The following is a 144,179-nucleotide window of genomic DNA, read 5'->3' as shown; positions in this document are numbered from 1 at the left end:
CCCCACACTCTAAAGTCCCCACGTCTGATATCAAATCCCCCAGTTGTATCCTCTGTGTTCTTCCCGAGAGGAAGGATTTCAGCCAGTTAAAAGCTACACCTTTAACCCCGAAGTTGTCTAGTCTTTCCAGGAGCAGGGCATGGCTGACAGTGTCGAACTCCGCTGACAGATCTAAAAGAATCAGGGCGCTCGGTTTCTTGATATCAGCCATGCCTCTTAATTCATCCAGCACCGAGATCATCACCATCTCGGTGCTGTGATGTGCTCGAAATCTTGCCTGTTGCTCGTGGAGTAAAAAATGAGACTCCACGTGAAGAGATAGAAACTTCAGGACATGCTGTTATAAAATCTTAGAAAGAAAGGGCAGCTGGGAGATTGGTCTATAGTTCTTCAAGACCGCAGGGTCCGCGCCGGGTTTCTTCAACAGGGGCCTAACTCGTGCTTCCTTAAGTTCAACAGGTAGGTACCCAGTTTCTAAAGATCTATTAAGGAGAGAAATGATACGCTCCTCCAGAATGGGACGTGCCACACGAAATACACTAGGGGGGCATGGATCTGCTGGGGAACCAGACTTAGTTCTACCCATCAATTGCTCCAAGCTCAGCACATCAATCTCTGGAAACTCCATGATAGTACGGTCCGCGGAATTATGGAGACCGAGATGAAGGACAGGTCCATTCACCGAATTACTTTTTATTTCCGAGATGATGTTCTCCACTTTTTCCAGGAAATATCCCTGAAAGGTATTACAATCTATAGTGGTTTCTGAGCTTTCCGGTTTCTTGCTCAGCTCAGATAAAATTTTAAAAGTCTCTTTCTGGACATTCCCAGCCTTATTTAAGCGAGACTCATAGTACTCCGCCTTTGCTTGCAGTATAAGTTTTTTGTACCTATGAAGGGAGGCTTTATACTGATCCCTAGCTATATCATGTTTTGTTTTCCTCCAGGATCTCTCCAAAGCCCGAAGCTTCCGTGTGTGCTCCCTCAAGAGCGGGGTGAACCATGGAGCTCCTTTTCCTGGTCCTTTGATGGGCTTGGTCATTTCAGGTGCTATCAGATCGATAGCTTGACACAGGCTCCACGTTAAATCCGTGTATTCCAGGTCCAGGTTGCTACCAGCTCCAGAGGGTTGGGCCACTTTCGAAAATGTCTCGGTCAGGGTTTTTAAATCAACCTTATCCCATTTACGGATTTTTCTGGCTCCCCGAGACAGATCACTTAAGTGTCCGTCAATATGGACCTCACAGTTTACTAGATAGTGATCGGTCCATATGCATGGTAAAACACCTCTGAGAGTAACGTTTGGATCAGAGGTCCATACAAGATCGAGGGTATGACCCTTAATGTGCGTGGGTACTTCCACAAGTTGTTTGAAGCTCAAAGAAGACATTGTATTATTCAGTTGGCGTGTAGCCAGATCCTTGTGAGGATTTTCCCAATGTAAATTAAAATCTCCAGCTACCACGATTTTTTTATATCTCGTGCAGAGGTCAGACATAATGGGGGCAAAGAGATCATTGAATAACGGGGTAGAATTAGGTGGACGGTAGACCGACAAGACTACAAAGCAAGAGTTATTCAAAGTGATCTCTACCCCTAACAAATCGGATAAATCTACTGTTTCTGACAATAATCTTACAACTGACAGATTCTTTTTTAACAGAATCGAGACTCCCCCCCCCAGTGCACATCCTGCCCGGTTATGCCATATCGCGTCATAATTAATTGGGAGAGCCGCAATAATATCTGGCATGGAGTTGTCATTCATCCAGGTCTCTGATAGAGTCAGGACATCGATATCATTATCCTGAAGCAGGGTAAAAATCTCCACATAATGTTTATGGAGTGACCTGGTATTTAGGCTGGCTAACTTTAACAAAGAGGACTTGGTACTAGGCTTGCCATTATCGAGACGTTTAATGGCATACTTGTTCAGCTTTACAAAAACTGCAGGGTCTAATGGCTGCTCACCTTTGTCAAGTTGGAACAGCTCTTCCGGCGAGAACACTAGCCGATGGTCAGAGGTCCTGGCCCCGAGGCCCGTCCGTGCGCGGATGGGTGCAGACGGGCTGGACTCTGGCGTGACTCCGGCGATGCTCTGGCGAGCCCGCAGCGCGTGACCGCTGCGCGTCAGCATGACCGGTTTAAGTACCGGTCTAGCGTCCTTGTGACGACTAGACCGTGCGAAGCTTCTGGGCCAAACCCCTCCCACCCAAGATGTCCGCCGCAGTGCTGCTTCGAGGGAGAAAGTACCCGCACCAAACACAGTGTATTTCCAATTTTAAAGTGCAAGTAAGTGGGCGAATTAAAAGCAGGGTAGAAGGCAGAAATTAGCACTAACTAAAATGACAAAACGGGGGTATTTTAAAAATGCTTGCAATAGCCCCTCTGAGCGCACTACGCTCTGCGCTGCTCCTTGCAGTTCAGTATAGTTTAGATGGAGTATAATACATGAGAAAAAGGTCTTGTAGTATTGTGCTTGAAACCTAATGGACATAAGGCATGAGAGTGACATTTCATATGAATATGCCACACTTCGGGTAGAGAGTCCAAGTTTAGTCTGCCATGCCACTATGGGGTCGATTCCGATCCGGTAAAATCCCCGTCCGTACGAATCGTATCCGGAGCCGTTTCCGTACGACTCGTACGGACGCCGTACGACCGGACGATTCCGATCCCGATCGGCCGACCGGGACGCGATTTGTACGGTACACGTCGATTCGTACGGAGAAGCGCACGATCACCTACCCACCGTACGGCGCGTATCCCCCATGATCGCAGGGGTACGCGCCGTACCCCTGTGATCATGCGGGGTACGTGCCGTACACCCAACGTACATGGGGGGTACGTGCCGTACACCCAGCATACATGGGGTACGGCACGTACCCCATGTACGCTGGGTGTACGGCACGTACCCCCATGATCGCAGGGGTATGCCACGTACCCCTGCGATCATGGGGGGTACGTGTCGTACCCGGGGGGGGGCCGTTCCGTACCTGTTTCGGGGCGAACTCTGACTGTACGACAGTTTCCAGCTCCCGTAGAAAAAGGGTCGTACGGAGCGTACACAACACGGATCGTACTTGCCGGGTCATAAAAAGCAGCCGCGAAACGTATGAACGTCATGTACAGCGGCTTCCGAGGGTGATTCGTACGGGAATTTCATTCGTACGGTCCCTGGTACGATTCGGACGGATAGCTGCATCGGGTGTGGATCGTACTACGTCGTTCGTACGGGGACGGTTACGGGTACGATTCGACGATTCGGAGCGCTTTTTACCGGATCGGAATCGACCCCCATGTGTTTGTTCATGTCATCTGGTAGCAATGCATTCAGAGCCCCATAAATATCACCGATTTTTAGGGGCATTTCCCTATTTAGGTGTCCTATGAATGAACACAATTGAAATTTGATTCGGCCACCCCCTTTCTTCAATTAGAAATCTCTCACTTGAAGAAATTTAAAGAAGTCCCTATTAGGAATATTGAATTCTAGTTTTAACTCGTCAAATGATTTAAATCCATTATTCGAAAAAAACCAGCCAACCTGAGTAATCCCCAGATCCTTCCATTTCTTTATACAATTATCATGAAATATCTCTGGCAGATCTGAGTTCTGATGCACGGGAGTGTAGTAAGAATAGCGACCTAGTCCTAATAGCTTTTTAACATCCCCCCAAACTTTGCTAACATTATTGATGGTCTTAAATTTGACTTTTTTAAAATACCCGTCATTAACATGTCGCCATAGATATCCAGCGGCCCCTTCTCGCAGAATAAGTTCTTGTGGTGTTAATATATTGCCGCTTCCTGGGTTACCAGTTATAAGACTCAACTATACCTTAATACTGCGGCCCAATAATATAACTTGAAGTTGGGGAGAGCCCAACCTCCACGTTCTCTTGTGTTAGTGAGTCACCGCAATGCCCTACGCGGTCAATTATATCCCCAAACAAACCTAGTAAACAATGTATCTATATTTCTAAATACCTGTGGAGAAAATTCTAAACAAATAGCCTGAAAAAAATACAAAAACTTAGGTAAAAACAACATCTTAACTACTTTAGTTCGACCACCAATAGTTAGGTGTAAATTGTTCAATCTGGTCAGTTATTTTTGGTGCGTTGTATAAGCGGATCTATATTAATACTGATGATAAGCTCTATAGTAGCACAGATGGTAACCCCTAAATATGTGGCCTTTTCAGTTACTCTAGAGTCACTCATCATAATCTTGCTATTCAACACAATCTGTGTCTTGCTAGCATTCAATTTGTACCCAGAGGCTTTACCAAAGAGTAGTGCTTTGGCTTCTATCACATTTATAGCATTTATGGGGTCCCCTGTGACAATGGCGATGTCATCAGCATATCCTAGACATTTTGTATCCATATCACGCACTCAGATAGGAGGGATTAATACATTATTTTCCAACCTCCGAATAAATGTATCTATATAGATAGCAAATAATAGGGTTGAACAAGGACACCCTTGTCTTGTCCCCCTGGTAATAATAAAATTTTCTGACAGAATCCCATTGATCAAGACACTGGCCCTAGGGTTTATATACAACTGTTGAATTGCAGTTATAAACTTCTCACCGATACCACAATTTACCATTGCCTCCCACAGGAACTTCCAGGAGACCTTCTCAAACGCCTTCTCCGCATCTAGCAAGATGAGCGCCATAGGGTCTCCTGTAGTTCCCGTGTAGTCAAAGAGGGAAATAACTCTTTGTACATGGTCAATAGTGGACCTTCCTGGCACAAACCCATGTTGCCTCTCAGAGACTATTTTATGGATCATAGGTGCCAGCCGTGCTGCTAATAGCTTGGAATAGATTTTGGAATCCCCATTTATCAAGGTAATTGGTCGATAAGATCCCAATTCCTGTGGATTTTTATTTTTCTTTGGAAAAACTATTATTTTAGCTAATGACCATGACCTCGGTCGGTTCCCCCCTTTCCCAATTAATTGGAAAAGTTCTGAGATAATCCCCCTAATTTGTGGCGCAAACTTTACATAGAACTCTGTGGGTATACCATCCAAACCCGTTGCCTTACCATTAGGCATAGAGTTCACTGATAATAAGATTTCTTCCCACTGTATGGGGCTATCTAGTAAATCCCGATCATCTGTATCCAACTGATCTATGATAGTTAGACCCAGATATAACTCGGGTTTGCGGCCCGCATTATCAGTTTCATGATATAAGTTCTGATAGAACTTCTGAAAACCTGTTCTAATATCTGAAGATTCTACTCTCAGGCCGACTGCGGGATCAATGATTTCTTTTATTAAAGTACTAGATGTTTCTTCCCGGGTTCTGACAGCTAATTGGTGACCTACCCGTTCGCTTAACTCGTACGTTTTCTCTTTTTGGGGATTTGCCCTGACAATTGCCTTTTCAATTAAAATTTCCGAGATGTGATTCTTTGCGATTGCCACCCTACTTACCACAGAATCTATTTCCCTGCCTTCATGTATTGCTTTAATCAAATCCTCCTCAGTGTTACATAAATTATGTTCAAGAGCTGTCATTTTTAACCTCCTTTCTTTATTAAGCTGGAAAGAAAAACGCATAGTTTCACCCCTGATGCAGGCCTTCAGGGTATCCCACACTACTTCCACTGTTGCAGACCCCATATTTTCGGATAGGAAAACCTGAATCCATATTCTCATATGTTGACAATATTCTTCGTTATGCAAAAGTGCCTTTTCAAACGTCCATGTGTTTAGCAAAGGTTTATCTGCGCCACACGTAAGGCTGAGCATTAATGGATTATGATCCGAGAGGATTCTAGGTAATTTTTCTATTTGACACCCTGATTTTAATGCATTAGACATAAACATATAATCCAGCCTTACGTGCCGTGAGTGCGGGTGAGAAAAATAGGTATACCCGGGATCCCCTGGATGTTTTGCTGTCCATCCATCTACTAAACCATGTATCCCACACATATCTTTTAGTGCTTGAAAAACTTTCTGTTTCCGCCCACGAAATTTAAACTCTGGACCCATAGACCAGTCGCTAGGTAAGTGAATATTAGATCCCCACACACTATCAATGGAAGGGGCCAAGGCACAAGTTCATCAGAAACAGGAATAAGCACGTCTGGATCGTCACTAATATTTCCATAAATGGTGCAAAGTGTTAGTTTATTCTTCCCTTTATTATATCCACACTCCGCTATAAAATATCGTCCAGATTTGCCTGCAACTGATCTTGAAAATTGCAACCCTGCCCCTTTTGCTAAGATCGCCACCCCCTTGGTACGTGATCCTTGTGTAGTGGCGGAAATAAGCCGGTATCCGAGTGTTTGAAGTAGATGCTCTTGTGCCCCCTCGATATGTGTTTCTTGCAGACAAATAATATTGGCAGATGAAAGCTTGAGTCCCTCTGCCACTTTCTGCCTTTACATCATTGAGGCCACATATATTAATTGAAAGTTTTTTTAGTTTAGCCAAAACAGTTGTTTATTATTACACAATGAATGTTTTGTATATTGCGTTCTTAAACGGTAACTGCCACCCAATAATTTCCTTCATTATGTTTCTCTTTGTGTATCTCAAACCCCCAATAAACATCTTTGGATCTGGTCTCACCCACCCTCCCCCCTTCTCTCCCCCTTCCCTCCCCCCCTTAACCTCCCCTTGAGGCATCCTGGGTCCTGGAGGATCCAGGTGTGGGCGTCTGTTTGGTCAGTACTCCCCCCCGCCCCTCGTGAATTTTATAGTTACATAGGGAGAAGATCTATGAAAACGAGAGTTTAACTCCAGTTATTAATAGTCATATATTATACCATATTTGATTAGTGATTGGTATTGTTCTCCCCATATTTTTTACAAGAAGATTCTTTATATAGTACATATGGTCCAATCCACATCATATCGAAAGATTTCTTTCTTGAACATTATTGATATTATTTTTTTGCGGTCTCTGAGATTTCTTTGAGGTAATTTTCAGCCTGTATTTCGCTAGTGAAGCTGCGGGTTAATCCCCTAAAAACTATTTTTAGTCAGGCAGGGTTCTGTAGAAATACTTTCGCACCAATCTCCTCGAAGGCAGTAAATAGCTGCCTCAACTTCCATCTTCTCTCGACGGTTGCGTGGGCAAAGTCTGGTCTAACAAAGAATATGGTGCCATTAAATTCTCTCTTACTTGTAGGACGAGCTATGTCATAGATAGTGTCCTGAAGTAAACAATTTCCAAAAAACACCAGCATTGCCCTTGGAAATTTAGATTGGTTCTGTGATTGCTTAGACTGGGTAAGAGGGAAGCGTGGGCTCGTTGAACCTCTCTCTCCAGTTCCCAGTTTTGCAGTTCTGGGAGGGCTGTTTTAAGAAGTCTAATTACATACCCCCTTGGGTCATTGCCTTCGACGCCTTCAGGAAGTCCCAGGAAGCGCAAGTTGTTTCGCCTCGATCTATTCTCCTGGTCCTCGACCTTGGTCAACAGGTCCTGTATAATTCCTTCTTGCGTTTTTCCTTGCTTCTGAAGGCAGGTGACATCCTTCTCTAGATGGTCAGTTCGTGTTTCAACTAACACCATCCTTTCTGATATCGCTAGACAAGTGCTTCCCACCTTGTTAACCGCACCTTGCAGCTTCTGGATGGCTATATGATGCTTTTGAGTGTCTATTTTAACATCTTTATGAAGTTTCCTTATGGAGCTTAGTATATCTTTTCAGAGACGGTTCGGTCGCTTCTCCTATTCCATCGTTTTGAGAGATGTCCCCAGTTGAGTCCTCCCCACTTTCTTGAGCCAGTGCTATTTCCTTTAATTTCTTAGGTTTTAGGTTTTTTCGTGTATTAATTCGCTCTGGATTGATTCCCTGATCAGTGGTGTCTTCATAGGTTGATTTGTTTAATTTTTTATTCCTTATTCTTCGTTTCTCAAGTTTTTTCCTAGGTGTAATTCCTTGCCCAGGATCACTCATTTTCCTAATATCCGAACCGCCTGATATTTCTGGGGTTGATAAATCTTGGTCTTGGTCTTGGCCACTGGAAATCGAGATGCCAGTTTCGTAAATATCTGCATCAGATTCATCTGAGTGTGAATTAATTTCCAGGGAGAGTTGTTTGTCCAAGAGAGGATTCTGGATTGAATGAGCGTTAATCCCTGTGACAAGTTTTGAACTTGCCCCGCTTGCACCACTCTGTGTCGTTGAGTCCTGACCCACTGGCTCATAACTTGGCCCTGTATTCGCCCCCATTTTGGATATTGGGCTAAAGATATTTAAAATACTAGGCTGCTAGGTAGTTGATTACCCTGTCAATTTCGCATTTGCTTTCAAATCCTTAATGGTTTGTAGCCGCTTTGCTTTTTTGACCATTAGTTCTGTCTCTTCGGTATCTTCAGAGTCCTTCTCTTTCTGCTTAGATCTCTCCTTGACTTTTTCCTTCTTTTTCTCTATATCCATGCCGTTAGGTTTGGCTACATTTTTATCACTCTTCTCATCCTTCTTAGACTTTTCATAGTCTCCTTGTTGCTCACAGCTGCTCATGTTTTTGCATTTAACTTTGTCTTTGTCTTTATGTTTCTCCTTTTCTACGCCCCTTTTGTTACCTCTCTCCTTCTCCTTATCCTTGTCTATTTCTTTATCTTTCCCTTTATTTTTGTCTTTATCTTGTTCTTGATCTTTATTTTTAACTTCCTTTGCTTTTGCTCCTCTTGTCTCTACTCGCCTCTGAGTTGGCTTCAATGACTTTGATGTATGCGCATTATCCACCTCCGGTGCATCTTGTACCTTTTCACTAAGTTCAGTTTCTTCAGTGTATTGGCCTCCTGTGACTACCACGCTCTCAGATCGTGGCATAGGTTGGTCAAATACCAAGCTTTGATCCATGCCATTAATTTTCTCTGTCTCTGTCTCTTTTTGCCTTGCGTTCTGTTCCTTTTCAATACACTTTTTACTTGTGGGTAGGTAAGTAGGGAATACATTTCAAAAGTTATAAGGCATTTAAACTTAGTGACATATGAGGCTATGAAACACAGCTAAATTTCACAGTAATTTTGCGGTACTTGCCAATGACAAGGGGTATATGATTGCATGATGGCTGCCTTTATCAATGTAAGAGGCAGCCATGTTGTTTTACCCACACTTTGGCTGAGTTCTGGGTAATCTACTACCAGTTTAATAAAGTGGTACTAGGTAGGGCAAATTATCTACATGTTTCTGGATATTTAAAAAAAATCACAGAGCGTTAAGGTAAATTGAACAATACACTGTACTACACTATATTTTACAAACAGTGTTCTGAACTGGTTGTGACATTAAAAACATTTTTTTACTTTAAAAAAGGAATAATAATTCAGCACTGCAAAACTACTTATAATGTGCTGCACTACTGAATTTTATCTAAAAACTGTGTAAAAAAATCCTGTGTGTTCTTTAATTTGGCATGTTTTGCCGGTAAGTACCATGGTACTTTGTAGGTATTACTTTGGCACTCCGTAAACTTTTTTTTTTTTGTATAGAAAAAATGTAAACATTTTCCTACTATAGGAAGGTGGGTTTCTCTACTCTTCCTTGTCTGAAAGAAAGACTAGGAAGACTCTCCCAGGTTTGGGTGAGTCTCCTGGCCTTTGGGCTGGTGGATGCTTGTTTAAGAAGCTGGGTTTCTGTTGCAGTAACACTCTCACTTGTTGCCATATTTCTGATGCACTTTGATTTGATGTGCCCTAGGTCACTGACAATCAGGTTCCCAGGGCCTGTGTTCTTTCCCAAAACGGTACCTTTGTACCCCAATTGGCACCTCTCCGGTCAAATGTAAGTTCCTTGTTAAAGGTACCATGGGTACTAAGGCCACTATGACTAGGAAAGACTTCGAAGGGCTGCAGCTAAGCATGAGCGCAAAATCCGCTACGCTCGCGGATTTTGCGAATTTTCGGTAAATCCGCGATCCGCGAACTCTCGCGAATTTACCGAAAATTCGCAATCCGCGAGCGGCGGATTCCGGGGGCAAAAGTTCAAGCCTTGCTGGCCTGTTGTAACTAATTTACGATGGCGCCTGCAAGCTGCCAGCGCCATCCTAAGATAGTTACTAAATTAGCTTCAACAGGAAGATCTAATAGATAAGATAAAGCAGGTCATCGAGCGCCTGCTTTATTTTATCTATTAGAGCTTCCTGTTGAAGCTAATTTAGTAACTATTTTAGGATGGCGCTGGCAGCTTGCCGGCGCCATCGTAAATTAGTTACAACAGGCACAAAACGGTGGCGTCTTCTTGAATAAATATGAAGGGCAGGGTTCATTCTGGCACGACGGTCCTGGCACAAAAATTAAACCTCAACCGCAGGCACTTTCAGATATCGATTAAGCATGTGCCCTGGTTGAAGCTTAAATTCAGTGACTCATTCATTGGCCCAAAAACAATCATGAGCGTTGTCAAGGCTAGGCAGATGTGCCTTCTTCCCAATTATACCATCGCAAATCAGCTGTGATGCTGGACAGAGGCCTTTGCATCCTTGACTTTCACGAGCGCAATCCTCGTGCTGTTCCTGTGGCCAGGAGCTTCTGTATCTATCTCTGATCGGTCTCTCACCTTTAATGCACACAAGAGGCATGTGCACTCGCATGGAAGCCCCGTCCGTTTGGCCCCGCCCACACACTTGTGGTGTGCACCGTCTTCCCGCCATTTACCCACTATGACAGCTCACTCACGGGACCCCTGCGCCCTTCGGCGCGATTGCATAGTAACACACACCTGGTCGCTGTAGACAACTCTCTGGCACTTTAGGCAGCTGTAGTGTAGTAAAAGCACTATACATCTACCCAACGAGGTAGCCCTTACTGATTATCTAGTAGGAAGTACTCCAGTTGAGTAGAGGTATGGCACAAAACGGTGGTGTCTTCTTGAATAAATATGAAGGGCAGGGTTCATTCTGGCACGACGGTCCTGGCACAAAAATTAAACCTCAACCGCAGGCACTTTCAGATATCGATTAAGCATGTGCCCTGGTTGAAGCTTAAATTCAGTGACTCATTCGTTGGCCCAAAAACAATCGTGAGCGTTGTCAAGGCTAGGCAGATGTGCCTTCTTCCCTAATATACCATCGCAAATCAGCTGTGATGCTGGACAGAGGCCTTTGCATCCTTGACTTTCACGAGCGCAATCCTCGTGCTGTTCCTGTGGCCAGGAGCTTCTGTATCTTTATCTGCGGCTCTGATCGGTCTCTCACCTTTAATGCACACAAGAGGCATGTGCACTCGCATGGAAGCCCCATCCGTTTGGCCCCGCCCACACACTCGTGGTGTGCACCGTCTTCCCGCCATTTACCCACTATGACAGCTCACTCACGGGACCCCTGCGCCCTTCGGCGCGATTGCATAGTAACACACACCTGGTCGCTGTAGACAACTCTCTGGCACTTTAGGCAGCTGTAGTGTAGTAAAAGCACTATACATCTACCCAACGAGGTAGCACTTACTGATTATCTAGTAGGAAGTACTCCAGTTGAGTAGAGGTATGGCACAAAACGGTGGCGTCTTCTTGAATAAATATGAAGGGCAGGGTTCAATCTGGCACGATGATCCTGGCACGGAAGCCCCGCCCCAAATCCGCCGATCCGCAAAATCCGCGGATTTTGCGGATCCATGATCCGTGAATACGCAAACCCGCGAATCGTGGATCCGCAAAATCCTCCCATGCTTAGCTGCAGCACATATTGTGCCACCCTGAGAGGTCCTGTACCTTAACACACATGCACTTCCATTGCAGGCTGCATGTTTTGGTGCAGAGTCGACATGTCACATATTTCTGTGTTCCATGCCTGCAACCCACTGCCTATGGTATAGGTCAGACACCCCTCTAGCTGGGTGCACTATAACACTGGTGAGGGTACACTGTACCCCTAAAGTGTCTAAGTCCATTCTTAGACATTGTAGGTGCAGTAAAGTCATAAAGAGTATATGGTCTGGGACTTTTTTGTTACGAACTCCACAGCACCATATTGGCTTTACTGAATTCTGCAAAGTTTGGTAGCAAACTTCATAGCATAAAACCCATACTGATGCCAGTGTGGGATTTATTATACCATGTACTCAGAGGGCAGCTTAGTAAACACCAGCCTCCCACCACAAGACATGTTTCTGGACCCCTGGGGTGGGAACCTTTGATCACTCAACCCAGAAACAAAGCCTTTCCTTGGCAGAGGTGGTCACACCTCCCCAGGTCAAGAAGAGCCATTCGTGGCAGGAGCGGTTTACAGGCCTAGTCTTGTTTGTAACATGACCCGCAGCCTATTCTGCTATCAGAAGCAGGCCCCCTTCCAGTCTCCCCTCCTTTTCGGCAGGACGACAGGCGGGAAAAATTAGAACAGTCCAGAAGGTGTGCCCACCTATGTCAACTCTACCCCTCTGGCGGGGGAGTTGAAGTGAAGTTCGCTTTTCAGTTCCTGTCATTTTATAGAGGGTAGGCATTCTCCAATCAGGATCGGGGATTGTGCCCACTCCCCCACATGCAGTGAGCACACCAATGGTGTAGTCACCCTAAGGTTAGTAGCTGATTGGATACTGACTTTAAGATCCCTAAAATGCCCCCAAAATACAGTATTTAGGGACAGCCTTGAACCAAGAAGACAGATTTCCCCAACCTACAAAGAAGAAGGTTGAAAGAAGACGCCCAGCAGAGGAGACTACAGAGAACTGACTTGACTTCAGCCCTACCGGCCCGTCTGCAGTTTCCAGAAAACATGTGCAAAAAATCGCCTTGTCCTGCAGCCAGCGGCCACCAGAACCCCTGGATGGACTGACTGCCTTCAACAAAGACCATATCCGCTGTAAACAGCAGCGCTATTCAACAGAATCACCAAAGAAAGACTCTGAGCCTGACTCCTGGAACCATCACTGCACCCGACGCCTACGACCCGAGTCTGAGTGGCCCACTGGCACCAGCAAGGTCCCCCAGCACTCCAAAGTCTGAGTCCATCGTGGGTTGACCCCTCCAGGACTCCCCAACATCACCTGCAGACGCTGTACGTTTACCCCCAACCACGAGAGCCGCGGTAAGGTAAAATCAGACCTCAAAAGGCAAACCTACATCCACCTAGCCCTGTACCCTGGAGAAGAGAACCTGAGGTGCACCTATGTCCCATAGTCCTCCTACTTACCTGATCAACTGTTGGTTCATCCCGAAAGACTTCCTACACCGATATTGCAGCCAAAATCCAAAATCAGCAACTCCAATTGAAAACAACTGAGCACCAGACCCCAAAACAGCACCCTGCACACTGCCACCCCTGTGCCGCTGTGGTTGCACTTTGTGTCCTAACTCGTATCCCCCTTTGCCCTGAGATTAAGTCCAGGAGCTTTGATCCCACAACCGTTTGACCTTCTCGGGAGCAGCCACCAAACGGAGGCACCCTATCACCCACTGGATAACATTCAGCTTCATCACTCTGTACCCAGCTGCCCTACTGCTTTTCAGGGTACTTTGAGAGCACATCCTTCCCCCTGTGGGAACCCTGGCTCTAACCCCAAAAAACTAACTCTCAACCCTAAGTACTTAACTCGAAACTGTTAACATTGTTTACTCCCATAGGAAGGCATTGACTGCTTTCTTGTGAAATTTGTTCTGTGTATTGAGTTGGTTTGTATGAAACCCTAAGAAACTTTATATGTACAAAAACTGATTTACTTTCCTTTTCTTTAGGAAATATCCCAGTGTGGTATCTAGGCATATCACAATGAGCAAAAAAAGTAACTTGAAAAGTAATCTGAAAAGTAACTGAAAAGTAAGTCCAATTGTTTTATGAATAAGTGACTTACCTGTAACCCATCCAATTGCATTCAACTGTATTCAAACTGTATTTGCTTGCATTATTCTTGCAAAGTATTATCGCACATACCTGTAACAGACATGGCTTGGTTTTAGAAAATAAAATACAACTAAATAATATTGTTATACAAACAAAGTGATCTGAGATCAGTCTTTCAGTGTGTGGCATCAATTCTTGCCTGAGTAGGTAAAATACCCTGGGCGGGCAACTTTGCTACGCCCGCGTAGTGTTGCCTACTTCGCCCTTTGCAAAGTAGGCGAAGCAGGCAACACTACGCCTACTTCATGGGCGTAGCGAAGTTACCCGCCTCCCTCCCGCCCTCCCTAAATGCTTAAATGACATTAATAAATGAATTATAAAACCACTTACCTTTTCCGCCGCGTCCCCGGGGCTCCCTCTCGTCATCGCGCCGCCGGCTCCGCCGTCTTAGATACTAATGCGCATGCGCGGGCGGCCGCGAATGCGCATTAGTATCCAAGACGCGCGCGCCGGCGGCGCGATGACGAGAGGGAGCCCGGGGACGCGGCGGATAAGGTAAGTGGTTTTATAATTCATTTAAAATGTCATTTAAGCATTTAGGGAGGGCAGGAGGGAGGCGGGTGGCGCGTAGTGGGGCTACGCGAAGTGCGTGGGTGGGCGCAGTTTTTTGCCCACTTCGCGTAGCTTCGCGAAGCCCCACTATGCCCACTACGCCCACTACACCCACATACAACTACCCTCTGATAAAGCTTTTATACTCGCTCACACTACCACATATAGAGAATAAAGTATTATCTACTTTAGCCTCTGCCCACCTTTGGGGATCCACTGGACACGGTGAACACTATAGCTTACTTTGGTATAGTAAATACAGACCCAGCTTCCTTCATTGGTGGATCAGTGGTGGGGTCTACATCTTTGCATTTGTTGAACTGACTTGGTCAACAGCTGACCACATGACAGAACTCCTAAATAGTCTTTAGAATTTTGAATTTTTTGAATAGACACATGTTTTCAAGTGACTAAAAGCCTTGTTAGGGCCTTGGTTAAGTCCATTTAGAATTTTAGAAAAATCACCATAGTTATGGGTTAGAGGGTTTTGATTTTTTTCAGAACGTCTCTTAAGGAGAACCCAACTGTTAGTGGAAACATACCAATTGGCATGGAGAATATGGTTGAGGAGCTCGACCTCACCCCTTACCTCCATTTAGAATTTAAGGAGTTAAGGTCTCTGTGCAAAACTAAAAACAGTGTTATGGGGTCCCATCCCTCCAAACAAAAGCTTGAAGAGCTGTTGGCAGGTTCTGCAATGGACCACTCCTCTGAGCAAGATGAGGCCCTTTCAAATGGGGAAGAAGGAGGATGGGGTGAGGATAACTTCCAACCCCCTCACTTCTTAGAGAGAACAGGGTCCCTGTGCCCCTTACTCCATGAATACAACTCACAGCACGTAGATACCACACAGGTGGGTCAGGTGCTTCTGAGTCCCATGAGGACAGCCTCAATGAAGAGACCAACCTTTAGTAAGGTTGGCTAAAAGATTGGACTAAGAGACCAGACTCCTGGCTTCAGAAAAAGAAAGAGCAGAAAAGGGCCTAGCTCCAATCAATGATGGCAGCAATTTAATAAACAGAGAGCAATCTTATGATCTCCAAATCCCCAAAGGGATTGTCCCCAAATGTGAGGGTGGTGATCATATCACCAAGTGGTTCACAGCCTTTAAGAGAGCTTGTGAAGCCAGGAAAATGACAAAAACTCACTGGGTAGCACTCCTTTGGGAACTGTTCTTTGGTAAAAGCAGAGACAGACTTCTGACTATGAACTCATGAAGGACACACTGATTGAGGGATTTGGACTCACTTCTGAGGAGTATCGAATTAGATTCAGGAGGGCTTAGAAAATCCAGAGTCAGCCCTGGGTGAAATTTGTAGACTACTCAATGAAAACACAAGGTGGCTGGTTGACTGGAAGTAAAGTGCAAGAATATGATGGTCTTTATAATTTGTTCATGAAAGAACACATATTAAGTAATTGCATTGATGAAAAGTTGCATCAGTATATGGGAGACCGAGGTCCAATTTGTCCCCAGGAATTGGAAAAGAAAGCTGACCACCGGGTCAAGACAAGGGTGACTAAGACGTCTACTGGGAGTGACCAAAAGAAAGGGGTAAAAAAAAGTTCCCCAGAGGAAAGACAGTGAGCTTCTCAAAGATAAAATAAAAGAGTCATGCTCAATGCTGAAAAAGCATTTGACCGGGTGGGGTGGAAATATTTATGGGCAGTACTAAGGGCTTATGGTATGCATGGGCAATATTTTGGATGGATTTGTTCACTTTATGATCAACCAATGGCTAAGATTAGCTATGTAGGTACTGATTCTTCTAACTTTCCGATAGAGAGGGGAACAAGGCAAGGGTGTCCTTTGTCACCCTTGCTGTTCGCCCTCTCTATGGAGCCCTTTCTAAACGCATTGATGGCTCAAAATGATATCATCCCCATACAACATGGCGGGAATAGTCTAAAAATTGTAATATTATCAACAGTTACAGGAGTATTAGGCCTAGCTTTTAGGGACAGTGCTTGCCTCAACAACAAAAAAATCCGAAATTTTTCAAAAGAGGACGTGGGAATTTGCTTTCCTTATTTCTCTAAACAAGAGGTAATCTATGTACACGTTGCAGTTGCGAGTCCCAATCCCAATCTGAAGGATCTAAGAAGGCTTTCTGAAACAATTTAACCACATAGGCCCTGGGATCTGCCCCTTCAGATCCCTCGGGAATCCCAAAAAGTCGAAGATTTTGCCTTCTTGTGCGATTTTCCATATCCTCTAATTTAGCTTCCAAGCTGGTAATTCGTTCTTCATGTAAGTGAGTTAGGGACTCAGTACGTGTAGCTCCTTCTTCCACCTTGACTACTCTTTGCTTTAGTTTGCTTTAGTTCCTCAATTTCTTGCGTTACCCCACCTAATTTGCTACATACTTCTTACAAAGAGTTTTGTAATTTAGTATTGTCCTCTCTTAGCTGCAGAAAGTATTGTTCCCCCTCTTGCCGCTGGTCCATTAGAGTTTTCAATATTAAGTCAATAGAAGAAGCAGAGTGATCTATACCCAATGTCTCCTCAGAAGTGGGTAACTCATTAGCAGACATAGCAGATGAAATAGGATCAGCAGCTGCTGCGAGAGTGACGGGGGCAGCAGCCATGACAGTAGTAATGCTAGTGATAGGAGGTGGAGGCATGTTAGAACAGATAGTGATTTTGTCCCCCATTCTGTCCCCATCCAGAGCTGGAATTGAGGAGCTCATACTCCCTGATCTCGAAGAGGAATCTGCATTGTCCCTTATATTTATATCTTCCACGGGGCTGGCACCTGATAATCTCAACGCCATATTCTTGACACCACCCTTCGCTTGAATCCATTTTCTTAATGGACTTTCATCCTTATTTAGTTTCTTCGGAAGATTAGCTGGTGAAGGGCCTAAGATCAGAGAAGTGCCCCTGCCTTTCTTAAATTTGGCATTAGCTTTCATTTTTCCCTTTTTTAGACCAGGAGTTTTATTAGTATCTGCAGTGGTATCAACACTACATAGATCCAGCTCGTCATCGGGGATTTCCTCATACTCCTTCTCAGCATTCAGGCTCTCTTCCGTCTCCTCAGTCCCCTCACCAAGAATGCCGCAAGTGTCTGAAATATCGGTTGTATCGCTAATTTGTTCCTCCCTCCTGGAAATAGCTAATGTTGATGGATCAGAAGGTTCATTTAATAGGTCTGTGGATGTATCAACGATATCAACTGAGTCAGATAAGTCGGGACCTGCTGGATTCAACACCTGATCAGAGCAATTATTAGTACTACCCTCTGTGGTTAAGTTGATTTGAGTTTCTGTTTCTGTTTCTATATCAGTGACTAGTTTATCAGCAGTTTCCGTCAGATTGTCTTTCTCTACAGCTTCTCCAGTTAGCACCAGGGGAGTTTTTCCACCTCTATTGCTGTCATTAAGACTCTCAGAGAGACCTGCAGTTCCTATAGCCTTAATGTTTACTACTTCAGCAGAAACAGTAACAATTTTGCCAGCGTTCCCCTTATGATATACACTGTTGCAGCCAGTTTTGGTTAAATTGTTACATGTATTCAAATCTGCCACAAACATCGGGGGTCGGATCAGTTGTTTACTTGCGGCATTAACCACCGCTGCGTTCGACCCCATAGCCCCAAATGCTTTAACCCCAGCAAAGGACTCAGTGGTACCGCCAGTCATTACCTTCATTGTTGATGTTGATGCCGGCGAGTCGGCTTTGGCAGCCTTTCCAGTACGAGTCGATCTTGTATTTAATTTCGGAGCCATTGTCTTTCCTGACAGCAATCTGGTTTCTAAAGTCTCCAGCCGCGGTGCCTTGTCCAGCGAGTTAGTAGGTGATTGAGCCGGGAGCAGCGTGAGACCTGCTAACTGAGTCCACCGGCTAAGGAACGGCCAAGTGCTCGGAAACCTCCAAACGAGCAACCGCCGCCTATTCCAGCCGTCCAAAGAGCGTAGCATCCGGCGTCTAGTGTCCGAGTCCTGCAAAGTCAGCAAAATCAGTATCACAACGAGATAACGAGCCCAGACGCTCCGAGATTTCTCTCTCCCTCCGGGGCGTTTCCAGTGCTCTCAAGCTCACAAGCTCACATGAAGCACACTTTCCATGAGCCCTCGAGTCAGGGCATCAAAAACCTCCGTAAAACGGCGTCAGGTGCTCGGCAGCCCTTCACGAGAAACCGCTGTTCACCCCAGCATCTCAATAAGCGGAGTATCCAGCAGCCGAACCCAGCAAGGTCAGCGAGAAAGTAAGCCAAATGTCTCTCCTTTTCTGCAGCGTTATTTGGTTCATGACAGCCACTCTTTCACAGTCACTGTGTAGGGAAATCGGGAGCCTCCATGCGCAGCTTCCTCTGCTAGACGGCGTCAATCCGCCATCTTGATTCTCTCTCCCAGTAATACCGGTATGTGGGCAGAAACAAGCATTTGCAATGCAATAGGTCTCGCATTTGTTAAAGTTAGAGCTGTTGGTGTTGAAAATTACAGTGTTTTTTACTTTTGCTTTTTTATATGCAATGGACTGTGATTTGCTGCTGGTGATGGAAAGGCACAGGGAGATGCAGCTCCACATCTGCAACTAAAATATAAAGCATAGCGAATACTTATTGCATTGTCTCATTTCTGATTGCTTTCTGTATAATATAAGAGATTTGACTTAATACATTAAGTAGGCTGAGCAGGCATCCTGGAGCCTTCACCCCACAACGTTATCTCCTACGCCCTGTGATTGGATGACTTCTGGTGATATCTCTTCATGATACCATACTTATGAAGATGCAGCCATGAATCATGAGAAGAAGTGGCAGAACATTCAGAGAGGGAGCAACAATGCCAGTCCTTTAGAAGTCAGAATCTGTATTTTATTAATACTCAGAATGTTACTAATGAAAAAAATGAACACGCTTCTTAGCTACATAATTATACTTGGGAGCATGACATAAAATGAACGCATCTGGAAACTCACATGCAAGAAAGGCTAGCTATTTTGAAGCATGTTTTATTTTCCCTGCTACTCATGCAATGTGTGGACAAGGACTGCTTTGTAAAAGGAAATGCACCCGGAGTCACAGGGGTCACAAAGCTATTTTCCCTGGGAAGCAGGGCTGGGTAGGTCTGTAAAGAAGGCATGGGCCACAGAGGCATCTTCTTTCATTTCTTAAATATACCTTAATGGAACTGCAGCCTTCACGCCAACTTGCTAGGAAAAACAGACACTGCCAGACCCAAGAGGCGGAAGTTAAAGAAGATTAAGCCGATCTTTCATTCTTATTTTTTACAGCAGAGGTAAGATTTGTTTTCAGCTCTGTGAAGTTAGATAATAATTTCCAAAAGATACTCTGTGTATTTCCTTCTCTTTCGTGTTTTTTTTTATCTTTCTCTTATTTCTTGCATTGCACTAGTGACGTTATTATGCCCGGACAGCCGCGCAGGCTGCAAAATTAAAAGTGAAAGTGCTTGTAAAACGTTGGTCAGCTCAGCTGCTCCAAGGCTCTGTAAATTAAAAGTGAAAACGGCAGTAATGAACAGAGCTGCTGACTTTGGAGCTGGCGACTTCGAGCATGGGCTTAGCATTGTGCTCATGTGAAGCACTCCAATACCCGTGGGTTGAGTTCCGCTATATATTAACTGCAACAAAAACCAGAAAAACACCTCTGCCTGAAACATGCTCCTGCATTTGATCCCAACAAAAACAGGATCCCAGGGACCTGGTAATGGATTGCTTAGTGCTAGAGGCAACGAATTGTGGAATGCTATTACGTCATAAATGAAGTCACTTCCTTCTCTGGAAGCATTTAGAGTACATTATAAAAAAGAAGTGTCAGAAGCATTTTTGTTACCATAGATATGACCAAAAACACCTTATGTACAACTGAACTATAGTCATCCTTAATGGTAATCAGGTTATCGACCACAGAATGAGAAGGGCGGATTCGACGAGTAGCGTTGGTACTGTCCCACTAAACGTCTGGCAGCCCAGTAGAGAGTAGGTGCCCTTGTAAGTATTGCACTTTTGCTTAGAAGTGCGAACCCTTTCCACTAATAGTGTAACAGGCCTCGTGAAAAGTGCTGATGCCATAACCTGCTTTGCCCCAAGTGCTGGTGAAAGAAGTGTTAGTGCTCAGACCCGGACAGTATCGACCCCTGTAAAGCACAGGATGAACCAGACACCGCATCCACTTACTGTGTTGTTCCTTTACGCGGCCTGATATATCACCTCATGGTGAACATGTCTCCATCATTCCAATGAGCCTAGTCGGTAACAGGCTTCCACCCCTGCCTGCCCTACCACAGTATTGGCCACCGCTGATTTGCAGAGCTGTAAACATCCGGTGTCAGTTATGTCCTGCTCAAGGGTAATCACGTTATCGACCACAGAAGGTAGAAGTGTGGATTTGCGGCTCTCGGAAACTTCTCAGCAGCAGGCACTGAACCCGCCGAGTTATTTCAGCATTGCGGCAGCAGGAGCCAGGTGCAGGCTCTCGCTGACATTAAACTCCACTGCTGAGCTGCAGGGCGGAGCGCACAAGCTCAGTGTGGTAGGTATAAGGGTTCCACTGAGAAGTGCCGGTACTATCCCATTGAAAGGTGAAGCACTCTTGCCGTGAAATCTCTCTCCTACCAACTGCAGTTATAGCAGCCTGCATAACAAGCGCCTGCACTGTCCTAAGAATAGCACAGCAGCCATGAAGTGAAACCTCGGTAATGGACAGCTGGATGTACAGTTGCCCTGATAAGAAGTACTGGTGCTGTGCAATAAACGTACCGCAGACTCACGAGTAGCTTTGGTACTGTCCGACTAAACGTCTGGCAGCCCAGTAGAGGGTAGGTGCCCTTGTAAGTATAGCACTTTTGCTGAGAAGTGTGAACCCTTTCCACTAATAGTGTAACAGGCCTCGTGATGAGTGCTGAAGCCATAAGCTGCTTTGCCCCGAGTGCTGGTGAAAGAAGTGTAAGTGCTCAGACCTGGACAGTATCGACCCCTGTGAAGCACAGTATGCGCCATACACATCATCTACTTACTATGTTGTTGCTTTACACGGCCTTATATATCACCTTGTTGTGAACATGTATCCATCATTCCAATGAGCCTAGTCGGTAACAGGCTTCAACCCCTGCCTGCCCTACCACTGTATGGGCCACCGCTGATTTGCAGCGCTGTAAACATCCGGTGTCAGTTATGTCCTGCTCAATGGTAATCACGTTATCGACAGCAGAAGGTAGAAGGGTGGATTCGCCGCTCTCGGAAACTTCTCAGCTGCAGGCACTCAACCCGCCGAGTTATCTCGCTGGATTTCAGCATGGCGGCAGCAGGAGCCAGGTGCAGGCTCTCGCTGACATTAAACTCCACCGCTGAGCTGCAGGGTGGAGCGCGCGAGCTCAGTGTGAAGGTATAGGGGTTCCACTGAGAAGTGCTGGTACTACCCCATTGAAAGGTGAAGCACTCTTGCCGTGAAATCTCTCTCCTACCAACTGCAGATATAGCAGCCTGCATAACAAGTGCCTGCACTGTCCTAATAATAGAACTGCAGCCATGAAGTAAAACCTCGGTAATGCCCAGCTGAATGTACAGTTGCCCTGATAAGAAGTACTGGTGCTGTGCAATAGAAGTACCGCATACTCACGAGTAGCGTTGGTACTGTCCCACTAAACGTCTGGCAGCCTAGTAGAGAGTAGGTGCCCTTTTAAGTATCGCACTTTTGCTAAGAAGTGCGAACCCTTTCCACTAATAGTGTAACAGGCCTCGTGATAAGTGCTGATGCCATAAGCTGTTTTGTCCCGCGTGCTGGGGAAAGAACTGTTAGTGCTCAGACCCGGACAGTATCGACCACTGTAAAGCACAGGATGCGCCAGACACCTCATCCACTCACTATGTTGTTGCTTTAAGAGGCCTTATATATCACCTCGTGGTGAACATGTTTCCATCATTCCAATGAGCCTAGTCGGTAACAGGCTTCCACCCCTGCCTGCCCTACTATAGTACTTAAAATTCTGGACTCGTGAATTAAACTTCGTCGTAACGTGACGATTTTGGTATCAAAAGACCGAAAATGACAAGTACACTATGCACAAGCATTTTCGTCATATTCGAGTGACGATTTCACCCCGAGATCGTCATTTTCGTTCTGAACCCTTGGGTTCCATTTTGTGCACGGCAGCCATTTTGTGAGTTGCCCTCACATAGGCAGATGATTAAAGCCAAATTAGATTCCAAAGGACACGTACACCTTAGTTGACTTCTCTGCGACCTGGGCAAGCTGGGACCATTGCCCCAGGCCGAACCTGCCCGGCCAGTTTCTTTCCCAGTGGCCGAGCAAGATAGCATCAAGGCACAGCCTACCATAAACCTTTTCATCACACACACACCCTGCCTAAATCTTGCTCACACCTGTCCCTGTTCTTTCTCTCTTACTTGCTTTACGATGAGGAGGTGCCCGTTTTTATTGGGGGTCTGTCGATATCTGATGAAAATACTGGGCCTTGCCGGATAATTTATTGTGGGCTGAACAAACTGAAACATGGGCTTGTCAACATGACTTTGTAGTGGAAATATGTGAATGGTCAACAGTAATGCCAAGAATGTTTGCCTAAAGCTTAATATTTTGTATAAAAAGAGAAACCGGGCTTTGTAAGTTTGAGCAGTCTCCTGAGAATATACACCGTGTTGTACTTCTAGGACGCCTGTTACTTGGTTGCAGCCAATAAATTCGATCTTTGACTTCACCTAGAAGACTCTGAGTTTCTGTGTCTGAATCAGGTAGAACTCATGAAGTCTTAGGGTGTACCCTGACACCGCTGGGTTCTGAAAAACCCAGTACTTCAGTTGGCGCCCAACGTGGGGCTCGATACCAACGGTACCGGTCCAAGCCAGAGGTTCGTGAGGAGCTTCGTGTGAAAATTCTGGAAGAAGGCCGCCACTTCATCGACCCCTGCATGTCGACGTGGTCCGAAAGTCTTTGCTGCGAGGTTCCCCGCTTCCCAACGGCTACGAAGGACTGCTGCCCTGGATATCGCCCTGATTTGGACCCTTGACGATTGGTAGAGCATAACGATAGACGAGTCTTCTGGTGACGTCATCGATACCTCAGTTAAGTATAAGTGGAGCGTCTCCCAGTCCTTAGTTTGGTTCTTAGTTTGGGTATCCTTTGGGATCTTTGATTTGGAACTTGCAAGTACCAAAGCCGAAGGACTCGTGTATTCACGAGAATATCGTATTCGATAATCCTTTGAAGTTTGAAGCTAGACTAGAGAGCAAAGATGCCTGGTCTTAGCAGACTTGGGAATTTGTTTTGTCTTGGTTGTAATAATAGGGATTCCCGATTGAAGGACTTGTGTCCGGTTCCTCCGATTGGAACTCCAACGTATGAACTGTATGTGAAACATGGAGTAGGCCCCATCACATACAATGAAGTGTGGATCAAATACACCAGAAATTATGTTGTTTTAAAATGGCCCCAATACGGTAGTTTTGACACGGAAATCCTAGACAACCTCGAGGTCAAACTTTTTAAGAAGAAAGCCCGGCCGGCAATGTTTGACTCTTTCCGCCTATGGCGTAAGGAAGCAAAACAGAAGGAAATTAAATTAGCGAAGAGAAATAAGAGAGAAAGGGGTATCTCGATAATGCAAGCTGCCATGCAGTTTAAAGATAACGAAGAAGAACAGATGAGTGAGCAGTTGCACAGGCAACGTAAAATGGTAATCGATAAATGTTATCCTGTTTTGCCGCCTCTTCAGCAAGATGCAGCAAAAGACCTAGAAAAAGGTCCCCTAATGTCGCATTTATTGAGTTCGCCACCCCCTTATGCGCAGAATGCTACAGCACCTCCGCAGCCTTTAGCTGCGCAACCTGTGGTTGTATTGCCTCCTGCTCCTCCACAGCAACCAGCTGCTTTTAAGCTGGCCCCTGCTCCTCCGGTGCAGCCTCCTCAAGGGCCACCGGCTTTTACATCTGCTCTGCCTTTACTTCCTACAACTTTGACTACTATATCGACTCCCACTCCTGCTACTCTTCCTGACACTGCCTCTGCATCTGCCTTGCCTCACCCTGCTTTTCCGCTTGTCTTTTCATCGACTTCTCCTTCTGTTCGTCAGAGAGTGACTAGTACTGTCACTACTCTTCTATACCCTTTCTTTGGGGCGACAAGTACGACTCCTGTCTCTGAGCGTAAACAGTTGCGTAGCCAACTGCCTGATTCTAGGGAGAAAGAAACGTTGAATTATTTGGCACATAGATGGGTAACAGACCCCACAAAATATGATCTAGAATCTTTTATGGATGTCTTCCATCAATGGGAAGCACCAAAGCAGAGATACGTTTTTGACAAAATGTGTACTTTCCTTTCTGAGGATTTAGAGGAAAATGATTTAGAGCCAGACCCGTCTGAGTTGTGTCGTGTACGGTTCGAGTTTGGGAAAGGTGCAATTGTGGGTTCATATGTTAAGAAAGCAGTTGCGACGTTGTTGTCGCTTAGGACTGAAGGCATTTGTTGTCCGTTGTTTGAGTCTGATTCCTCTGCTGAGAAGAAGGTGAGACAATATCCCATGAGAGAAGTTGCCCCAGTTTGGAGGGATGGGGACCAAGCAGCTAACCCACCTGTTCCGGGACACTTTCAGCGTGTGTGGGTACATGTTCAATGGAAGCGAGCCGAAGTTTTGGCCCTTAAGCAGACATTGCCTGATCCCCGTAAAAATCCTGCAGGGTATTACAAGGAGTTGTCGCAGACTGCAGGTTCATGTATCATGAATCTAGCGGATATAGACATGTTGTTTGGGAACGTTGTTCCACAGCCTTTATGGGGAAAGATTCGTCATGCAGATCATGATCAGGAATTAGGTGACTCATGGGCTAATATTACTGCCGCAGATGGCCGACAAGTTGGTGGTGCTAAACCTGAGCCTTTAGTAGCAGATCTCCCTGGTAGGATCATTAATTACATGAAAACTTTAATGCCTGCGATGCGTGTAAATTGGGATAAATTGTCTGCGTGTAAGCAGAAGAAAGATGAAACGGTGTCCGATTTCTTCACCAGGTTTGGAGAAACGTTTGTCGACCACAGTGGTCAAGTGATGAGTACAGAAGGTGGTCAACGGTTGTTCGTCGATAAATTTGTGCACAATCTGCTTCCCGAGTTGTGTAAGAAATTAAAAGATTCAGAGAGTTCTTGGGCCGTTTCCTCTTCAGCACAGATATTGGCTACTGCACAGTATTATGAAAATCGAGATAAGGATGAGAAAGATAGAGCAGAGAAGAAAACCAAAGAATTAAAGACAAAGGTCCTGTTACAGCAAGCGTATCCGCCACGTGGTGGTGGTGGTCAAAATAATGGTGGTCAGAATAATTATCAGCAACCTCAACAGTTTCAAAGGCAAAGAGTCGAGTATACTCAACCACGTGTCCCTGTAGGTCCCAATCAGTGTTCGTACTGTAAGGAAAAGGGTCATTTCAAGTATACTTGCCCTGTTTTGTTACAGCGCGCGAATGGTGTCTCAGGTGCACGAGGTCGAGGTGTTCAGCAAGCGCCTAGAGGTAGAGGACGTGGAAATTTCCCTCAGAACGCACATTCCCTTCCGCCTCAAAATTCTATGAATAGTTTTGATCAGCAGAATAACGCGTCTGGTAGGACGACTCAGTACTATGCTGATGACTACTATGCAGAAGATGAGAATATGGGAAGTAATGAATGCTAGGACAGCCATAGACAAAGAGAGGGAGTTGTTTCAGTTCCAGTAGATCAGAATGGACCCTACGTTGAGGTGATTACATCAGGTGTGTCAGAGCCTTTTCTGTTGGATACTGGTGCTACAAAGAGTTCTATCATGCACTCAAAACTCCCTTTCGCACCTTTCTCTGGCGAAATGAATGTTTCAGTAGGTTTTTCTGGCGCCCCGGTTAGGAACCCGATTTCTAGTCCTATGTCCCTTTCTGTTGGTCCCTGTGAACTAGAAGCACCCCTTATTCTGACGACAGGTTGTGGTGAAAACTTGTTGGGATTGGATCTGTTGAAATGATTGTATGCGACATTGTACTGTTCTCCTTCGGGAGTACAACTTACACTAGGTAAGAAAGTGGTCTCTTCAATGTATTTGTCGAAGGACAAACTCCCGACGAGTTGTCAATTCTTCCTGATATTCTTTGGGCTACTGGTCCTAATGATGTGGGTCTTTTGGAAATACCGCCATATGTTGTGACATTGAAAGCCAATGTTAGAATGCCACGCATTCCCCAATACAAGATTTCTAGTGAAGGTGAGAAAGCGTTACTAGCGATCGTTTACGATTTAATTGAAAAAGATGTGATTGAAGAGACAAGAGGCAACGTTTGCAATAGTCCTGTTCTGCCTGTTCGGAAGCGTACCAATCCTTCTCAGCCACCTGTTTACAGATTTGTGATCGATCTGAGAGAGGTCAATAAAATAGTTGTGCCACAATTTTCAGTTGTCCCTGATATCACTGCCCTATTGACTATGATTCCAGCTTCCGCAACTTGGTTTTCAGTGATTGACTTGAAGAATGCTTTCTTCAGCATCCCGATTGCCGAGGAGAGCAGGGATATTTTTGGCTTCAGTTTAGGAGGTCGAAGCTTCCGCTTCAAACGCGCTCCCCAGGGCTACTGTGAAAGTCCACCAATATATAGTCAAGCTCTAAAGACACAGCATGATACGATTGTTTTGCCTGATGGCGCTACCCTTGTTCAGTACGTCGACGATTTACTAATCGCTGCAGATACTGAGGAAATCTGTAAAGAAGCTACGTTGTCTTTGTTGCGCCATCTGTGTGATTTGCATCACAAAGTGTCCCTTTCAAAATTGCAATATTGTCGACAAGAAGTGACCTACTAGGTCATCTCTTATCGAAGGAGGGAAGGAAACTGACCCCAGAAAGAATTCAGGCAATAGCGAAATTGAGTGTACCAAGGACACAGAGAGAAGTGCGTGCTTTCCTGGGTATTACATCATATTGCAGACAATGGATACCGAATTTTTCTTTGCTGGCCAAACCTTTGGTGGCATTGACGTGTAAAGATACACCGAATCCCTTTCCGTGGTCTGAAGATTGTCAGAAAAGTTTTTCTGAATTACGCAATGCATTATGTTCGGCTCCTGTGTTGGGTACCCCCGACTACAGTAAGCCTTTTACATTGTACGTTCATGAGAAGGAAGGTTGTGCATTGTCAGTGTTGACACAGTTGTTTGGAGACAAGCAGCGTCCATGTGCGTATTTTTCGTCGACTTTAGATCCGGTAGCTAAAGCATTGCCGAGTTGTTTGAGAGCTACAGCAGCAGCAGCTGTTTCTATTCGACAGTCTGCTGGTTTAGTGTTTGAATAACACGTTGATTGTGATGGTTACACCTGCAGTAGACACGTTGTTAAACAGAACCAAGACACAGCACTTAACTAGTGCTCGGTTGTCAGGTTACGAGTTGACCTTGTTAGCGAGTCATGTGCACATAAAAAGATGTAACACGCTAAACCCAGCTACGTTGTTGCCGATTGTAGCGGAGTTAGATGCTTCTGAACAGCATGATTGTTTTCTCAGAACAGAAGAAGAAACAAAAGGGAGAGTAGATCTCCAAGATACTCCTCTTGCTGAATGTGATGGTACATTATGGGTGGATGGTTCATGCTTCAAGCTTCCGAATGGTGACACGACTGCAGCATATGCTGTCACGACTTTGCATACGATTGTTGAAACTGCACGTATTCCACATAATTCAGCTCAAGCAGCAGAGTTGATTGCACTTACACAAGCCTGTGTGTTGTCGAAAGGAATGAAAGCGACCATACATACCGACAGCCAATACGCATTTGGTGTGGCTCACAGTTTTGGACGATTGTGGAAGGAACGTGGGTTCCTGACTTCGCCTGGAGCTAAGATACAGCATGGTCAGTTGGTGAATGAGCTTCTTGAGTCCCTGACCTTGCCGCTACAAGTTGCGATTGTGAAATGGAGTGCTCACAAGAAGGTGACTGATGATGTTGGTCGTGGCAATGCATTTGCGGACAAAGTCGCAAAAGAAACAGCAAGGAATGTGATGCGTCGAATGTATGTTGCAGGCCCTGCAAGATGGGTTGGTGACGTTGGAGTGTGTGAAGATACAATAGAGAGTGTGAAGTCTATTCAAGCTGAGGCTACAGAGAAAGAGTTGAATGTGTGGAGAGAAAGTACGGGTAGAATGGAAGCAAATGGTTGTTGGGTTGAATTGTCAGAGCATCAGAGATGGTTGTTGCCCGATGCGTACGTGCTTGCAGTGGTTACAATGGCACATGGAATGGCTCATATCAGCGTAAAAGGGGTTTGCAAGTTGCTGGCTCCAGTATGGCAAAATGCTGCAATTCCTAAATGTGCAGAGAATGTCGTCAAGAATTGCATGGTGTGTCTGAAGTATAATCCTGGTAGGGGAACCCCAACTCCAGCTGGTCATTTTGCACCTCCAACGTATCCGTTCGAGGTTTTGCAGCTAGATTTCATCCACATGGAGAGGTGCAACAACTTAAAATACATACTCGTTGTTGTTTGTGCCTTTTCAAGATGGGTAGAAGCATATCCCCTCAAGGACAATACTGCCTTGTCCACAGCTAAAGCCCTTGTGAAGGAGTTCTTCCCTAGATTTGGAATGCCGAGAATGGTCTGGAGCGACAATGGTAGTGAATTTGTGGGTCGAGTGATGAAGAAAGTATGTGAAGGGCTAGGCATCCAACAGAAGTTCCACGCTGCAAATCACCCCCAATCAGCTGGACTAGTAGAATGTTATAATGGCACGCTAAAGTTAAAACTGGCCAAGATTCAAGCGAGCACTGGTCTTAAATGGCCTGATGCTCTGCCTTTAGCACTCCTATCAACCAGAATGACTGTGCATTCGCGAGTGGGACTTAGTCCCTACGAGATAGTATTTGGCCGCCCGGCCAACATATGGGGAGTGCCAAGGCCTACGAAATTCAGTGAAATCGAACGCCCTGTACTGCTTGACTATTTGTACGAATTGGCGGCTAAATTGCATGTTTTACACCAACAGGTCCACGACACTCTGTCTCCGGTCTCTGAAGCTCCAGGACACCCCATCGATCCTGGATCCTGGGTTCTGGTGAAAAACTTTCAGCGAACAAAGAACGACCAGCCCTGGTGGACCGGCCCACATCTCGTCCTTCTTTCTAAGGGTGGGCGGATTTTGCGTATTGGCAATCCGCGGATCTGCGTATTTGCGTATTGCGACAATACGCAAAATCCGCGGATCCCAGCGTATTTTTTTTTGCGTGTTCGCACGGGTTTCTGCAAGTTCGCGAGGGTTTTATTGTACAAAACGCTCGCGAATGTGCAGAAACCCGTGCGAACACAATGTGGTTACTCATGGCCAAACGGACGGGCTTCCATGCGAGTGGGCATGCCTCTTGTGTGTATAAAAGGTCAGAGGCCGATCAGAGCAGCAGATGAAGATGCAGAGACTCCTGGTCACAGGGACAGCACAGGGATTGTGCTGCACATGCCTCTTGTGTGTATAAAAGGTCAGAGGCCGATCAGAGCAGCAGATGAAGATACAGAGACTCCTGCTCACAGGGACAGCACAGGGATTGTGCTCGTGAAAGTCAAGGATGCAAAGGCCTCTCTATCCAGCATCACAGCTGACTTTCGACTGTAGATTGGGTAAAGAAGGCACATTGCCTAGCCTCGACGGCGCTCTCGATTGTTTCTGGGCTGATGAATGAGTCACTGCATTTGAGCTTCAACAAGTTCCAGGGACCATGTGTGTACTGTTTCCAACTGCGCCAGCAAGCTGCCAGCGCCGTTGAAAAATAGTCACAAAGTTAGCTGCACCTGCTCTGTGCAAGCTAACTTTGTAACTATTTTACAACGGCGCTGGCAGCTTGCTGGCGCCATTGGAAACAGTACACACATGGTACCTGGAACTTGTTGAAGCTCAAATGCGCCATTACATGAGTGGGTGGGGGGAATCCGTTACATCCGCGGATTTTGTCGGATTTTTGGGAAAATACGTTGTGAGAAGTTGGCCTGGTAGGGGATGTTTCCAATTCTGGAACCACCTACTACCTGACCAAACAATCCCTTATGGTGTCTGGTTGTAAGTCAACCTTATTAGACAAGCTATCCTAGGGGTAGCATGGACTAAGCAGCCTAAAGGCTTAACTTAAGAGGTCGTGTTAAGCGAGCTGTTTTACCACATACAATCCTGTAATACCAAATGAAAGGACACCACACAAGTATATATTATAAAAATATATGGGTTTATTACTAAAAACAATCCCCAGTATTCTTTATGAATAAAGGGGCACAAGCGTTAAATCAAAAGCACTGTTTAAACATACAAGTTGCACAATTATGGATGAGGGCGGGTGGCCACTCAAACCATATACTAAACAAGTGGTATAAGAGAGGCCACTCGAACAGTGGTTAGGCCTAGGGCCTAGGGAATCGCTGGGAGCAGTCAGGACAAGCAATGCTGAAGTCGGGAATGGCCCTCGGGATTCGGGAGATGTGCGGAAAGCACACGCATGCACCAATGTTAACCAATGGTGCGTAAAAGTCATAGAGTTAAAGTTTAAGGACACTTCCGCTGAACCTAGAGGAACAAAACTTAACACACAGACCCTAGAGGTGTGCACCAGTGTGGGAACACCGGCGGAGCAAAGTTACCTCACCCACAGGAAGTGGGTGCACACGGTCGAAGTGGCGTCGGGTTTTGACACGCAGGCTCTTGGTGCTTGGAGCTGAAAGGGCTGCAGGCAGGTTGAAGATGAAGTGTCCGGTGGAGTCCAAGGGTGGACTCAAGTTGTAGAGTACCTGAAAGCAGAGGGGACAGAGTCTGGGTCACTCAGCAGTGACCAGGGTGGAACCAGGACGGAACCAGGCAATGTCGGGCGCAATCAGGTGGTCGTCAAGGAGCTTCTCTCCGCTGTCACGTGGGCTCTGGGGCATCTGCGACGTCCAGGAGCAGGTCACGATCTGTCCCACGCAGGCTCTCACCGTCGGTGTAGTCGGCTTCAAGTTTGGAGCAAACAAGCCTTGGTAAGAGCAATCCACGCGGGATCGGAAGATTGCTTCTCACTCGGACCAGGAAGGTCAGAGTCGGGGCTCCTTTTCAGGGGAGCTGGTGTGGATCTGGAGCAACCAGATTCACGAGTCTTCTTAGGTAGTTCATCGGCACAGGGACCACTAGCCAGCTGGCAAGTGACCGGGCCAACGCGTTGAGCCAAATAGAGCCAAAGGGCCCCACGCAGCACTCGTCGAGTGTGGAGGGCTGAACTTCGGCTCAGGAGCAGCTCAGGGTGGGGGCTTCTCAAACCCTGGTGCACAGCTTCGAGGATCACTCGTGGGCTGCACGGTCTGCGTCTCGTGGTCAATTCAAGATGGCGTGCCCCACGCTTCCGGTCGCCTCCACGGGTCTCAGCTTTGCAGGGACTGTGGATCGGGCTGTTAGAAGGCAGGCAGGCTTGATCTCGTCGATCTCAGTCGCTCGAGTTCCGGCGGGAACTGCAACTAAGTAGACGTCGAGGGCTGGATGGTGCCTGCTGCTGCAGGGTGGTCACTCCTTGACCACAAGGGAGATTCTTCGGGCTTCCACGTTGAGATGGAGGTCCAAGGGTCCAGAGTTTCGTTTCAAATGTTTCTTCCAGGAAATCTGATGTGCATTGGCACTGCTCCCACTCTTATTCCAATCTGGGGGGCGTGATTACCTGCTAGGTCCCTCCCTATGGGTGGGACCCAGGAAGGGGGTGGATACACCCCTTTCCTTTGATCCAGGCCGCCCTGGCACGAGGGCTGGAGTGCCCCAGAACCGGTTTGGCCGGATTATGCAAGGGGCAGCCTTGTGCGCCCCAGGCAGTGTCTGGTTTCTTTCAAATCTCCCTGCTACAATCCACTATCTCCTGTCTGGAGGGTGGTGACACCCTCCTGTGACAGGAAACCCTTTGTCCAGGCCCCATCTGCTGAGTTTCGGTCAACTGCAGGGGTCCAGACATTTGTCTGTGGCAGAGGCATCCATTTTGTGGATCTTAGGTCTTTGGAGAAATCAACCGCATTTAAGCAAAGTAACATGTCTTACCCCTCTAGAGGGGTGGAATGCTATCCCCGTCGCCAGAACTGGCGAGGGGATAGTATTCCAAATCGTATGACACCTTACACGACATGTTTTGATAAAGCCAAACCAAAGTTGCTATATAACCGCGAGGATTATAAGGCACTTAAGAGTATATGGTATGGCATTATCCTGAAACAGCTTAGGGAGTTGTTCCCGACAGCTGCAGACAGGCTCAGCTCATGCTAGAGCTCCATCTCACATGAAACCACGCACTCTGCCTCCAGGATTGATGAGGCCTTCCATAGGAGTGGCTCACAGGTTAATATGTGTCCAGATATAGGTTTAGATATAGGTATACTATATCTAAGCAAGGGGTGATTACACCACCTTACCCCAGCTGAGTGATCAGCCAGTTGTGTCAATTTAAGAACCAGCCAGGGGTGGCAAAAGATATGCTGCAGCCCCTGGTAGGCCTTGGTGGCCCCTATGCCCTGGGCACCTATAGTGCATTATACAGGGGCTGACAAGGAGTCCATTTCCAATTGTGGTATGTACCTAGGGTACATGGAATCCATTTTACAGAGAGAGCAGATGGCCTGGGGGCCCTGATTAGCAGGGAACCAGGTCAACTAAGTCAAAAAATCAGCTAAACACAGGCAAAAAATCCGGGGTAACCATAGTCAGGTAGCCACCTTCCTACATAACCCCCCCCCCAAACGAAAGGAGATAAGGCTATCCTTGGCCAGGTAAGCCTATATTGCCTGAGTGGCCATATAAGGAAGTACCTGCACTAGCATGGGTACCCCCTGTCTCATGGTCCACTAAGCAGTCCCTCACCCTTTGGGTATTAGAGGGTCTCCACCATAGGGAATCACCTTGGGTGTGTTTATGCAAAGTCAAAGGCTGGTTTGGATATGGAGTTTTGAAGTGAGGCTCTACTAAGTTAGGGCTTGGCTTCCTCCAATTATCTTCCACCATGTGCGCCTTTCTTTCTTTAACTGAGTTGCACTGTGCTCTCAGGGTCAACCTCTGGCTACCTAAAGCTGGAGGCTGGGTCCCTCTGTTTGGCTTGCTGGAGGGACAGTTCAGGTTTGGGCCCTTTGGGTCCCAGGTTTGGCTGTGCCCAACAGAATCCATCTGTGGGAGGTCCCTAACTGTTTTTAAGGGGGCTCCCTCAGGAGTCTTTAAAGTTTTCACCTCACTAGGGCTACTAGTTTTGGTGCCCCTAATCTGTTGATGGGGGTGCTTTATTTGATAGGGGGCCCTCTGGGTCTCACTGTCCTTCTTGTCCTCTGCAGCCCTGGGCTGGCTAAGGCAAGGGAGAGAGGGGCAGGTTACCTGCTCCAGACTGGGTCCCACCTGAGAAGGGTCCACTGACATCAGAGGTTCTGTCAGGCTAGGCCCAACCACCTCTGGGGCAGTTCCTTCATCAGGGGTAAGATCAGTTCCCTGAGGAGGCTGATCCTGTCCTAAAGTCTGGTGAGGGGGAGATTTCTCTTCCTCCTCCATGCTCTCAGTTTGTGTGGAGTTATCCATCATTTCAGGCTTCACAACACACATATCAGTTTGAGTTTGGGCTGTGGCCATCACAGCCCCACCAACCTTTTCAGGAGGAGACTCAGTTTGGGTTTCTGCTGTTATCATAACAGCTCTGCTATTCTGTTCAGGAAGAGCTTTTGCTAAAGATGGGGCAGAGAGTTTCTCAGCCCTACCAACCTTTTCAGGAAGGACATCTTGAATTGGGGCTGTAGCCATTACAGCCCCACTAACCTTTCCATTGGAATTTACCATTCTAGAATGGGTTTCCTGTTCAACCTCAGCCCAGGCTGAGATCTCCAAATCATTACCAAGTAGGCAGTCTACAGGCAAGTTAGTGACACTGCCACTCTCTTTGGGCCAATGACACCTCCCCAGCTGAGACTTACTACTGCCATGGGATGATTTGTTTGGATTCCATCAATGTTTGTAACCTGGTATGTGGCACCAGGTAAAAGTTGCTTAGAGGGGACTATGCCATCAGCCACCATGGTGATGCTAGCCCCTGTGTCTCTAAAAGCTTCAACTTTCAAACCATTGATGATGGGTTCTTGTCTATACTTGCTCAAAGTATTTGGGCAAGCAGAGAAGTTGGCAAACCCCATGCCAGTCTCATAAACAAGATCATTGGGTGATGGGGACCTGGATAGGCCAGGGTCCACCTGAGCTCCAACAGTAAACCCACCCAGATTCCTGGGTGTGCTTCCACTTCCTGGGGGATTACTGCTGACAGTAACAGGAGGTGTTGAAGCTGGCTTTGGAGGTATATTTTCTTTATTGTTATTCTTGGGACAACAGTTGTCTGTTTTGTAATGCCCCACCTGTTTACAGGCATAACAATAAGGCTTTTTCTCAGTTGAAGAAGTGTCTTGGGACCCACCCCCATTCTTGGAGTTTTGGGGCCCTGGGGAAGTCTTTTCTTTATTTTTATCCCCACCCTTATCTTGAGGCTTGGTAGACTCTTTCTTCTGGTTACTGTCCTGATTCTTAGGCCTAATCCTGGTTCTGACCCATTTGTCTGCCTTCTTTCCCAATTCTTGGGGAGAGGTCAGATCAGAGTCCACCAGGTGCTGGTGTAAGAGCTGGTTCTGACAATTACTTAGGATCTGCTCCCTCATAATCAAATTATACAATCCTGTAAAGTCATGTACTTTGCTGCCATGTAGCCAACCCTCCAGAGCCTTAGTTGCACAATCTACAAAATCAGTCCAGTCCTGAGTCTGTGTCTTCTGGGTGTCTCTGAACTTCAACCTGTACTGTTCAGTGGTTAAGCCAAACCCATCTATCAGAACACTCTTCAGGACTTTGTAATTGTTTGCATCCTCATGTCTAACAGTGAGGAGCTTATCTCTCCCTTTCTCTGAAAAGGAGTACCATAAGATTGCTGCCCACTGTTCCTCAGGAACCTGCTGTACCATGCAGGCTCTCTCAAGAGCAGTTATCCACTTGTGGATGTCATCCCCTTCCTTGTAGGGGGGCACAATCTTTGTCAGGTTTCTACTATCATAGGACCTGGGTTTCTCTTTAGGAATATTGCTGCCACCAGTGGCATCTAAGCCACACAATTGTTGCTCTCTTGCCAAGGCAAGTTTAGCTTGAGCCAAGGCTACCTCCTCCCTCTCTATCTGGAGTTTGACAGCCCTCATTCTGGCCCTATGCTCTAGCTTTTGAGAAGCACTCATGCCTCTCTGTGATTCTCTGGAGGCACTAGAAACATGAGAGTCCCCTGAGGGAGATCTCACTCTTCTGTTGCCTGGGAGAATAACATGTTGGGTTCTGGGGAGGTGCTGGCCCTCTCCATTCCCCAGTAGGTCCAAGTTGGCCTGGCTAAGCCTGGCAACTGGAACCTGGCTACCCTGATCCTGAACTTCTAAGTCCTCAACATCTGAGTCCTCATCTAAGTCATCATCATCCTCCTCCTCCTGGGGGGGATCAGTTTCAGGGGGGTTCCCTCCACTTCCTGTGTCTAGGGAAGCTGCCTTTGCCTTGTCTAAGTCATCCTGTTCTAGGATTTCTACCAGGATTAGGCAGGTGGGGCTTCTGCCCCTTTTTAACCCTCTTGCTTTGCACAAGGCAATCAAGTCTCTGCGGGTTAGTTTGTCATATCCAAAAGTTGCCTGGGTAGGGTCAACTGTCACAGGAGCAGACCCTGAGGCTTTTCCTGTGTCAGACATGGTTACTAGTGAGGTGTAAGTGGTGCACTTACCTACACTAAGTGTTTTCCTACTGTACCTTGCTAGTTAGTTGTAGTCAGGGTGTGCTAATCCCTTCAACCTACAACTACTAAGTTCAGTAGAACTTAATATGCTAAGCTTTTGATTTTATATGTACCTAGAGGTACTTGATGTGATCTTTCAATTTGATACAAAGATTGCAATGGTAAAACAACAGCAAGCTCAAATCCGCACCGCTGCTCACCAATGTGAGAAGTTGGCCTGGTAGGGGATGTTTCCAATTCTGGAACCACCTACTACCTGACCAAACAATCCCTTATGGTGTCTGGTTGTAAGTCAACCTTATTAGACAAGCTATCCTAGGGGTAGCATGGACTAAGCAGCCTAAAGGCTTAACTTAAGAGGTCGTGTTAAGCGAGCTGTTTTACCACATACAATCCTGTAATACCAAATGAAAGGACACCACACAAGTATATATTATAAAAATATATGTGTTTATTACTAAAAACAATCCCCAGTATTCTTTATGAATAAAGGAGCACAAGCGTTAAATCAAAAGCACTGTTTAAACATACAAGTTGCACAATTATGGATGAGGGCGGGTGGCCACTCAAACCATATACTAAACAAGTGGTATAAGAGAGGCCACTCGAACAGTGGTTAGGCCTAGGGCCTAGGGAATCGCTGGGAGCAGTCAGAACAAGCAATGCTGAAGTCGGGAATGGCCCTCGGGATTCGGGAGATGTGCGGAAAGCGCACGCATGCACCAATGTTAACCAATGGTGCGTAAAAGTCATAGAGTTAAAGTTTAAGGACACTTCCGCTGAACCTAGAGGAACAAAACTTAACACACAGACCCTAGAGGTGTGCACCAGTGTGGGAACACCGGTGGAGCAAAGTTACCTCACCCACAGGAAGTGGGTGCACACGGTCGAAGTGGCGTCGGGTTTTGACACGCAGGCTCTTGGTGCTTGGAGCTGAAAGGGCTGCAGGCAGGTTGAAGATGAAGTGTCCGGTGGAGTCCAAGGGTGGACTCAAGTTGTAGAGTACCTGAAAGCAGAGGGGACAGAGTCTGGGTCACTCAGCAGTGACCAGGGTGGAACCAGGACGGAACCAGGCAATGTCGGGCGCAATCAGGTGGTCGTCGAGGAGCTTCTCTCCGCTGTCACGTGGGCTCTGGGGCATCTGCGACGTCCAGGAGCAGGTCACGATCTGTCCCACGCAGGCTCTCACCGTCGGTGCAGTCGGCTTCAAGTTTGGAGCAAACAAGCCTTGGTAAGAGCAATCCACGCGGGATCGGAAGATTGCTTCTCACTCGGACCAGGAAGGTCAGAGTCGGGGCTCCTTTTCAGGGGAGCTGGTGTGAATCTGGAGCAACCAGATTCACGAGTCTTCTTAGGTAGTTCGTCGGCACAGGGACCACTAGCCAGCTGGCAAGTGACCGGGCCAACGCGTTGAGCCAAATAGAGCCAAAGGGCCCCACGCAGCACTCGTCGAGTGTGGAGGGCTGAACTTCGGCTCAGGATCAGCTCAGGGTGGGGGCTTCTCAAACCCCGGTGCACAGCTTCGAGGATCACTCGTGGGCTGCACGGTCAGCATCTCGTGGTCAATTCAAGATGGCGTGCCCCACGCTTCCGGTCGCCTCCACGGGTCTCAGCTTTGCAGGGACTGTGGATCGGGCTGTTAGAAGGCAGGCAGGCTTGATCTCGTCGATCTCAGTCGCTCGAGTTCCGGCGGGAACTGCAACTAAGTAGACGTCGAGGGCTGGATGGTGCCTGCTGCTGCAGGGTGGTCACTCCTTGACCACAAGGGAGATTCTTCGGGCTTCCACGTTGAGATGGAGGTCCAAGGGTCCAGAGTTTCGTTTCAAATGTTTCTTCCAGGAAATCTGATGTGCATTGGCACTGCTCCCACTCTTATTCCAATCTGGGGGGCGTGATTACCTGCTAGGTCCCTCCCTATGGGTGGGACCCAGGAAGGGGGTGGATACATCCCTTTCCTTTGATCCAGGCCGCCCTGGCACGAGGGCTGGAGTGCCCCAGAACCGGTTTGGCCGGATTATGCAAGGGGCAGCCTTGTGCGCCCCAGGCAGTGTCTGGTTTCTTTCAAACCTCCCTGCTACAATCCACTATCTCCTGTCTGGAGGGTGGTGACACCCTCCTGTGACAGGAAACCCTTTGTCCAGGCCCCATCTGCTGAGTTTCGGTCAACTGCAGGGGTCCAGACATTTGTCTGTGGCAGAGGCATCCATTTTGTGGATCTTAGGTCTTTGGAGAAATCAACCGCATTTAAGCAAAGTAACATGTCTTACCCCTCTAGAGGGGTGGAATGCTATCCCCGTCGCCAGAACTGGCGAGGGGATAGTATTCCAAATCGTATGACACCTTACACGACATGTTTTGATAAAGCCAAACCAAAGTTGCTATATAACCGCGAGGATTATAAGGCACTTAAGAGTATATGGTATGGCATTATCCTGAAACAGCTTAGGGAGTTGTTCCCGACAGCTGCAGACAGGCTCAGCTCATGCTAGAGCTCCATCTCACATGAAACCACGCACTCTGCCTCCAGGATTGATGAGGCCTTCCATAGGAGTGGCTCACAGGTTAATATGTGTCCAGATATAGGTTTAGATATAGGTATACTATATCTAAGCAAGGGGTGATTACACCACCTTACCCCAGCTGAGTGATCAGCCAGTTGTGTCAATTTAAGAACCAGCCAGGGGTGGCAAAAGATATGCTGCAGCCCCTGGTAGGCCTTGGTGGCCCCTATGCCCTGGGCACCTATAGTGCATTATACAGGGGCTGACAAGGAGTCCATTTCCAATTGTGGTATGTACCTAGGGTACATGGAATCCATTTTACAGAGAGAGCAGATGGCCTGGGGCCCTGATTAGCAGGGAACCAGGTCAACTAAGTCAAAAAACCAGCTAAACACAGGCAAAAAATCCGGGGTAACCATAGTCAGGTAGCCACCTTCCTACATACGTAAAATACACGGATTGCGTATTCACCAAAAATCCGAAAAATCCGTGGACGTAACGGATTTGCCGCCCATGCTTACTTCTTTCAACGAGATCAGCTGTTCGAGTGGAAGGAAAGAAGCACTGGATCCACGGTGTACATTGTAAGAGGGTACCTTTACCTCTGCCGTACGACCGGTGGGTCCAGGAGGTTGTCGCCGACTCAGAGACTGAAATTGTGCCACGTTTTCTGACTTTCAGTGATGCACGTATAAAAGGAACAATTACTGAAAAAGAGAGTGACAATATTTTGCAACCAGCTGTATCATCGTCAGTTCGATTGGACACTACAGAACCTGAACTCTTGTTCCGAGACCAGACAATACCGGGAAAACAACGATATAATCTGAGGCCGAGAACTATGAACTAATAAAATTGTCTTTTCTAAGTACTATTTTTGAAAGCGCAGCTCTCCCATCTGAGAAACTTTTTTATTTTTGTTTTTCGAACCACCATCCGGGTTCCGCTGTAGGGTCGCGGTTGCCCAAAGTCTTTGGGGTGCAGCTGAAGACGTTAGGTCGACAGTTCTGGTTGGTCTAAGGGAGTTGCCCTGGACTGACAGAAGCATTCCTTAGCTTAAAACACCCAACCATCGCGAGCAGCATTGCATAGAGGATGGAGTTTTTCGAGATGGAGAGATCTGCCAAAACAATGACTTTTAAAGCCAGGATATGTAAATTGATGATGACGAAACTTTTTTTATTATTATGTATTTTTATGTTATTTGCGTAATGATGTTTTTAATAGGGTATGTTTTATTCTCTTTTCAAGTGACATTTTCACCCACTACATCGCCCGTACCTCCTCCTACTGTTTCCTCACATTCTTTTCAACCCCTTCCTGAACATGAATCCGCTAGGAGATTAGAGTTTATTAATAACTCCTTCATTCAGCTTTTGCACCAACACCAACTAGTAATGAACACGACTAACTGCTGGGTGTGTGGTCTTATGCCTCACACAACGGATAAAGGTATCCCTTATTTGGTCCTGCCATTCAGCCACAATGGTTCTGTGTGGGCATACAGAACGATGTTCATCTATGCACATGAAGTCTACCCCCAACGTTCTGTAACAGACAATCCTAAGAATAGTGCTCTAGTTAAGGGTATAGTGGACATGATTAAGGAAGATATTTCCTACGAGACTATCCAGAGAGATGAGACGCTAGTATATATAGGATGGAACGTAACCGGATATGGAGCTACTCTGAGTGAGAAACAGCAAGCTAAGAGATCTTCCCCGATTTGGATTGTACCCCATCAGGGTCACTTATGTCTGCAAGGTAATGGCAAGAATCCCAGAGCTCAGTTAGGTAAGAGTATCTGTACTGAAACGTATGTTTTTGCGTCTCAGACCTCCCCTTCGTTTCTAGCAGCATAGGGCACCTATTTAATCTGCCATGATAGAGCCTATACATGGTTGCCCCCTGACTTCTCGGGCACATGTTTTGTTTCATTCCTGTTGCCCCCCACCTACACCGCTGCGGCAGATTACCATAAGACAAGGGTAGTTAGAGGTGTCTTGAGTAAAGAAGACACTGCAGGACAAGAATTTGGGGACTTCGCAAAGGGTTTTCTGCCGTTCTGGGGACCCATGGTTAACAGCAGGAACATAAGGCAATTGACAAGGGTGGTTGAATCCACCGTAATTGAAACTGCCGGTGCCCTTAGTAACTTGACTGCTGAGCTCCAGTCGGATCGTCTTATGACCCTTCAGAACAGGGTCGCGTTAGACGTCATCCGTGCAGACCGAGGTGGGGTATGTAAATTGATCCAATCGAATTGCTCTGTTTTCATTCCAGATAACGCTCCAACAGTGTACCAGGCCATCTCCAGACTGCATAAGATTTCCGAATCCATTCATGTAGATAAAGGAGATTGGTCATTGATGGGATGGTTCTGGGAACTCATATCCGCTTGGGGATGGAAAATTCTGATGGTCGTTGGGTTGATCTTAGCTATCCTTTTCCTGTTTTGTCTGTGCGTACAGTGCGCTCCTGCAATATGTGGCCTCTGTGCTACATCATGTGTAAGGAGACCTATATCAAGAGACGAGCTAAGTAATAGGATGATGCTACAGCAACAGCTCAATGACTTTAAGAATATAGACCTGGACTCAGAATAGCATGAGGATAGGTTAAATTGCCTATGTAAGGGCAAAAGGAGGGGCTGTAGTACTTAAAATTCTGGACTCGTGAATTAAACTTCATCGTAACGTGACGATTTTGGTATCAAAAGACCAAAAATGACAAGTACACTATGCACAAGCATTTTCGTCATATTCGAGTGACGATTTCACCCCGAGATCGTCATTTTCATTCTGAACCCTTGGGTTCCATTTTGTGCACGGCAGCCATTTTGTGAGTTGCCCTCACATAGGCAGATGATTAAAGCCAAATTCGATTCAAAAGAGGACACGTACACCTTAGTTGACTTCTCTGCGACCTGGGCAAGCTGGAACCATTGCCCCAGGCCGAACCTGCCCGGCCAGTTTCTTTCCCAGTGGCCGAGCAAGATAGCATCAAGGCACAGCCTACCATAAACCTTTTCATCACACACACACCCTGCCTAAATCTTGCTCACACCTGTCCCTGTTCTTTCTCTCATACTTGCTTTACGATGAGGAGGTGTCCGTTTTTATTGGGGGTCCGTCGATATCTGATGAAAATACTGGGCCTTGCCGGATAATTTATTGTGGGCTGAACAAACTGAAACATGGGCTTGTCATCATGACTCTGCTTTTTCCATGTAGTGGAAATATGTGAATGGTCAACAGTAATGCCAAGAATGTTTGCCTAAAGCTTAATATTTTGTATAAAAAGAGAAACCTGGCTTTGTAAGTTTGAGCAGTCTCCTGAGAATATACACCGTGTTGTACTTCTAGGACGCCTATTACTTGGTTGCAGCCAATAAATTCGATCTTTGACTTCACCTAGAAGACTCTGAGTTTCTGTGTCTGAATCAGGTAGAACTCATGAAGTCTTAGGGTGTACCCTGACACCGCTGGTTTCTGAAAAACCCAGTACTTCACTACCACAGTATTGGCCACCGCTGATTTGCAGCGCTGTAAACATCCGGTGTCAGTTATATCTTGCTCAATGGTAATCACGTTATCGACCACAGTAGTTAGAAGGGCAGATTCGCCGCTCCCGGAAACTTCTCTGCAGCGGGCACTCAACCCGTCGAGTTATCTCACTGGATTCCAGCATGGCGGCAGCAGGAGCCAAGTGAAGGCTCTCGCTAACATTAAACTTCACCGCTGAGCTGCAGGACGGAGCAAGTGAGCTCAGTGTGAAGGTATAGGGGTTCCACTGAGAAGTGCCGGTACTATCCCATTGAAAGGTCAAGCACTCTTGCAGTGAAATCTCTCTCCAACCAACTGCAGATATAGCAGCCTGCATAACAAGCGCCTGCACTGTCCTAATAATAGAACAGCAGCCATGAAGTGAAACCTCGGTAATGCCTAGCTGAATGTACAGTTTCCCTGATAAGAAGTACTGGTGCTGTGCAATAAAAGTACCGCAGACTCACGAGTAGCGTTGGTATTGTCTCACTAAACGTCTGGCAGCCCAGTAGAGGGTAGGTGTCCTTGTAAGTATTGCACGTTTGCTGAGAAGTGCGAACCCTTTCCACTAATAGTGTAACAGGCCTCGTGATAAGTTCTGATGCCATAACCTGCTTTGCCCCGAGTGCTGGTGAAAGAAGTGTTAGTGCTCAGACCCGGACAGTATCGACCCCTGTAAAGCACAGGATGCGTCGGACACCTCATCCACTTACTATGTTGTTGCTTTACGCGGCCTGATATATCACCTCGTGGTGAACATGTCTCCATCATTCCAATGAACCTAGTCGGTAACAGGCTTCCACCCCTGCCTGCCCTACCACAGTATTGGCCACCGCTGATTTGCAGCGCTGTAAACATCCGGTGTCAGTTATGTCCTGCTCAATGGTTGTCAGGTTGTCGACCACAGAAGCTAGAAGAGCGGATTCGCCGCTCCCGGAAATTCTCGGCAGCGGGCACTCAACCCGCCGAGTTATCTCGCTGGATTCCAGCATGGCGGCAGCAGGAGCCAGGTGCAGGCTCTCGCTGACATTAAACTCCACAGCTGAGCAGCAGGACGGAGCGCGTGAGCTCAGTGTGAAGGTATAGGGGTTCCACTGAGAAGTGCCGGTACTATCCCATTGAAAGGTGAAGCACTCTTGCCGTGAAATCTCTCTCCTACCAACTGCAGATATAGGAGCCTGCATAACAAGTGCCTGCACTGTCCTAATAATAGAACAGCAGCCATGAAGTGAAAACACGATAATGCCCAGCAGAATGCACAGTTGCCCTGATAAGAATTACTGGTGCTGTGCAATAGAAGTACCGCAGACTCAGGAGTAGCGTTGGTACTGCCGGACTAAACATCTGGCAGCCCAGTAGAGGGTAGGAGCCCTTGTAAGTGTTGCACTTTTGCTGAGAAGTGCGAACCCTTTCCACTGATAGTGTAACAGGCCTCGTGATAAGTGCTGATGCCATAACCTGCTTTGCCTCGAGTGCTGGTGAACGAAGTGTTAGTGCTCAGCCCCGGACAGTATCGACCCCTGTAAAGCACAGGATGCACCAGACACCGCATCCACCTACTATGTTGTTGCTTTATGCGGCCTTATATATAACCTCGTGGTGAACATGTCTCCATCATTCCAATGAGCCTAGTCGGTAACAGGCTTCCACCCCTGCCTGCCCTACCTCAGTATTGGCCACCGCTGATTTGCAGAGCTGTAAACATCCGGTGTCAGTTATGTCCTGCTCAATGGTAATCACTTTATCGACCACAGAAGGTAGAAGTGCGGATCCGCCGCTCTCGGACACTTCTCAGCAGCAGGCACTGAAGCCTCCGAGTTATCTCGCTGGATTATAGCATGGCGGCAGCAGGAGCCAGGTGCAGGCTCTCGCTGACATTAAACTCCACCGCTGAGCTGCAGGGTGGAGCGCACGAGCTCAGTGTGAAGGTATAGGGGTTCCACTGAAAAGTGCCGGTACTATCCCATTGAAAGGTGAAGCACTCTTGCCGTGAAATCTCTCTCCTACCAACTGCAGATATAGCAGCCTGCATAACAAGCGCCTGCACTGTCCTAGTAATAGAACAGCAGCCATGAAGTGAAACCTCGGTAATGCACAGCTGGATGTACAGTTGCCCTGATAAGAAGTACTGGTGCCGTGCAATAAAAGTACCGCAGACTCACGAGTAGCTTTGGTACTGTCCGACTAAACGTCTGGCAGCCCAGTAGAGGGTAGTTGCCCTTGTAAGTATAGCACTTTTGCTGAGAAGTGTGAATCCTTTCCACTAATAGTGTAACAGGCCTCGTGATGAGTGCTGAAGCCATAAGCTGCTTTGCCCTGAGTGCTGAGGAAAGAAGTGTAAGTGCTCAGACCTGGACAGTATCGACCCCTGTGAAGCACAGTATGTGCCATACACCTCATCTACTTACTATGTTGTTGCTTTACGCGGCCTTATATATCACCTCGATGTGAACATGTATCCATCATTCCAATGAGCCTAGTCGGTAACAGGCTTCCACCCCTGCCTGCCCTACCACAGTATGGGCCACCGCTGATTTGCTGCGCTGTAAACATCCGGTGTCAGTTATGTCCTGCTCAATGGTAATCACGTTATCGACCACAAAAGGTAGAAAGGCGGATTTGCTGCTCCCGGAAAATTCTCAGCAGCGGGCACTCAACCCGTCGAGTATCTCGCTGGATTCCAGCATGGCGGCAGCAGGAACCAGGTGCAGGCTCTCGCTGACATTAAACTCGACCGCTGAGCTGCAGGGCGGAGCGCGCGAGCTCAGTGTGAAGTTATAGGAGTTCCACTGAGAAGTGCTGGTACTATCCCATTGAAAGGTGAAGCACTCATGCCGTGAAATCTCTCTTCTACGAACTGCAGATATAGCAGCCTGCATAACAAGCTCCTGCACTGTCCTAATAATAGAACAGCAGCCATGAAGTGAAACCTCGGTAATGTCCAGCTGAATGTTCAGTTGCCCTGATAAGAAGTACTGGTTCTGTGCAATAAAAGTACCGCAGACTCAGGAGTAGCGTTGGTACTGCCGGACTAAACATCTGGCAGCCCAGTAGAGGGTAGGAGCCCTTGTAAGTGTTGCACTTTTGCTGAGAAGTGCGAACCCTTTCCACTGATAGTGTAACAGGCCTCGTGATAAGTGCTGATGCCATAACCTGCTTTGCCTCGAGTGCTGGTGAAAGAAGTGTTAGTGCTCAGAGCCGGACAGTATCGACCCCTGTAAAGCACAGGATGCACCAGACACCTCATCCACTTACTATGTTGTTGCTTTACGCAGCCTTATAAATCACCTTGTGGTGAACATGTCTCCATCATTCCAATGAGCCTAGTCGGTAACAGGCTTCCACTCCTGCCTGCCCTACCACAGTATTGACCACCGCTGATTTTCAGTGCTGTAAACATCCGGTGTCAGTTATATCCTGCTCAATGGTAATCACGTTATCGACCACAGAAGGTAGAAGGGCGGATTTGGCGTTCCCGGAAACATCTCAGTAGCGGCAATCAACCAGCCGAGTTATCTCGCTGGATTCTAGTATGGCTGCAGCAGGAGTCAGGTGCAGGCACTCGTTGACATTAAATTCTACCGCTGAGCTGCAGGGCGGAGCGCATGAGCGCAGTGTGAAGGTATAGGGATTCCACTGAGAAGTACCGGTACTATCCCATTGTAAGGTGAAGAACTCTTGCTGTGAAATCTCTCTCCTACCAACTGCAGATATAGCAGCCTGCATAACAAGCGCCTGCACTGTCCTAATAATAGAACAGCAGCCATGAAGTGAAACCTCGGTAATGCCCAGCAGAATGTACAGTTGCCCTGATAAGAAGTACTGGTGATGTGCAATAAAAGTACCGCAGACTCACAAGTAGCGTTGGTACTGTCCCACTAAAGATCTGGCAGCCCAGTCGAGTGTAGGTGCCCTTGTAAGTATTGTACTTTTGCTGAGAAGTGTGAACCCTTTCCACTAATAGTGTAACAGGCCTCGTGATAAGTGCTGATGTCATAACCTGCTTTGCCCCGAGTGCTGGTGAAAGAAGTGTTAGTGCTCAGACCCGGACAGTATCAACCCCTGTAAAGCACAGGATGCGCCAGACACCTCATCCATTTACTATGTTGTTGCTTTACGGAGCCTTATATATCACCTCGTGGTGAACATGTCTCCATCATTCCAACGAGCCTAGTCGGTAACAGGATTCCACCCCTGCCTGCCCTACCTCAGTATTGGCCACAGCTGATTTACAACTCTGTAAACATCCGGCGTCAGTTATATCCTGCTCAATGGTAATCACGTTATCTAGGAAGCATAACGCCTGTCAGTTTTATTATGGACTGTGCCACCCTAGCCATGAAGAAGAATTTCTTCAAATTTGAAGACACAGTGTATTTGCAAACATCAGGGACCAGTATGGGGAGCATTGTTGCCCCCAGCCTGGCAAATCTCTATGTACACCATTTCGAGCAAGAGCACGTCCTCACGAGAGACAACCCATACATCGCATCGATAAAACTGTGGAAAAGGTATATCGATGATATACTAGTGATATGGAGAGGTTCCCATGAAGATCTGGTGGCTTTTCAGAGTTGGCTGAACAGTAGGAACAATTATCTTCGTTTTACTGTTGAAGCCAGTAAAATCAGTATTGCCTTTTTGGATTTGAAGATTTTTTCTACACCAACAGGACTCCAATCAGAGCTCTACAGAAAGCCGATGGCGAAGAATTCTTTACTTTGTTTTGATAGCCACCACCCCAAGTCTCTCAGAGAGAATTTGCCCTATGGGCAGTTACTGAGGGTCCAGAGGAACTGTTCAACTCAAGCAGGATTTGAGACTCATACTACAAATCTACAACACCAACTTCATTGTAGGAAATACCCTCCCAAGTTGGTACGAAAATCTATGAAGCGTGCCCGTAATAACAACAGGTTGGCGCTCTTGGAACCCTCAGTCCCCAAAGTGGCATCGAATAGACTGACGTGCGTGAGTACTTTTGGGACTCTGTCCAACAAAACTCAGAAAATAATAAAAAAACATTGGCGTATTCTGAACTCTGGACAAGTATGCTTAGAAGCACCACTTTTTTCCTTCAAGAGGGGGCCTAATTTAAGGGACCGACTTGTTCATACTAGACCACACAATCAGTTGCCAAGGGCCCTTGGCACGATCTGGGACCTCCCACCTGTAGTGGGTCACCATCCATGCGGGTCATGCCAGGCATGCCCACAAACAAGTAAGTCAATGGAGATTGACATAGGCACCAATAGACCATGGAAACAAATGAAATTCACCAACTGTAATAGTGAGAAGCTAATCTATCTCATCATTTGTCCATGCGGTCTGAAATACGTGGGTTTGACTACTCGGAAAATAAAAACTCGCATTTCCGAACACAAGAGTACTATTCGTTGTAAAAGACAGGCTACCAAACTGACAAATCACTTTTTAGAAAAACAGCATCCACTTACAGCATTTGTTTGGACTGTCCTTGAACAGCCGTACATTCCTCCCCACATTACAGATTACTCCAGCTTTCTTCTACGTAAAGAACAAAAATGGGTGTTCAAGTTGGGAACGAATAGAGTTGGATTAAATGATGATATACCTTGGTCCACTCTCTAATAAGTACCCATACACGCAGAAGTGATCATGCTCCCCATACAGCTTTTCAAATATCTTTAGAGCCATGATTTTGTTCCTTGCTAATGGTGTGCCATGCACCTGTTGTGATAGTTTTTCTGATATGACTAAAACACCCTCGACATCTCTAAAATAAGAGAACCCAATATTTCTTAAATATTGCATCCTTTTTAAATATTTGAGAATAAGATGATTCTGTACGCTGCTAAACACTTGAGTTGTGGCCATCGTCAATCTATCGGCGAAATACTATTTACAAACTCGGTATCATGGCAACTAGTTTTCCACGTGCCCATTCCATGCCGAATAATACGCCAGGGATGTGGCGCTCACGTGACCAGGCATTCACCTATCGGTGACTGATTCACAACTACCGTCAGCCTGACTGAATGATCTGACCACATGTTTGACAGCGGTCCAACCAGTGCAATTCTTCTTATTTGAGCGGCTTGACTAACACCCGATTGCACGATCCGATCACATGATCGGCAGTGGGCCAATCAGTGGAGCGCTCTTAACCGAAGCCCACTCTCCAGGTCGGTACCTCCCCAACTGGCTTGGAAGACGGAAACGAGGTACCGACGGAGAGGTGAGGCTTTTCTCTAAGGTTTACTGGGCACTTTTGTTTGATCGTAATACACCTGGCGTTGTGACCAGGTGAAACTCGTTTTTCACAGCACATCTAGGGACCCGTTATTCATCTTTGGCGCTATAAAATTGAGCGTTTCAAGCGCCATTTAACGATGCTTGCAGACGTTCCCTTTAGAGCGTCTGCTGTATTTTCATGATTAAAAACCAGACCCTTACTCTACCATCATGTATTAGGGTCTTCTCTTCAACAAAATCGGCTAATGACATATATCTCTCTCAGTACTGTTATGCATAACTCCTAGTTGACACGGTAGCAATCACATGTATATGTTTTTGCTTCCTTTTATCAGAGCGGGGCCTCCCTTGATTCCTGAGCCGTTGCCAGGCGAGGTGGGGCTTAATACTTCGACCAAAAATGGTAAGACGAAGTAAATGATGCCTCATGTAAGAACTATATCTTAGAGACTGCATGTTGGAAATGTTAGAACCAGTGTGTTCCTCTGCTTAATTATAAGGTTACAGTTAATTGTGGATTGATTACACTTTAATATATCTATGTTTGTGGTTATTTTACTAGTTTTGTGTCTGTGTCTTTTTCTTCCCATGTAGTGACATATAATACAACTGCAAGCAAACTCTACACCTAGGAACCCAGGTGATCTTTTTTCATGTTGCAGTATGTTTATGATATAGTCACTTTTTTAACTCTATTCATTCACCATACCTTTGCAGTAGCATCTTTAGTTATCCATGTCCTGATGAAAGCATTGGACCCACTTGTCCCTTTATAATGCTGAAACATGTTGACCAACTTCGGGTAGATATTTGTTGAACCTACCTTTGCTGCTCTTTTTAATGTTGGAGGAGCGAGCAAGAAAACAGAATAAAAATTTCCAATGTTGCTCCCTCACCCAATTTTATTATTTTTTTCCACCCAACACTTTTTCCACGAGCACTGCAAATCAGTCACCCCATATTTAGTTTTTGGCACTTGTGGCTTTTTGAACATATCAGTCACTATCAGGTGAATTAAAGGTTATACCATCTGACCTTTTACTTTCTCCGATAGCTGACCTTAGATATGAAGTACAGGAATCCCAAATGATGAAGGGCGGTTCCGAGTGGTGACTGATGGGTATCCTGTTAGGGTACACAGGACACTCTTTCATGTCTATACTCACGTTTTTATTTAGACTTTAATGGGTTGACACAGTCTTTTCCTAGTTTAATGTACCACACATAGCTTCAGGTTCAGACCCTTTGACATTACTTGTGTTAATCACGTTATCGACCACAGAAGGTAGAAGGGCGGATTCGCCGCTCCCAGAAACTTCTCAGCAGCGGGCTCTCAACCCGCCGACTTATCTCACTGGATTCCAGCATGGCGGCAGCAGGAGCCAGGTGCATGCTCTCGCTGACATTAAAATCCAACGCTGAGCTGCAGGGCGGAGCGCGTGAGCTCAGTGTGAAGGTATAGGGGTTCCACTGAGAAGTGCCTGTACTATACCATTGAAAGGTGAAGCACTCTTGCCGTGAAATCTCTCTCCTACCAACTGCAGATATAGCAGCCTGCATAACAAGCTCCTGCACTGTCCTAATAATAGAACAGAAGCCATGAAGTGAAACCTCGGTAATGCCCAGCTGAATGTACAATTGCCCTGATAAGAAGTACTGGTGCTGTGCAATAAAACCACCGCAGACTCACGAGTAGCATTGGTACTATCCCAATAACGTCTGGCAGCCCAATAGAGGGTATGTGCTCTTGTAAGTATTGCACTTTTGCTGAGAAGTGCGAACCCTTTCAACTAATAGTGTAACAGGCCTCGTGATTTATGCTGATGCCATAAGCTGCTTTGCCCCGAGTGCCAGTGAAAGAAGTGTTAGTGCTTAGACCCAGACAGTATCGACCCCTGTAAAGCACAGGATGCGCCAAACACCTCATCCACTTACTATGTTGTTGCTTTACGCGGCCTTATATATCACCTAGTGGTAAACATGTCTCCATCATTCCAATAAGCCTAGTCGGTAACAGGCTTCCACCCCTGCCTGCCCTACCACAGTATTAGCCACTGCTGATTTGCAGAGCTGCAAACATCCGGTGTCAGTTATGTTCTGCTTAATTGTAATCACGTTATCGACCACAGAAGGTAGAAGTGCGGTTTCGCCGCTCTCGGAAACTTCTCAGCAGCGGGCACTGAACCCGCCGAGTTATCTCGCTGGATTCTAGCATGGTGGCAGCAGGAGCCAGGTGCAGGCTCTCGCTGACATTAAACTCCACCACTGAGCTGCAGGGTGGAGCGCGTGAGCTCAGTGTGAAGTAATAGGGGTTCCACTGAGAAGTGCCGGTACTATCCCATTGAAAGGTGAAGCACTCTTGATGTGAAATCTCTCTCCTAACAACTACAGATATAGCAGCCTGGATAACAAGCGCCTGCACTATCCTAATAATAGAACAGCAGCCATGAAGTGAAACCTCGGTAATGCCCAGCTGAATGTACAGTTGCCCTGATAAGAAGTACTGGTGCTGTGCAATAAAAGTACCACAGACTCACGAGTAGCGTTGGTACTGTACCACTAAACATCTGGCAGCCCAGTAGAGGGTAGGTGCCCTTGTAAGTATTGCACTTTCACTGAGACGTGCGAACCCTTTCCACTAATAGTGTAACAGGCCTCGCGATAAGTGCTGATGCCATAACCTGCTTTGCCCCGAGTGCTGGTGAAGGAAGTGTTAGTGCTCAGACCCAGACAGTATCGACCCCTGTTAAGCACAAGATGCGCTAGACACCGCATCCACTTACTATATTGTTGCTTTACGCAGCCTTATATATCACTTAGTGGTAAACATGTCTCCATCATTCCAATAAGCCTAGTCGGTAACAGGCTTCCACCCCTGCCTGCACTACCACAGTATTGGCCACTGCTGATTTGCAGAGCTGCAAACATCCGGTGTTGGTTATGTCCTGCTCAATGGTAATCACGTTATCGACCACAGAAGGTAGAAGTGCGGATTCGCCGCTCTCGGAAACTTCTCAGCAGCGGGCACTGAACCCGCCGAGTTATCTCGCTGGATTCTAGCATGGCGGCAGCAGGAGTCAGGTGCAGGCTCTCTCTGACATTAAACTCCACCGCTGAGCTGCAGGGCGGAGCGCGTGAGCTCAGTGTGAAGTTATAGGAGTTCCACTGAGAAGTGCCGGTACTATCCCATTGAAAGGAGAAGCACTCATGCCGTGAAATCTCTCTCCTATCAACTGCAGATATAGCAGCCTGCATAACAAGCGCCTGCACTGTCCTAATAATAGAACAGCAGCCATGAAGTGAAACCTCGGTAATGCCCAGCTGAATTTACAATTGCCCTGATAAAAAAGTAATGGTGCTATGCAATAAAAGTACCGCAGACTCACGAGTAGCGTTGGTACTGTCCCACTAATCGTCTGGCAGCCCAGTAGAGGGTAGGTGCCCTTGTAAGTTTTGCACTTTTGCTGAGAACTGCGAACTCTTTGCACTAATAGTGTAACAGGCCTCGTGATAAGTGTTGATGCCAGAAGCTGCTTTGCCCCGAGTGCTGGTAAAAGAAGTGTTAGTGCTCAGACCCAGACAGTATCGACCCATGTAACACACAGGATGCGCCAGACACCTCATCCACTCACTATGTTGTTGCTTTACGCAGCCTTATATATCACCTCGTGGTGAACATGTCTCCATCATTCCAATGAGCCTAGTCGGTAACAGGCTTCCACTCCTGCCTGCCCTACCACAGTATTGGCCACCGCTGATTTGCAGTGCTGTAAACATCCGGTGTCAGTTATGTCCTGCTCAATTGTTGTCACGTTGTCGACCACAGAAGGTAGAAGGGCGGATTCGCCGCTCTCGGAAACTTCTCAGCAGCAGGTACACAACCCGCCGAGTAATCTCGCTGGATTCTAGCATGTCGGCAGCAGGAGCCAGGTGCAGGCTCTCGCTGACATTAAACTCCACCGCTGAGCTGCAGGCCGGAGTGTGTGAGCTCAGTGTGAAGTGATAGGGATTGTTAGTGCTCAGACCCGGACAGTATCGACCCCTGTAAAGTCAAGGATGCGCCAGACACCTCATCCACCTACTATGTTGTTGCTTTACGCAGCCTTATATATCATCTCGTGGTGAACATGTCTCCATCGTTCCAACGAGCCTAGCCGGTAACAGGCTTCCACTCTTGCCTGCCCTACCACAGTATTGGCCACCGCTGATTTGCAGTGCTGTAAACATCCGGTGTTAGTTATGTCCTGCTCAATTGTTGTCACGTTGTCGACCACAGAAGGTAGAAGGGCGGATTCGCCGCTCTCGGAAACTTCTCAGTAGCGGGCACTCAACCCGCCGAGTTATCTCGCTTGATTCCAGCATGGCGGCAGCAGGAGCCAGGTGCAGGCTCTCGCTGACATTAAATTCCACCGCTGGGCTGCAGGGCGGAGCACGCAAGCTCAGTGTGAATGTATAGGGGTTCCACTGAGAAGTGCCGGTACTATCCCATTGCAAGGTGAAGCACTCTTGACGTGAAATCTCTCTCCTACCAACTGCAGATATAGCAGCCTGCATAACAAGCGCCTGCAGTGTCATAATAATAGAACAGCAGCCATGAAGTGAAACCTCGGTAATGCCCAGCTGAATGTACAGTTGCCCTGATAAGAAGTACTGGTGCTGTGCAATAAAAGTACCGCAGACTCACGAGTAGCGTTGGTACTCTCCGACTAAACGTTTGGCAGCCCATTAGAGGGTAGGTGCCCTTGTAAGTATGGCACTTTTGCTGGGATGTGTGAACCCTTTCCACTAATAGTGTAACAGGCCTCGTGAAAAGTGCTGATGCCATAAGCTGCTTTGCCCTGAGTGCTGGTGAAAGAAGTGTTAGTGCTCAGACCCGGCTAGTATCGACCCCTGTAAAGCACAGGAAGCGCCAGATACCGCATCCACTTACTATGTTGTTGCTTTACGCGGCCTTATATATCACCTCGTGGTAAACATGTCTCCATCCTTCCAATGAACCTAGTCGGTAACGGGCTTCCACCCCTGCCTGCCCTATCACAGTATTGGCCACCGCTGATTTGCAGAGCTGTAAACATCCGGTGTCAGTTATGTCATGCTCAATGGTAATCACGTTATCGACCACAGAAGGTAGAAGTGCGGATTCGCCGCTCTCGGAAACTTCTCAGCAGCAGGTACACAACCCGCCGAGTTATCTCGCTGGATTCTAGCATGTCGGCAGCAGGAGCCAGGTGCAGGCTCTCGCTGACATTAAACTCCACCGCTGAGCTGCAGGGCGGAGTGTGTGAGCTCAGTGTGAAGTGATAGGGATTGTTAGTGCTCAGACCCGGACAGTATCGACCCCTGTAAAGCACAAGATGCCCCAGACACCGCATCCACTTACTATGTTGTTGCTTTACTGGACCTTATAAATCACCTCGTGGTGAACATGTCTCCATCATTCCAATGAGCCTAGTCGGTAACAGGCTTCCACCCGTGCCTGCCCTAACACAGTATTGGCTACCGCTGATTTGCAGTGCTGTAAACATCCGGAGTCAGTTATGTCCTGCTCAATTGTTGTCACGTTGTCGAGCACAGAAGGTAGAAGGGCGGATTTGCCGTTCTCGGAAACTTCTCAGCAGCGGGCACTCAACCCGCCGAGTTATCTCGCTGGATTCTAGCATGGCTGCTGCAGGAGCCAGGTGCAGGCACTCGCTGACATTAAATTCTACCGCTGAGGTGCAGGGCGGAGCGCATGAGCGCAGTGTGAAGGTATAGGGATTCCACTGAGAAGTGCCGGTACTATTCCATTGAAAGGTGAAGCACTCTTGCCGTGAAATCTCTCTCCTATCAACTGCAGATATAGCAGCCTGCATAACAAGCGCCTGCACTGTCCTAATAATAGAACAGCAGCCATGAAGTGAAACCTCGGTAATGCCCAGCTGAATGTACAGTTGCCCTGATAAAAAGTAATGGTGCTGTGCAATAAAAGTACCGCAGACTCACGAGTAGCATTGGTACTGTCCCACTAATCGTATGGCAGCCCAGTAGAGGGTAGGTGCCCTTGTAAGTATTGCACTTTTGCTGAGAAGTGCGAACCCTTTCCACTAACAATGTAACAGGCCTCGTGATAAGTGTTGATGCCATAAGCTGCTGGTGAAAGAAGTGTTAGTGCTCAGACCCGGACAGTATCGACCCCTGTAAAGCACAGGGTGCTCCAGACACCTCATCCACTTACCATGTTGTTGCTTTACGCAGCCTTATATATCACCTTGTGGTGAACATGTCTCCATCATTCCAACGAGCCTAGTCGGTAACAGGCTTCCACCCCTGCCTGCCCTACAACAGTATTGGCAACAGCTGATTTGCAGCTCTGTAAATATCCGGCGTCAGTTATATCCTGCTCAATGGTAATCACGTTATCGACCACAGAAGGTAGAAGGACGGATTCGCCGCTCCCAGAAAATTCTCAGCAGCGGGCACTCAACCCGCCGAGTTATCTCGCTGGATTCCAGCATGGTGGCAGCAGGAGCCAGGTGCATGCTCTTGTTGACATTAAAATCCACCGCTGAGCTGCAGGGCAGAGCGCGTGAGCTCAGTGTGAAGGTATTGGGGTTCCACTGAGAAGTGCCGGTACTATCCCATTGAAAGGTGAAGCACTCTTGCCGTGAAATCTCTCTCCTACCAACTGCAGATATAGCAGCCTGCATAACAAGCGCCTGCACTGTCCTAATAATAGAACAGCAGCCATGAAGTGAAACCTCGATAATGTCCAGCTGAATGTACAGTTGCCCTGATAAGAAGTACTGGTGCTGTGCAATAAAAGTACCGCAGACTCACGAGTAGCATTGGTACTATCCCACTAAACGTCTGGCAGCCCAGTAGAGGGTATGTGCTCTTCTAAGTATTACACTTTTGCTGAGAAGTGCGAACCCTTTCAACTAATAGTGTAACAGGCCTCGTGATTAGTGCGGATGCCATAAGATGCTTTGCCCCGAGTGCTGGTGAAAGAAGTGCTAGTGCTCAGACCCGGACGGTATCGACCCCTGTAAAGCACAGGATGCGCCAGACACCGCATCCACTTACAATGTTGTTGCTTTACGCGGCCTTATATATCACCTCGTGGTGAACATTTCTCAATCATTCCAATGAGCCTAGTCGGTAACAGGCTTCCACTCCTGCCTGCCCTACCACAGTATTGGCCACCGCTGATTTGCAGATCTGTAAACATCCGGTGTCAGTTATATCCTGCTCAATGGTAATCACGTTATCGACCACAAAAGGTAGAAGTGCGGATTCGCCGCTCTCGGAAACTTCTCAGCAGCAGGCACTTATCCCGCCAAGTTATCTCGCTGGATTTCAGCATGGCGGCAGCAGGAGCCAGGTGCAGGCTCTCGCTGACATTAAACTCCACCGCTGAGCTGCAGGGCAGAGCGTGCGAGCTCAGTGTGAAGTTATAGGGGTTCCACTGAGAAGTGCCGGTACTATCCCATTGAAAGGTGAAGCACTCTTGCCGTGAAATCTCTCTCCTTCCAACTGCAGATATAGCAGCCTGCATAACAAGCGCCTGCACTGTCCTAATAATAGAACAGCAGCCATGAAGTGAAACCTCGGTAATGTCCAGCTGAATGTTTAGTTGCCCTGATAAGAAGTTCTGGTGCTGTGCAATAAATGTACCGCAGTCTCACGAGTAGCGTTGGTACTTTCCCACTAAACATCTGGCAGCCCAGTAGAGGGTAGGTGCCCTTGTAAGTATTGTACTTTTGCTGAGAAGTGTGAACCCTTTCCACTAATAGTGTAACAGGCCTCGTGATAAAATCTGATGTCATAACCTGCTTTGCCCCGAGTGCTGGTGAAAGAAGTGTTAGTGCTCAGACCCGGACAGTATCAACCCCTGTAAAGCACAGGATGCGCCAGACACCAAATCCACTTACTATGTTGTTGCTTTACGGAGCCTTATATATCACCTCGTGGTGAACATGTCTCCCTCATTCCAAAGAACCTAGTCGGTAACAGGCTTCCACCCCTGCCTGCCCTACCACTTTATTCGCCACAGCTGATTTGCAGAGCTGTAAACATCCAGCATCAGTTATATCCTGCTCAATGGTAATCACGTTATCGACCACAGAAGGTAGAAGGACAGATTCGCCGCTCCCAGAAACTTCTCAGCAGCGGGCACTCAACCCGCCGACTTATCTCGCTGGATTCCAGCATGGCGGCACCAGGAGACAGGTGCAGGCTCTCGCTGACATTAAACTCCACTGCTGAGCTGTAGGGCGGATCGCGTGAGCTCAGTGTGAAGTTATAGGAGTTCCACTGAGAATTGCCGGTACTATCCCATTGAAAGGTGAAGCACTCATGCCGTGAAATCTCTCTCCTGCCAACTGCAGATATAGCAGCCTGCATACCAAACGCCTGCAATGTCCTAAGAATAGAACAGCAGCCATGAAGTGAAACCTTGGTAATGCCCAGCAGAATGTACAGTTGCCCAGATAAGAAGTACTGGTGCTGTGCAATAAAAGTACCGCGGGCTCACGAGTAGCGTTGGTACTGTCCCACCAAACATCTGGCAGCCCAATTGAGGGTAGGTGCCCTTGTAAGTATTGCACTTTTGCTGAGAAGTGCGAACCCTTTCCACTAATGGTGTAACAGGCCTCGTGATAAGTGCTGATGCCATAAGCTGCTTTGCCCTGAGTGTTGGTGAAAGAAATGTTAGTGCTCAGACCCAGACAGTATCAAACCCTGTAAAGCACAGGATGCGCCAGACACCTCATCCACTTACTATATTGTTGCTGTACGCAGCCTTATATATCACCTCGTGGTGAACATGTCTCCATCATTCCAATGAGCCTAGTCGGTAACAGGCTTCCACCCCTGCCTGACCTACCACAGTATTGCCTACCGCTGATTTGCAGCGCTGTAAACATCCGGTGACAGTTATGTCCTGCTCAATTGTTGTCACGTTGTCGAGCACAGACAGTAGAAGGGCGGATTTGCCGCTCCCGGAAACTTCTCAGCAGCGGGCACTCAACCCGCCGAGTTATCTCGCTGGATCCTAGCATGGCTGCAGCAGGAGCCAGGTGCAGGCACTCGCTGACATTACATTCTACTGCTGAGCTGCAGGGCGGAGCGCATGAGCGCAGTGTGAATGTATAGGGATTCCACTGAGAAGTGCCGGTACTATCCCATTGAAAGGTGAAGCACTCTTGCCTTGAAATCTCTCTCCTACCAACCGCAGATATAGCAGCCTGCATAACAAGCGCCTGCACTGTCCTAATAATAGTACAGCAGCCATGAAGTGAACCCTCGGTAATGCCCAGCAGAATGTACAGTTGCCCTGATAAGAAGTACTGGTGATGTGCAATAAAAGTACCGCAGACTCACGAGTAGCGTTGGTACTGTCCCACTAAACGTCTGGCAGCCCAGTAGAGGGTAGGTGCCCTTGTAAGTATTGCGCTTTTGCTGAGAAGTGTGAACCCTTTCCACTAATAGTGTAACAGGCCTAGTGATAAGTGTTGATGCCATAAGCTGCTTTGCCCCGTGTGCTGGTGAAAGAAGTGTTAGTGCTCAGACCCGGACAGTATCGACCCATGTAACACACAGGATGCGCCAGACACCTCATCCACTTACTATGTTGTTGCTTTACGCAGCTTTATATATCACCTCGTGGTGAACATGTCTCCATCATTCCAATGAGCCCAGTTGGTAACAGGCTTCCACCCCTGCCTGCCCTACCACAGTATTGGCCACCGCTGATTTGCAGCGCTGTAAACATCCGGTGTCAGTTATGTCCTGCTCAATTGTTGTCACGTTGTCGAGCAAAGAATGTAGAAGGGCGGATTTGCCGCTCCCGGAAACTTCTCAGCACTGGGAACTCAACCCGCCGAGTTATCTCGCTGGATTCTAGCATGGCGGCAGCAGGAGCCAGGTGCAGGCACTCGCTGACATTAAATTCTACCGCTGAGCTGCAGGACGGAGTGCATGAGCGCAGTGTAACGGTAAAGGGATTCCACTGAGAAGTGCCGGTACTATCCCATTGAAAGGTGCACTCTTGCCGTGAAATCTCTCTCCTTCCAACTGCAGATATAGCAGCCTGCATAACAAGCGCCTGCACTGTCCTAATAATAGAACAGCAGCCATGAAGTGAAAACTCGGTAATGCCCAGCAGAATGTACAGTTGCCCTGATAAGAAGTACTGGTGATGTGCAATAAAAGTACAGCACACTCATGAGTAGCGTTGGTACTGTCCCACTAAACGTCTGGCAGCCCAGTAGAGGGTAGGTGCCCTTGTAAGTATTGCACTTTTGCTGAGAAGTGTGAACCCTTTCCACTAATAGTGTAACAGGCTTAGTGATAAGTGCTGATGTCATAACCTGCTTTGCCCCGAGTGCTGGTGAAAGAGGTGTTAGTGCTCAGACCCGGACAGTATCGACCCCTGTAAAGCGCAGGATGTGCCAGACACCTTATTCACTTACTATGTTGTTGCTTTACGCGGCCTTATATATCACCTCGTGGTAAATATGTCTCCATGATTCCAATGCGCCTAGTCGGTAACAGGCTTCCACCCCTGCCTGCCCTACCACAGTATTGGCCACCGCTGATTTGCAGTGCTGTAAACATCCGGTGTCAGTTACATCCTGCTCAATGGTAATCACGTTATCGCCCACATAAGGCAGAAGGGCGGATTTGCCGCACCCGGAAACTTCTCAGCCGCGGGCACTCAACCCGCCGAGTTATCTCGCTGGATTCCAGCATGGCAGCAGCAGGAGCCAGGTGCATGCTCTCGCTGACATTAAAATCCACTGCTGAGCTGCAGGGTGGAGCACGTGAGCTCAGTGTGAAGGTATAGGGGTTCCACTGAGAAGTGCCGGTACTATCCCATTAAAAGGTGAAGCACTCTTGCCGTGAAATCTCTCTCCTACCAACTACAGATATAGCAGCCTGCATAACAAGCACCTGCACTGTCCTAATAATAGAACAGCAGCCATGAAGTGAAACCTCGGTAATGCCCAGCTGAATGTACAGTTGCCCTGATAAGAAGTACTGGTGCTGTGCAATAAAAGTACTGCAGACTCACGAGTAGCGTTGGTACTATCCCACTAAACGTCTGGCAGCCCAGTAGAGGGTATGTGCTCTTGTAAGTATTGCACTTTTCCTGAGAAGTGCAAACCCTTTCAACTAATAGTGTGACAGGCCTCGTGATTAGTGCTGATGCCATAAGCTGCTTTGCCCCGAGTGCTGGTGAAAGAATTGTTAGTGCTCAGACCCGGACAGTATCGACCCCTGTAAAGCACAGGATGCGCCAGACACCGCATCCACTTACTATGTTGTTGCTTTACGAGGCCTTATATATCACTTCGTGGTGAACATGTCTCCATCATTCCAATGAGCCTAGCCGGTAACAGGCTTCCACCCCTGCCTGCCCTACCACAGTAATGGCCACCGCTGATTTGCAGCGCTGTAAACATCCGGTGTCAGTTATGTCATGCTCAATTGTTGTCACGTTGTCGACCACAGAAGGTAGAAGGGCAGATTCGCCGCTCCCGGAAATTCTCAGCAGCAGGCACTCAACCCGCCAAGTTATCTCGCTGGATTCCAGCATGGCGGCAGCAGGAGCCAGGTGCAGGCTCTCGCTGACATTAAACTCCACCTCTGGGCTGCAGGGCGGAGCCTGGAGCTTAGTGTAAATGTATTGGGGTTCCACTGAGAAGTGCCGGTACTATCCCATTGAAAGGTGAAGCACTCTTGCCGTGAAATCTCTCTCCTACCAACTGCAGATATAGCAGCCTGCATAACAAGCGCCTGCACTGTCCTAATAATAGAACGGAAGCCATGAAGTGAAACCTCGGTAATGCCCAGCTGAATGTACAGTTGCCCTGATAAGAAGAACTGGTGCTGTGCCATAAAAGTACCGCAGACTCACGAGTAGCGTTGGTACTGTCCCACTAAACGTCTGGCAGCCCAGTAGAGGGTAGGTGCCCTTGTAAGTATTGCAATTTTGCTGAGAAGTGCGAACCCTTTCTACTAATAGTGTAGCAGGACTCGTGATAAGTGCTGATGCCATAAGCTTCTTTGCCCTGAGTGCTGGTGAAAGAAGTGTTAGTGCTCAGACCCGGAGAGTATCGACCCCTGTAAAGCACAGGATGCGCCAGACACCTCATCCACTTACTATGTTGTTGCTTTACGCGGCCTTATATATCACCTCGTGGTGAACATGTCTCCATCATTCCAATGAGCCTAGTCGGTAACAGGCTTCCACCCCTGCCTGCCCTACCACAGTATTGGCCACTGCTGATTTGCAGTGCTGTAAACATCCGGTGTCAGTTATATCCTGCTCAATGGTAATCACGTTATCGACCACAGAAGGTAGAAGGGCGGATTTGCCGCTCCCGGAAACTTCTCAGCAGCGGGCACTCAACCCGCCGAGTTATCTCGCTGAAATCCAGCATGGCGGCAGCAGGAGCCAGGTGCAGGCTCTCGCTAACATTAAACTCCACCGCTGAGCTGCAGGGCGGAGCGCGTGAGCTCAGTGTGAATTAATAGGGGTTCCACTGAGAAGTGCTGGTACTATCCCATTGGAAGGTGAAGCACTCTTTATGTGAAATCTCTCTCCTAACAACTGCAGATATAGCAGCCTGGATAACAAGCGCCTGCACTGTCCTAATAATAGAACAGCAGCCATGAAGTGAAACCTCGGTAATGTCCAGCTGAATGTTCAGTTGCCCTGATAAGAAGTACTGGTGCTGTGCAATAAAAGTACCGCAGACTCACGAGTAGCGTTGGTACTGTTCCATTAAACATCTGGCAGCCCAGTAGAGGGTAGGTGCCCTTGTAAGTATTGCACTTTTGCTGAGAAGTGCTAACCCTTTCCACTAATAGTGTAACAGGCCTCGTGATAAGTGCTGATGCCATAAGCTGCTTTGCCCTGAGTGTTGGTGAAAGAAGTGTTAGTGCTCAGACCCGGACAGTATCGACCCCTGTAAAGCACAGGATGCGCCAGACACCTCATCCACTTACTATGTTGTTGCTTTACGCTGCCTTATATATCACCTCGTGGTGAACATGTCTCCATCATTCCCATGAGCCTAGTCGGTAACAGGCTTCCACCCCTGCCTGCCCCACCACAGTATTGGCCACCGCTGATTTGTAGCGCTGTAAACATCCGGTGTCAGTTATGTGTTGCTCAATTGTTGTCACGTTGTCGAGCACAGAAGGTAGAAGGGCGGATTTGCCGCTCCCGGAAACTTCTCAGCAGCGGGCACTCAACCCGCCGAGTTATCTCGCTGGATTCTAGCAAGGCTGCAGCAGGAGATAGGTGCAGGCACTCGCTGACATTAAATTCTACTGCTGAGCTGCAGGGCGGAGCGCATGAGCGCAGTGTGAAGGTATCGGGATTCCACTGAGAAGTGCCGGTACTATCCCATTGAAAGGTGCAGCACTCTTTATGTGAAATCTCCCTCCTAACAACTGCAGATATAGCAGCCTGCATAACAAGCGCCTGCACTGTCCTAATAATAGAACAGCAGCCATGAAGTGAAACCTCGGTAAGGCCCAGCTGTCTGTACAGTTGCCCTGATAAAAAGTAATGGTGCTGTGCAATAAAAGTACCGCAGACTCACGAGTAGCGTTGGTACTGTCCCACTAATCGTCTGGCAGCCCAGTAGAGGGTAGGTGCCCTTGTAAGTATTGCACTTTTGCTGAGAAGTGCGAACCCTTTCCACTAATAGTGTAACAGGCCTCGTGCTAAGTGTTGATGCCATAAGCTGCTTTGCCCCGAGTGCTGGTGAAAGAAGTGTTAGTGCTCAGACCCGGACAGTATCGACCCATGTAACACACAGGATGCGCCAGACACCTCATCCACTTACTATGTTGTTGCTTTACGCAGCCTTATATATCACCTCGTGGTGAACATGTCTCCATCATTCCAATAAGCCTAGTCGGTAACAGGCTTCCACCCCTGCCTGCCCTACCACAGTATTGGCCACCGCTGATTTGCAGCGCTGTAAACATCCGGTGTCAGTTATGTCTTGCTCAATTGTTGTCACGTTGTCGAGCACAGTTGGTAGAAGGGCGGATTTGCCACTCCCGGAAACTTCTCAGCAGCGGGCTCTCAACTCACCGAGTTATCTCGCTGGATTCTAGCATGGCTGCAGCAGGAGCCAGGTGCAGGCACTCGCTGACATTAAATTCTACCCCTGAGATGCAGGGCGGAGCGCATGAGCGCAGTGTGAAGTTACAGGGATTCCACTGAGAAGTGCCGGTACTATCCCATTGCAAGGTGAAGCACTCTTGCCGTGAAATCTCTCTCCTACCAACTGTAGATGTAGCAGCCTGCATAACAAGCGCCTGCACTGTCCTAGTAATAGAACAGCAGCCATGAAGTGAAACCTCAGTAATGCCCAGCTGAATGTACAGTTGCCCTGATAAGAAGAACTGGTGCTGTGCAATAAAAGTACCGCAGACTCACGAGTAGCGTTGGTACTGTCCCACTAAACGTCTGGTAGCACAGTAGAGGGTAGGTGCCCTTGTAAGTATTGCACTTTTGCTGAGAAGTGCGAACCCTTTCCACTGATAGTGTAACAGGACTTGTGATAAGTGCTGATGCCATAAGCTGCTTTGCCCTGAGTGCTGGTGAAAGAAGTGTTAGTGCTCAGACCCGGACAGTATCGACCCATGTAACACACAGGATGCGCCAGACACCTCATCCACTTACTATGTTGTTGCTTTACGCAGCCTTATATATCACCTCGTGGTGAACATGTCTCCATCATTCCAATAAGCCTAGTCGGTAACAGGCTTCCACCCCTGCCTGCCCTACCACAGTATTGGCCACCGCTGATTTGCAGCGCTGTAAACATCCGGTGTCAGTTATGTCTTGCTCAATTGTTGTCACGTTGTCGAGCACAGTTGGTAGAAGGGCGGATTTGCCACTCCCGGAAACTTCTCAGCAGCGGGCTCTCAACTCACCGAGTTATCTCGCTGGATTCTAGCATGGCTGCAGCAGGAGCCAGGTGCAGGCACTCGCTGACATTAAATTCTACCCCTGAGATGCAGGGCGGAGCGCATGAGCGCAGTGTGAAGTTACAGGGATTCCACTGAGAAGTGCCGGTACTATCCCATTGCAAGGTGAAGCACTCTTGCCGTGAAATCTCTCTCCTACCAACTGTAGATGTAGCAGCCTGCATAACAAGCGCCTGCACTGTCCTAGTAATAGAACAGCAGCCATGAAGTGAAACCTCAGTAATGCCCAGCTGAATGTACAGTTGCCCTGATAAGAAGAACTGGTGCTGTGCAATAAAAGTACCGCAGACTCACGAGTAGCGTTGGTACTGTCCCACTAAACGTCTGGTAGCACAGTAGAGGGTAGGTGCCCTTGTAAGTATTGCACTTTTGCTGAGAAGTGCGAACCCTTTCCACTGATAGTGTAACAGGACTTGTGATAAGTGCTGATGCCATAAGCTGCTTTGCCCTGAGTGCTGGTGAAAGAAGTGTTAGTGCTCAGACCCGGACAGTATCGACCCCTGTAAAGCACAGGATGCGCCAAACACCTCATCCACTTACTATGTTGTTGCTTTACGCGGCCTTATATATCACCTCGTGGTGAACATGTCTCCATAATTCCAATAAGCCTAGTCGGTAACAGGCTTCCAACCCTGCCTGCCCTACCACAGTATTGGCCACCGCTGATTTGCAGCGCTGTAAACATCCGGTGTCAGTTATATCCTGCTCATGGTAATCACGTTATCGACCACAGAAGGTAGAAGTGCGGATTTGCCGCTCTCGGAAACTTCTCAGCAGCGGGCACTCAACCCGCCGAGTTATCTCGCTGGATTCCAGCATGGCGGCAGCAAGAGCCAGGTGCAGGCTCTCGCTGACATTAAACTCCACCGCTGAGCTGCAGGGCGGAGCACGTGAGCTCAGTGTGAAGTAATAGGGGTTCCACTGAGAAGTGCCGGTACTATCCCATTGAAAGGTGAAGCACTCTTGCCGTGAAATCTCTCTCCTACCAACTGCAGATATAGCAGCCTGCATAACAAGCTCCTGCACTGTCCTAATAATAGAACAGCCGCTCGTAGGAGTCTGCACGTTGCCTGTCTTCTGACCTCGCCAGGAGCAATTTGTTTCTACTGGACCCTGCTTCTTCCCCGATTTTGAAGGGAAAGAACCCTGCATACATCACACAGCGCGGCATACCGGGACTGCGAGGACCAGCATACCCCAGGACATCGCCAGCTGGTGCCTCTTCCAGCGCAAGCCCCGCCCTTCCCCACTCCTGTATTTAAATCAAGGTCATATCGCGCGTAGCGGGGCGCGTAGCGGGGGAAGCGCGGGCGAAGCCCGGGCCAAGGGCGGGCCCGTTGTAGCCCGTAGAGACCGTTAAAGACCGGGCCAGGCCCCGCCTCTAAAAACTACTACCACCCAGGACTACTTTCCAAACTGTATGTTCTTTCTCTTGGTCCTAAACTAATACTAGGGGTTTCTATAATTAATTATTTATTCACTGTTTTTATCCTAACTCTAGTATTTCTTAAGTCTCTATTATGTCTACACGAGGAAGCAGAAGCAAAACTGCTGCTAAGGAAGGGCAACTTATAGGTCCCCTAGATAGCTTCATCATTAGGGCAAACTCGTTTATAGATCAGAGTATTTCGCTCATGAAAGTGTTCCAAGATTTAGCCATCGCAAAAAGTTCCTCCATGGGTCACCTGACAGATGCAAGAACGCCGGATCAGCTTAGGGATCCTGGACGGAGTGAAGGCTGTGGCTAAAGGTATAGTTTATCAAACACAGTTGACCTATCGGCTTCACAGCTTTCTGATCTACAAATAACTTCGGACCTAGAAAAACCCCCAGATTTAGCAATCCAAACAACGCCAGAAGAGACAAGGCAGTTAAGAGGGTGGAGAGAGGGAGCAATAAGGAAGAAAAAAAAAACACAGGTCCAATTAATCAAAAAACTAAAAAAGCCAATAAAGCTCCAAATAAGACAGGAGAGAAGCGTCCACATACCCCATCGATAGGAGATCAGGATGTCCACACGGTGATTATACACCAAAAACCATATGATACCCCGCCCCCCGGCAGTATAGAAATTCTATCTGATCCACTACCAAGAAAGGAGGCAGATGATAATCTTAATACTCAACTGCTAACAAAAATTGGAGATTTAATCAAGCAACTATACACACCGCTAGAAGTTAGACTGTCCCAAATAGAAAAAGTACTAACTGAACTGACAATTTCATAAAAGCCAAGTCAAATCAGGGGGTACAAAAGATAGGGGGGGCAAGCATTCTTCCTCAACGCCTACCGCCCTAAACAAAAAATCTATTCTACCAGGAGTAGTAGACAAACCAACTCAAAGCATAGTGTCCAAAAGTAAGATACTAGAGAAGCCGTTAAGTAATACCCCAAATACTATTACTAACACCAACTCGGAACATAACATCATTGGTCCAATAACACCAGCAACACAACCGAATAGAGGGTGGGACAGGGGACCTTCAAATGGAAGAATATCTGTCAACCTGCCGCCAGAAGCAAGCCCCTTCGTAGTTGTGATGACTGGCGTACCAGAACTGGCGGACCAAAACTCTGAACGAATTTGGTCACTAAAGAACAAGGCCCAACATTGGCTCACTATGAATCGGCCACCTCCGCCTTACTGTTCAACTAAGATTCTAATGGTAAGAAGAGTCCCCTGGGTAGGGCACAGTAGGAAATCAATACAAGGAGACTGCATCCTCATAACCTTAGAAGACCCCAGATTGGTTGACCATATTTGTTCATGGGAACACCCGAGTCTATCTGGTGGTATAGGAACAATGCGTCTTTCCTTCTTTTACCCCCTGAGACAACGTGATGGGTACCATTACGACAGATCATGGCACACAGTGGGCCCTCGATATCGAGGTAGAGAGAGGGAAGAGTGGGGAGGACAACATCAGAGGGATCTTCATAGAGAGCCATTGTGCTGGGAGGGTTGGAGTGGCATTCCAACGATGAATAGATACAGTTGCCTTGAGTCAGTTGATTGACCACCACTGGTAAAAGACCATCCTGGGCCCAAGTTAGCGGACCCAGAGCCCAACCCTAAACCACAAACTGCTGACGTTCCCAGTAACGATCCTCAAGTCTTGGGCATCGTTTCTTGGAACATCGCCGGCCTTCGCCCCAAGATTGAAGATGGGAGCGCTATGAGTTTCCTAGGCAGACAACAAATCATCTGCCTTCAGGAGACATGGTCATCGACGGAACTCCACCTCCTGGGATTTAGGACGTATTTCTCCCCAGCGTTGGCAGGGAGCATGGGTAGGCCTAAAGGGGGATTAAACATCTATATAGCAAACACTATCCGGCAATAAAAAATAACTATGGTGGAATTAAACCCAAACTTCCAGCTTCTTTCCCTCTCCCTACCCAAAAATGAGACCGTCCTCCTTATTAACTTTTATAACAACATGGAGGAAGGAGAATTCCTGAGGGTGATATCAAGCCTAAATGAAAAACTCTCCAATCTTAGACAGACAAAAGGAGATAAAGGTGCTGTCTTTTTCCTATTGGAGGGGGGGGACTTTAACTTATATCCCTGGCCACTTATTGGAAAAAATTGTGGTGGGATGGTGAAGGAGCAGAATATCCCCCTTACTCACTTCCGCCACAACAAACTGGGCATAATTATGAAAGATTTATTAGCAGATCTGGGCCTTCTAATAGTCAATAATTCGGATCCCAATACCAAGCAGTTAGAGCCAACATATGTGGGGAGGGGATGTCAATCGACAGTCGACTACATCCTCCTATCGGATGGTCTGTCAAATAGGGCCAAGCACTTTGAGGTTTTACCAAATGCATTAAGTGACCACTCGGCCCTTAGGATAGAATTGAATTTAATCCACCAACAATCCCTCACCCTAACGATAGCAAAAACTTTGAACCAGAATAAATTACACATGGCTCAGCTAAACGGGTACACCTTAAAATGGGGGAAGATAAATCCTGGGCAAATTACTGAAGAGCTGATTAAATCAGCCTACCCCCACATTATAAAATGCCTAGATGTAACAGTAGTAGAGGAGGAAGTTCTAAATAATGTCTCTATAATTCTAGACACCATTAAGGCCCACCTTACAGCAAAGCCAAAAACAGAAACATCTAATAAGAAAGGTTGGTTTAACCACAGCTGTACCTTGGCTCATTCTAAGTTAAAACTGGCCTTGAACAATGATGCTAGAGACCCAAAGCAAATTGCCAGACTTAGAAAAGAATACCTGTCTGTCGGGAACCAGAGAAAGGCCGAATTAAAACAGGCTCTGTTTGACGAATTACATAAAAGTGCCCTAGAAAAAAACAGAGAGGCCTTTTGGAGAGTAGTAAAATCCCCATTCCTAGCTGATGATAATCTTCCTAAGATCGAAGTGGCCATAGAAGAAGCAGCTTGGGTATCCCATTACTCAAAAATCTTTCAAAAAGAGTTACACACAGGAAGCGAAGAGATAATCCACCCGCCCGCTGGATACCCCATTCCTATAGAATTTGACATCTCTGAGGTCCTTCTGGCCCTAAAATCAAGCAAAAATGGAAAAGCATCGGGGCCCGATGGAGTCCCGGTGGACATTTTTAAATACAACGTGGACCTCTGGGCCCCCAAACTTACTAGAGTATGTACGGCAGCTGCAAAAAATGGGCTGCTGGATTCTTGGACCAAGTCCATCATGGTCCCAATCTTTAAAAAGGGAGATCGCCAGGACCCTACCTGCTACCGTCCCATATCATTGCTGGACTCGCTGGGTAAGGTAGCTGGCAGGGTCATCCTTGAGCGACTCCAACAATGGGTAGAAGAAAGGGGTGTGCTATCCGATCTACAGTTCCGCTTCTGGGAGGGATTTGGCACAGTAGAACAGGCCTTAAATTTATCTATGATCATTGGAAAATATATCCACGCAAAACAGGACAAGCTGTACATGGTGTATGTGGACCTGTCCGCAGCTTTTGACTGCGTGTGCCAATCAAAGCTGTGGTCAGTGTTGTCACAAATGGGAGTGGATCCCCCACTTTTAGTCTTTTTGAGGGAATTATATTCCAAGGCTTCCGCGAGAGTCCATTTCGGTGTGAAGGGCGAGTTGTCTGCTTCCTTTGGAGTAGAGCGTGGAGTTAGGCAAGGATGTGTCCTGGCCCCCTTCCTATTCTCCCTCTATACAAACAACCTGGAGGTGGAGCTTTTAAGGGGTGCCACGGACCTCCCGCAAGCAAAACAACGCCTGATTCCCGCTCTGCTCTATGCAGACGACGCCGTCATACTGGCACGTACTCTGCGCGAACTACAAAAGGCGCTCTCCAGCTATGCGGACTTCATGGGCTGTCTTGATCTCCATATTAATACTAAGAAGACATTTGTAATGGTGGCAGGCAAAGGCAGCAAACGGCATAAGGATATATTCCTTAATAATCAAAAACTCGAAGAGACGGCCCAGTATCCCTATCTAGGTATCACAATAGATGAACAACTGAATTGGAAAGCGGCAGTGGAGGCCAGAAAGCACTGCCTAAAGAGAGCAATAGCTGCCCTGATGTTCTTCTCACAAAAATTGGGCAAACGGTCACTGGTGGAACTACTGAAAATCTACAATGCTAAATGCCAGACAACAGCACTGTATGGAGCCGGCGTCTGGGGGCATGTGGATGTCAGCACTCTACAGGTGGCAGAAAATTCATTTTTAAGATTCCTTCTTGCAGCACCCAGACGAATTTCTACATATGCGTCCCATATCGAACTAGGTATACCACACATAGAGGACGTGGCAAAAATACAGCCATTGCTACTGTGGCGGCGTATTTGGACCTCTGAAAAAAACACGCTAACCAAAGGGATTGTGGCAGACTCAATGGCACTACACCACTCGGCAAAAATGAGATGGCTCGTCTACATTAGAAACTTTCTCACAGATCTAGGCCTAGAGACATATTACATCTCTCCAGCAAAGATCAGTGAGATATCTAAGAAGGATCTGAAAACAATGGCCCTGAGCCATTTAGATGGTCTAAGGCTTCTCAGCGAAATAGGCGAAGCTTCTGTCCACCATGCAATTATGGTTCAGACCTCCGTCACTATTCAGCCTTACCTAACGCTTGAAATTGGTATCTTCGATCGTTTTCTACTAACCAGATTTAGATTAAATCTTTTCCATCGGTTAGTAGCCTTTCCCACGAGGAACACTTGGGAGCCAACTTTGAGTCATTGTCCCTGTGATGATAAATCAGTTCAGAATACTATGCACACTGTAGTGTTTTGCAAGTTTTATAACGCTCACCGCAAATTCTGGCTGTTATCACTGCTAAAAACGTGGGGTTTGAGACAGTGTCGCCCTGCCATGTTGCACCTCCAGTTTTTAGAGTCTGAATCTACCTGCTATCATGTTGTTAATTTCCTGAAATGCATTTTTAGGCATAGAAAAAATTTATGAGAAATACGTTTAAAATATAGAATAATAAATTCAATGAAATGTGAACTGATATATTTTTTAATCGTTCCTTTTTAAATTTATTGTATCATTGATTTATTTTTTTACTGTAACAATATGAATAACACTGCTTTTATGGATTTCTATCATGAAATACAGAATAAAGAAATTTAATAGTAATAGAACAGCAGCCATGAAGTGAAACCTCGGTAATGTCCAGCTGAATGTTCAGTTGCCCTGATAAGAAGTACTGGTGCTGTGCAATAAAAGTACCGCAGACTCACGAGTAGCGGTGGTACTGTTCCACTAAACATCTGGCAGCCCAGTAGAGGGTAGGCGCCCTTGTAAGTATTGCACTTTTGCTGAAAAGTGCGAACCGTTTCCACTAATAGTGTAACAGGCCTCATGATAAGTGCTGATGCCATAAGCTGCTTTGCCCTGAGTGTTGGTGAAAGAAGTGTTAGTGCTCAGACCCGGACAGTATCGACCCCTGTAAAGCGCAGGATGCGCCAGACACCTCATCCACTTACTATGTTGTTGCTTTACGCGGCCTTATATATCACCTCGTGGTGAACATGTCTCCATCATTCCAATGAGCCTAGTCAGTAAGAGGCTTCCACCCCTGCCTGCCTACCACAGTATTGGCCACCGCTGATTTGCAGCGCTGTAAACATCCGGTGTCAGTTATGTCTTGCTAAATTGTTGTAACGTTGTCGAGCACAGATGGTAGAAGGGCGGATTTGCCGCTCCCGAAAACTTCTCAGCAGCGGGCACTCAACCCGCAGAGTTATCTCGCTGGATTCTAGCATGGCTGCAGCAGGAGCCAGGTGCAGGCACTCGCTGACATTAAATTCTACCCCTGAGCTGCAGGGCGGAGCGCATGAGCGCAGTGTAAAGGTATAGGGATTCCACTGAGAAGTGCCAGTACTATCCAATTGCAAGGTGAAGCACTCTTGCCGTGAAATCTCTCTCCTACCAAATGCAGATATAGCAGCCTGCATAACAAGTGCCTGCACTGTCCTAATAATAGAACAGCAGCCATGAAGTGAAACCTCGGTAATGCCCAGCTGAATGTACAGTTGCCCTGATAAAAAGTAATGGTGCTGTGCAATAAAAGTACCGCAGACTCACGAGTAGCGTTGGTAATGTCCCACTAATCGTCTGGCAGCCCAGTAGAGGGTAGGTGCCCTTGTAAGTATTGCACTTTTGCTGAGAAATGCGAACCCTTTCGACTAATAGTGTAACAGGCCGCGTGATAAGTGTTGATCCCATAAGCTGCTTTGTCCCGAGTGCTGGTGAAAGAAGTGTTAGTGCTCAAACCCGGACAGAATCGACCCATGTAACACACAGGATGCGCCAGACACCTCATCCACTTACTATGTTGTTGATTTACGCAGCCTTATATATCACCTCGTGGTGAACATGTCTACATCATTCCAATGAGCCTAGTCGGTAACAGGCTTCCACTCCTGCCTGCCCAACCACAGTACTGGGCACCGCTGATTTGCAGTGCTGTAAACATCCAGTGTCAGTTATATCCTGCTCAATGGTAATCACGTTATCGACCACAGAAGGTAGAAGGTCAGATTTGGCGCTCCAGGAAACTTCTCAGTAGGGGGCACTCAACCCGCCGAGTTATCTCGCTGGATTCTAGCATGGCTGCAGCAGGAGTCAGGTGCAGGCACTCGCTGACATTAAATTCTACCGCTGAGCTGCAGGGCGGAGCGCATGAGCGCAGTGTGAAGGTATAGGGATTCCACTGAGAAGTGCCGGTACTATCCCATTGAAAGGTGAAGCACTCTTGCCGTGAAATCTCTCTCCTACCAACTGCAGATATAGCAGCCTGCATAACAAGCACATGCACTGTCCTAATAATAGAACAGCAGCCATGAAGTGAAACCTCGGTAATTCCCAGCAGAATGTACAGTTGCCCTGATAAGAACTACTGGTGATGTGCAATAAAAGTACCGCAGACTCACGAGTAGCGTTGGTACTGTCCCACTAAACATCTGGCAGCCCAGTAGAGGGTAGGTGCCCTTGTAAGTATTGTACTTTTGCTGAGAAGTGTGAACCCTTTCCACTAATAGTGTAACAGGCCGCGTGATAAGTGCTGATGTCATAACCTGCTTTTCCCCGAGTACTGGTGAAAGAAGTGTTGGTGCTCAGACCCTGCTAGTATCGACCCCTGTAAAGCAGAGGATGCACCAGACACCTCTTCCACTTACTATGTTGTTGCTTTACATGGCCTTATATATCACCTCGTGGTGAACATGTCTCCATCTTTCCAATGAGCCTATTCGGTAACAGGCTTCCACCCCTGCCTGCCCAACCACAGTATTGGCCACCGCTGATTTGCACCACTGTAAACATCCGGTGTCAGTTATCTCCCGCTCAATTGTTGTCACGTTGTCGACCACAGAAGGTATTAAGGGCGGACTCCCAGCTCCCGGAAATTCTCATCAGCAGGCACTCAACTCGCCGAGTTATCTCGCTGGATTCCAGCATGGCGGCAGCAGGAGCCAGGTGCAGGCTCTCGCTGACATTAAACTCCACCGCTGGGCTGCATGGCGGAGCACGCGAGCTCAATGTGAATGTATAGGGGTTCCACTGAGAAGTGCTGGTACTATCCCATTGCAAGGTGAAGCACTCTTGCCGTGAAATCTCTCTCCTACCAACTGCAGATATAGCAGCCTGCATAACAAGCGCCTGCACTGTCCTAATAATAGATCGGCAGCCATGAAGTGAAACCTCGGTAATGCCCAGCTGAATGTACAGTTGCCCTGATAAGAAGTACTAGTGCTGTGCAATAATAGTACCGCAGACTCACGAGTAGCGTTGGTACTGTCCCACTAAACGTCTGTGTAGCGATTACGTGGTCAAGGGGGCTGAAGCCCTATCATGCACATAAAACGTGAAGCGTCCCTAAGACTACAGCTACCAGATTGCCATGGGGCCTTTTCCATAGACATAAGCACCTCCTTCACAGGGAAAAGGTGCTTGTCAATTAACCTGCTTCCAGAGAGGAATGGCGGATGGTGATTCCCGCCGGATTCCAGCATGAAGATTCAAGCCTCATTAAAGACCTTTAGCTTTCTTGATATGGACCTGGTGAAACCCTGACCTCCGAAGAATCAGAGAGTGTTTGATACAATCGTCAGGTAGTATTGTGGAAGGAGAGCGGGCTCGTCTCCTTTACATCGATCCTTTTTCTGGAGAAGAGGAAATCCCTGTGGAAAGAGAAGCCGCGATGCAATTAAACGCGCGGAGACTCGTTTTAATGGCACGTGAGTAAAAGAAAGCATTTTACTGTGTACCGCGTCTGATAGTAAGACGCGTCCGGTGTAATTGCTTTCAGCGTTAGTGGAGGGATTCTTGTTGAAGAATACCTTAGTGTTTTCTGGTCACAGCTTATTTTATTTCCGTTGGAGCATGTTGTGAAAGAGTCAGGCAATCGCTCTGAATTACGGACACGGAGTGGTACCTCTTTAAATGAACCTTGGAATCTGTGTTGTGACTGTAACAACGTCTTGTTAAAAAGGGAAGACAAATACCCTTCTTCCAGTGACTTTTCAGCTTAGGTGCTTGGCAGCGTTCTAAGACTGTGCACCTTTTGGGGAAGTACTTGTTTTGCTGATATTATATCTAATATATGGATTAGAGACTAAGTACAGAACACGAATTATTGCAGCGGGCTGTGAGACCTTGGTGAGTTGGATGAGGGGACGAGCAGTACTTTGTAGAGATAATATGAAGAAACAGAGAGTAATCTTTTCCTTTGTCACCCTTTATACAGCCTTGAAGGTCTTTCAGACCCAGCGCAGAGTGTATGCCACGCCCTTGAGAGGAACACAGAAACTACAGCCTCTTTATTCTTTTATCCCCTTCCCCTTTTTTCCCCGGACATCGTCTCCGCTTGGCACAAGAACAAGGTTAGTGGCGTTCTTGTTTCTTGCGCTGCTGCCAATCCTGACAGATTGACAAGCCCAAGTATACAAGCCCGGCCTAGACGATGGATATTGAGAACGTGTTGAAATCTGTGGTGGAGAGCCTGGCGGCTTTGCAGCAGGAGGTCAACACGTCCAGAAGGGAGAATCAGGTTCTTTATAGGGAAGTTGGTATCTTGCGGAAAGAAGTGTCAGGACTAGCACATAAGGGCCCTGGAGGGGTTTCCTATATTAAGCCAGCTACACTGCCACCTCCTGTATCTACTGCACACACTCCTCTGTTGGGAGCTGAAGGGGGTGGGTTTTTTGTAACTTCTCCAACTACACCTCCCCTTTCAGATCCTGTCCCTACAGTACATGTCATACAAAGCACTGGTATCCCATTGGCACCCCCAGAGAGATTCTATGGGGACCCCAGGAAGTTCGAGACATTTTTGAACCAGTGTAGGTTACACTTTCTATGTAAACCTGGGGTGTTTCAGGATGACTCTGCAAAAACGGCATTTATGATGTCGTATATGGGAGGCAATGCTGCAAATTGGACTATTCCACTACTAGAAAGGAACGATCCTGTGTTGCACAGTTTTTTCGATTTTTGTCTGGAACTGCGAAAATTGTTTGATCGAAAATTACATATGCTGTCCTTAGACAGGGAATTGTTAACATTGCGACAAGGGTCTCAAGACTTGTTGTCGTATATTACGTCCTTTAATCGACTAGTGGTCAAAACTGAATGGCCTCCCGCAAAAAGAATATCTATATCCTATCAAGGATTACGAGGGGAGCTCAAAGACGTTTTGGCACAAGTAGTGCAACTACCTAACACCTGTGAAGACCTCATAGATCTGACAGTCCAGTTAGATCATAGACTCCTAGAACGGAGAGGGGACAGGAACAGAGGAGAATGTCGTTACTTCTATCCTCGCGTCAAAAGCTCTACTGAAGATCATCCTAAGGTGCCTGAAGGGGTAGAGCCTATGCAAATAGGAGGGATACGGCGTCCCCTTTATCTGGAAGAAAAGGAGAAAAGACGCCGATTGAAGCAATGCCTGTACTGTGGCAAAGGAGGGCATTTCATTAAGGATTGCAGAGCAAGGAACGCTCTGCCCGGACGACCTATGGTGCCGCGAAGTCAGGCAATTGTACAATCAGGAAGTCCGGCGGAAAACTAAAGAGCCCAAATCAGGAAGAGGTCTCTGCCTTGGGTTATCAACTACAAACGATCTCACCTACGCTTGCTAACACTCTACATCCTGCGGTAGCACACATGAATCTTAAAGTCACTCTATGGGTCAACTCCCAAGACGCCTTGGATATCGATGCATTGCTTGATTCAGGTGCCACCGGGAATTACATCGATCAGGAATATGCCATGAAAATCGGAATAGTCTGCGAGAAGAAAGAAAGACCTGAGCTGGTGAAAGCAGTGGACGGAACCGTCCTGTCATCTGGTCCTGTGTCGTACCATACCCGTTCATTGTTAATGCAGACGAGCCAGAATCATCAAGAACATATCCAATTTGATCTTATAGATGCACCCCAATTCCGTCTTATCTTGGGCATGCCGTGGTTGACTCTTCATGATCCTAAAGTCAGTTGGGCGGCTCGCACAATTACCCTGTCATCGGATTATTGTAAGGAGAATTGCAGTCAGGAAATGCCTTGCTCCAACGTTATCCGCAAAACACCATCGGTGTGTCTGGCGACAGAATGTTCCAGTGAACACTATTGTTGTGCCACCATCCTTCCTGAGGAATACAAGGAAAACCGTTCCCTGTTTGACAAAAAAAAGGCTACCGACCTGCCTCCACATCGGGTTTATGATTGCCGTATCGAACTAATGCCCGGAGCAGATATTCCATGTAGTCGGGTATATGTCTTGACTGAAAAAGAGACGCAGTACTTGAAGAACTATATTGATGAGAACCTGGCAACCGGCTTTATACGGCATTCAACCTCTCCAGCCTCATCCCCAATGTTTTTCATTCCGAAGAAGGATTGCGACGAATTGAGGCCTTGTATCAATTATAGGGCTATCAATAGAGTGACAGTCAAGAATCGCTACCCTCTCCCCTTAATACCAGTGCTCTTGGACCAGCTGTAGGTAGCCCGTTTCTTCACTAAACTCGATCTTCGTGGGGCTTATCATTTGGTCAGGGTCCAGAGAGGGGATGAGTGGAAAACTGCGTTTCGAACAAAATTCGGGCTGTTCGAATACAGAGTAATGCCATTCGGGCTCTGTAACGCCCCTGCCTCATTCCAAGTTTTTATGGATGAGGTGTTGAGAGGATGTCTGGAGACATTTTGCGTCGTGTACATAGCGACATTTTGATCTATTCGTCTACCCTTCCAGAGCATGTAGAACATGTAAAAACCGTGCTCAGTAAACTGCAGCTTAATTCACTTTATGCAAAGCTCGAGAAGTGCCTGTTTCATGTTAAAGAAGTCTAATTCCTTAGTTATGTCATCAACGCGCAAGGTTTTCAGATGGACTCTAGTAAGGTCGATGCTATCACAGGTTGGAGTACCCCTCAGAATGTCAAATCTGTGCAGAGTTTCCTTGGCTTCGCCAATTATTACAGGCGATTCATTAAAGACTTCTCCAAAATTATCCATCCAATTTCCAGCCTTTTGAGAAAGAATACCCCGTTTGTTTGGAGCGAGGAGGCAGCTAGATCATTTCAGTTTCTGAAAGACCAGTTCACTCGGGCTCCTATCCTTCGCCATCCCAATCCTCAGATACCTTTTGTGCTTGAAAATGATGCATCTCAATTTGCAGTCGGAGGGATTCTATCTCAACGTCATCCCGTAACCGGCCAACTACATCCTGTTGCTTATTTCTCGAAAAAGCTCACTCCTTGTGAGATCAATTAAACCATTTCGGATAAGGAATTTCTTGCGATAAAAAGAGCTTGTGAGGAATGGCGCCATTACCTATTGGGAGCGGTTCATACTGTCGAAATCTATACTGATCACAGGAACTTGCGGTTTCTGAAAACTGCAAAGGCGCTTACTCCTCGACAATTACGATGGACATTGTTCTTCTCCGATTTAGATTTTGTCATCAAATACAAACCAGGGCCACAAAACGGGAAGGTGGATACCCTTTCTCGCATTGGTGAAACAGAAGAACAGCGAGATTTTAGTGACAACGAACCCCCATTGATCTTGACTGAAACGGGTGATCCGACCTTATCAGTAACCTTGTTAACTTCACAGGAATTCCTAGAAGATGTGAGAGTCGCTCTAGCTGACACCAATCTACAGGAATGGGTACAGGAAGATCCTGAACATCGTGTCGAAAAAGACGATCTTGCCTATCAAGGCTCCGCTATCTATGTCCCAACAGAGACATTGCAACGACAAGTGTTAAGATGGATTCACGATTCTCCTTTGGGTGGACATTTGGGGATTTATAAAACCATTGCTAGCGTGGAACGTTCCTTTTGGTGGCCCCGAATCCGAGATGTACGGTACTTCATAAAGAACTGTGCTATCTGTGTTCAAGGAAAGTCCATCCATGTAAAACCTATTGGGCTTCTTAGACCTTTACCTATTCCTCCAAAACCCTGGCATACTCTATCAATGGACTTTATAGTCGAAATGCCACCTTGCAATGAAAAGACTGTGATCTTGGTGGTGGTAGACCATCTGACAAAGATGGGGTATTTCATACCTTTGCTTGGCTTGACCACCTCAGCAGAACTGGCAGTGGTGTTTCTTCAGCATATCGTTCGAGTTCATGGCATTCCTTGTGTGCTTATAACTGATAGAGGAACCCAGTCCACTTCCCGTTTCTGGAAGGCTCTCTGCAAGACTTTGGATATCGATGCACGACTCTCCTCCTCCCACCACCCCCAGACTGATGGTAAAACGGAACTCCTGAATCAGACGCTAGAGCAGTATCTTCGTTGTTTTACCCTGCAGAATAACATGGATTGGACTAAGTTGATTTCGATGGCAGAATTCGCCTATAATAACGCTATACACTCCACCCTGGGTTGTTCCCCTTTTTTTTGTCTTTTTGGCTAATACCCTAATGCGCTCCCATTTGAAGTCCCTGTGCACTCTCCTTTACCTAGCATACATGAACATCACGCACATCTCAAGGCGGTGTTAATTGCTGCAAAGCATAGTCTAGCCACTGCTCAGTCTTCACAGTAACGCTCTGCAGACAGGAGAAGGACACTCGAACCGGATTATAAGGTGGGGACAAGGTATGGCTTTCCACTGGAAACTTTCATCTAAAAGGGGAGAATAAGTTGAAACCTAAATATGTGGGGCCGTATAGTATAGTCGAGGTCATCAACCCAGTGGCTATGAAACTGTCCCTTCCTGGCTCTTGGAAGATCCATCCTGTATTTCATGTTTCCCTCCTCCAATCTTGTCCTCCCAGCATGAGACTCTCGGATAGGCCCCTTCCGGTTGAGGTGGATGGGCTGGAGGAATATGAGGTGCAGTCCATTCTTGACTCTCGTATGGTTAGAGGTAGGATTCAGTATCTGGTGGAATGGAAGGGTTATGGGCCCGAGGAGAGAACCTGGGAACCTGTGAGTAACCTGAACTGTCCTGTATTGGTTGATCTTTTCCATGAACAGCACCTGGGTAGGCCTGGACAACCGCCCGGTCTGCTGTCCTTGAGAGGGGGTTCTGTAGCGATTACGTGGTCAAGGGGGCTGAAGCCCTATCATGCACATAAAATGGGAAGCGTCCCTAAGACTTCAGCTACCAGATTGCCATGGGGTTTTTTCCATAGACATAAGCCCCTCCTTCACAGGGGAAAGGTGCTTGTCAATTAACCTGCTTCCAGAGAGGAATGGCGGATGGTGAATCCCGCCGGATTCCAGCGTGAAGATTCAAGCCTCGTTAAAGACCTTTAGCTTTCTTGATATGGACCTGGTGAAACCCTGACCTCCGAAGAATCAGAGAGTGTTTGATACAATCGTCACGTAGTATTGTGGAAGGAGAGCGGGCTCACCTCCTTTACATCAATACTTTTTCTGGAGAAGAGGAAATCCCTGTGGAAAGAGAAGCCGCGATGCAATTAAACGCGCGGAGACGCGTTTTAAAGGCACGTGAGTAAAAGAAAGCATTTTACTGTGTACCGCGTCTGATAGTAAGACGCGTCCGGTGTAATTGCTTTCAGCGTTAGTGGAGGGATTCTTGTTGAAGAATACCTTAGTGTTTTCTGGTCACAGCTTATTTTATTTCCGTTGGAGCATGTTGTGAAAGAGTCAAGCAATTGCTCTGAATTACGGACACGAAGTGGTACCTCTTTAAATGAACCTTGGAATCTGTGTTGTGACTGTAACAACGTCTTGTTAAAAAGGGAAGACAAATACCCTTCTTCTAGTGACTTTTCAGCTTAGGTGCTTGGCAGCGTTCTACGACTGTGCACCTTTTGGGGAAGTACTTGTTTTGCTGATATTAACTCTCGGAGATTGGGCAGAGACTATATATAATATATGGATTAGAGACTAAGTACAGAACATGAATTATTGCAGCGGGCTGTGAGACCTTGGTGAGTTGGAGGAGGGGACGAACAGTACTTTGTAGAGATAATACGAAGAAACAGAGAGTAATCTTTTGCTTTGTCACCCTTTATACAGCCTTGAAGGTCTTTCAGACCCAGCGCAGAGTGTATACCACGCCCTTGAGAGGAACTCAGAAACTACAGCCTCTTTATTCTTTTATCCCCTTCCCCTTTTTTCGCCGGGGCACGAATTCACGCAGAGAGTATATTCTCCTCTGTTGGGGGTCGTGTGGAGAGAAATTGGGGGGGCTTAGCTTCAGACATAGTCTCCGCTTGGCACAAGAACAAGGTTAGTGGCGTTCTTGTTTCTTGCGCTGCTGCCAATCCCGACAGTCTGGCAGCCCAGTAGAGGGTAGGTGCCCTTGTAAGTATTGCACTTTTACTGAGAAGTGCGAACCCTTTCCACTAATAGTGTAACAGGCCTCGTGATAAGTGTTGATGCCATAAGCTGCTTTGCCCGAGTGCTGGTGAAAGAAGTGTTAGTGCTCAGACCCGGACAGTATCGACCCATGTAACGCACAGGATGTGCCAGACACCTCATCCACTGACTATGTTGTTGCTTTACGCAGCCTTAAATATCACCTCATGGTGAACATGTCTCCATCATTCCAATGAGCCTAGCCGGTAACAGGCTTCCACCCCTGCCTGCCCTACCACAGTATTGGCCACCGCTGATTTGCAGCGCTGTAAACATCTGGCGTCAGTTATATCCTGCTCAATGGTAATCACATTATCGACCACAGAAGGTAAAAGGACGGATTCGCCGCTCCCAGAAACTTCTCAGCAGCGTGCACTCAACCCGCCGAGTTATCTCGCTGGATTCCAGCATGGCGGCAGCAGGAGCCAGGTGCATGCTCTCGCTGACATTAAATTCCACCGCTGAGCTGCAGGGCGGAGCGCGTGAGCTCAGTGTGAAGGAATAGGGGTTCCACTGAGAATTGCCGGTACTATCCCATTGAAAGGTGAGGCACTCTTGCCGTGAAATCTCTCTCCTACAAACTGCAGATATAGCAGCCTGCATAGCAAGCTCCTGCACTGTCCTAATAATAGAACAGCAGCCATGAAGTGAAACCTCGGTAATGCCCAGCAGAATGTACAGTTGCCCTGATAAGAAGTACTGGTGATGTGCAATAAAAGTACCGCAGACTCACGAGTAGCGTTGGTATTGTCCAACTAAACGTCTGGCAGCCCAGTAGAGGGTACATGCCCTTGTAAATATTGCACTTTTGCTGAAAAGTGCGAACCCTTTCCACTAATAGTGTAACAGGCCTCGTGATTAGTGCTGATGCCATAAGCTGCTTTGCCCCAAGTGCTGGAGAAAGAAGTGTTAGTGCTCAGACCCGGAGTATCGACCCGTGTAAAGCACAGGATGCGCCAGACACCGCATCCACTTACTATGTTGTTGCTTTACGCGGCCTTATATATCACCTTGGGGTGAACATGTCTCCATCATTCCAATGAGCCTATTCGGTAACAGGCTTCCACCCCTGCCTGCCCTACCACAGTATTGGCCACCGCTGATTTGCAGCGCTGTAAACATCCGGTGTTAGTTATGTCCTGCTCAATTGTTGTCACGTTGTCGACCACAGAAGGTAGAAGGGTGGATTCGGCGCTCCCGGAAATTCTCAGCAGCAGGCACTCAGTCCGCCGAGTTATCTCGCTGAATTCCAGCATGGCGCCAGCAGGAGCCAGGTGCAGGCTCTTGCTGACATTAAACTCCACCGTTGGGCTGCAGGGCAGAGCACGCGAGCTCAGTGTGAATGTATAGGGGTTCCACTGAGAATTGCTGGTACAATCCCATTGCAAGGTAAAGCACTCTTGCCGTGAAATCTCTCTCCTACCAACTGCAGATATAGCAGCCTGCATAACGAGAACCTGCACTGTCCTAATAATAGAACGGCAGCCATGAAGTGAAACCTCGGTAATGCCCAGCTGAATATACAGTTGACCTGATAAGAAGTACTGGTGCTGTGCAATAAAAGTACCGCAGACTCACGAGTAGCGTTGGTACTGTCCCACTAAACGTCTGGCAGCCCAGTAGAGGGTTGGTGCCCTTGTAAGTATTGCACTTTTGCTGAGAAGTGCAAACCCTTTCAACTAATAGTGTAACGGGCCTCGTGATAAGTGATGATGCCATAAGCTGCTTTGCCCAGGTGCTGGCGAAAGAAGTGTTAGTGCTCAGACCCAGACAGTATCGACCCCTGTAAAGCGCAGGATGCGCCAGACACCTCATCCACTTACTATGTTGTTGCTTTAAGCGGCCTTATATAGAACCTCGTGGTGAACATGTTTCCATCATTCCAATGAGCCTATTCGGTAACAGGCTTCCACCCCAGCCTGCCCTACCACAGTATTGGCCACCGCTGATTTGCAGCACTGTAAACATCTAGTGTCAATTATGTCCTGCTCAATTGTTGTCACGTTGTCGACCACAGAGAGTAGAAGGGCGGATTCGGCGCATCCGGAAATTCTCAGCAGCAGGCACTCAAACCGCCGAGTTATCTCGCTGGATTCCAGCATGGCGGCAGCAAGAGCCAGGTGCAGGCTCTTGCTGACATTAAACTCCACCGCTGGGCTGCAGGGCGGAGCACGTGAGCTCACTGTGAATGTATAGGGATTCCACTGAGAAGTGCCGGTACCATCCCATTGCAAGGTGAAGCACTCTTGCCGTGAAATCTCTCTCCTACCAACTGCAGATATAGCAGCCTGCATAACAAGAACCTGCACTGTCCTAATAATAGAACAGCAGCCATGAAGTGAAACCTCGATAATGCCCAGCTGAATGTACAGTTGCCCTGATAAGAAGTACTGGTGCTGTGCAATAAAAGTACCGCAGACTCACGAGTAGCATTGGTACTGTCTCACTAAACGTCTGGCAGCCCAGTAGAGGGTAGGTGCCCTTGTAAGTATTGCATTTTTGCTGAGAAGTGCACACCCTTTCTACTAATAGTGTAACAGGCCTCGTGATAAGTGCTGATGCCATAACCTGCTTTGACCCGAGTGCTGGTGAAAGAAGTGTTAGTGCTCAGACCAGGACAGTATCGACCCCTGTAAAGCACAGGATGCGTCAGACACCTAATCCACTTACTATGTTGTTGCTTTACGCGGCCTTATATATCACCTCGTAGTGTACATGTCTCCATCATTCCCATTAGCCTAGTCAGTAACAGGATTCCACCCCTGCCTGTCCTACCACAGTATTGGCCACCACTAATTTGCAGCGCTGTAAACATCCGGTGTCAGTTATGTCCTGCTCAATGGTAATCACGTTCTCGACCACAGAAGGTAGAAGGGCAGATTCGCCGCTCCCGGAAACTTCTCAGCAGCAGGCACTCAACCTACCGAGTTATCTCGCTGGATTCCAGCATGGCGGCAGCAGAAGTCATATGCAGCCTCTCGCTGACATTAAACTCCACCGCTGTGCTGCAGGGCGAAGTGCACGAGCTCAGTGTGAAGTTATAAGTGTTCCACTGAGAAGTGCCGCTACTCTCCCATTGAAAGGTGAAGCACTCTTGCCGTGAAATCTCTCTCCTACCAACTGCAGATATAGCAGCCTGCATAACAAGCGCCTGCACTGTCCTAATAAGAGAACAGCAGCCATGAAGTGAAACCTCGGTAATGCCCAGCTGAATGTACAGTTGCCCTGATAAGAAGTATTGGTGGTGTGCCATAAAAGTACCGCAGACTCACGAGTAGCGTTGGTACTGTCCCACTAAACGTCTGGCAGCCCAGTAGAGGGTAGGTGCCCTTGTAAGTATTGCACTTCTGCTGAGAAGTGCGAACCCTTTCCACTAATAGTGTAACAGGCCTCGTGACAAGTGCTGATGCCATAGGCAGCTTTGCCCCGAGTGCTTGTGAAAGAAGTGTTAGTGCTCAGACCCAGACAGTATTGACCCCTGTAAAGCACAGGATGCGTCAGACACCTCATCCACTTACTATGTTGTTGCTTTACGCAGCCTTATATATCACATTGTTGTGAACATGTCTCCATCATTCTAATGAGCCTAGTCAGCAACAGGCTTTCACCCCTGCCTGCCCTACCACAGTATTGGCCACCGCTGATTTGCAGCGCTGTAAACATCCAGTATCAATTATATCCTGCTCAATGGTAATCACGCTATCGACCACAGAAGGTAGAAGGAAGGATTTGACGCTCCCAGAAACTTCTCAGCAGCGGGCACTCAACCCGCCGAGTTACCTTGCTGGACTCCAGAATGGCGGCAGCAGGAGCCAGGTGCAGACTCTCGCTGACATTAAATTCCACCGCTGAGCTGCACGGCGGAGCGCGTGAGCTCAGTGTGAAGATATAGGGGTTCCACTGAGAAGTGCCGGTACTATCCCATTGAAAAGTGAAGCACTCTTGCCGTGAAATCTCTCTCCTACCAACTGTAGATATAGCAGCCTGCATAACAAGCCCCTGAACTGCCTAATAATAGAACAGCAGCCATGAAGTGAAACCTCGGTAATGCCCAGCTGAATGTACAGTTGCCCTGAGAAGAAGTACTGGTGCTGTGCAATAAAAGTACTTCAGACTCACGAGTAGCGTTGGTACTGTCCCACTAAACGTCTGGCAGCCCAGTAGAGGGTAGGTGCTCTTGTAAGTATTGCACTTTTGCTGAGAAGTGCGAACTCTTTCCACTAATAGTGTAACAGGCCTCGTGATAAGTGCTGATGCCATAAGCTGCTTTGCCCCAAGTGCTGGTGAAAGAAGTGTTAGTGCTCAGACCCGGACAGTATCGAACCCTGTAAAGCACAGGATGCATCAGACAAGGCATCCACTTACTATGTTGTTGCTTTACGCGGCCTTATATATCACCTCGTGGTGAACATGTCTCCATCATTCCAATGAGCCTAGTCAGTAACAGGCTTCCACCCATGCCTGCCCTACCACAGTATTGGCCAACTCTGATTTGCAGCGCTGTAAACATCCGGTGTCAGTTATGTCCTGCTCAATGTAAATCACGTTATCGACCACAGAAGGTAGAAGGGCGGGTTTGCCGCTCTCGGAAACATCTCAGCAGCAGGCACTCAACCCGCAGAGTTATCTCGCTGGATTCTAGCATGGCTGCAGCAGGAGCCAGGAGCAGGCTCTCGCTGACACTAAACTCCACCGCTGAGCTGCAGGGCGGTGCGCATGAGCTCAGTGTGAAGGTATAGTGGTTCCACTCAGAAGTGCCGGTACTATCCCGTTGAAAGGTGTAGCACTCTTGCCGTGAAATCTCTCTCCTACCAACTTCAGATATAGCAGCCTGCACAACAAGCGCCTGCACTGTCCTAATAATAGAACAGCAGGCATGAAGTGAAACCTCGGTAATGCCCAGCTGAATGTACAGTTGCCCTAATAAGAAGTACTGGTGCTGTGCCATAAAAGTACCGCAGACTCACGAGTAGCGTTGGTACTGTCGGACTAAACATCTGGCAGCCCAGTAGAGGGTAGGTGCCCTTGTAAGTATTGCAATTTTGCTGAGAAGTGCGAACCCTTTCCACTAATAGTGTAACAGGCCTCGTGATAAGTGCTGATGCCATAAGCTGCTTTGCCCCGAGTGCTGGTGAAAGAAGTGTTAGTGCTCAGACCCGGACAGTATCGACCCCTGTAAAGCACAGGATGCGCCAGACGCCTCATCCACTTACTATGTTGTTGCTTTACGCGGCCTTATATGTCACCTCGTGGTGAACATGTCTCCATCATTCCAATGAGCCTAGTCGGTAACAGAAGTGCCGTAAGCAGCTTAGCACTAGGTATGACCACTCTCCAGAATCAGTGGTGGCGTCTGTCTCCATCTCCTGATAATTGCTGCAACATAGGGTGGGCTGGTTATTTGGGTGATGGGGTTGTGATTGGGTCTGAGGAAGATTCCCCCGGTGAAAATTCAATGGAACACAACCAGAGAGCGTTTTGCAGTCTCCTCATTGTTGTTGCTGCTGCTTGTCTTCATCAGACAGGGGCAGGTGCACCACATTTAGAAGGGAAGGTCTGGGGCAACATCAGCTGGGCTGAGGCAGAGCCACTGTGATCCCGCTTGGTGGGTTTGTAGGAAAGACAACATTCAGTGTGGTCTTGCCTTTCAGTGGCACTCACAGCCTTTTATTTGCCTGAGAAACAATAAATATAGAAAGGTGATGTCACCCACGAAGAATTGTCATTGGGTACTATCCATGATCCACCTCACCACAATTACTTGGGGGGGGAATAGACAGACTTAAAAGAGTAAAAATAATAATGTTACCCTCCACTTACTCTATAAGGGCTAATGTCCCAATATTCATTGAAGAACTATGTTATACCTTTCTCAGAGGAGTAGCCTAGATTAGTTCTTTAAGCCTCAGCTCACAGCGATTATTGCTTTGATAGCTGTGTATTATTTGCTTACATTCTCAAATTTATGAGCTGTATACATTTGTATGTTAGAAGTTAATTACTTTTTTTTGTGAAAACAATGGCTAGACCTGGATTTATTGCTGACACTGGATGTCTCATTGACTTTACCATACCCCATTTAGTAGGCACCTGGGCACCTGGCTTGCCTCTTGCTTGTTGGCTCTAGTTCCTGCTTGTTCCAGACTGATCTAGTGACACCGCAGGGGTTTTCCCAATTTAGCATTCTTCCTACGAACAGGCGCCTCGCCCACCCCATGACCCACTTAATGCGGCGAAGGAACACCTGTCTGTGCCCGTCTGCTCATGGACCGCACCCAGTGCCATGTCCCCTGACTCTCCTGACTCCAAAGATATACCATTGCCAAGCTCTATACACTCAAACCCGACTGCCGCAACAAACACTGCCACTGCGCGAGCCACGCTCCACAGTAGGACCTTTCACCTGCACCCACTGCCACCTCAGCTGCCACTGCACACATACTAGCCCCACAACCAGCCCCACCATGATTACACCACAGACACCACCTGACCAAAAACACGAACTCGCATGCACCTTTCTCAACACACGCTCACTATGCAAACATTCCCCTGAATTCTAGGACCTCATCACCATCCTCACACCCAACATTGTCTTCCTCACTGAGACCTAGCTCAACCCCACATCAACCCCAGACATTGCCACAGCGATACAGACGCATATAAAATCACTCACCAGGACCGCACCAACAAACCATACAGTGTACCAACACCACCGACAACACCACAACCCCCATGGAACATCTCAACTTCAAGCTCCAGACGGAAGACAAGACAACCATTGGAGGCACCCTCGCATTCCCCAGGGCCATGCTCCAGCTTGTGCAACTTCATGACAGACTTCATTGCACCCCCAGTGTTAGATTCCAAGGACTAGATGTTCCAGAGTGACCTAAATTTCCACATTCACGACCCCACCGACAAAAACACTGCACACCTCCTGGACAGTATGAGCAGTCCCGGATATACCCAAATCATGTACGACCCTACAAACACCTCAGGACACACGCTGGACCTAATTTTCATCACCAGCAACCCTGTTAAATACAGCCATGTCACAGAATTCACATGGACCTATCACTCCATCATCCACTTCAGCATCTCCAACCCCTGCACCACCACCCCCAAGATGGTCGACACCCCATACCGGTGGTGGAACAAAATCTCAGAGAACAGCTGGGCGAATGCCCACAACATCTCCACCCTATTAGCGCCACCAACCTCGAACAGTGAGTGACAAATTTCAACGCCTGGATCACCAATTGCGCAGACAGCATTGTCTCCATCATGAGCAATGTCCCGAGAAAATCCTCCAAAAAGGCCAGCTGGTACACCCAAGAGTTCAGAACAGCGAAACGAGACAGCAAAGAGTTGTAGAGGAGCTGGTGCAACGACATCTCAAACAGGGCACCCTTCAAGACCTCCCTCAACCTCTACCCTATGCCTGCTGAGGGCAATAAAGAAGACAGTCCTTGCCGCATGCATCGAAACCAGTGCCAGAAACACCAAGGACCTTTTTTAAATCATTAAGGAACTCCCCAACCCTCACGCCCTCAAAGGAGCAGTGCGACAACCTCACCCACTATGTCATCGAAAAGATTGCAACCATATACAGAAACCTCGAACCCCAACCCACACCTACGGACGTCCTCAACAGATACACCACCACCATAACTGACATGAACCACACACTTAACACTTGTAACATCCTTTCTATGCAGGACACAAATTCCACCATGTAATTCATCCCACAGACCTATGCCCACACATCTTCAACCTTAAAAACCAAAGGATAGGCCAGGAACTCACCACCCTACTCACTACCTCTATCACCTCTGCAACATTTCCTGATACCTTGAAAAATGCTGAGTCAACTCATGACAAACCTGGAGTAGAATCAGCTACTCGATGCCTCCAAATCCGGCTTCCATAGCAACCACAGCACTTCTCTTATCACAGCCACTGGTGACATACAAATCCTCCTCTACTGAGGAGAAACAGCAGCTATGAACCTCCTTGACCTCTCGGCAGCCTATACCCCACACACTGATCGAAAGACTCCACTATATCGGCATCCAAGGGGACTCACTCAGATGGATCACCTCCTTCATCACAGGAAGTACCCAGAGGATCGACCTCCTACCTTCACCTCTGAACGCAGGAGGTCACCTGCGGTGTCCCCTAGGGCTTATCACTCAACCCCACACTCTTCAACACATATATGACCCCAGTGGCCAATATTATCAGAACCCACGTTCTCAACATAATTTCCTATGCAAAGGACACCCAGCTCATCCTCTCACTCACCAACAACCCCACCACCACCAGAACCAATTTCCACAGATGCATGACAAATGTCACAGACTGGATGAAAAACAACTATTTGCAGCTGAATACAGACAAAATGGAAGTACTGCTTTTGGCAAATGCAGCAACACATGGAATGATTCCTGGTGGCCATCAGACCTAGTACCCACACTCACTCGCTCTAACCATGCCAGAAACCTCAGAATATTAATTGACAACAAGCGCGCCATGAAATCACAGATCAACGCCATCTCCTCTGCCTGCTTTCCTCACTCTGCTCATGCCATGTAAGATCCTCAAGTTGCTCCCCTTACACAAGAGGCGCACCGTGACACAATCCGTACTCACCAGCTGACTGGACTACAGCAAAGCCCTCTATGTCGGGTAGAACAAACTTATGTTGAGGATGCTATTAATGCAATCTGAAACGTACGCTCTCTAATACACAGCAATTAAACACAGTCTTAACACTTAATGAATAAGACACGAGATCAAAATAAGTTTTGCGATGAGTTTATTTATATCAGAATTACTTCATTCATTGATATATACATTGCCAAGGTAGACTGTCAAGATCAATAGTAAACATAAAGTGCATATTAGTGACAGATGTGCATGGTGCTCAGGTGGTGAACATTATATACAGTGTAAGTATTTTCATATATACAAGTGTTAACAATAGGCCAGATGTTGATTTCAATACAAAGATTCCTATCTTTCCTAGAATAGAATCCTGGTGGTGCTGGACCTAGAAAATGCGTCGACGTTTCGACCCTGTAGTGCCCCAATGGGTGGTCACAGAGAGTCTTCCTCAAGACAGGTGAGGGGGGTAAGGCGAACGAGGATTGTTTGAAGACAGTCCTATTGAAGGCCGGGTGTCTAAGCCTGGAACAATGGGGCACAATGGCCAGTTATCTCAAGTACTGGATAATTCAGCATGTGGGAAGGATGGTCCAAACTCCCATCAAAGTACTGCTAGCAGTGGTCCGAATCAAAGGCCAAAGGGATGGCACTTGGCTGGAACCTGAAAGTTGAAAGGTAGATGGTCAGATAGGTCAAGTAGGCAATTGTCCATCTTTACAGTGCAGCAAGCAATTGAGGCATCATGATCTCATAAAATATATTTTGCCTTGTTTCCAACGTTGGCTTGCAAAGAATTTGAATACATTTAACCAAGGTGAAGGGGGAGTCAGCACTGAAGAGATTATGCCTCTTCAAATATGACAAGAGGTAAGTTAGTTCATAAAAATGTGCTGCCTTCAAATATCTTACTCCAACAGCTGCCTCTTGTCCTCTTCAGAGTCACACCCTCTACTACACAGGAGCTACTCCACAGAATTCAAGACTCTGTGAAGTCCCTAAACAGGCAGTAGGTGTTTTGTAATCAGATGGATTATTTTTAACAATTTGATCCCGACCTGATAAATGCCAGTCTTAGACTCAAGGGGGCCGATACCAATGCTTGCTCATGGGCCCCCCGTGCATCTGAACCAGATTTTCTGAATTATTATGCTCTTCTTTTGAAATCACAAAGCATCCATAGTGGGATTACAGCCAAGCTCTTGGTGGCTGTATTCTCAGATGATGCATCTATGAATTCCTATAAACAAAGGGCCTGATTCACAAAGGGAAAGTTAGATGAAAGTCTAACTTTATGACTTTTGGTATTCACAAATGGTCTTTACTTTTACTACTCGTAAATGCCCTTTGTGACTACCGGAAGTCATAAAGTTAGACTTTCATCTAACTTTACCTCTGTGAATCGAGTCCACTGTCTTTCTCTTCTAAAATGTTTTGCACCCAATCTTTCCCAACATAGAGGTATTTTTTTGATGACAACTGCTTTGGACAACCCTACTCCAGAATCGCTCCTTCTCCAGCACCAATGGGATGTGATCCCTCAGTCTCTCCATGTCCATTGTTGGTTACATATTTCTCTAGACTCTGAATACCTATGTATTTTGTTCCTTTTCAACACACCCAACTCTAATGTAATTTAAAACATTAATCAAAAGCCTTATGTCAGAAGTGCTTCTGGAATTATGAGACTGTGAATGGCCAATTGTACTCTGGAAAGTCTAGTACAAGAATATTGTGGCGCACTAATGCCATGGGCAAAATATCGAGGGACAAAATATTGAATGGTAAATGCAAAGATGGGCAGATATATTTACCATTCTTAAGTCCACTTGAATGAAGATATATGTATATATATTTTTGGTACACATATGTGGAATTAGGTACAGAAAATCTGTTCATGTTTACCATTTGATATTTTGGCTCGCTTTTTTGTCAATTATATTAGTGTCCGACAATATCAATATTCAGGAGCCACATTTGGAAGGCCAATGATGGGACACAGTGAAAATTATGCAGCATAATTAATTACATTCTGTGAGAATACTATTCTGCTATTTTATCACACATTAATGCTGTTCTCCCAAAAAGCTTACCTCTCTTATACCAGTATAGCACATGGGTGAGGTAATCTGGTGAGTAGGTAATGTTTGCCATGGTGCAGCACCATGTGTTATTTTTGACTATTCTAAACTAGCAATACATTTATTTGTGGAAATCTGCAATCTATGTAGCATAGGGTGCATTATTTGGTAAGTACAGCAAACCCAAAATTGTATGGAAGAAGCGCCTGGCTACCCTCACGGGTGACAAGCAGCACTGTACAAAACCACCTTACATTTACATTATATTCCAGTAACCCCATTGATTAGTGATGGTTTGTTGTGTGATCCTTTCAATCTGATAGTTCTCACACTCTCACTCACATTGACAGAAAACAAAAGCATCAAAATCTTACCTCACTCTACTTAGAAAGTATGTAGTCGCACAGCTTGAGAGTGTTTTTCATAATTTCGATCATCTCCTCGATCTGGTAGATAGAGTGAATGGAAACAAGAAGGCTATTTAGATGTGACAACATGTATAACAGATTACTTATTTTTCTCAAAAATGGTAAACTGTGGGCATTGCCAGTAACTGGTTGATCCCAGGGAATAGGAGATTGCTTTCTCTGTTGCTCAATGCCAATGCCAGCTGAATCCTTTGCCTGGTTTAGAAGTGAGGATAGAAAAAGCAAAATTTGCTCCTAAGGTGAAAGGACATTTTTGATTCAATAGTTCCTTGCTTGTCCATGAATATGATTAACCCCTCTGTGCTTTGTCCTCTTCTCTCATAGAAGAGGTTAGTTTTGTAGTCAGAAGGGTGATTGTTTTAATTAATTCCTATTTCCAGCAAGAGATACCTTCCACCTCTTGTCCATTTACACTGTGCACTAAAACCAGCGTTTAAGTTACAAAATCGTTTCTAGCTCTCTAAAGGTACCACTGGATAAGAGATGGAGTGAGTTACTACACCATTCACTCCTTGGTAATATTGTAATTAATTTCTTTTGTTTCTGAGAATGGAGGGCAGTTTCCATGGGCAGTAATTCCTGTGATATCTTGTGGATTTACTTTGATTTGTGTAGATGGAATGGAAGCGACAGAGTTTGAGAGAGAGGGCACATGAACTTGATGGTATAGAATTTTAAACAAGACTCACATATTTCTCAGCAGCAATGGTGGGCATGTCGAAGGCATCCCTGTGTTCCGGTGGTGTTACTTCTTCTAGCAGAATAGTTGGATTCTGACAATATAATTAAAATATCAGCATTACCAAGACCGTTGTCAACACATCTAGACTCCCATGTGTCTCACAGAGACGGAAGTCACGAAAAGCTGCACACCTCAAGAAACTAGAAAACTAAGAAAAACATTTGTACAAGAAATAGCATACTATGTTCACTTCCTACTTGGGCATTTCAGGGCCATAACACCTTGTGTTCATCACCTTTTAAAGCAGAACTATTGCTTTCGTGATTAATGGATCAAAGATGCAAAAACTGTGAATGATGGTAAGCTGACAGTGTACAAGTGTGCTGCTACCAGAAGTGGGCACTCTGCTCCTGACCCAATAAATTGTGTATGTCACTTTCTAAACAATATAGTATCTACCTTATCTGATATGAATACCATCCTGGCTCCCAAAGATCTCGCCTACCATTGACAGATCACTCACCTCCACTACATTGTAAAGAGCATCAAGAAAGAAATTACTGGGAGGAGTTGCCAAGCAGTGCATGATGGAGGCTGCATTTTATGCGGGTGCAAGGACATCTCAGACAGGGCACCCTTCAAGACCTCCCTCAACCTCTAACCTATGCCTGCTGAGGGCAATAAAGAAGACAGTCCTTGCCGCATGCATCGAAACCAGTGCCAGAAACACCAAGGACCTTTTTTAAATCATTAAGGAACTCCGCAACCCTCACACCCTCACAGGAGCTGTGCGACAACCTCACCCACTACTTCATCGTCAAGATTGCAACCATATACAGAAACCTCGAACCCCAACCCACACCTACGGACGTCCTCAACAGATACACCACCGCCATAACTGACATGAACCACCCACTGACCACTTGTAACATCCTTTCTATGCAGGACACAAATTCCACCATGTAATTCATCCCACAGACCTTTGCCCACACATCTTCAACCTTGAAAACCAAATGATAGGCCAGGAACTCACCACCCTACTCACTACCTCTATCACCTCTGCAACATTTCCTGATACCTTGAAAAATGCTGAGTCAACTTATGACAAACCTGGAGCAGAATCAGCTACTCGATGCCTCCCAATCTGGCTTCCATAGCAATCACAGCACTGCTCTTATCGCAGCCACCAGTGACATACAAATACTCCTCAACTGAGGAGAAACAGCAGCTTTGAACTTCCTTGACCTCTCTGCAGCCTATACCCCACACACTGATCGAAAGACTCCACTATATCGGCATCCAAGGGGACTCACTCAGATGGATCACCTCCTTCATCACAGGAAGTACCCAGAGGATCGACCTCCCACCATCACCTCTGAACGCAGGAGGTCACCTGCGGTGTCCCCTAGGGCTTATCTCTCAACCCCACACTCTTCAACACATATATGACCACAGTGGTCAACATTATCACATCCCACGTTCTCAACATAATTTCCTATGCAAAGGACACCCAACTCATCCTCTCACTCACCAACAACCCCACCACCACCAGAACCAATTTCCACAGATGCATGACAAATGTCACCGACTGGATGAAAAACAACTGCTTGCAGCTGAATTCAGACAAAATGGAAGTACTGATTTTGCCAACCGCAGCAACACATGGAATGATTCCTGGTGGCTATCAGAACTAGGACCCACAATCACTCACTCTATCCATGCCAGAAACCTCAGAATATTAATTGACAACAAGCTCACCATGAAATCACAGATCAACGCCATCTCCTCTGCCTGCTTTCCTCACTCTGCTCATGCCATGTAAGATCCTCAAGTTGCTCCTCTTACACAAGAGGCACACTGTGACACAATCTGTACTCACCAGCTGACTGGACTACAGCAAAGCCCTCTATGTAGGAATTAGTTCTGTCAGGTAGAAGAAAGTTAGGTTGAGGATGCTATTAATGCAATCTGAAACATAAGCTCTCTAACACACAGCAATTAAACACAGACTTAGCACTTAATGAATAAGATTCGAGATCAAAATACGTTTTGCGATGAGGGTATTTACATCAGAATTACTTCATTCATTGATATATATATTACCAAGGTAGACTGTCAAGATCTATAGGAACATAAAGTGCATATTAGTGACAGGTGTGCATGGTGCTCAGGTGGTGAACATTATATACAGTGTAAGTATTTTCATATATACAAGTGTTAACAATAGGCCAGATGTTGATTTCAATCCAAAGATTCCTATCTTTCCTAGTATAGAATCCTGGTGGTGCTGGATCTAGAAAAAGTGTCGACGTTTCGGCCCTGTAGTGCCCCAATGGGTGGTCACAGTGAGTCTTCCTCAAGACAAGTGAGGGGGGGGAGGGCGAACGAGGATTGTTTGAAGATAGTCCTATTGAAGGCCGGGTGTCTCAGCCTGGAACAATGGGGCTCAATGGCCAGTTATCTCAAGTACTGGATCATTCAGCGTGTGGGAAGGATGGTCCAAACTCCCATCAAACTACTGCTAACAGTGGTCCGAATCAAAGGCCAAAGAGATGGCACTTAGGCTGGAACCTGGAAGTTGAAAGGCACATGGTCAGATAGGTCAAGTAGGCAATTGTCCGTCCTTACAGTGCAGCAAGCAATTGAGGCATCATGAGCTCATAAAATATATTTTGCCTTGTTTCCAACATTGGCTTGCAAGGAATTTGAATACATTTAACCAAGGTGAAGGGGGAGTCAGCACTGAAGAGATTATGCCTCTTCAAATATGACAAGAGGTAAGTTAGTTCATAAAAATGTGCTGCCTTTAAATATCTTACTCCAACAGCTGCCTCTTGTCCTCTTCAGAGTCACACCCTCTACTACACAGGAGCTACTCCACAGAATTCAAGACTCTGTGAAGTTCCTAAACAGGCAGTAGGTGTTTTGTAATCAGATGGATTATTTTTAACAATTTGATCCCAACCTGATAAATGCCAGTCTTAGACTCAAGGGGGCAGATACCAATGCTTGCTCATGGGCCCCCCTTGCATCTGAACCAGATTTTTAGAATTATTATGCTCTTCTTTTGAAATCACAAAGCATCCATAGTGGGATTACAGCCAAGGTCTTGGTGGCTGTATTCTCAGATGATGCATCTATGAATTCCTAAAAACAAAGGGCCTGATTCACAAAGGTAAAGTTAGATGAAAGTCTAACTTTATGACTTTTGGTATTCACAAATGGTTTTTACTTTTACTACTCGTAAAAGCCCTTTGTGAATACCGAAAGTCATAAAGTTAGACTTTCATCTAACTTTACCTCTGTGAATCGAGTCCACTGTCTTTCTCTTCTAAAATGTTTTGCACCCAATCTTTTCCAACATAGAGGTATTTTTTTTTATGACAACTGCTTTGGACAACCCTACTCCAGAATCGCTCCTTCTCCAGCACCAATGGGATGTGATCCCTCAGTCTCTCCATGTCCATTGTTGGTTACATATTTCTCTAGACTCTGAATACCTATGTATTTCGTTCCTTTTCAACACACCCAACTGTAATGTAATTTAAAACATTAATCAAAAGCCTTCTGTCATAAGTGCTTCTGGAATTATGAGACTGTGAAGGGCCAATTGTACTCTGGAAAGTCTAGTACAAGAATATTGTGGCGCACTAATGCCATGGACAAAATATCAAGGGACAAAATATTGAATGGTAAATGCAAAGATGGGCAGATATATTTACCATTCTTAACTCCACTTGAATGAAGATATATGCATAAATATTTTTGGTACACATATGTGGAATTAGGTACAGAAAATCTGTTCATATTTACCTTTTGATATTTTGGCTCGCTTTTTTGTCAATTATATTAGTGTCCGACAATGTCAATATTCAGGAGGCACATTTGGAAGGCCAAATTATGGGACACAGTGAAAATTATGCAGCATAATTTATTACATTCTGTGAGAATACTATTCTGCTATTTTATCACACATTAATGCTGTTCTCCCAAAAAGCTTACCTCTCTTATACCAGTATAGCACATGGGTGAGGTAATCTGGTGAGTAGTTAATGTTTGCCATGGCGCAGCACCATGTGTTATTTTTGACTATTCTAAACTAGCAATACATTTATTTGTGGAAATCTGCAATCTATGTAGCATAGGGTGCATTATTTGGTAAGTACAGCAAACCCAACATTGTATGGAAGAAGCGCCTGGCTACCCTCACGGGTGACAAGCAGCACTATACAAAACCACCTTACATTTACATTATAGTCCAGTAACCCCATCGATTAGTGATGGTTTGTTGTGTGATCCTTTCAATCTGATAGTTCTCACACTCTCACTCACATTGACAGAAACAAAAGCATCAAAATCTTACCTCACTCTACTTAGAAAGTATGTAGTCGCACAACTTGAGAGTGTTTTTCATAATTTTGATCATCTCCTCGATCTGGTAGATAGAGTGAATGGAAACGAGAAGGCTATTTAGATGTGACAACATGCATAACAGATTACTTATTTTTCTCAAAAATGGTAAACTGTGGGCATTGCCAGTAACTGGTTGATCCCAGGGAATAGGAGATTGTTTTCTCTGTTGCTCAATGCCAATGCCAGCTGAATCCTTTGCCTGGTTTAGAAGTGAGGATAGAAAAAGCTAAATTTGCTCCTAAGGTGAAAGGGAAATTTGTATTCAATAGTTCCTTGCTCATCCACAAATATGATTAACCCCTCTGTGCTTTGTCCTCTTCTCTCATAGAAGAGGTTAGTCTTGTAGTCAAAAGGGAGATTGTTTTAGTTAATTCCTATTTCCAGCAAGAGATACCTTCCACCACTGTCCATTTACACTGTGCACTAAAACCAGCGTTTAAGTTACAAAATCGGTTCTAGTTCACTAAGGGTACCACTGGATAAGAGACGGAGTGAGTTACTACACCATTCACTCCTTGGTAATATTGTAATTAATTTCTTTTGTTTCTGAGAATGGAGGGCAGTTTCCAGGGGCAGTTATTTCTGTGATATCTTGTGGATTTACTTTGATTTGTGTAGATGGAATGGAAGCGACAGAGTTTGAGAGAGAGGGCACATGAACTTGATGGTATAGAATTTTAAACAAGACTCACATATTTCTCAGCTGCAATGGTGGGCATGTCGAAGGCATCCCTGTGTTCCGGTGGTGTTACTTCTTCTAGCAGAATAGTTGGATCCTGAAAATATAATTAAAATATCAGCATTACCAAGACCGTTGTCAACACATCTAGACTTTCATGTGTCTCACAGAGACGGAAGTCACGAAAGGCTGCACACCTCAAGAAACTAGAAAACTAAGAAAGACATTTGTACAAGAAATAGCATACTATGTTCACTTCCTATTTGGGCATTTTACGGCCTTAGCACCTTGTGTTCATCACCTTTTAAAGCAGAACTATTACTTTTGTGAGTAATGGATCAAAGATGCAAAAACCGTGAATGATGGTAAGCTGACAGTGTACAAGTGTGCTGCTACCAGAAGTGGGCACTCTGCTCCTAACCCAATAAATTGTGTATATCACTTTCTAAACAATATATTATCTACCTAATCTGATATGAATACCATCCTGGCTCCCAAAGTTCTCGCCTACCATTGACAGATCACTCACCTCCACTACATTGTAAAGAGCATCAAGAAAGAAATTACTGGGAGGAGTTGCCAAGCAGTGCATGATGGAGACTGCATTTTACGTGAGCTCCGTGCGAGTTCCAAGAATTCTGCTGAATCCGACCCTTAGGCTACCTTTTTTCAGCCGTAAGCACCGGTGCGGTGGCCCATATACTAACCCTCTTTGTCCCACTGGAGCCCATCCAGGGAGCCCGGTATGACAGATAAATTTTGGCGATCGACAGCCTGGGTGTTCGTACGACCTGCTTGGACACGTGCCTGCGGGTGACAAACATCACCTGAAGCTATGGACTCACTGTGAACCCTCCTGTGCATCGACTCCTGGGGTGCTCAAGGGAGAGAAGACAGCCAAGTGGCCAGGGTGTGGCAAGAAGCCGCTTTCACTTCCAAGCAGTGGCCGGAAACAGCGGAACAGGTCCCTTAGTGTGGAGGAGCCAGACTGGGCACCACAAGTGGGCAGGGCTGCAACTGCAGACTGGGCGAGCTGACTAAGGGGAGACCTTTTCTCTGATGTAAACATCCACCTTGCGGCCCCTACGCTTATACCCTTTGTCCTACCCAAGCCCATGCAGGGAGGAGAGAAAAGCATTAGGCAAACAACGACATGCCGGAAGACTGGCCTGCAGCCAACGTACCCAACCAGGAGCTACAGTCCCACTGCGGTGATACATCTTTACCTTCGCATTGACTCTTGGGGCACAGAGGAAACAGCCACATGGGAGAGGAGTGGTAGGGACCGCTTTTCACTTTTAGGTAGCCACATTGGATTGTGACAGTTGAGCCGAATTGGTGGGCCAGAGTATAGGAGATTGGATGGGCAGCATGAGCATCCAGGACTAAGATTACAGCCCAGGTGGGCCGGGACCCACACAAGATGTCTCGCCCCAAAGGCAGGAGACTTGGCACATGGCTTCAACCTCAGGAGGTGATCCCCTCTGAGTGCCCAGAAGTCCTGGGAGACTGCTATGGCCAATGGGGGGCAGTGACGGTCACAAAAGCCCAGCCTTACTCCACCCCTGATCACCGTGGTGTCTCAGGAGGATATCTGGATAGAGGAGGGGAGAGAGGTGGGCCACAGCACTGGGCCAGTAAGACATGGCCTCACAGAGACAAGCGTGGGCAGATGTCCCCTGCATTGTGTATAGGGAGGACCCTTCTGTCCCCTCCCAGCTGGTAGACCTGCCAGATGGCGTCGGGGACCAGCACCCAGAGAAATTTCTCACAGAGTCCCATATTGTGAGCTATCCCCCTACCTCGTTCTGGAAAGGGCACACAGAGCGCTGGCCCCATGCCCTCCGCCGGTCGCAAAGCTAGAGCCATTATCATTAGTGTACTGAACTTTGTAGGCAAAGACTCTATACCGCGGCAGGCACGCCAACATGCAGACATCCTTTGCACAGACTCCAAGTTTATGCTCTTCCCCGATTACACAGTTAAGTGCAGCTCCTTCGTAAATGTTTCTTAGAGGTTAAGTGGAAAGTCAGGACTATGTACATTGAATGTGCGGATGTTCCCTGCCAAACTAAAAGTTATGTATCAGTAAGGAACCATTTTTATTTTAAAGCTCGGAAGAGGCCTGGATCGGAGCGGCTGAGATGGAACAACTGCCCATATCAACAAAGGAGCCAATGACATCTCGGGAGACTGAAGGGGGTCAACCATCCCACTCTAGGCTGAAATGCAGCAGTCTGATAGGAGGCCAAATCTGGTTATAACAGGAGGCTAAACATAGGGCATCCTCCTCATAGAGCTCTGGTGATTACCGGGGAGGGGACCCTACTAGTGGATGATGAGACATTATTCAGCGGAATAGAGGAAGGGTTTGGTCCCTTTCCTTTCTTTCCTCCATGTAGAGCTACAAGTGTTTTCTCATTTGCTGAGGGAGAAGATACACACTGCCTCTGGAGAGAGGGGCTGGCCCCAGGCAAAGCACTCCCCACTGCACAAGATCATTGTGGTTACTTTATTTTGATTTAGTAGTACATTGTATTGTATGTTGTTTCTATTGGGGTTGCTTGTTTTAGAGGTGACAAATGCTTCCACTTTAGAGGTGTTGAGTAGAGGGTTGTTGGGGAACAGTTGGGTACTTTAGGGTTGATTTTGATCACAATACTACGTCGCATGCAAGGCAGATTGCGGACCCCAGTCAAATGGGCGCAATGACCTGCCATGACCTCTGACAACAACACTATCCACTACAAGCAATTGTCTTGGAATTTCAGTGGGTTGCTGGATAAAATAAAATACACAACAATCCTTCGAGAGGCCCACAATCTGGTCCTAGTGGTTCCATTGTTGCAAGAGACACATTTTCTTGGGAACAGGGGTGCCTTTTTGGAACACTATGTCTTTAATCATGCAGGGTTCACTAGGGGTACCAGAGGAGTTACTTTTCCCCTGATGGTAGTGGACACTATCTGATATGCCATAGTTAGATATGTGGTGGTTACGGGCTTCCTGTTTGGCATTCCAATGGCAGTAGTGTCTGTGTATATTCCACCGACCCAGCAGGCGACTATGATGAAAAATCTGATGACAGTTATCACCTCAGGCCTGGATGAAGAGCTTATTGTAGGGGGGATTTCAATGATGTCATGTACCTACAACTTGATGTGAATGAAAAGAGGGGCTAAACCATTGCACCATGGGCAGAGTCCCTGCGGCTTTGCAATCCGTGGAGAGCAAAGAACAAGTTGTCATGTGAGTTCACATATTATTCCCAATCCCATAGGTCACATTCAAGACTAGACTACTTCTTCATTCCAGCTGCTGGACTCTGATAGTCGTCAGGAACTACAATGCACACAGGGGTACTGTTGGGCCAATCGCCAATTTAATTAACGATTGGGCTGGGGAGGTGTAGGTCTAACATGCACTGGAGCCTTTAGGTTGGGTGGCTGAAGGATGTTAGGTTTTAAGAACACATGAAGAAAAAGATAGAACTCTATTTAAGAGCAAACTCCCCAATAGAAGTCTCCCTAATCACATTGTGGGAGGCAATGAAATCAGTTCTTTGGGGGTTAATAATAGCATACCCTGTGGGAGGAGAATTAAAAGTACAGCACTGGAAAGGCAGATTGGGGAATTAGAATATCGCCTTAAACACATTGGAGATCATGAAACACTTTGTAGTCTAGAAGCTACTAAGGAGGCCCTTAAACATAAGCTGATGACTCATGCTAGAGCACCAGTGTCTGATTTTTTAAAACCAAGAGTACGATTTTGAGGCAAGACAGGAAAATTGCTCAACAGGCTTGCAACCAACTCTGGAAGACAGGTTTGTCCCATAGTCATGGGGCCCGACAGTGAGGTGACCCATTACAAATCACACATTATTATGAGGCACTTTACCAATCGAATCCGCCGGGCAGGTTGGAGCAACAAAACCCCTGAGCGGCAACCCTCGTAATGCTGAGGTTCTCCAGCAGTGGAAGGGTGAATTTTGATGCACACTAGTCAAAGGAGGAGTTATTTGCAGCCTTGTAGGAGATACAATTTGAGAAGGTATCTGGTTCAAATGGATTCCATAGGCAATTCTTGGAAAGGTTTGCATCAACACTACTCTCTCACTTCCTCACGATGGTTGAAGCAGCAGAGACAGCTTTGCTACTTCCCTATGATATCTGGAGTGCCTCAGTGGTAGCCCTCCCCAAACCATACAGGCCACCTACAGACTGCATGTCTTACAGACTGATCGCCCTAATAAATATTTAAGTCAAAATAGTTGCAAAAGCCTAAGCAACCAGGCTACTGAAACAGGTGAGACCCCTAGTGTGTTGCAATCAAAATGACTTTATGCCAGTCAGAGGTACAAGGCCTTGTCTTGGAGGCTAAATATATACTTGGCCCATTTACATTCTGTATCTGACCACACAGCCATGATGCAACTTGACTTTGAGAAGGCCTTTGCTCCATTTGAATGGTCTTTCCTTCACAATTTCTTGCGAAATATTAATTTTGGTCCTACCTTCCTTTAATATGTGTGGCTGTTATACATGATGCTGTGGGCTAGGGTCAGAGTGAACAGGATTTACTCACAGCAGTTCCAGATAGGCAGAGGCCTGCTGTCTCCTCTACTGCTCACTCTTGCAACTGAACCACAGGCCAAATTGATTGGCGGGATGTGCAGGTGTAGAGCATGAGGTATTTCAGAAAATTAGATGGCCGCATCTCTTTGTATGCAGACAATGTCCTCCTTTATATCCGGTGACTAAACCAATCCATCCTAAAGCTAATTTATATTCTAAAAATCTGCGGAGAAGTGTCAGGCCTGAGGGTGAGCTGGGGGGAATCAGCCATAACCCCTATGGTGGGTTCTCCTCTAGATTTACTTCCAGACTCCCCAGCGATCTGCAGCATTTAAATACTTGGTGTTAGACCTGTCAGTCTTATGGTGCTCTTACCCCAATCTTTTTGGCTGCACATTTTGCTGAATTTTTTGTTGGCCTTAGGACTTTGAGCACTTTACCACTGCTAATCAGTGCTAAAGGGCAAGTGCTTCTTCCCTAAGCATTTGTGCAATTGGTGTATACTAAATTGACCTATTTAATTTACTTGTAAGTCCCTTGTAAGGTGGTATACCATAAACCCAGCCTTTGCAAATTTACTGCCGCTACTGTGCTGCAGCCATGATTGTCCCACCAACAGAAGAAGCCTGTCAAACCCATCTCGGCCTGCCACTGCAGTGCCTTTGTGGGCAGTTTACTGCCACTTCGACTTACTTTCCAAGCCTGAAACTCCAATTTTATTACATATAAGTCACCCCTAAGGTAGGCCTTAGGTAGGCCTTAGGGCAGGGTAAAGTGGCTGGACAGGATTATTCGCAACACAAGTCCCCAGTCACACAGTCAATCTGTACCATGTGACCACTGGATTAATATTCCAAACGAATTTATTTTTCTTTTTTATACATTTGTCAACAAATTTTTTGAAAAACAGACACAAACAGAACCACTGTCAGATCAAAAGGTTCATATATACAGTATCTACAAATGTACACATTTACAATTTTGCAACAATGAATCAAACAAAAGTGGTTTAACACACCAAAAAAACAATAACATATATATTAGTCCAAATGAATTGCAATTATATACAGTGCAAAAATTAGTCCATAAACAAAAAAACGGGCACCAGTCCTAAGAATTAGAAAACCAAGTGACAGGCGGGATTGAGATCGAGAACAAGCCTGCCTGTCTACAAAAGCCTGTGGTATAATGTTTTTTAGGGTTGCGAGGCTAGGGTACAGAATGGTAATATGATTTACATCCTAGCGGCACCCTTTGTTGTAGCCACAGGGTGGTATTGTCGACGCGTTTCGAACCTCAATGTTCAAGGTTCTCTTCAGGACGGGGACTGGGGGAAAGATTCTGCAAAAAAATACAGAATTGGTGTCAGAAAAGTACATAATAGTACTGTAAAGAGCCTACTCAGACTCCAGAAAGAGTAAAGAATATTTACCTGCACGGGGGCATAAAGATTGCCGTAGTGTAGGTATATCGTGATTCGTAGTCACATTCGTAGTCACACCTAAATGACATTCTAGTCAGGATATAAGATGGACTGTTTTGTCGGTTATCAGGGGTGGCAGTGGAGATCCTGACCTTCGCCTTTCTCAAAAAGAGGCGTATCTTATCCTGAAGTTTGATACATCCAATTCTGGTTTGAACGAGATGTCTGAAACTGTCAATCTATGAACTCGTCCCTGACCGATGTTGTTGAGTTCGGCTGTGCTGCATTATCATAAATCTTACTATGTTCTTACCCTTCACCTCTTACTCACCTTAAACACTATCCGCTGGGTCCCACAGCTCTATTTTTGAGCCACCTTGGACAGTGAGTTATGGTGTTGTCTAGTGTCGAAACGGACTTGAAGTACCATGATTGTCATTTCCAAAATTAGATTACACAAGGAATTTAGAATTTTCATGCTTTCATGAGTATAATGACATGTACTATTTTAGTGAAAATAATGAGTATGATGACATGTAGTATTATTGTGTAAATGTCGCTCATTCAAACTGATGCCAAATGTTTTCATTGTATTGGCCTTGTGAATATGCCCCCGCGCGGGGAGTAATGTCACTTAAACCTGTTGAAAAAGTTGTACAATTGCCAGAGTGTAATGCTCCTGGCGGTCTTTCAAGTATGAAGTTAGCTGACATGCCTGACTTCAGGTTCCTTAAGAACATCAGGAACTACAGATACCAGCATTCCATAGGGGCTTTACTCCGTTTTCTGACCACACCCCCTGATACTCTGACCCGGTTTTAAAATACTCAATGGTGTCCCGGCGCTCTACCTACAGACTGCTTGTCATTGGGAGAGAGTGAGCAACACCGATCTTTGTGAGGCTGGATTAATTCCTCCACAGAAGTAAGCATCCCGTGCGCAGCGTTTTTGTAACCAGCTCCGCTGTTGCCCTCTGATCTTGGCGCTCATTAAAGGCTGTTTCTTTTCTAGCGGGCCAACCTCGCCTGCCGGCCTGAATTGGGTTCAGTGACCGGTCGCTTTCGCCTCTGTGGTCCCCAGACTCAGGTAGGAACCTCACGCCATATGATCTTGGCGAGTTGGGGGTGTGACATACTGTGGATTCACGCTAATATATATATTTTCATATATTATTTTTTATTTTTTATCACCCATCCAGACCAGCGCGCAAAAATAATGTGAGCCGCTCAGATCCCTGAATGCTCCGCAAGCCTGACACCACGCTCAAAGTCCAGCACTGCGTTAACTGCAGGTATGATGCATATATAGGTTAGACCCTTCGCCAACCTAAGTGTGACCCAATCATCTTCCCCGCACTGAGCACCTCTTCATATGTCATTTAGGTGTGACTACGAATCACGATATACCTACACTACGGCAATCTTTATGCCCCCGTGCAGGTAAATATTCTTCACTCTTTCTGGAGTCTGAGTAGGCTCTTTACAGTACTATTATGTACTTTTCTGACACCAATTCTGTATTTTTTTGCAGAATCTTTCCTCCAGTCCCCGTCCTGAAGAGAACCTTGAACATTGAGGTTCGAAACGCATCGACAATACCACCCTGTGGCTACAACAAAGGGTGCCGCTAGGATGTAAATCATATTACCATTCTGTACCCTAGCCTCGCAACCCTAAAAAACATTATACCACAGGCTTTTGTAGACAGGCAGGCTTGTTCTCGATCTCAATCCCGCCTGTCACTTGGTTTTCTAATTCTTAGGACTGGTGCCCGTTTTTTTGTTTATGGACTAATTTTTGCACTGTATATAATTGCAATTCATTTGGACTAATATATATGTTATTGTTTTTTTGGTGTGTTAAACCACTTTTGTTTGATTCATTGTTGCAAATTTGTAAATGTGTACATTTGTAGATACTGTATATATGAACCTTTTGATCTGACAGTGGTTCTGTTTGTGTCTGTTTTTCAAAAAATTTGTTGACAAATGTATAAAAAAGAAAAATAAATTCGTTTGGAATATTAATCCAGTGGTCACATGGTACAGATTGACTGTGTGACTGGGGACTTGTGTTGCGAATAATCCTGTCCAGCCACTTTGTTCTGTTTTTCCTATTGTTGAGATCCGGGTTGGTCAGATGTAGGATCCGATACCTTTACTGTTTCACAGTCTGGTAGAGCGGGCGGTTGCTCGTATGGTGTTTCTTTTCATTTCGACTTATAAATCTTTAGTCGATTTTGTACATTTATTGTCAAGAGGGGGGTGCGCCCTCCTGTCAAATAGACATGGCCGAACAGGACACTCTGTCGTTCAGCGAGGATCACATTAAAAAACTCCTCTCTGACTCCACCCTTTTCTTCTCTGTCAAACTTAGCAGCACAGCCAAACAACTCAACTTTGCGGACAAACTGACGAGACTTCGGAAAAAACATGTTCGCACGGAACTCCATGGTCATTTCTTACTTGCCAACCTCCGAGCCGGAACCATTCCATGGGGTCTCCAAATTAAGAACGTCCCTGTCATCTTTACTGACGATCCGGTCTACCGCAAGGGTTTCAGCTTCATTAGTACTAAATGTAGTAGGGATCTGATGGTGCATACAGTTGAAACCGCCCAGAGAATCCTCAAAAAAGAAGAGGAGGAAATCGAAGAACAACTCCAAGCCATCAGAGATAACCACACGGAAATTGAGGCCAAAGCTCTTCTGGAAAAGATTGAAAAAGAGTTGGTGACATTCAGGGATAATACCATCAATTTCAAAACGTCAAAGTTTGAGAAAGACCAAAAAAACTTCAACATTGAGACTGTGTATCCCTATTTGAAAGATGATTTCTATAGTAGACCTGACTCCACTAGATACCTGAATACCAATCAGGGTAGATCGAAGAGGAGATTTACTACATTCTCTGAGACATCTTCGTCTGAATCAACGGAGGACTCTGATGCGGGAGAAGGCACTTCGAATAGGAACCAACAAAACAGAAATACTCCAAAGAGGCCTTTTTTAGGGCAGGGCCAACAGCAGAAGTGGACGAGATTCAAACCCCAATGGGAGATGACTACCCGCAAGAAACACTACAACTCGTGAAACCATCTGCCATCATCAACATCTCTGAAAAAGTACTGACAAGAGCGGAACAAGAAGTTTTGGAAATGGGTCTTTCGTTTGTACCAGGGGTCGCCATGGATTTTACCAAAATTAAACTGGAGGTCACGGAATTCTTCCGTAAAGTCCGCTTGCGATGGTTCTTCAAGGATTCTAGTGATCAAGTCCATTCAGAAGCCTCCGGTCTGAGGAACAAATCTTCCTTTTGTCCACCGAACCACAATGTTTCCAAAAACATCATAGCTTTTGAACGCTCAGTTATGTCTGCTTTGAACACGTTGGAGAAGAAACGCCCTTTCGTCCCTAGCAACATCACGAAAAAACACAGAGAAGCCATCCAAGAACTTAAGACTCAACAGGAAGCAGTCATCAGGCAAGCAGACAAAGGGGGTGCAGTGGTTCTCTGGTCAAAAAACTTGTATCGAACTGAAGGTCGGAATCATGTGTACAATCAGGAGTGGTACCGACGGATCACCCATGATCCCACTGCGCAGATTCAGGACGAAATTGGAAGACTTGTTAACACCGCCAAAGAAGCAGGGATACTTGGACCAAAAGAATCAGAATATCTGGTGAAGCGTCATCCACGGACCCCCCATCTGTACTTTCTTCCGAAAGTACATAAGGACCCCTTGACACCTCCAGGACGCCCGATAGTGTCCGGGTGCGATTCTGTGTTCGAACCTATCTCTAAATACGTGGATGTGTTCTTGAAACCCCTTGTGGTTCAGGTGCCATCCTATCTCAGAGATACCATGGATTTTATAAACAAGGTGGAAGGGCTGCCATTCGATCCCACATGCCAATTGCTAGCCACCATGGATGTGTCATCCCTGTACACACAGATACCACAGCAAGATGGCCTGGATGTCATGGAATTATACTTGGAGAACCGACCACGTCCACATAGGGTGCCTACTGAACTTATAATCTCTTTCGCAACCTTGGCTTTGAAGAAGAATTTCTTTACCTTTGAGGACGAGATGTTCTTACAAATCAAAGGCTCGGCAATGGGCTGTCCATTTGCCCCTGAGATGGCTATTCTGTTCATGGGCCAATTCGAGGAGAAATATGTTTTGAACAACAACCCCTACAGAGGTCATATTGCCCAATGGCTTCGTTTCATAGATGACGTGTGGTGTGTGTGGAACGGAACATCGACACAACTCGAGAAATTCCACGTGTGGTTGAACGACAGGAGTCCAGACATAAAATTCAGCCTGACGTACCACGAAAAGTCCTTACCATTTTTGGATGTTGAGATATCAGTAAGAAATGATGTGCTCTCATGTTCACTGTACCAGAAGAAAACAGACAAGAATAATGCTTTGCATTATAAGAGCTACCATCCGCGGAGTCTAAGGGACAATCTCCCTTACGGACAATATCTCCGGGTGCGACGGAATTGTACCACTATCCAACAGTTCGAGTTACATGGACAAGGATTGACTGCAAAATTACAAGAACGAGGATACCCTCGTAAGCTCTTAAAACATTCTATGAAGAGAGCGAGATGGACACCAAGGGAACATCTCCTTGAGAAGAGACTTAGACCAACGACGGAAAGGATGGTCTGTGTGTCCACTTTTGGTCCCCATACCAACCAGCTCCAAAAAATTATCAGAAAAAGTTGGCATTTGGTGCAGGAAATACTGCCAGAGATAGGCACACAACTCTTTGCCTTAAAAAAGAACAGGAGTATTGGCCAAATGATTACATCTACCCGCCCGCCTCCAAAAAAGGATTCACAAGGTATGATCTTTGGAGCCAATCCAGTTATGGGGCATCGGAAGTGCGGGACATGCTCGGTCTGTGACCTAACAATAGAAGGATCCCTGTTTACAGATGGCAACAAGTTCTGGCGCCACAACGAACATACGATTTGTAAGACAAAATACACTGTGTACGCTATCCAATGTCCGTGTAAAAAACTGTACATTGGCAAAACCACGCAGGAGGTTCGCCAAAGAATTATTCAACACCGCTCACGAATCAATAACAAGAACTTGACTGCTCCTCTTGTCTCCCATTTCCTGCAACAGAAACATTCTAGTCAGGATATAAGATGGACTGTTTTGTCGGTTATCAGGGGTGGCAGTGGAGATCCTGACCTTCGCCTTTCTCAAAAAGAGGCGTATCTTATCCTGAAGTTTGATACATCCAATTCTGGTTTGAACGAGATGTCTGAAACTGTCAATCTATGAACTCGTCCCTGACCGATGTTGTTGAGTTCGGCTGTGCTGCATTATCATAAATCTTACTATGTTCTTACCCTTCACCTCTTACTCACCTTAAACACTATCCGCTGGGTCCCACAGGTCTATTTTTGAGCCACCTTGGACAGTGAGTTATGGTGTTGTCTAGTGTCGAAACGGACTTGAAGTACCATGATTGTCATTTCCAAAATTAGATTACACAAGGAATTTAGAATTTTCATGCTTTCATGAGTATAATGACATGTACTATTTTAGTGAAAATAATGAGTATGATGACATGTAGTATTATTGTGTAAATGTCGCTCATTCAAACTGATGCTAAATGTTTTCATTGTATTGGCCTTGTGAATATGCCCCCGCGCGGGGAGTAATGTCACTTAAACCTGTTGAAAAAGTTGTACAATTGCCAGAGTGTAATGCTCCTGGCGGTCTTTCAAGTATGAAGTTAGCTGACATGCCTGACTTCAGGTTCCTTAAGAACATCAGGAACTACAGATACCAGCATTCCATAGGGGCTTTACTCCGTTTTCTGACCACACCCCCTGATACTCTGACCCGGTTTTAAAATACTCAATGGTGTCCCGGCGCTCTACCTACAGACTGCTTGTCATTGGGAGAGAGTGAGCAACACCGATCTTTGTGAGGCTGGATTAATTCCTCCACAGAAGTAAGCATCCCGTGCGCAGCGTTTTTGTAACCAGCTCCGCTGTTGCCCTCTGATCTTGGCGTTCATTAAAGGCTGTTTCTTTTCTAGCGGGCCAACCTCGCCTGCCGGCCTGAATTGGGTTCAGTGACCGGTCGCTTTCGCCTCTGTGGTCCCCAGACTCAGGTAGGAACCTCACACCATATGATCTTGGCGAGTTGGGGGTGTGAGATACTGTGGATTCACGCTAATATATATATTTTCATATATTATTTTTTATTTTTTATCACCCATCCAGACCAACGCGCAAAAATAATGTGAGCCGCTCAGATCCCTGAATGCTCCGCAAGCCTGACACCACGCTCAAAGTCCAGCACTGCGTTAACTGCAGGTATGATGCATATATAGGTTAGACCCTTCGCCAACCTAAGTGTGACCCAATCATCTTCCCCGCACTGAGCACCTCTTCATATGTCATTTAGGTGTGACTACGAATCACGATATACCTACACTACGGCAATCTTTATGCCCCCGTGCAGGTAAATATTCTTCACTCTTTCTGGAGTCTGAGTAGGCTCTTTACAGTACTATTATGTACTTTTCTGACACCAATTCTGTATTTTTTTGCAGAATCTTTCCCCCAGTCCCCGTCCTGAAGAGAACCTTGAACATTGAGGTTCGAAACGCGTCGACAATACCACCCTGTGGCTACAACAAAGGGTGCCGCTAGGATGTAAATCATATTACCATTCTGTACCCTAGCCTCGAAACCCTAAAAAACATTATACCACAGGCTTTTGTAGACAGGCAGGCTTGTTCTCGATCTCAATCCCGCCTGTCACTTGGTTTTCTAATTCTTAGGACTGGTGCCCGTTTTTTTGTTTATGGACTAATTTTTGCACTGTATATAATTGCAATTCATTTGGACTAATATATATGTTATTGGTTTTTTGGTGTGTTAAACCACTTTTGTTTGATTCATTGTTGCAAATTTGTAAATGTGTACATTTGTAGATACTGTATATATGAACCTTTTGATCTGACAGTGGTTCTGTTTGTGTCTGTTTTTCAAAAAATTTGTTGACAAATGTATAAAAAAGAAAAATAAATTCGTTTGGAATATTAATCCAGTGGTCACATGGTACAGATTGACTGTGTGACTGGGGACTTGTGTTGCGAATAATCCTGTCCAGCCACTTTGTTCTGTTTTTCCTATTGTTGAGATCCGGGTTGGTCATATGTAGGATCCGATACCTTTACTGTTTCACAGTTAGGGCAGGGTGGCAGGTAAGCAAACGGTAGGACATTTACTTTATAGTTTGCACGTCCTGGTAGTGAAAACAGCATATTTCATTTTTCACTACTGCGCCGACCACTCCCCTTATAGATTAGCTTCAGGAATTCCTTAATACACTTTTTAAGCTATAATTCCTGATCAGAGAGTAGTAGCTGTTTCCTGTTTCATATGTTTGGAATGGTAGTGATAACCCCTACTTACTGGTGATATTGAATTTAACATTACTATTTTAGAAATGCCACTTTTAGAAAGTGGACTTTCTCTGCACTTACTGCTTTGTGTGCCTGGCAGCCCGTTTCCAATGCATATCTGAGGTGGCGGACAGCTATGCCTTGTGCGATTCCTCTAGACAGCCACAACACAGGAAGGATAGGTGTGTTTGAGTACCCATCTACATACATCTGCAATCTGACGGCCTTGCCTGGGCTGGATGGAATGGAGAGGTTAACACTTCACTTGAATAGGTAGTATCCTGTCTCCACACAAAGGACTGATTACCTCCCACAGATAGCCTGGCAGACAGGTCTGGCCTGTAAGGGGAACATGTGCATTTCCGATAGCGGCCTTGAAGTCACCCCACACCACAACAATTGCACTTTTGAGAACAAGTACTGGGTTTCTGACCCCCCCTCCCAAAACAATAGACACTTCTGGATCCTGAACTTGAATCTCTGTTACAAGGACTGCTGTGCTGCTTAAATAAGTAATCTTTGGACTGCAGGCTTGGAAGGTTTGCTGTTCTCTTGTGTTAACCTGCTGTCTGATGCTCTTTGCTGAAGGAGAGCTGGACTCTACCTTCCCTCCATGTGATCTCCAAGGGCTTGTTGGCTTGCTTCCTCTTACTTGAGGCTCAGGGATATCAACGTTTCAACCCCTACTCCTGCGCCTGAACTCACTGGATGTGGCCAGATACTTGCAGCACGGAATTTGCCGCATCTTCTGTCTGTGTATATCAGTACGGGTGCATCGATCCGGTTGCACAAGTAAAATGAGCACATCACATTGGAACCAGCACTTTGCCTTCAGAGATCGATGCATCAGACAGCGTACACCGCCACTGCTGCTTGGTGAGATTGATGCATCCCCTCCACTGCCTGGTAGAATCTGATGCGACAAATTGTTTGGCTCCTCTTGACTCCGGCACCCGTCTTCGGAACAGACGAATCGCCTTCACTACATGGCGCAGATCGACACATCTCACTGTTTGCGACCAGGAAAGGTGCTTTGTTCACTGGGTCCTGCCTGGATCCTTTAGCTGGCCTGCGCTACCCTGTGTTCAGCCTGATATTTGACTTTGACCCGGTCCAGCATGACTTAAAGTAACCTTTTTAGCAATACTTGCTTCTAAGCACTTTACTGCATTTATGCCTTTAAAATTCAATATCTCAAAGTCTGTACATTGGAATGTTGTCACTTTAGTCTTTTTTTGTTTATACTATGATAACCTGATTTTTCTCAACCTGTTTGGAGTCTTTTTGTGGTGTATTCATTGTGTTACTGTGTGTGTGTTGAACAAGTTACTTACCTTCGGTAACGCTTTTTCTGGTAGATACAATATCTGCCTGTGGATTCCTCACCTTGTGAATATCCCCTTGCGTCAGCAACATTCGGAAATTCTTTTCGTAGCTTCGCGCCGACGTGGACTTGGACGTCATAGAGGCACGGCATCGCACGCGACTCCGCTGACGTCACCGACGCAAATAATAGGCCCACGCCGGCGTGATGACATCAGTTCCACCCTTTTTTCCGGGCCTTCGAGGCACATGGACGGACCAATGACAGTAGACATATACCCAGTATACGCAGTATAAATAACAAGGTAACACACACAGTGTGAAGTTAATGCAACAAAACATTTGAAAATAGAACAAATACATAATAGAAACACAGGCATAGAAGAGTGGACAACGGGGAGGCGGTGGGTCAGTGAGGAATCCACAGGCAGATATTGTATCTACCAGAAAAAGCGTTACCGAAGGTAAGTAACTTGTTCTTCTGATAGATACATCTGCCGCGTGGATTCCTCACCTTGTGAATAGAGTCCCACAGCAGTCCCCACTCCCGGAGGAGGGTGTCCACTCTTCTAGACCAGGAAATCCTGAAGGACAGAGCGAGCAAAGTGACCGTCCCTCCTCACCTCGGAATCCAAGCAGTAATGCTTTGCGAATGTGTGTAGGGAAGACCAAGTTGCCGCTCTACAAATATCCTCAACCGGCACACCTCTAGCCAATGCTGAGGTCGAAGACTTAGCTCTAGTAATATGAGCCCTTATACCCTCTGGAGGTTTCTTACCGGCCAAAGAGTAGCAGATCTTAATACAGAGAACGATCCATCTTGATAAAGTCCTCTTAAGGACCGCTCTTCCCCTCTTGAATTTGAAATTGAATTTTAAAATATTTATACAGCGCACGTACACCAGGCGGTTTCATGGCGCTAAGCAGTGCTACAGACCCAATGGACAAAATGGTGAGGGAAACAAGGGGGAGTTAAGATGGGAAGGCCTGAGTGAATAGAAGGGTTTTCAGGGCTTTACGAAAAAGGGAATACTGGGGGCAGGATCGCAAGTGAATCGGGAGAGAGTTCCAAAAGGCAGGAGCCAAGGTCGAGAACTTGGAGCCCCCCCATTTTTTACGTTTATAACGGGGGGTCACAAGAAGTTGATGGGTAGATGACCGCAGTTCTCTGGCTGGGGTGTAGTCATGAATAGCTGAGCTGATGAAGGTCGGGGCTAGCCCAGCCCGAACTTTGAACATGATACAGCCCAACTTAAACAGTGCACGTTGCTGTACAGGGAGCCAGTGTAAAGATTTAAGAAGGGGAGTGACGTGGTGGAATTTGGGTAGATTAAAAACGAGACGAGCCGCCTGGTTCTGAACCATCTGGAAGCGCCTCACGAGGTACCGCGGCATGCCACAGTAAATGGCATTACCGTAGTCCAGGCGGGACGTCACCATCGCCAGGAGGATAAGTTTCAGGGCGGAAGGGGAAAAGAACCGGGAAACTTTCCGAATGGTACGAAGGGAAAGAAAGGCTGAGGATACCACCGCACTGACCTGGGAGTGGAGGGAAAGTTGGTCGTTGAGTTTGAAACCAAGTGTTTTAACAGAGGGAGAGGGAGTGGGCAGGGGACCTAAAGAAGGGGGCCAAAAGAGGGGAGACCATGGACTGGAGCAACCACCTGTCAACACCAGTTCCGTTTTATCGGGATTGAGTTTCAGGTGGTTGTCGTTCATCCAGTCCTGAATGAAGGTCATAACTGAATGAAAATTGGATATTGAAGCAGGGGAAGAGGATAAAGAAAAAATGAGCTGGAGGTCATCCGCATAGTTGAACACAGAGACCTCCAGCTGCTGTAAAGCAAAAATAAGAGGGGCAATGTACAAATTAAATATTATTGGAGAAAGGGAGGATCCTTGAGGGACCCCATACTGTACTGGCCGAAAGTCGGCAGAATAATCACCCAAGCGAACTGCTTGGGAGCGGCCGCTCAGGAAGGAGGACAGCCAGACCAAGGCCGCACCCCCGATACCCGCCGCTCCGACACGGGAAAGTAAGATGGTATGATCCACCGTGTCGAAGGCGGCGGAGAGATCGAGGAGGACCAGAGCCTGGGGCTGACTAGTGTCCATTCCCTCCCTGAGGTTGTCCAAGACCGATAGTACCACGGACTCCGTGGAATGGGCGGGTCGGAAGCCTGCCTGCCTGGGGGCCAAGACACGGTTCGTTTCCACAAAGGAGCTCAAAGTTCTTACTACGTGACGTTCCAGTATCTTGGCCAAAAAAGGGAGGAGTGAAATGGGATGATAGTTGGCTGAAACCGAAGGATCAGCACCGGGTTTTTTTAGTATGGGTAGGATCACTGCTGATTTATGTGAAGGGGTGACAATACCCAGGGAAAGTGAACTATTCAGAAGCGTGAGGGGAGGTAAGGGACAGGAAGAATAGATCTGTTTGAGAATGTGAGCAGGACAGGGGTCCAAGGGGGAGCCAGACTTGACCAAGGGAAGGAGGGAAAGAAAAGTGTCCCTAGTAAGAGGCGGAATAACATCCAAGCGCGATGTGGCTGGAGGGCAGTGAGGATTAATAAAAGAGGGGGACGGGTGGGGAATGTTAGTTCTGATAATACTAATTTTGTCCAGAAAAAAAGAATTGAGGGAGTCGCAGAGAGACTGTGAGGGAGAGGGTTTGAGCGTGGACCTGTCCGAATATGCTAGCTCCTGAACGATGGAGAACATTTCTCTAGGCTGATTTTCCGCAGACTGTATTTTTGAAGAGAAATAGGCCTTCTTAGTTTCCAAAATGGAATTCTTATATCGGGCCGCAAGAGTGATATAGTGATTTCTCGAATTTGGGCAGTAGACCCTCCGCCAGATGCGCTCCGCTCGGCGAAGATTAGGTTTTTGCGTCTTCAGGTCGTCATTAAACCAGCGGTTAGCATCCTTTGCCCGCTTAGATGATATGCGCTTTAGGGGGGCGACTTGGTCACAGCCGGCTCGCAACCACTCATTGATGGTTGCCGCTTGGTCAAGGGATGACAGCCCTGCGAGAACCGGACTGGACGCGGAAAGCGAGGCAGACAGGGAAGCTACGTCCACACGGTTCCAGGAACGCGCCCAAGTATTTTTGAGTGGAGGGGGCTTGGGAACTGAAAAGAGGGAGAGGGAAAATGAGATAAGGAAGTGGTCGGACCAGGTGCAGGGGGATATGGATATTGAGGTGACCGAGCACTCTCGGTGCCAGATTTGGTCGAGGGTATGGCCCTGACTGTGAGTAGGGACATGAACCGCGGAGGTGAAATTAAGAGAGTTGAGCGACTCTGAGAACTCCTTGGAGACAGTACACTCAGCGGGGTCAGAGGGCCAAAAATTGAAGTCCCCAAGAACAACAATGGACGAGTGGTTAACTGCTAGGGTAGCCAACAAGTCTTGGAAACTGGGAAGAAATGATTGTGGGGGGGATGGTGGACGATAAATAAGAACACAGGTAAGAGGGGGGGTGAAGGAAAGTGAGCGGGCCACTAAGCAGTCTGAAGAACCTAGGGGGAGTGAGACTAGAGATTGAAAAATGATTTCTTTCCGAGCAATCAGGGCAACTCCACCTCCTAGCTTGCCGGGTGGGCGATCAGCTCGAAGAGCGTAATAAGAAGAGGGAAGCATCGCCAGTAAGGAAGGGAGGGAACTGTCGGAATACCAGGTCTCGGTAAGGAATAGAAGGTCAGGTTTGTGTGAGTCTAGTAGCGTGAAAAGTTTGTGCTGATGCTTCACAGCCGATCTAGTATTGAGATACATCATGGAGACAGACATACAAGAAGAACCAGTAGGTGAAGAAGTGGTAGGGCCGCTGAGCGGAGGCAGGGATAACGAGCGGGAGTCGGAGAGAGCATGAGATGCGGAAAGGCCAAGCCTAGTGACTCGAGATAGTACCGAGTCATCTAGTGGCCAGGGGCCTTGAAGTCCAGTCAATTGCACAGAGGAATATTGAAGGGGTGAGGTAGAGTGGCCAGCCCCTGGTCCCGGTCGGTCGCGGACGGGCGCAGACGGGCTTTCCTTTGGCGCGCCAGCAAAGCCAAGGAAGAGCTGGTCATCCAACCGACAGTGTTTAGTCCTGTCCAGATAAAAAGACACCGCCCTCTGGGGTCCAGACGGTGCAATCTCTCCTCCTCCTTGGACGGGTGAGGGGGAGGATAAAAGGTATGGAGGGTAATGGATTGTCCTAAGTGGAAAGGAGTTACCACCTTTGGCAGAAAAGCAGCCCTGGTCCTAAGAACCATTCGATCAGCATGAATGGTTAAGAAAGGGGGCTTGGAACTAAGAGCTTGAAGCTCGCTTACCCTCCTTGCCGAGGTTATTGCAACGAGGAAGACAGTCTTAAGAATCAAAAGCCTCATAGGACATTTGTGAAGAGGCTCAAAGGGAGCACCCATCAGAAAGGTCAAAACAAGATTTAAGTCCCACTGAGGCACAATAAAAGGAGTGGGAGGGAACTTATTTATGAGGCCCTTCAAAAACCTTAAGACTACAGGAGATTTAAAAAGAGAAGGCTGGTCAGGCAAACAGATAAAGGCCGACAGCGCAGAAAGATAACCCTTCACTGTGGCAACAGCAAGTCCCTGCTGCACCAGAGAAAGGGCAAACTGGAGAACATCAGATAAATTGGCCTTCAAAGGGTCTATAGACTTCTCCCTACACCAAGTAACAAATTTTGACCACCTATAAAAATAGATGGACTTAGTGGAGTCACGCCTGGCTGACAAGATGACATCCACTACATCAGACGGGAGAGAAAAAGAACTCAGGTTGTCCCGTTCAATCTCCAGGCATGAAGGTGTAAGGTCTGGAGGTGGGGGTGTAGAACCTGCCCCTCCATCTGGGAGAGGAGATCTGCCCTGCGAGGGAGACGGAGCGGCGAGCACGAGGAAAGGTGGAGAAGATCTGTGTACCACACCCTTCTTGGCCAATCCGGGGCGATCAATATAACTCGGGCCCAGTCTTGGCGAATCTTCCTCAGAACCCGAGGAATCAAGGGTATGGGAGGAAACGCGTCCCCCAAGGCCCCTTGCATCGGATACTAGAGACTGCAGAATAACGGGCAGTGAGCATTCTCCTGAGTGGCAAAAAGGTCCACCTGAGGAGTCCCCCACGTCCGAACTACCTCCGGATGAAGCCTCCACTCGTGGTCGGCAGAGAACTGCCGACTGAGAATGTCTGCACGAACGTTCCGAACTCCGCCCAGATGATTTGCTATCAGACAAATCTGACGGTCCTGAACCCAGGACCAGAGACGCAGAGCCTCCCTGCAGAGACACTGCGACCCTACTCCTCTCTGTTTGTTGATGTACCACATCGCGGTCGTGTTGTCCGTCAGGACCTGAACCGACTGACCGCGAAGGGAATGGAGGAAGGCCTTGAGCGCCAGACGTATCGCCCGCAACTCTAGAAGGTTGATATGAAGCAACCTTTCCTCTGGAGACCAAAGACCCTTGACCTCCAGGTCCCCCAGATGAGCACCTCACCCTAGAGTGCATGCATCCGTTATAACTGTGGCCACCGATGGAGGCAGTTGGAAAGGCATCCCTTGCGACAGATTGCCCTCCACGCTCCACCAAGACAGAACCGCTGCAGTTTCTCTGGAGATCCTCACTGACTCCCTGAGATCTCCGTTGTGCTGATACCACTGCCTGCGGAGGCACCACTGGAGTGCCCTCATGTGCCAGCGTGCATGGTTGACCAACAGAATGCAAGAAGCCATCAGACCGAGCAGGCGAAGGACCTTCAGGACTGGAACAACCGCTCTATTGAAAAATAAAGGAATCATTGTCTGTATGTCGTGAATCCTTTGAGGAGGAGGGAATGCACGGCATACAGTCGTATCCAGTACCGCACCTATGAACAGGATGCGCTGGGAGGGCACCAGGTGAGACTTGGGTACATTTATTGAAAAACCCAACCTGTGCAACAACCGAGTTGTCTCCTGCAGATGACAGAGCACCATCTCGGACGATTCCGCTTTGATCAGCCAATCGTCCAGATACGGGAATACAGGTATCCCCGACCTTCTGAGATGTGCTGCCACCACTGCCATCACCTTGGTGAAGACTCGAGGCGCAGTAGTAAGACCAAACAGAAGGACCGCAAACTGGTAGTGTTGCGACCCAAACGTAAAACGGAGATTCTTTCTGTGCGACTTCAAGATGGGAATATGAAAATACGCATCCTGTAAGTCGAGCGACACCATCCAGTCCTCTTCCATCAGCGCTTGAAGAACCTGTGTACGAGTGAGCATCTTGAACTTTTCCTGTTTTAGGTAAAGGTTCAAGATCCTGAGATCCTGGATTGGACGGAGCCTGCCATCCTTCTTGGGCATCAGAAAATACCGGGAGTAGCATCCCTGACCCCACTCCTGCTCCGGAACCACCTCTATCGCACCTTTCTTGAACAGTGCCAGGACTTCTTCCTGCAATAGAAGCAGGTGGTCCTCCGAACAAAAACCCTGGCAAGGAGGGTAATTTGGGGGAAACTCCCAAAAGGGAAGCGCATACCCATTCCCCACGAGATTGAGAACCCAAAGATCTGATGTTATCAATTCCCAATCTCGTAAGAAATGGGTAAGCCGGCCCCCCACTCGGACCACATGATCCGGAATGGCGGATCTAGGGCTGCTTTGCTGCATTGGTAGGGGGCTGGGAAGGGGAAGAAGAGGAGGAGAGGAAGCTTGACGGCCCCTAGGACGGGCTCTTTGTCTGCCTCTGTATGATTTGTACAGCGTATTCTGCTGTTGCTGTGGCTGCTGCTGAGATGGTCTGTAGGAACGAAAGGAAGATCTGCCAAATCCTCTGAAGCGTCTTCCAGTAGTACCCCTGGACTGAAGGCCCAAAGATTTAGCAGTGGCCCTACTGTCTTTAAAACGTTCCAAGGCCGCATCAGCCTTCTTGCCAAATAATCCTGAGCCATCAAAAGGCAAGTCTATCAAAACAGATTGAACATCCGTAGAAAACTCCGACGTTTTAAGCCATGCGGCTCTCCTAGTGGCCACAGAAGAGCCCATGACCCTCGCCACCGAATCAGCAGTGTCCAGTCCACTCTGAATCACATGCCTCGCAGCAGCCTGAGTGTCAGATATCACTTCCTGAAAATCCTTCCTATCCTTCTCAGGGATTTTCGGAACCAACTGTTTTACAGAATCCATCAAGGCATGGACATACCTTCCCATCAGACAAGTTGCGTTGGTTGACTTTAACGCCATACTGGCTGAGGAGAAGACCTTCTTGGCAGCCTGATCCTCTTTTCTGGACTCCTTATCTCCAGGAACCTGCGGAAAAGCACCAGCAGACCTCTTTGAGCAGGCAGCCTGCACAACCAAACTTTCAGACAGGGGGTGCGTTGACAAAAAATCAGGGTCACCAGGCGCAACCCTGTACCTCCTCGCCACTGCCCTAGAAAAACCGCAGGAGTAGACAAGGGCTTCTTCCAAACCTCATAGATGGGTTCAGATAACGCATCATTAAAGGGCAACATAGGCTCAATAGAAGAGGAGGGTGAGTGAAAACCTTCAGTTAGAAGATTTGACTTATACTCAGCAGTGGGCAGAGTAATGTTCAACAAATTTGCCGCCTTTTTGATAACAGTGTGATAAGGAACCACATCCTTTGAAGGCACAGTCGACACTGAAGCCAAATCCCACTCAGGAGATAGTTCAAGCCCACTGGCATCTCCCAGGTCCTCAAAAGGATCTTCAGACTCCTATAATTCTCCTTCCTCCATATCAGCATATCGAGATTGTTCTTCCTCCATAAGTCTCTGGGCTTCTCTCCGTGACCTTTCCTTCACGATAGAAGTCGAAGGATCCGGAACCGAGTCCGACGGGGTCGGAGCCGGCGTCGAACCCGAAGTCGGATGAGGTCGTTTCACACAAGGTCGAACAGAATTCTGCCTCGGAGTCGTAGGTATTGGCGTCGATGGAACCGGCGTCGATGGAGTCGGCGTCGTACGCTTCGGCGTCGATGATACAGGTGGTGTCGGAAAATGCCAATGCGATGGTAGAGCCGGCATAAAAGGCATGAAGGGCGCAGGGGCATAAGCCTGGGGAATACCCAAGTTGAAAGACATAGGACCCGTGGGACCAACAGGTGCACCAGACGGGTACATCACCCTGGAATAAACACCAAACATGGCGTTCAGGAATTGGGATGGATCCTGACCTGGAGCCGGGAAATCTGGATACGGACCTCCGGGCTGCTCCCGAGGAGGCGGATTCGACCCAAAGTCGACCTCTTCTCCGAGCTCCGGAACCGGGGTCGACGAACCCGCAGGCACCGGAACCTCGGCCTCACCAACCTCCTGCACCTCACCTTCATCCTCCTGACCAGAAGGATTGGATGGATCTGGGGAAGGGATAGCCATCTGCTTCTGCGACTCGGGCGAATTCGGATGCGAAGCTTCACCAACAGAGCCTTGATCCTCCGACGCCGAAACCTCCGTTTCTTTATGAAGAAGTTTTACTTGCGATTTCGGCCTCGAACCAGAGTCCTTCTCTGAGTGATGACGTGACTCATGGCTTCTCTTCTTATCTTTTTTCCTTGAGGATCTTGAAACATGAGCAGAAGACGACTCCGAGCGCGACTTCGATCGAGACCTCGACCTCGAACGCCGGGATCGAGACTTCGAAGTCTTTTTCTCCTTCTTACTCTTCAGTTTTGCCACAAGGAGTTTCGTCTCTCTTTCCCGTAGGGCCTTTGGTGTCATCTTCTTGCAACAAGGGCAATCCTCGACGTCATGGTCTGAACTCAGGCACCAGACGCAGCAATCATGTGGGTCAGTAATAGACATTGTCTTGCCACATTCTCCGCAAGCCTTAAAGCCAGTTTTCTTCGACGACATTTTGAAGAAAACAGAAACAGCAATAATAGAACAAGAGTAACAAAGTTACTATGAAGCTACAGTACGATCCCAGAAAAAAGTTAGCGTCGACGACGATGAAAAAAGGGAACTGATGTCATCACGCCGGCGTGGGCCTATTATAGGCGTCGGTGACGTCAGCGGAGTCGCGTGCGATGCCGTGCCTCTATGACGTCCAAGTCCACGTCGGTGCGAAGCTACGAAAAGAATTTCCGAATGTTGCTGACGCAAGGGGATATTCACAAGGTGAGGAATCCACACGGCAGATGTATCTATCAGAAGCACAAATACTTTACACATTGCCTCTTTAGATAAGCCTCGCCAGAGTGTGAGCACAGGTTATCTTTAAGTGTGGATATAGCTTACCCTGACCAGGATTATGGCTTCTGCTTGGACAGGGAGCATACTTTTGCCAATCAGAAACCAAATGTCTAACATTAGAGCATGCGCATATCAAGAGACCGACAGGAATGCTGGGACAGGAAAATCACCCCTTTTACTCGCAAATTTAAGGGATATATGGCAAGATGGAGCTCCCTCCCCCGATCATTATGGGTCATATAGCCCTCTTCAAAACGGTGGCCTTGCCATAGCTGTTATAAGTTTTGCAACACTAGCCCCACAAAATCTATACCCACTAATCTACAACCCTACTGGCCAACATCAATAACTACAAGTAGGGAGGAACTGCGCTGTGAATCTCCAATAAGAAGTGCATACAATCCCCTTATGATGGCAGACTAGGGGCAGTAGACATCAGACTGTATTACTAGTCAACGTTATCCTGTGCACTCAGACAAATTAAAGCAAGTAAATACACACACACACGTTAGAACGGGTGCCGCCAGGACGCGCAATCGTTGTTTCTCTCTCAAAAAGACCAGGGGAACACACACACGTGTTCTGTCCATTTGTTAGCTCTGCTCCGACCGTAGATTTCAGCGCATTCCGGTGTGATATTGACCCCGTAGAACTTTAATGAATTACTATTTGGACTCTTAATTATCCCCTACTCGCGGCACCATTACTTTATGATATTATAAAGCAAGCCAACCAATTCAGACCCGATCTTATCATTGATGAGATGTGCTGACTACCGGTTTGGAATTATCACCGGTTCTCCGAATACCTAACACAAACAAGGCTTCTTACAGACTTAGTTTGCTGTCTTGCAAATATCTACGGTTGAATTGTGCACCCAGCGGGGTTCGAATTATCACCGACTTTGGGACTTTACTACGTTCACGCAAATTTCAACAGCCCCAAAGAGGCATGGGATTACTTTTCCCTGACGCAACACGTGTTGGCTGGTTGCGTTTCTCAAAAGAATAAAAAATATCCAGTATCACTGAAGAATTCTGCACATATTGCATGCGTCAAATGTTGTATTTACTTGCTTTAATTTGTATGAGTGCACAGGATAACGTTGTACTGTTTTGCTGTAGGGTCTTCCCTACACACATTGAGGGGTTACAAGGGTCTCCCCTTACTGTTTAGCACCATACTCACTCGTTCATCCAAACACACTCTACGTATATTTGCTGAGCGCCATCACTTAATATACACTAAAACCCTTAACGCAGTTGTTTACCCTGTATTACTAGTCTGTGCACATTCTTGTGGTTAATGACTGGATCTTCGGGGGGACCCAGCTACGAGATTTGAGCAGACTCTCTTAACCGGGCAGGACCCATTGTTTTGGCTATATGGGGAGTCCCCCCTGCCCACTATCCCGGTTATATTCAGCCATTCCTGTGATTAGCTGGAAAGAGGCACTGCAGTGGGTTGGATAGTGGGGGGTGCCCACTAGGAATAAGCCACTGTGGATGAGTACATGGCTATTGGAAACGGTAGGGATCCAGGGCACTGAGATAAGTTGGGGATCCCTAAATTGGGAGATGTCTGGCAGACACACCATATGATTTTCTATGACCCAATCAACGCTGAATTTGATTTACACATATCCCAGTTCTTTCTTTTCTAACAGGCTGACATGAAGCAGTTAGGCTTCTAGACACACACCGACTAGAATCAACAAAGGAATACAAATACTTGGGTGTTCGACTAGATAACAAAGGCTCCTTCAACCCTCATATTGAAACACTTAAACAAAAAGGTAATACATTATCCTTCACCAAGGAAACCTTTTAAAAAGTGATTGCCGGGCCCTCTCATAGCCCTCTATTAGAGGTTATCCAAGCCAAACTCCTTCCAACAATAACATACGGGAGCGAGGCAATGAGAGGAAGAGACACCACTACTGTGGAAAAATAATCACCAGGTCATTTAGAACAATCTTCAGCCTCCCAAAATACACCTCCCCTGCCCAAATAAGGATAGAGTTTGGGTTACAGAAGCATAAACTGGCAAGAAAGGAGTGCATTTATAAAATGCTGGCAAAAGATCACAAGGGCAGAGCAAGATACACTGAACTGGCAACTTTGGGTTGAAGTATCACTAAGAAAGAACTTACCATTGGGGACATATATTAGAGACTCCCTAAGTCAACTTGGTCTGGAGAACCTGCGGGCAACATCAGCGTTCCCCACCAGCTTCAAGAAAGTGGTTAACAAGACCATCAAAGCACTGTCATTGGAAGAAGATAAGCCTGCACTTGTGAAGAGAGTACATGCCTGGTACGTCCTAAACAACTATGTAGCAGCCAAACCACCAAAATATTTAATTTATGGATTCAATATCCAACTGAAAGAGAAACTTTTACAATACAGAATGGGTATAATGCTGATCTTACCACACCTTCCACCATGGAAGAGGAAACCCAGAGACAACATCTGTCTACTATGTAGCGTCGGAAGATCTTGCACACATAATTTGCAACTGCAAAAGCCTAGTACAAGAATAACATCTACTCTTGCTACCTCTTTTTAATCCATACGGGATCCGTTCCTGCAGACAGGCAGTGCTGATTTGTTTCATATTTGTCAACATGCAATTGACCTGTCGATTTACAAAAATTCTCAATATTGCAGAGAAGAGACTGAAGTTAGAACCATTCTAGCCTGGCACATCGCACAACACCAATAAGCATTACAATACAACCAACACACAACAAATGACTGCTTAGCAGAAAGACCATCATAGGAGCACCGGAAAGGACAAATGGAGCACAGAGCAGCTTTCTTTCGATTTTACCCCAAAGAATCACTAAATGGACATAATTGGACAAATAAGGCTCTTTTAACTTTCATTTTTACCTTGCTATTTAACACAATCAATCCTATTTAATCACTTATGCTCTGTGTATGCAACGGTTTTAATTAATGATGCCTAATCGAAATTACCAATTGGCAGTCAGGCACAAGGCACACATATGAGCTCTCACAGAGTACAGCCCATAAGAAATCTGACTCATGATGTCAGCTATTGGTAGGAAGGACAGATCTTGCTTATACAGAACTCTGGTGATAAACGTTCCAGACCTGCAAAACAAATTGCAGGACAGAAAGGAATCAGACCTGCGGCCCTTGGATGATAACAAATGGTTTGAGGTAAACAATGGCAACTGAAGATTTGGAAATATTGCCTCGCTTTAGATTAGACCAGTTTAAATACTTTCATAGAATATATTACACCCCTGACAGGCTGTGGAGGATGGGTAGTGACAGCTGCCCTGAATATCTCAGTTGCGGACAGGCCAGAGGTTCTCTTATGCATGTGATATAGGAATGCCGGGTGATTCAGGTGTATTGGAACCTGCTTTTCTCCAAACAAGAAATGGTATGACGATTTCTGATAGAACGCAACCCCATATTAGGAATCATGGAAGTATTCCACGGATGGGATGGGTAAAGGGACAAAAAATGATGGCTGGGATAGGTTGTGTTTTGGCTAAACATCACATAGAGGGCCATTGGAGATCCATGGGGCCCCCCAATCTCAAAACAGCTAAGAGGGGTGGGTTACTGCTCTTTAGTTAAGGAAGCAGTGTATAGGTCCAGAGGATGCTCACAAAAGTATGATAGAGTTTGGGGACAGTGGAAAGAGCAGCAAAGAATACCCATAGGAAGTTATCGGGGGAAAGCACACAGTTGTCTGGAGCACAGATCCATCCATAGTTTACTGGACTCAGACTGGTCGCAGTTGACTTAAGTGGGGTCTACTTCATGGTATTCTGGAACTCAATGGGTAGTTGTGCAAGGGGAGCATGGGGTAAATGACGATGCAGTGTCACAGTATTGTGATCTTAAACTCAATCAAAAGATATTTTTTTTAAAGAAAGAACTTACTATCTAGCTACAAGACAAATCAACAAGAATTGCCTCTTGTGCAATAGCTGCACTCGAATCAGGGTGAAATTCATCAATGAAACACCACTAATCTGTTCACTTCACAGTCAAAGCCGACCCTGCAGTTGTTCAAGCTGGATTTTCCCACAACTTTTCATGTTATTGACTCAAGTCCCACAAACTAGCATGGAATTTTCAGGCTGGCAGAACTCCCTCAATATGGTGGGCTGTAGGTCTGCCAGGTCAGTGGAGTACATGCCCCCACTGCCCTGTCCAAATGGAGTACATTATTTGAAAGGCTGGCCCATCCATCAACACTCCAATATTTCTGATGTTCAGATTATAGAAATATCTATGCATACATACATGCAATACCAGTGTAGAGTGTTAGGTTACCTAGAAAGAGCTGGGACTGCTGTTTTGACTGACATATTCTTAGAGAATCATATTACATGTTTCTGGATTGACAGCTATTGGTTAAGGTAGGCACCGTCTTTTTTGGTGCTGGTGCATTTTTCTAAACTATTCATCTAATCTGAACATTTCATTGCCTTGCTTTTGTTAGCCACTGAGCATCTTCATCACCCGTGATACCCCTCAGTCAATAAACAGAGACCTGCGTAGGCATTGGCTTGGATAATTTAACAAACATTTGCAATACAATAGGTCTTCGTTTTGCAAGAGTTAGAGCTATTGACGTTATAAATGACAAAGTCTTTAACCTGTGTGTCTTGGTTTTCAGTGTAGTGGATGTATGTGGTGTTGAGATGAATTATGTGCATTGTATTGGAATTGTTAGTTGTGGAATTGTGTGGGATGGAATTGTATGGTGTATTTCTGCGGTGGAATCATGTGGCATGGTGAATAGAAAGGGTGAGAGCTGCACAGAATAGATAGAAAGGAGGATACACAGGAATAGGTAGTTTGTGCACGAAGTGATGATTGCTTTTGAGATAGAGGAGCAGAAAGAGTGTGTGAGAAAGAAGGGGAGAGCAAGCCACAGATGCAGAAATAGGGAGCACATGTGTACGCAGAATACACCTGAAGAAGAGGAGGAGAGCGTGGGTTTGAGGGACGGACATTTTTGAAAAGGCCAGGAAAGAAACTGTGCTTGAAGACTTGAATTGAACCATATTGGAGAGGTGGGATCAGAGTGTGACAGAGCGAGAGAGAAGGGTGAGAGAAAGTAAGAGACAGAGAGAGATAGAGGTATGTGTAAAAGGGCCCATATGGGGGGCGGCGAGAGTTGGACCAGTGCAGAGCGTGAGGTGGTACAGGAAGGTAGCCTGTGTGAGCAGGCAGTATAGAGAGGAGACATGGAGTATGAGGGAGAGATGAGAGGGGCGGTGGTATTGCGAGAGGAGAGGGGGTACTGTGAGTGTGAGGGAGAGATGAGGGGGCAGTGAGTGTGTAGGGGAGAGATGACAGGATTGGTGATAGTGCAAGTGAGAGTTGTGATAGATTGGAATTCTTTGTTGTGGAATTGTGTGGCGCGGTGGGAAGTTGTGTAGTGGAAATTCGAGACAGCCAGAGACTTAAACATGCATTAAAAATGCAATAGGTCTCGCCTTTCATTAAATTAAAGCCATTTGCTTTGCTATACAACACCAATAGCAAAGCAAATGGCTTTAACTTAATGAAAGGCGAGATCTATTGTATTTTCTCAATGCTTGTTTTGCCTATCTGCTCCTCTCAAAAGTCCAGTGTGTCTGTGACACGAGTTGTCATCTACAGGGGGGTGGGATTTGTTGTATTTAGGTTTTTGTCACTCGTTGGGCTCATCTTGTCAATTGAAACACGCCCCTTTTCAGCACACCCACCCCAGTATTCTCTTTTCCTTCATCTATGCCTTGTTCCTGAAATTCCTTTACGGAAGTGGATTTACTCATGTTTGTTGGCTGGGCTCGGAGTAAAGTGTGACTTATTGTTTACATAGTTAGATACTCTTTGGAGAGGTCTAATCAAACAGATTCTTTAGAAGCATCTTCATCCAGAAGACGTCATAAGATGGAAGCACTGTTGGCTTTGGAAGGAAAAAGGGCAATCTCAAGTATAGAGGTCTTCAAACTGGGGAGCCTTAATTGATTCTGTGGGGGGGCAAGAAAGGCATCATGTGATCACAGTGTTTGTTTTAAGTTAAAAAAAAATGAGTGCCAGTAAGCCGCTATGTAGTGGGCCATCACTAAAATATTTTGTCATTTATATAATAGCTGGGAATTGGTGTCAAATAGGAAGGGACTCCAAATACTCCTCAGACCTCCCCCGCATTTTTCTGATAATCCCACTGTGGATACTGTTACACTTTAGTAAGACCTGGTTACCAGAATAGTATGTTTGGCAATCTTGTATTTGATTGCATTTTTAAAAGGGATCATAGAAATTAAGTGCAATGCTTAAATATGCTCATACATTTACAAGCATTGCCAAATTAACAGATAGATTGTGTGTGGCGGGTGATGGTTTATTATTTTTTTATTAGATGGGACGGGGATGCAACATAAAAAGTTTGAAGACCACGGCTCTAGAGATACCGAGAGGTCATTGAGCAGGTCCACACATTGGACAGGTAAATAGAGCATGGCAGCATCATTGGGTTACTTTTTATTGCACCAGATAAGTAATACCATGGGATACATTGTTTATTGGGCATGATAAATAGCACCTATTACGAGTTTCCTAGAAGTAACATTCAGATCTTGGTGAAAATCTGCATGGTAAGGGACCTACCATCTTTTTTTTCCCCTCTTAAATTCTAACAGCTTTGACCTGCCAATATTAATTTAAAGAATAGAGATATATTTACTGTACCCGTCAATACGGGATGCTGTAACTACCAGCTGACATGCAATTCTAACCCCTTTGCAAACTGGTGTTCACGTGGATGTCAGAAAATACCAACACACAGGTATTCGGGGACCAAGGTGTTGAGTGGCCACGCATGGGAAACCCTTCTGGAGATCTGCAACTCCAAGACAGTAAAAATAAACCCTTTCATACTGGCAGGAGAAAGTGTTCATCACCACTTTGTTTCACTGAGTATTTCAATGCATTAAAATCAAGATGCTCCGTGTGAGCTTTCCGCAGTCATCTTGGATGAGTCGCTCACCATCATAATACAAAGCAAGGAAGCATCAATATATGTGGCTTCTAATCACTTGGGTTCTGTGTCGTGAAGATTATGGACATTTAGTTGGTGTCCATACTCTTAAGTACCCAAATCTGTTAGATGAAGTGCGATGAAAAAATGTACAATTATATTTTGACAGAACCTTTGGACTTTTGCAGCAAATGTATTCGAGCTTCACTTTTAAATCCGTTTAAAAGTACCAATGTTGCAAATATGAAACTAATAACGATGTTCAACTATTTATTTTAAGGTATTACAAAATGAAGGATATTAGATTGTTTCATTCATTCCCCTAATGTAAAAACGAACGATGTGGCTTTTTCAAAACTGTCATAAGTAAATTCTCTCGAAAAAAAGGAAAGCAGCATCAATATGAATAAAAACATTTTCCGTTATCAGACAGAAGAACATGGAACAAATCCAGATATATATTCTCTAGAGCACAGCCGAAACAGTCCTCGGAGAAGCATAGGCCACGATGCAAAGGGGGGATTTTTTTGCTGTGACACATGCCAGAGATGCTGTTCACCTGTAGGGGGCTGGTAAGCATCACAGGCAGCAGAAAACCGTAGTTTCCAGCCCATCTTGGGGGGGCATCGCCTGTCCCATTAACGTTGTGAATCGCTGCCAGCGCGTTGCTTTGTTAGAGGGAACTGTTCTCCATATTCTTCCCAAAAATCTCTTTTACTTTACCAGACTTTATTTATTTGTGTCTCCATTGACAGCCTAGAAAGCATTCATTTTCACTAAACGCACTCTCAAAATGCTTTGAAGGCAGTACGAAATAGTTGTGTCTGCGCCCACTATATACATTGACTGTAGGTAAGGTTACACATCCCAAAAGGACCATGTCAGACTTTCAGCTTAAAGAGGTGGGCGCACGAGTAGCATGGCTTTGGTTGAATAATAATACTAAAATGGCACAGTGGGTAATTGTGATCCTTCTTTAGTAGTTTTAACCCACTCAACTGCACTGAGTTTTCACTGCATTCTCTTCCCTCGCGCATTCCCCAATGACGGACCAGGAGGATGCAAACGAAAATGTCCCATTTTCAACTGTGCATAACAAATGATGTGCAAACAGTTCCATCAAAGAAGAACAAGCTATCAGCTTAGGCAAAGGCAGACGCTTGTTTATAATTGCATCACTCTTTCACTTTAAGTGAAAGCGCAATGCAAAAATAAAAACTCGGCTGCCTTTGCCAAAGCCGAGTGATAACAAAAAGTGTGTATCGGTTAATTAGTAGCCACTGTCTCCCGCTTCCAGTAAAAGATGCAATCCCGGTGGGCGGGGCCAAAAGGAGAGAGGGTGGTAGCCAGGAGGGACTAAAACCCCTCCTGGACAATCAGAACACCCGGTTTTGCATAATTGGTGACGCAAAATGACGTGAACCAATGCAAAACACGGGCAGAGCAGAAAGCGAACTTCTGAATCGTATTGATTCCAAGAAGCCCTCGTATGACGAGAGCAGCACATGCGCTGCTTTCGTCAAGCTGAGACCTTAAAACATGACTTCAGCTAGCTGTGTAGTTTACCATCAGGGAGATACCTGAATAGCGATGCAATGCTTTGCCTGTGCCAGCGCACATGTGTTCTCTTCCGCGTTCTCAGAGAGAGGCAGAGAGCAAGACAGGGTGACCAAGCAGATATTGTGGTTTATGAATCGGTGGTAGCAGTATGCCCGACAAAGAAAATGGCTGTGTGTGCTTTGGCCACAATATAGGGGCAGTTGACAAAATTGTAAATGCAGAAATTATGAGTGCTAATAAATATGCAACATGTCATCCTGCCCTAGGGAGAATGCCCACAAAAGCCGCACATGTGTACAAATGTAATCCTAGGAAAATCACCTGTACACGCAATTACAGTATAATCCTATTTTAGAAATGAAACATATGTAACAGGTTTCTTCAGATCAGAAAACGATTGTAAAACGACTTCCACTGTAGCCAAAACGTGTATAGTGTGATACCGTACAGTTTGCCACTCATTTCCATACACATGCCAACCTTTTCACCCACATTTACTTTCTAAGAAAAGTAGCCGATGTTCACATTTTATTAAACAGGCGGCACATGGAGTGAGTGGCTCCTGCAGTGTGCGCCACGCTATGCACTGAAAAGCCCTACCTGCAGATAGCCCAGGTGGGCGGTGGCAAGGGACAATTAATCGCCCGCACTTTCAGTTACACTGCAGTGTGGGGGGAGGAAGGCCACAGAAGTTAGAATCAGAGAACAATTAACAAGATTAGCCACAAAATCATTGAAACAAAGCCCCCAGCAATTTGCAACAACTCCAGCTGCCAGTGTGCATTATGCAAATATCCAACACAATATCACTATGCTTCACCCAACTGTGAATAATGCTGAATTACGACGTGCATAAACGTTTACCACAGTTGCCAGTTCATCACGCTCAGAAAGAAAAAAAATGGAATGCAGCAAGTTACTGATTGGAGCGTGCTTTGTGAAATAAACCCTGGCCTGCAATGAAGGGTCTATGTGGGATGAAAACACTGGTAGGTCTCTCAAAGGGGCGAGGCAGATATAAATAGGCACGTGGCTTAAAAACAGGTAAGCTAAAAATATGTGCTTTTGCATTGTGTTTCACCCCTCTGATATTTTGGTGCTTCTGTCACTGCATCCAGATATATAATACAGCAAGTAACATTACATATACAAGAAGCCAGGGCTGTCGGCTTTGTCAGTGGTATGTACTTCTGTTGGCTATATCTGAAGGTAAACATGCTCGGTGCTTTTCAAATAATTTGATTTCTTTTAAGTATTTTCTCTCTCAAAGGGTGGATTTTCAAAGGTTAGTTTAAATAGGTCATCTTCTGTTTTTTCCTGTGTTTAAAGAAGGATATTAAGGTAAAGCCCTTACCTTTCTCTCATAACAATTTTTTCAGCAAATTTGGCGTTTAACAAAATACATGTTCCAATACCTCGATTATTATTATTTTGAATTAGTAAGGCGCACAGCTATCCCAAGAGATTTCCGGGCGCGATTACACACTCAGAGCATTTCTTACTGCAAAACAATTGCCAGCTAAAAACGTATGGTTTACATGTAAAGTGATTTTGTGCCCTCGGACAAAGTACGCTCTATATAAATGGACAAATTAAAAAAATGAGAACAGCATAACGTGGCCTTGGAGTGCCCTTGCTGGGGAATATGTCCTTTTGTGTAACAACAACAAGTAAGTATCATAGTTGCCTTGACGGTAAAAGTATACAACCGTATGAAAGGTAGAAACCTCCTCTAGTAGAGGACAATGAAAGATAATGTCATTTGTGGTGAACACTGTAATGATGTACTCTGCATTATATTAGAAAGTGTCTTTCTGTTCTGCACAGTGTGCTGCATTGGAAAAAGAGCTACGCTTTTCAGCAGCAATGAACATTTGTTCTTCAAGCAGTGGGATCAGAGCATACATTCCAGGGAAAACAGGAGTCAGTCAAAACTGAGGTTTCTGCCCAGATGGTGTGGGGAAATAAAGAGCCTGATAGGGAGCCATCCCCGTACATGCTTTTTAGAACAGCTGGTGCACTGGCAAGACCCAGCCCACTTAAAGCCCAGGGCCTAAGTGATATTTATTTGTGCCTGGGTTATTAATTTATTAAAAATAGTATCGTCAAGACGTGGCAACACTATAAAACGACAAAAAGACAGCTACAATTATTTTATTACGGTGTACACGCTGTTAAACTTGAACATGTGCACAAAGTCAAAGGAGGAGACCAGAAAGAAAGTACACAAGTAAACTGAGTGTTTCTACTGGGTGAGGACAAAACCTGCAGAGAAGAATGCAGCCCTCTGCAGCTTATACCCCAAGTTTTCCTGTCTTGCTTGCAGCCCCTCTTAGACCAATCTATGATCTCATTGCCGGGTCTTATAGGCAGGCTTGCTTCCAATGAGATCTGACTAAGCGCTCCAATTTGATTTTAATAACTTGGAAGCAGTATTTTAGCCAACATACCATTGGGCGCTATCAGAAGTATGCTCCAAGCCCCTATAATGCAATCACACTGCCATACGCTGCCATTTGTCAGGGTGGGTTGTTCACGTTAACCTCATGAAGGCCCCTCCACCTTGCCAAAAGAGAGGACAGGTAATCCTGTAACACAACACACCATGGTCAGTACCAGTTGCCTCCTGGCCAGGGACAGTCACTATTTCAGCAGCAGTTTTGAACACAGTAAGCTGTGTGCTATGGAATATATCCTCATCCCCTTCCCTTTCCTCAATGTAGTCCCCGTCCCTTTCCTCGATGTAGCTGTATTCTGGGGATGCCAGCCTTTACCAATGCCTGACGTTTGATCCTGAGCACCGCCACCTTTGAGTCCAGGGCCTGGTCTTAGACCCGGTCTTGTATTCAACACCCACATTCCTAAATATGAATTGTCTTGGAAAGCGGCCTTTCCGTCTGTGCTCTGTCACTTCTAAAGTCATGAGTAATCCAAAGGAGGAAGTGAAAGTTAAATTATTTGTCATTTATGGTGAATTTAAGAGGTTGTTGCATTTGGTATCATAAGTGCCTTCAAAATAAATTTTCTAAACAAATTTCAATATTTTTTCAACAAATGTTAAATACACATCAGGCACGGGAGGCTGCACTGGCCATCTATTTGATACATTTTTGTTTTTGGTACTGTAGACCCCATAAGTCTTTAGACATATTTTTGCTTTTTTTTTCTTGTAAACTATTATCTAATTGTAAAATACACTTTTGCAAATGTAAACCGCTGCTGCTGAGGAAAGTTCAAAATATGAAACAGAAAGATATGCATGGGTCTTACCAGCTCAGTAGCTAAAAGGGAACCCTTGAACTCTTCAAGTACTTGACGACATTCGAATTCATGAACTCTGGCACATATTTGAAAGCCGATTACTATATCCTGCAAAGAGTGAAAGACAACTCACAGCCTCAGGGAGACATTAACCAAACACAGATATTTAGGGCAAGAGATTCCATATTAGAAAGAAAAGCTAAAGATGGGATTCTTGATTGGACCTTCAGTGTTTACAACTGGCATTGGCGAATGATTCTCCACTGCTAAAGCAAATATATTCAGTGCCCAGAAGGCATGATTTAAGGATACTCTTATACAACTATGCTGAGGTGTTCGTACCATGGGACTGAAGTAGCATCTTTGGATAATAAGATGAGAGTTCAGTCATTATCTGTGCTCCGTCACTAGGTTCTCTCTTGACATAAAGGCACTGCAAGGAAAGTTCAGTTCTCGAGCCTTCTTTGTGATGAGGAGTGAGATTTCTTTAGCAGGAGGGCTTATCCTTTCTTCCTCAAGTCTACTGTACAGGGATTACACCAGATTCTGTTTTGCCCTTCAATCCTTGAGAACCCCTCCCTGACAACAGGTAGAAACTGACAGCTCTGTTGTCTTTTTAGTAGGTCTCTCTGAGAGAATCATTTCAAAGCTTTTACATAGCTTTAGACCTTCCTCCGCTTTATCTGCTACATTGATTAAACGTGATTAATCTTATTCAATCACTTGCATCTATCAGGAGAGATCACCTAAAGAGTCGCCTAACTATCCCTGATGGAATGCAACAGTGGTCACCTGAACAAAGGAACTATTAGTCTAGTTTCTGCTAACTTAGTCCTCATCTACTCTGTGGAAGATTTTCAGTCTGACATCATTTTGCTATCCATGGAGTAGATATCCCACTTTTGGATGAGAGGAAGTGCTGAGTGAGGAAGGTTTCACCGGTCATCATTAATTTACTGTCAAACTCCTTTAATGAAGTTACAAACCTGAACAATGTACACCCAGATGCTCCTCAGTCCCATATGACTTCCTTCTCAACATGTCTTTGTTCTGTTCCTACAGAGTGACACTTTATCTCAGGGGAATAGATCTATGATTATTGTAAGAAATACACTTGATACTTACTGAATGGTTAGGAGTTAAGATGAACCGGGCAGATAAGAACATGCTTCGAAGGAAGTGTAAGATCAGCGCAGTATCATCACAGGCGGCGAGGCACTTACCGATGCACCGGAAAATAAAACCCTAATATTGGAGTGAATTAAAGACAGTCTGAGTTCAGAATAAGCAGCAACTCCTGCCCACTCTATGAGAGTCTTACTTATAGTGGAGGATTCATCTTTGATTAAACTCTACACATGTCTTCTCTCACTTTGAAATAGGTTTTAATGAGTTGAGAGAAATGTTTATTATGTAATGTTATGTTATGTCTTATGGACATTGTAAAGATTTGTACATTGCCATGAATATGACTCAAACAATGATAAGGGGGAGAGTGGGAGCCAATAAAGATCCTGTACCTAGGCTCATAAAGTGATAATTCAAAAAGCAGTGAAGGTAATTTTCCTTCCAGAAAGTGAAGAAGAAAAAAGTGCGGGCAAAGAAGCAGGAATCCTAATAATTATTTCTTGGTACCCTCACACAAGTAATGTAGCATCATTGTACTTGTTCCTCGTAGGGCTCCACAAAGGGTCGCTTTAGCTAAGATCTTTTATGTTTTTGCCGAATGATGAGAAGTGTCAGTGTGAGGGCGTTTTGAATGTATGGGGTGGAGTGAATGTGTATATTGAAATAAAGGGACACTGAAACTGTCTATGACACACCGAACTTGACTTTAATGTGATGGTTCTCCTGGCAGGATTAAAAAACATAATTTGGTAGGGGCTACTACAGGGACATGATGTATACTGTGAGTGTGGTCAGGTTGACATGTTTCACGACTAATGGTCCAAAATAGATCGTCGCTACTTCTTTAGGACCTAAAAGAAAAGGGAGCTAAACATACCCCACACTTAAGACGTAATATGCCGTGTAGGTATTCTCCTGAAAGCAAATATCTTGTTCAAAAAGTTTAAAATTGATCATCCAACATAGAACATGAATAAGAAAATAGAGAAAACACACAGTAAACTAATGTTTTGAATGTATTGTCCAATGCGTCACCAGACCAGTATCCCTTTTCCAGCACAGTGTATCATTGTGTCTCCTAAGGTAGATATGCTCATGCTATTGTTGGCGCTGATCAGTTACCACAACGTGAAAGAAGTGAAGCACACGCTGAAACATCAAATTTAACAGAACAGGCAAGTGGACATTGGTCTAACAGACAACATAAAACCAATCTGTGTTGGTGTTACACAGTCTATCATAAGTGATTAGTTGTCCTCAGGTGTGAATGACGTGTCTTATCCTTTGGATCAATCTATAATGCCCCATAGGTCAAAAGCAGAGGGTAGATCTTTGCTGCTAACTGTGCAAAGAGCAATGATAATCAGCATTAAGAAACAGTAAATCAAGGGGAGCCAAATGACCTTAGGGTGAAAAGAAAAGCTAAAGCTGAACATTTTCTAGAGAAGCACTCATATGGTTTCTGCGCAGAGTGCAAGAGACCTACCTTCCTCCGGTCACCTGGATAGAGAATCAGCAGGGGAGAAGACCCGCCTTTCAAGGTACGGGTAATTGGAGTGATTGATCTCAGGTGGGGTGCGTGCAGCTGCAGGAAGGAGGGATGACAAAATGGCCAATGAGGACAGGAGAGGAGGGGCGATATTGATCCAATAGGAGCAAGCCCCTCACATGCTGGTATAACATAGGTATCATCCCTCAGTGGTGGCCATCTCGGAATGTGTAGTGGTCAAATGCAGGCCAGCCCAAAGTCAACAATGGTTTTTGAAAGGCGGCATCTTAGCAGTAAACTGAGACTGTTGAATGTTTTCTTAATGGACAGTGACAGTAGTAGAAAACCTAATCGTTCTCAGATATATAGTGACAGAGAGAAAGCCGGGTGCTGATAACCGCTAGCCCTCCCTCATGGGGGAATCTAGGTATATTGACATCTACTTACATTTAGGAAATATGGGCCTCCTCATTAAAAAGTAACATTGGGCGGCCAAGTGGCTATTTCCAATATATTAGGATGCTTGGATAGCGCTATTGGGCCAATGGCTAATGAGGAGAAGAGAAGGGGCATTCTCGAGCCAATAGGAGCAAACCCTCGCATGCTGATGTAGTGAAAGTATCATCCCTCAGTGGCAGCTATCTTGGATTATGTGGCAGTCAAATGCCCAAAGTCATAAATAGTATTAGTACAGCAGTGTCTAAAACAGTAGACTAAGACAGTTTAACCCCTTAAGTGCTCCTGTCGGCCAACAGCCGTCGTGAGCACTACCTCCGTAGTGCTGCGCACGTCCGTTGGCCGATGCGGCCCCGCCCATTGATTAAAACCGCCGCACTGCAGCGGAATTCGAACTGCGGTTAAGCAGTTAATGTTTTCATGGGGGGTACCGCCTCACTGGTATCAACAGAAACATTTGTGTTAAGGAAGAAGAGGCCCATGCCCATTCACAAAATGCTTATCATAAGCACAGCTTAGTGTGGTGTGTGAGACTCCATAGCAGGGCGTCCCATACGTGACATGGTTTCAGTGGTGATATGTTAGATCAGATCCCATGTATGAAGCGAATATTAATACTTCCATGGTAAGGGATTATCTGATGTCGCAGGGGACTGACTGGGGAATTACACCTCGCACCAAAGGATTTCATCATTTGCACCTTTGCTGTTGGTGTAGAGGCAGAAAATCCACCATTGCTCCTTTCTGAAAAGGTTAACTTAGCTACATGAGATAATTGCTTCTAGAATCGTCACTGGAGGTCATCTGGAGAGTGGTTTGAGTCACAAAAGTGATTGCACACTTTTGTAATGCTGCGCCTGCAGCAGATATCGCCAGGGTGCTCTTCTGGCTTTGAAAGCCCTCATGGTCATTCACACGTAATGAAGGCCACACTCGCAGGTCATCAGGTCAACACAGTTTTTTTTGTATTGCAGTTAGTGTGACCTTCCTGTATCCAGGTGAATTGGGGACTCAACTTGACCTCTTTGGAATGTTTAGTGAGTGGGCATACCCATCATGACCCACAGGGATAGTGTCTTGTGACAGGTGGTAAGGCCCACAAGGTTTTCTACATGTGGGACTGTTGAACATGGGGTCTCATGTATACCAGGAGGTCCTTCAGGTTGCTCTGGGTACACTTAAAAGTGAATTGTGGCTGTGGAATCTAAAGGGACCCAGTGCCTAAAATACCCCAATGTTGCATAATGGTGCTTTTGATATGATTGGAGTTGGAGGTGAAGGTGGTCACACAAGTAAAGACATCTTCAGTGTGTCTTGTGTTGGTCTCCAAGAGAGCTTCCCTGTGATTGTTCTGTGTTCGTTTCTCAGCTAATTTGATAACAATTGATTTTAAATACACCATACTTGTTTGGAGCAGACAGCAGACAGTAGCACACCGACAAGCAACCACTGAGATGACTGGAATTCTTTCACGGCCCTAAAGAAGCAATAAGCCAAGATAGCCATGCAAGCGGCCATCATAACAGAGTACCTTAGAGCCAATATAGCACCCAACGGGCTCTTAGTGACCGCAGCACCACGCCTGTTTCTTGATGATATGGTGTTCTGTCGAGAATTGTCACAAATTGCATGGAATACACACATTACTGGCTCATTCTTATCATCAACATGGCCAAATTCCTGTCTGATGCACTCATCATCAAAATCAACATTACAGGGATTGCACTTAAAGCTGGGATCAGTATCTCAGCATTCAATTCACAGCTCTCGGAGATCAATGCCCAGATGAGCGAGCACAAGAATTACCTCATGCAGCATAAGCTCTCTTCAGACGAAGGTTCTTCTATCACATCTCCCAGGACACATCATTCTTCAAGCAGCATTATGAGTAATGACAGTTGGGGAAGCAATGAGAACCGACGGCTAAAGGTTCCCCCTCCATCCATGTATGGATATCCAATACCCCCATTTTCAGCACACCGACAAATGTGGTACCCTGGATTCCAGATGTCCCCCCCCCAACCACTGCGGCCATTCTTCCAACACCCCTTTCCCCAACCTTTTTTGGGTGGGAGCATAGGATGAAGAAGAGGAGGCAACACACAAATGCACTGGAAACAGCAAGACACCATGATGCCGTCCAGGAGTCAGTCCACCAAGGAAGACTAATCATTAAGAAGGCTCTGACCGAAGACAAGACTGCAGTACTGCGCAAAGGCCTTGTATTCGTGCCCACCTCTTTGGAAGAGCAATTCCGTCTCATAAGCAAAAGTCACCAGTTCTTCCACAAGTTCGCCTTCAGGCTTTTTTTCAGGACAGGAAAACCCCTGACAGTTAGGACTCAGGACTACGGATTCGATCTGAGTTGACACCTACTTCAGCCATGACACCCAGTGAGGTCCTCACCTTTGAAAAAGCCATACTGAAGAAGACTGCACAGATAAGAGCTCCTAGGTTCTTCAACAATTTGTCATCCAGAACAACGCAGCTCAGTTAAAGCCTTGACGAGGATCCTTTGATCGTGATCAAATTAGCAGACAAGGGCAGGGCGATTGTTGTGATGGACATCACCGATTACAACCAAGAAGGCCTACACCAGCTAGTGAATGGGAGATACCACTGCTCTATGAGCTCAGATCCAACTGAGACCTTGATGAAACAAATTCAATTTGTGGTCATGATGGCGGAGGCACAAGATTGAATCGCTAAACATGAAGCAGTGTTCCTGGTGAATACCTGACCAAGGATCCGCTACTTTTACATATTGCCCACAATACACAAGGAAAACAGCCCCCCTACAGGAAGGCCAATCGCCTGCAGCATTGGATCTCTATAGGAACTTTTGAGTAAATTCTGCGACCACTACCTTATACCAGTGGTCTCTAGGGCCCCCTTGATCCTCAAAGACACAAGGGACATGCTGAACCTGATTGCTGACACCAATGATCAACAGGAAATCAACCTCCTTTTGACACAAAGGGCCCGATGTAGATAATTCTTATTTACCACTTCTTAAATACCGAATTTTACCGATTCGGTATTTAAGAAGTGGTAAATATGAAGGGGGGAGATGTAGGTATTTCAGAATCTGTAAATACCGAATCGTTAAGATTCGGTATTTACCGATTCTGTAAATACCGAATCGGTATTGCCCATTGATTCCTATGGGCTTTGAAGCCCATAGGAATCAATGGGAAATACCGAAAATTCCGATTTTAGCAAGGGTGCAGGGGGTGTCACTTTGACACCCTCTAGCACCCCAAAGACGGGCATGTGAGCCATGTGGCACACAGACATGCCCTAAGGGCATGTCTGTCTGTCACATGGCTAGGTGTGCATGCACACATGTGCATGCACACCTGGATTCGGTATTTTACCACCCAATTGGATTGGGTGGTAAAATACCGAATCTGAAAGGCCTGCAGCACTCAAAGATGTGCTACCTACATGTGCTTTTACAGAATCGGTATTTTTACTGAGTCTGTATTTACTGATTCGGTAATTTTACCGAATCTGTAAATACAGCTTCGGTAAAATACCGATTCTGTAAAGCATGCCCCTACATTAGAAAACCCTAATACCGGTCGGAAACGGCCGAAATCGGCCGTTTCCGACCGGTATTAGGGCTCCTACATCTGGCCCTAAGACTTAGAGGCCTTGTACACCAACATCCCTCAAGACGCCACCATAGAGGTCATTGAGGCCTGCCTCAGAGCACAAACTTGGACAGCAGCAGCACCGATCGACTTTATCATTGAATGTGCCACGACAGTGTAGAATAATAACTTTTTTAAATTCAAGACCTGGATCTATCATCAGATGCAAGGAACATCAATGGGCAGCACATTTGCCCCGAGCCTGGTCTGTCTATACATGGCCTGTTTTGAAGAACAACACATCTTTACTCACATTAATCCCTTCAATACCGACATTCTAAAGTGACGACGATACATAGATAATATTCTGGTCTTCTGGAAAGGTGATAACACCACATGCCAGGGATTTGGATGATGAATCAGTACTCTTAACCCATACCTGAGATTCACCCAGTCTGCCTCAACAAGGCAGATACCATTCCAGGATTTACTAATCTCCATTAATCAAGGGCAACTACGCACAAAGACATATAAAAATACCACTGATTGTAACAGTCTTCTCTTATTTGAGAGCCACCGTCCAAAAGCCTTATGGGAGAACTTGCCATATGGGCAGTTTCTCTGTGTCCGGAGAAATTGCAGCTTTTTGAAAGATTATGGCGCTCAAGCCAAAACACTTAGTAGGAATCTGTCCTCCTGGTACTACGCATCCAGAGTTACCAAACGTGCTGAGAAAAGTACACAAAACAATTAATGGGAATCTCTTTTGGAGACCAAAACAAGTCATCTGAAAATGTCCTTACTTGTGTCCCTATCTTCACCCCCAACTCCAATCGGATCAAATGCACCGTCATGAACCATTGCGGTATTTTATGCACTGGGTCACTTGAGATTCCATGGCCATGATTTGCTTTTAAGTGTACCCAGAACCTGAAGGACCTCTTGATTCACACCAGGCCCACATTCAACAGTCTTATATGTAGAACACCTTGTGGGTCTTACCACCTGTGACAAGACACTATGCCTGCGAGTCCTACGGGGAATGCCCTCTGTTATAAACATTCCACAGAGGTCAAGTTGGGTTCCCAGTTCACCTGGATATAGAAAAATCACACTAACTGCAATACAAAAAACTGCATATACCTGATCACTTGCCCGTGTGGCCTTCATTACGTGGGAATGACCCCAAGCGCCATCGAACCAAGAATAATGGAGCACTGGAGCAACATCCACTGCAGACACAGCACTACAGAAATGTCCAATCACTTTTACGACTCAAATTACTATTAAGATGACCTCCGGTGGACAATTTTGAAGCAACTAACTCATGGGGCCCTGTTAACCTTTTCAGAAGAGAGCAACAGTGGATTTTCTGTCTCTCCACTAACAGCAAATGTCTGAACAATTAAAACCCCTGGTGCGAGGTGTAATTCCCCAGTCAGTCCCCTGCAAAATCAGATACTCCCTTCCCTTGGATGCACTGACATTCTCTTCATACATGCGATCTGATCTACCATATCACCACTGGCACCATGTCACATATGAAATGCCCTGTTATAGAATGTCTCACGCCACACTAAGCAATGCTTATGATAAGTATTTTACGACTTGGCATGGGTCTCTTCTTCATTAACATGAATGTTTCTGTTGATACCAATGAGGCAGTACTCTCCAATAAGAAAACATTTTTCTGTGTTTCAGCTGTTTTAGACTGCCCATTACTAATACCATTGATGCCTTTGTGCCGTCCTGAATCTGATCGCTACACACTCCAAGATTGCTGCCACTGAGGGATGTTACTTCCGCTGCACCAGCACGCGAGAGGCTTGCTCCTATTTGCTCCAGATTACCAGCTTACCCCTTCTTTTCTCTCTTCTCTTCATTAGCCTTTTGCCCAATAGCGCTCGCCAAGCACGCTAATCCATTGGAAATAGACCACTGGCCACCCATCTTATTTATTACACGAGGAAGACCATATTTCCAAAATGAACAGAGACGCCAATATGCCTAGATTCCACCATGAGGGATGGCTAGCAGTTATGTGCACCTTACTTGCTCTCTGTTACTATATATACTAGGGCAATTAGGTGCACCATGCTTTTCTCTTACCGTCACTATCCATTAAGAAAACATTCAACTGTCCTATTTTACTGCTTAGAAGCGCCATTTAAAAAACCATGGTTGTCTTTGGGTTGGCCAGCATTTGACCACTATACACTCTGAGACATGCGGGATGATGCTTCTGTTGCACCAGCATACGAGGGGGCTAGCTCCTATTGGCTCAAGCTCGCCCCTCCTCTCCTCATTGGCCAATTGGTCACCCCTCCTTCCCGGGGCTGTACACACCACACCTGAGAATAATCACTCCAATTACACATTCCACGTATGTCCACTTGCCAGTTCTGTTATATTGTATGCACTAGTGTGTTTTTTTTCACATCTTTCAGGTTGTGGAGACTGATCAGCACCAACAATAGCATGTACATGTCTACCTTTGGAAACACTATGATACAGTAAGCTGGAAAAGTGATTCTGGTGGCATATTTGACCACACATACAAAACATTTGTTTACTGTGTGTTTTCTTTATTCTCATCATTTATTGTCTAGGTTGGAAAATCAATTTTAAATATTTTAAAACAGGTATTTTCTTTTGAGGGAATACCTACATTGTATATCACGCCTTGGGTGTAGGGAAGGGTTTTCCCCATTTATTTAGGTCCCGAAGAAGTGTACGGATCTTTTTTAGGCTGTTTGGGGCCAAAGATGTCAACCTGGCCACACTCACAGATTTAGGCTACCTGGGTACATCGCACCACTGTAGTAGCCCCTATCAAATTTTTTTTTCAATCCTTCCAAGGGAACCATTACATTAAAGTAAAGTTCGGTATCTCTGAGACAGTTTTAGTCTCCCTTCACTTCACTGCACACATTGACTCCACAATCACATTCAAAACGCCCTCACGCAGGTACTTTGTGGGTCCCATGGGGCATTGCAGCGCTGACCCTATGAAGAGCAAGAGCACTATGATGCATGACATCCTCATGGATGTGTGAGGTCACCGGGAAATAATCCTTAGGATTCCCGCTTCTTTGTTTGCCTTTCTTTCTTCTTTGCTTTTTGATAGGAACAATACCTAAACAGCTTTTTGCATGAATATGACCTCAGATCCACTGAATGGCGGGTGGCTCTAATATGAAGAGTTCCTTTTAGCTGAAGGAGATCCGTTGGGGCAATGAGTATAACCCTGACATGTGGTGGCTCCTAACGAGCCAGGTGGAGAGGAATTACCTTATGGAGTTCATCTCCATCTGATTCTTAGTAGGTTGGCTTTTACAGGGAGTGGGAGAATCATACCTTATTTCTCCGACTGGTCAATTCCAGTCCTGTGTACCCATAGTATAAAAATGAACTTTACCAATCACAGTGCAATTGGAATACACAGTTCTATCCTTCTCTGCCTTTGTGTTAAATTGATTTCCCCAGTGGTTCAATGCTGACCCTTGAGAGCACTAACCTCCTCATTCTCATGGTGGACAAAACTGGGAATCTGAAAGCTGAACTCCTCCATTAATGAGACGTGCCATTCTCTGTATGGAACTTGCTTCAGGATAGACCCCAGGAACTGCAAAGAAAACAGAGAGAAACTTTAGCACAGTAATATATACTTAAATGCAGTATCTACAGCTAACGTCTGGGTGCATTGACTTGAAGAAGATAAGAGTGAACAAACTACGGCTAACAACAACCTCAGTAATGACAAAATATTATGATGGCAGAAAAAACGGAGAATACATATAGCCACGCTTAACTAGTGTGGTGTGAAATCAGTGGTCAGAAGAAACAAGGAGACATTTACAGTGTCCATGATTTACAAAGAAACACATGCAACAAAAGCCTGCTGCCAAACAAATTACTGTGAAAAGAGCAACAGCACAGTAATCCATGCTGATGGGGACTGTGAAACAATATCACATACTTAAGAGCAGAATGCAAACATATAGACTCTTCGATCACCAGTCTGGGGGCCAAATGTAAATTTAGTGTTAACAAGGGTGAAGACTGAACATAAGGAAAAGAAAATTGCATCTCAATAGTGTGAGAAGTTGGTCTGACATATGCTGTCCACTAGTTATAGTAGGCACCTTGCACCAGTCCAAACAACCCTTATGGATGATAGGTAAGTCGACCTTTATTGAAAGCTATCCTAGTGGTAGCTATGGAGAGCAGCCTTCAGGCTAAGTCTTGAATGAGTGTAAAGCAGCTTGGTTTACCAGATCATAACCTCTTGAAAGAAGAACCACACAAGGCATATATATATAAAATATATATTTATTACTAAACACTCTCTAGTAATCTCTTTATGAGATTACAGAGCCATGTACACAACATAAACACGATAGAACTTAAGTAAATAGCACAATATACAATGGGCCCCACGGGGAGACCAAACCATATATTAAGAAAGTGGTATAAGAACCACAACTTGACTAGTCACAAGGGCTAGAGCCTGTAGATTCTCCGGGACCCCAAGGAACCACCCAAGGTAGTGACACAGGGGACTCACTGGGGACGTGTGCAGTGTGAGAACACCGCCGCAAGCTCCGTTAGCTTCTATGAGGAAAGTCGCGGTTGGAATTATTTTTTTTTTTTAATTCTTTTTATTGAAAACAAAACACATAAAACAGTGACCGAAATGCAGAGACCACAATGGCAAAATTCCAACATTGACTTCTGGGCTTAATACATACATGACAAATGATAGAAAAACAGGCCTAAGAACTTTCAGGGTCCACAATTATCGGCTCCAGTGCAGGGGGTTCACAGATATCTCCACGGTATGAATTCCACGCACTCCATATCTTGACCCATTTGCAAGGTCGCCCCCTAGAGACATACACAGACTTTTCATGAAACATACACCAATCAAGATCTTCCATCCATTTCCCGACCCTGGGTGCCCGAGCCGCCCCCCAGAGCTGTGCGATGTTGCGCTTGGCTATTGC

The sequence above is a fragment of the Lissotriton helveticus genome, chromosome 2_1 (assembly GCF_964261635.1).
Source record: "Lissotriton helveticus chromosome 2_1, aLisHel1.1, whole genome shotgun sequence".
NCBI classification, from domain to species: Eukaryota; Metazoa; Chordata; class Amphibia; order Caudata; family Salamandridae; genus Lissotriton; species Lissotriton helveticus.
This window is presented reverse-complemented; position numbering follows the sequence as displayed.